Source organism: Schistocerca serialis, chromosome 9 (assembly GCF_023864345.2).
Source record: "Schistocerca serialis cubense isolate TAMUIC-IGC-003099 chromosome 9, iqSchSeri2.2, whole genome shotgun sequence".
NCBI lineage: Eukaryota > Metazoa > Arthropoda > Insecta > Orthoptera > Acrididae > Schistocerca > Schistocerca serialis.
In genome coordinates this window covers 232268379-232412557 of record NC_064646.1, presented here as the reverse complement: position 1 = coordinate 232412557, position 144179 = coordinate 232268379, and the positions used below count along the sequence as shown (strand labels likewise).

The window sequence follows — 144179 nt, the reverse complement described above, 5'->3', positions numbered from 1 at the left end:
CCTGACAATAAATTGGTAGCTGTGTTTCACAAGCCATTATCCGTTTTTCAATAAATTGTTTGCTTTGAGGTAACTCATAATCTTCGAACAGAATATATGTTCCTAAGCACTACGGCAAATCGACGTTTACGATTTGGGTCTGTAATTCAGCGGATTAAAGCCATTTCCTTTCTTAGATATTGGTGTGAGCTGCGCAACTTTCCAGTGTTTAGGTAAGAATGACTCGACGAGAAAGCGCTTGTACATACTTCTATAAATATGAAACTACTTTATCAACATACTCTGAGAGGAACCTGTCTGGTATACAGTAAGGACCGGAGGCTTTGCTTTTATGATTTAAATTGCTGTGTTACACCAAGGATATCTGCTTGTAAGCTACTCACGTTTCCAGCTTATCTTGATTCGAATCTGGAATATTTACTTCGTCTTCTTTGGGGAAAGAATTTGCTAAATCCGCTTTTAGTAACTCTGCTTTAATGGCACTGTCATCAGTAGGGTGTTATAGTGTAATCGAGATATTCATTGCATATTTCCGCTTGCGTACTTTATATACGACCAGAATGTCTTTGGATCTTCTGCCACATTTTCGATTGAGTTTCGTTGTGAAAACTATTAAAAGTATTTGTCATTCGAGTTCGGAGTAAATTTCTAGCTTCTGTAAAACTTCACCACTCTTGGAGGTTTCGCGTTCATTCTAATTTGATATGCTTTTTTCGTCGCTTTTGCAACAGTGTTCCGACCTGTACTGTGTAATGTAGGGGATCAGTAGCATTTCTTATTAATTTATTTGGTATATGTTACTCGAGAGCCGTCGATAGTATTTCTTTTAATTCAAAGCATTATATAAATAAATAAATGAAAAACTAAAAACTTTACGTAACCAGACTTCGTATCTCGTAAACGTTTTTTTATCTGGCTCGTTCGAGTAGCCACGCCTCCCTCAGCCAGTGACATGTAAATTCATTTCCCTTTTCCTTGTTCGACTGCTATTAACATCCACAGGAGGGAACAACGGATAATTTTCTGTGAAGTACAAAACGCCTGGTAGCTTTTATCACTACAATTCGCACTTAACTGATGACGTTCGCTTTACGTAACAACGGAAGCTTACTAGCTTATAAAAGGCGATGTTCCTAACTCCTGGCTGCTATTCGCCATGCAGAAGACACTCATTGTCATCGTCGTGGTCGCCGCCTGTGTCGGTAAGTCAATTCTCCGAACAGGGCCACGTAACTTCGTTTGTAATTGACTCTTAGACGCATTTTCAATTTGTAACAGATATACCAATAACGATGTTTGACCTCTAACTACGTTTCGAAGAGGTGAACAGCTGGAAACCAATTACTTGTTGCTAATCTTTGAGACACTCCGTTCATCCATTCGTTCCTTATATGCATCCCCTTTCATCGAACTGCACTGTATGCGTTCACCAGTATACAAGCCTTTATTCATTTGTTCTTGTACACTGACTGACAGGACGGACTCAACAGCGTCATAGTTTTTGCTCTCACCTCATATTGCTTGACAGAAAATATTAAAGGTGGAACCATAGGCATAAATTTTTCTAGTAATATCTGTTATGTGAAGAAAGGGAAACGTAAAGGATAAATGAGGCAAGCGTCGCGTACAGCAGAGTGAGACTATGTGCACTTAATTACCTAGAAATAAACTCTGGGAAAGAAGATTTATGTTACCAGTCAGTAACTGCTAGCTCCAAAAACAGCACCCATTTGGAACAAAATGCAGCATGAAGTTGCTATGTTCACATATTCCGAGCTGTGATAGCATTCCCGTTTAGATGTTTAAGTAAGTGGAGTTCGTTTGACCAATATCTAACAGACGTTTCCTAAATTTCAATAATTCAATGAACGCTGTGCTTACATATCGTTGCGATGACAAGACTATAGAAACGAATTTTCTTCCAAAATATACGGGCTATACTACGGATTATTTATTGCGATAATTTAAAGAACAGTTACGACATAGATATCTTACAAATTTCCACAAGCTAAACAGTAAATTAACTACCTTGATATTTCGTAAATAACTTTAATGAATATATAAATTTTTGTCGTTTTGTGCTCCATGGCTGCGTTTACATTCCAGTTTCGTTAAATTAAGAGTTAGTTCCATTTTAATGGGATGCAAAGAGATGACGAGCGATTATGGTAACTGTATGGTATTGTTCGTAGCGTTAGTCACATAGCTCGACAGGCGATCCTGCGGCAGTCAGTTCTAAAGCTAAACCCATTTTGCACATATTGGGTCATCCGTGAGGCAGCGTGGCTCATGTGCTGCTTCTTAACCGGACAGGGCTTTTTACTGAGTATTAACAGCTTTACGATACAAGGTCTAAATCTTTTGTGTCTCTTCAATTGTGTCGAATAATTTTCGTTCTCACGTATGCAGATAAATGATTCCCATATTCCTCCCGCCTTGATTTGGAACGAAAAGGTTATTTATTATGAAATGGACCACTACTGCTCCTAAAAAGGACAATCCTTGCGCCAGAATTACTTTACGAATATACTCTAAGACAAAAAGTGATGCATCACGAAGGGCTGGGACGGAACTCGGTTGATGTAATGTGCGTGTACAGTCAACAAATGATTGCAACTTAAGAAAAAATTCGATAGTTAATTCAAGAGGAAAAGCTTCATAAGTTAAGGAAGTCGTTTACGCTTTGGTCCACCTTTGGCGCTATGTAAGCAGTTATTAGTGTTGACATTGTTTGATAGAATGGTTGGATATCCTCTTGAAGGATATCTTGGTACATGCAGTCCCAATTGCTCTTTAGATCTTCAAAATGCCGAGTTACTTGGAGGGTCTTTCCAATAATGCTCTAAACTTTCTCAACTGGAGTGAGATAAGGTGACCTTACAGTGTAACGTATGTTTTGGAAAGCACGAAGGCAAGCAGCTGAAAGTGTCGCCGTGTGCAGGAGGGCATAAAGGGCAATAAAACCGGCTTAGAACATGCTGTAAAGTTGGGTGGATGACACTCAAAGGGGTCCTGCTATGATATGATATGGCACATCCATCCATGCGTGTCTGCAAGTACGTCTCCACTGGTCATTAAGTTAAATTACTCTTATAGACTCAGAAGTGAATGTAATTCCCATTGAATGGATGACAGTTTGGTAAATTATTACAGATTCTGGAACTGTTTTCTCACATCTCAGAGGTCAGTTGACCATAGTAAATACAGGAAAAGCATCGAGATATAGTACTGTGAGACTTTTGATGTGTAAAGTGAACATTTAGTAACTGTTTAGGTCTCTCATCTAAATAAGTTCAATTTTCTGTTGTGAATGATGAATGTACTGGTGCAATTGCGTTGTATGAAACATATTAAAACTACAAAACAATTCCTTTGCGCAGGAGCCATCTCTGCACAGGTGGTATGTCCCAAGGAGTGCCTAGGGCTGGCAGGAGGGCCTCCGGTTGCAGAAGACGAACTGCAGTCTGGTTTGTATATTAGCACTACATATGTCTGAAAAATATACTAAAAGAAATATTTTTTAAAATTAATTGAGTATTCCAAAAATTATGCGATTTTTATGCTCATATTCTTTTCAATCTTCGTTGCTATTTTTATACAATTAATAAGTACTGATATTTGTTGGTGCTTGTGGTAGTTTAATATATTTACTGCTAAGTTTTAAATATATTTTCAAGGTCATATTTTATGATGAAAAATTACATATGTTACTTTGCTTTTAATCAGCGATTTTATTTTCAAGCGATGAATTTATGTCAATCCTTACAGTTTGAGCACGACTATTAATTAAATAAAATTTGCAGCACCTTTAAAACGTAAAGAAGTGCCCTAGAAAAAAATGTTGACACTAACTTGTGAAACTATATTTGCAGGAAAGTAAAATTCTGACATAAAAGAATACCAAATAGTAAGGCAGACAACACACTTCAGTTACTTATCTTATAGTTGGTAATTATTAGTGTCCGCAAATCGGTCTAAGCTGTTTCGAACAAACACAGCTGCCTCGTGGTATTGATTATACATGGGTTAAATGGTTATCACAGGTAACAATTAACACCATCAATAGCCGAATAAGTTGCACACTTAACAGGTATTACCTGAGCCCGGTTTGTCGTAATCGTTGCTATGAATTAGTAGATACACTAGTGGAAACTCACCGAACTACAACCAAACTAACTCTTAACGTATCCGCCTCTTACAAGTAAGGCCGTTTGTCGTAAGATATGACTTACAATTTTCGTACAAAAACCCATTTACCCAAAGACGGCACTAACCTTACCTTATCCAGCTGAACCGCAGTGACCAACATACGTCTTTCCTTATTGCCACATTTCAGTATTTGACAGTAAATAACGTGCAATGCGAAACCACAATGCAGTTCTTATCGTACTCTTGCCAACAAAAGGTAACACTTAAATACGCACGTTTCTCTCCGTCGGAGGTTCGCGTCCTCCCTTGGGAATGGGTGTATGTGTAGTCCTTACCGTAACTTATTTTAGATTATATTCAGTAGTGTGTAAGCCTAGGAACCGATAACGTCAGCAGTTTGGTCATATAGGAACTTACCACAAATTTCCAAAAAATAGAACATCCTTGCTCAGTCCCGGTTCCTTAACCGTTTAAACAGAACCACAGAGTGATGTGCGTAATTGATTCCCCGTCAGTACACTCTCTCAACTAATCATGCAATCCCTGATATAGGCTATCAGTACAAGCTACCAGGCTAATTCCGCAAATCCAGAGATCTCAATGCACAATTGATAGTAAAAAACACCAGACAGACAAACTAATGATAACTTATACTCCGGGCAATTTGCATGCAGAAAAGAAAGTAGAGCTGGTAGAATGTAGCTGATTGTAGCTCCTGCTTTCAGCATCCGTAAGTGGATTACCACGTCATCGGGTAGCTGAATAAAGCGATTGTAAACACTTTTACTTCCAGGAAAATACTCAGCAGTAACTAACTCAACTTTCCTGCACAGGACGCGATGGGAGGGACCTGCCCCGTCAAAGTCTACGAGCGCCACTTCCCGCCTCAGCGACCAGAGCAGATAGCAAGCCGATACCCCTGGAAAACAACGTTAGCGAAGTGTATAATCCAGCGTCTTGGTATTATCTGGTAATTAGTTTATCACTAAGTGCATGTGGTTTTTTTAGGAGTAGTCTGAACTTTACTTGTTACTCATTGAAGGCGTTGTGTCCCAAACTCGAAGGTAAATTTAATTACCCTGACGGAAAAAATGTCACAATACCAAGAATAATTAATGTGGAGGACGGTGGAGCTGTTGTGTGATGATGCTCCATATGGGTTCGATTGGAGACAGATGTGATGATAGAGCAGGCTGGGGCAACATGTCGACACTTTGTAGAGCATGTTGAGTGAAAACAACTGTATGTGGGAAATACACCCTGGAACGCTGTTCATGAATGGCAACACAATAGGTTCAATCTACAGGTTGACGTACAGATTTGCTGTCAGAGTGCGTTGGATAGCCATAAGAGTACTCCATCTGATATATGAAATCGCATCGCAGACCATAACTCTACGTATAGGTCCACTGCGTCTAGAAAGTAGACAGGTTGGCCGCAGGCCCTCAAATGATGTCCCAGTAACCAACACACAGCCGTCACTGGCAAAGAGACAGAACCTGCTTTCACCAGAAAACACGACAGACTGCCACCGCGCTGTCCAATGGTTTGGGCACAGCGGAATGCACGCTACAAGGCGTCTGGCTCAGAGCTGTCCTTGAAGTAACAGATTTATAACAGCTTTCTATGGCGCTATGATGTCAACCGCCGCTGAAATATGCCCCAGAACTACACGCCGAACGTATGGTCTTCGTCGTGCCACGTAGCCATCCGGAGACCGATCTTCTTGCGACTGTTTAATCTCGTGACGACCGATTTCAGCAGTAGCGCAGAGTGGCTACGTTCCTGCCAAGTCTTTCTACAGTATCGGAGACGGAGCATCCAGCTTCTAGTACTATATTACACGACCTGGTTCAAACCTAGTCACCATAAACGCGTCCTTGACTAACAGCAGCACACCGTGTCCACTATCAAAAGTAACTAGTGCTCACGGCTGCTACAGCGTGTATTTAGAGTAGCTCTGATGTCTCACAACTATTTCTTGGTGTTGCGACTTTTTCCGCCAGTGAAGGTTAGCCGAGGCTCGCACGATGCCGTGTGGTATATTTTGGAATATGGTACGCCTAATAGTGTCGATACCTATTGCTTCAGAAGGGATTCTCATTACAGCTTTTCTAATTTCACGTGCTGTAACGTGGTTTAAGTAGTAAGGATCTGGGTCATTTAGCCTTAATTTTCTATCAGAAAGTAGTTTTTATTAGCATTTGGGCTGATTAAAGCTGAAAAAACTTGTTCACCTTGTCAGCTGGCTTTTTCTGTCCTTCACCCAAGCTACGGAGATTCTTCCACGTAACCTAAGCTCTCGTACAGTGCCACCTAAGGTATGCCATATTTTTGCATTGCAGACTTATTGCTTTCCCCGGTTGAGCAATTTTCTGTATCCTTCGTAGCACCAGCTAGCATCATACCTGTGGATGAATATTTGACATAACTGAAAGTTTTGTATTATTCGTATATGAGCCATGAACTTATTAATAAGTTTCTGGATCTCTGCTCAGTTGTTGGTTCACTGATTATTTGATGTTACAGCGTTTATGAGCACTACGCTCCAGAGATCCACGGTCGATATGATTAATGTTCCCATAAGCTGCGTGCCCGGCCATAGGTGGCCGAGCGGTTCTAGGCGCTACAGTCTGGAACCGCGTGACCGCCACGGTCGCAGGTTCGAATCCTCCCTCGGGCATGGATGTGTGTAATGTCCTTAGGTTAGTTAGGTTTAACTGGTTCTAAGTTCTAGGGGACTGATGACATCAGATGTTTAGTCCCATAGGCTCAGAGCCATTTGAGCCAATACTATTTGAGTAATACAACCCAGTACGTTTTCCTTGTCGGCAAGTGTTTACCAGAGACAAGTGCATTGTCAGGAACATCTCTGGGGAGCATGATTTCACAGCTTTTATTCTCTACATACGTAAGTGATCGGACAGGCTACAGAGATTTACGTCTTTCTGCTGATGATTCTGTGATGTACGGCAAGGTGTCGACGTTGACTGGACGACGCAAGATGACGTAAACAGAATTTCTAGTTGGTGTGATGAGTTGCAACGTGCTTTAAATTTAGAAAGATATAAGATAATGTGTTCGAGTAGGAAAAAAAACAATTCCTGTAACTTTAGAATACAGAGTTAGTCATCGATTCAACATCTAGGCGAAAATTTACAAAGCAATATGAAATGGAACGATCAGGTCAGGTTTTTAGCAGGAAAAGCGAATGATCGACTTCGGTTTATTGGAAGGATTTTGGGTTAATGTAGCTCATTTATAACGGAGGCGGCATATAGAACGCTGGACCCTTTCTTGTGTACTGCTCATGTGCTTGGGATACTCACCAGGTCGGGTTAAAGGAAAACATCGCAATAATTCAGATTCGTGCTGTTAGATTTGTTACCGGACGGTTCGATCAGCAGGGAAATACACTTTGTGGACTCAAATGAGAACCTCGGAGGGCAGACGGCGCACTTCCCTCGAGGCACCATCCCAGAAATTTAGAGAACTCGGTTTTAAGGCTGACAGCAGAACTATTCTATTGCCGGCATCGTACGTTTCGAGCAAGGACCACGAAGATGAGACAACAGAAGCTGGGTCTCGTGTGGAGGCTTGTAGACAGTAGTTTTGCCCTCGCTCAATTTGCGAGTGCAACAGGGAAAGATATGTCCAGAAGTGATGCTGTGTAAATGAATAAGAGGCTGAACCTTTACTGTGAAATAATTCTCAAGACTTATTTTGTATAAACGACTCAGTATGTGCATATGCTGAAGTGAAACCTGAGAAACATTTCTCGCAGAAGTGGTCTATCACTGCATGTGCTTCATAAATTGGCTATAGTGTCTTCTTTTTTAAAAATCTAGTAGTCACGAAAATGATTACAGCGATGTTTGAAATGCGCACGTGAAACTCTCTTGAATCGATCTTGATCGATGCTGAAAAATATGCAAATGGCGACAGGAATGACTCGAAAAAAAAATTATGTTATAATATGTTATGTATAAAGTGTATCCATAAGATCGTTTATCAGTCCAGTTACAATGAGTTCCTCGTATTCACAATAAAGTGAATGTAATCGCGTTTGAAAGGCTATTTATAAAGGAATCCTGGAACCGTATCTGTGTAACTCTGACTTCATTTCATTATGGTAAATGCAGGCACAACACCTAGCTGTGTCAAAAAATGTTGCCCAGGAGACGTAACAACACCGCAGCTCCTGTTGAAGGCTTGAACAAAACTCAGTTAAATTCATATAAGTTTTAGTGCATTGTGAAGGCTGTGATTGTCTTAGACGTTTCTGCAAACGGTATCTGATATAAGCCTGGTTTAGGTCCAGTGTAATAAATATCTCTGACTTATCGTAGCACGAAAACATGAATGGAAGTCTCGTAGTGAAATAGACTGGAGGATTACTTTGTAATTCAGGTCTCTTTAATCAACTGCTGGCCAAACCCTTCCACATCTTTTCAGAACGGAATTACCAATGGTATCGTAAGCTCACAAAATTTACATGTTTGTGCTTTGTAAAGCTACCCTCTGGCTCGAATGTTTTATCAAATAACAGCCCAAAGTTTGCGATACTGCTAAATGACTTCCCCCTCTCACGCGGAATTTGAAGTTAAATAGTGGTATTTAATCGGAGTCGCTTAGTAATAACATCTCGTCCGAATTTTCCATCTTACATGTACCCACATCTGAAACCAATGATGGAATTTTTCAAGTTGAATCGTTATTCCGGTAACAATTCTCGCTGACTAGGGAAATTCAACAGCGTGAGTCCAAGCATACACAGCTTTTTTCCGCATATAACGCAAATGAAGGGAACAGTAGCAGTAAATCCTGCTATCCTACTGCACATATCAGACATAATAATTAAAACAGTTTCCGTTCCGTGCAGCTAGTCACTAAGACATTGCACATTTTCCCTTACGTACCAACTGGCAAACTCACTTAACATGGTTGGTACTCACTCACCCGAAACATTTCTGCACTAATTCTATTCTCATTACCGCCCTTACCCAATGTTGTCTCTACCTACAGCTTATTAAACTCGATTCTATCTTGTTCATCAACAGCACCACGAAAGCTAAAAGTTAAAAAAAAGTACAGATAATCTTAGCTGTTGTGGACTTTTACTAACAGCCTACATTTTAAATAGATGACGTGTAACTAGCGTTCAGAAGTTGAAAATATTTAATATGACTGTCGTTGTAGCAAGTCGTATGGACTACTAGGATACTACTACAACTACATTTATCACTACAACTTAAATTTCTGAATTAACTTTAAATGATAAAAGTTTAAAAGTACTGTAGAATATGGCAGAAGCATTCTTGGGAACCAGTATACATTTTTTTCAAAATTTTTAAATATGAAGTACATGACTAGATTATAGTACTTACGAGAGATGGGTGTAAAGTACACCTTCCCCGTTGGTGCCGGAGGAATTTAGATGTAGGGATGACGGTTCCAGTTCTTCGAAGAATGAAAGTAATGTGAACTTGTCTACAAACGTCATTTCAGTAACAGACACGGCTGTAGTCATACATTCCTCGCCCGACGTCGGCAGCAATGCCGGTTGATACTTCGTTTAAACTTCCGACATAGTAACATTCATACTTATTTTTAATTCTGAACTCAGTTTTACTTTCCTCGAAGCATTAAACGTAACAGCTCTGAGGCAGACACGGTGAAACAGACCACTTCAAATAGAACGCCGGCCACGCATCTTAAACATAGAATTAATAGAATGTAAAGCTATTATAAAATATAAGGCACATAGTGTTCTCAACCACACTCCGCTGCCACTACAGAACTCAACCAAGGAGAGTGGTAGTAGTGGTAGTACTGAGTCGGTTTTTATATATATATATATATATATATATATATATATATATATGTGTGTGTGTGTGTGTGTGTGTGTGTGTGTGTGTGTGTGTCTGTGTGTGTTAGGTTTCGCTATATTTATTAAAATCCACTGCTTGGTATTAAAACAACCTCGCAGTCATTCAACTCCTCAATAAGATAAGCTTCAGAGACGGTAAACAGGAAAAGAAATCGTACAGTAGGCTTTTGAACATCATAATAAATTAAAATCCGGCACCACTGGAACGGTACCATGTCCATCGCGGCATAATTCTTGACGTTTCCACAATGTAAATCATGAATCCTTGCCTATTGTCAGTTTGAAATAGTTAATTGTTAACTCTTCACCCACGACGATAATACAACACTTACTTGAACCGTAATAGTTTTTCTGTGATGCCTCCTCGACACATAGACTTTCTGTTGTGTCAAACTAAGAAGAGATATTAAAAGACTATGCCTTGGTCAAAAACGTTTACTGATATATGCCGCCTTTCGCAATTGAAAGCTATGCAGTATTCATACACTTTGCCAACAACGATGGGTGAGAACGAAGCCAACAACCCCATTTATAAAATACTGATTGACATTTGTGCACGATGAGTGTACAGACGGTCTGTTGCTGTTCCTATCTCTCTGCTATAGACGTGCACAGCAACAAAATAGCTAAGGAGACACTTCCTGCAAACGTAACATACAGGTCCTTGTGTATTCTCTGCAATTCGTATGCTACATTCGTTGATATAAAAAGTTAATTGTGGAACGTGATGATGGCTCGAGATATGATAGAAACAAAGTAATAACCAAGTTCTTTTTCTTGTCCTCCTCTCTAGCGTCCACCGCTTCGTCCATCTAGGGGCTAAACCACGACGCAAGAAGGTGGATGAGCTCTTACCAACCAACAACCTCACTGACGTACAACGGCTACTGACAATTCCAGGCCTGTTGCTGTTCACCACCGTAGTAATGATAACATCTTCACTAATAAATGCAGACTATTTGCTACGATATCTGTCGCTCTTTCAATAATACGAGTAATAACAGCACCATATGCAGAAATAACTCGCACGAATATTAATTTCCACAATTCTATTGGAAATAAAGTACTTCTTTTCCTCATGATGATTTGATTTATTTTGTCAATTCATCCCAGAACTTCAGTCTCAATAAAGAAGCTCTACCTTTCACATTTTTCCTAACTGCCTACAACAAAGTATCCTCGTTTCCACACTAGTTCAGTCATAAACGACTGATCCTTGCTTTGTGCAATACGGAGTTAACAAAATAGAAGTTGTGACTGTGATTAACAATAACACTGGTCAATCATTACTAAGGTATTAAAAATTGTAATGACACACATAGATACCTATATTTCACCCAGTACAACTAAAGAAGCAGCGAAGTGCCACAGAAACAGTACAACTAAAGAAGCAGCGAAGTGCCACAGAAAGAATACGACCGTTTGATGAAAGATATTATCCAGCAACAAAATACAAATTTGCATGAAAAAGAATTCGTTAGAAAAGAGAAAATTTTGTTTACGATGAATATAAACACCAAGGGCATTAGTTACAGGGTCGTAAAAGGTAGGAGAACCAAAATAATGCCAATCAGAGAGTTCAGATAGAAAAATGCAACTAGAACGCCATCTGAAATCACTATTTCGTAAACAGCAGCACATCTTGCCTTGTTCATTCGCTTAAAGTGCTAATTCAGTTGACAGATCGCAATTTCATTCATGGGACCTTCTCCTCAAACTAAATACATAGGGTTTTCTATCAAACCTAAGCCCCAGTTTGGTACTAGGTCAGTTTGGGGAACCATGTAACCCTGACTGCTGCTATTATCGGAAATAATCGGAATGACGGTATACAATTAATAGTAGCTATTAGCAACGGATTATCCAGTCTCTGACGACGCCCTAATTCACACTCTATCTCTCTTCTGTCCTCTGAAACCCTACTCCTTTCTCATATTTTCATAAAGTCAGAAACTTCCTCATAACAAATCTGAAATACAAATCGTCAAGTAGGAAGGTATTTACTGTATTGTACTGTAAAAATCATCCGACATTACGGTAAACAACATTGTGAACAAAGTATATGAGATAGGATAATTGGCGATTTGGGAGAAGAAGATATTGCAGGTCTTGTAAATAAAACCGTTTTAAATCCAAACTACACTGCAAGGCCAGCTTATGTAAGAGAGTCGCTAGAAGCTGCACCATAATGACACTCGGCGCCCAATCTCATGGCAAAACCACTTGGACTCCGATACCTTTTGAGGAAGGTCTGAAGCAGACACACACAACCTGCACACTCTCCATGCCTATGTTTATCAGGCGAATACAGCATTCACTATTGAAGGTACCTGGCGACTTGGCAGAAGATTTTATTCAGTGCATTCATTCTGGGATTAACACATTCATGCTAGGACTCTATTTACAAATTTTAACATCTCGCTTGCCAGACTCAGACCTGTGGTGTTGCTGTCACCTGTGGGAGCCACACGGCATGGCCCAAAGGTGAGTAAATTGTGTTTATCATGGTGTTGCATGTGAACTAATAAATTCACCTTGGTTCTTTGAACGTAAGTACTGCTTTTATATATGTATAATAAAAATGGGGGTTCCTATTCAAAAAAACACAGTTGATATCGTTTGACCTATGGCAGCGCCACCTAGCGGGCCAACCATAGCTCCATCTCGTTTCCCACTTCAAGCTAGGCGAGCTTCGTTCTTTGTAGTTTTAAGGACCACCCTTATATATATATATATATATATATATATATATATATATATATATATATATATATATATATATATATATATACGTTAGTTCATACATTCTTTGTGTGTTTCCCTTGCGTTATCTAGGCACGGACTCGTGTTTCAGTAACTGTGTTCAACAGCGATTAGAATGGACAGGGACTGTGATTGCAGTGTTCGGATGAGGGCTGAGCTGGCATCGCTTGGCTCACAGCTGCAGGTGGCGCTGACTTAGGTCCTGCAGCTTGAGGCTGTTGCCAACAGGCACCACTGTGGGAAGCCGGACTTGGGTATCACGGGCATGTCAACCTCGTCCTATCTGTCCCCAGGTCGGTCTGCCGCTGTGGTTGCCCCGGTTGCTGCCCGCAGTGGGGCTGAGCAATCACAGAGGGTGGGCTTATTGGTAGTTGGGAGCTCCAATGTCAGGCGCGTAATGGGGCCCCTTCGGGATATGGCTGCTAAGGAGGGGAAGTAATCCTGTGTGCATTCCGGGTGGAGTCATTCCTGATGTGGAAAGGGTGCTTCCGGATGCCATGAAGAGCATAGGGTGCAGCCAGCTGCAGGTGGTGGCACACGTCGGGACTAATGACGTATGTCGCTTTGGATCTGAGGAAATTCTCTCGGGATTACAGCGGCTATCTGATTTGGTGAAAGCTGCCGGTCTTGCTTACGAGATGAAGGCTGAGTGCACGATCTGCAGCATCGTTGACAGAACAGACTGCGGACCTTTGGTGCAGAGCTGGGTGGAGGGTCTGAATCAGAGGCTCAGACGGTTTTGCGACCGTGTTGGTTGCAGATTCCTTGACTTGCTCCATAGCGTGGTAGGGTTTCGGGTTCTGCTGAATAGGTCAGGAGTTCACTACACGTAGCTGGTGGCTACAAGGGTGGCGGAGGCTGTGTGGCGTGGACTGGACGGTTTTTTAGGTTAGAAGGCCTCGGGAAAGTACGGGGTGGGCTGCAATCTCAAAGGGTGAATGGCAAATACAGGACGTGCTTGGATCAAACAACAGTCGGAATTGTAGTTGTAAATTGTTGTAGTTGTGGTGGGAAACTCCCTGAGCTTCAAGCGCTAATAGAAAGCACAGAAGCTGAAATCGTTATAGGTACAGAAAGCTGGCTAAAGCCTGAAATAAGTTCTGCGGAAATTTTTACGAAGTCTCAGACGGTGTTTAGGATAGATAGATTAGGCACAATTGGTGGTGGAGTGTTTGTGTCTGTCAGTAGTGGTTTGTCTTGTAGTGAAGTCGAAGTAGGAACTCTGTGCGAATTGGTATGGGTGGAGGTTATTCTTAACAGTCGAACTAAGTTAATAATAGGCTCCTCCTACCGTCCCCCAGACTCCGATGATATAGTTGCTGAACAGTTCAGAGGAAATTTGAGTCTCGTAACAAACAGATACCCCACTCATACGGTTATAGTTGGTGGGGACTTCAAACTTCCTTCGATATGTTGGCAAGAATACTTGTTCAAAACCGGCGGTAGGCAGAAAACATCTTCCGAGATTGTCCTAAATGCTTTCTCCGATATTTATTTCGACCAGTTAGTCCACGAACCCACGCGAATTGTAAATGGTTGCGAAAACACACTTGACCTCTTAGCCACAAACAATCCAGAGCTAATAGAGAGCATCATGACTGATACAGGGATTAGTGATCACCTATTTCTTCCAAATCCACCAGAAAGAAACGCAAAATAATTTTATTTAAAAAAGCAGATAAAGTGTCACTAGAAGCCTTTCTAAGAGACAATCTCCATTCCTTCCGAACTGACTATGGAAATGTAGACGAGATGTGGCTCAAATTCAAAGACATAGTAGCAACAGCAATTGAGAGATTCATACCTCATAAATTGGTAAGAGATGGAACTGATCCCCCATGGTGCACAAAACAGGTACGAACGCTGTTGCAGAGGCAACGGAAAAAGCATGCGAAGTTCAGAAGAACGCGAAATCCCGAAGGTAGGCTAAAATTTACAGACGCGCGAAATTTGGCACGGACTTCAATGCGAGATGCCTTTAATAGGTTCCACAACGAAACATTGTCTCGAAATTTGGTAGGAAATCCGAAGAAATTCCTGGCCGCATGTAAAGTACACAAGCGGCAAGACGCAGTCAATACCTTCGCTGCGCAGTGCCGATGGTACTGTTACCGACGTCTGTGCCGCTAAAGCGGAGTTATTGAACGCAGTTTTCCGAAATTCCTTCACCAGGGAAGACGGATGGAATATTCCAGAATTTGAAACACGAACAGCTGCTAGCATGAGTTTTTTAGAAGTAGATACCTTAGGGGTTGCGAAGCAACTCAAATCGCTTGGTATGGGCAAGTCTTAAGGTCCTGATTGTATACCGATTAGGTTCATTTCAGATTACGCTGAAACAATAGTTCCCTACTTAGCAATCATATACAACCGCTCGCTCACCGATAGATCTGTACCTGCAAATTTGAAAATTGCGCAGGTCGCACCAGTGTTTAAGAAGGGTAGTAGGAGTAATCCATCGAACTACAGAACTATATCATTGACATCGGTTTGCAGTGGGGTTTTGGAGCATATACTGTATTCAAACATTATGAATCACCTCCAAGGGAACGATCTATTGATACGTAATCAGCATGGTTTCAGAGATCATCGTTCTTGTGCAACGCAGCTAGCTCTTTATTCGCACGAAGTAATGGCCGCTATCGACAGGGGATCTCTAGTTGATTCCGTATTTCTAGATTTCCGGAAAGCTTTTGACACCGTTCCTCACAAGCGACTTCTAATCAAGCTGCGGGCCTATGGGGTATCGTCTCAGTTGTGCGACTGGATTCGTGATTTCCTGTCAGGGAGGTCGCAGTTCGTAGTAATAGACGGCAAATCATCGAGTAAAACTGAAGTGATATCAGGTGTTCCTCAGGAAAGCGTCCTGAGACCTCTGCTGTTCCTGATCTATATAAACGACCTGGGTGACAATCTGAGCAGTTCTCTTAGGTTGTTCGCAGATGATGCTGTAATTTACCGTCTAGTAAGGTCATCCGAAGACCAGTATCAGTTGCAAAGCGATTTAGAAAAGATTACTGTATGGTGTGGCAGGTGGCAGTTGATGCTAAATAACGAAACGTGGGAGGTGATCCACATGAGTTCCAAAAGAATTCCGCTGGAATTCGATTACTCGATAAATAGTACAATTCTCAAGACTGTCAATTCAACTAAATACCTGGGTGTAAAAATTACGAGCAACTTCAGTTGGAAAGACCACATAGGTAATATTGTGGGGAAGGAGAGCCAAAGGTTGCGTTTCATTGGCAGGACACTTAGAAGATGCAACAAGTCCACTAAAGAGACAGCTTACACTACACTCGTTCGTCCTCTGATATTGCTGCGCGGTGTGGGATCCTTACCAGTTGGGATTGACGGAGGACATCGAAAGGGTGCAAAAAAGGGCAGCTAGTTTTGTATTATCACGTAATAGGGGAGAGAGTGTGGCAGATATGATACGCGACTTGGGATAGAAGTCATTAAAGCAATGACGTTTTTCGTCGCGGCGAGATCTATTTACGAAATTTCAGTCACCAACTTTCTCTTCCGAATGCGAAAATATTTTGTTGAGCCCAACCTACATAGGTAGAAATGATCATCAAAACAAAATAAGCTGTTCGGGAGTGGAATGGCAGGGAGATAGTATGATTGTGGTTCGATGAACCCTCTGCCAAGCACTTAAATGTAAATTGCAGAGTAATCACGTAGATGTACATGTAGATGTAGATGTACCTACACAAACCTAGCAAAAAACTCTCGGACCTCTGATACCCAGAATCAGTGATGTTTTTCGTTCCAAAGATTGACAAACAGGCTGTTAAGCAGGAAGACATATTTTGGCTCTTCAGTGTCTGTATAATTTTTATGACTATAACGAATTCGCATTTACAAACAAATCATAAAGCTAATATGTATATTATTCTGCTTACAATGTAATGACATTGATGTCTGTATATGTATTGCGCTAGAAAATAAACTTTCTACTGTAGTAGCAATAAAACGTATGTGTGGATGATCAAATGTGAAACTTAAGCAAGTACACCAAAGAACGAAACTCTTCTTTAATAACCATTGACATGAAAGTCTGAAGGCCCTGTTCGCAGTTTTTCTTTGGTTTTCAGCTAAACATGATCCAAAGACGGTGTAAGAGAGAAAATATTAATCCAAGGTTAAAAATAACCCTACCTCTGGCAGCACATCTTGCGCAAAACTACGCTTATTTGTAAGAACGCTACATTGAAAGATGTGCCTCAACCACAGCTAGATGTAAGAAAAAATTTATATATACACTTTTTTCTCGGACTCAAATATGGACTGCACTCATGTATATTCACTAGATTGTAATCTAACGAACAAACAACTTGAACTTCCGTGGCCCGTATTCCATCCTACTTGTTATGTAATCAAAGACAACACAATACTATATCTATTGTATGTAAGAGAAGTTTTTGGCTGAACATATAAACTGATATAAACAGAAGGCTACAGAATGTCAAAAGTACTGTTAACAGTGTAATATTTCCATACAAAAAAAAATTGACATACTTATTCGCTTTCTTATAACTCTGTAATAACTGGCTGCATTCAGGAGAGGTTTCGTAGGCTGCATGTTTATCGACGTAATTGTCCACTTTTTTTTATAACAGCTCATAAATGTATCGGACGCTCTTTAGAACACTCATCTTGTTCCTACGTCTTGAGCCTAGCAGACTGAAGTGATTTGGGGGAGGGAACCAAACAGCTAGGTCATCGGCCCCATCAGAGTGGGGAAGGATGGGGAAAGATGTCGGCCGTACCCTTTCGTAGGAACCTACCCTGCATTGGCCTGAGGCGATTTAGAGAAATCCCGGAACATCGGAAGGAAGATGGCCGAGAGCGGTTTTGAACCGACGTCGTCGCGAGTGCAAGTCCATTGTGCCAACCACTGCGCCACCTTGCTCAGTGACTAAAGTGAGACCAGTACCTACTCGTGCCATTGACTTCTTGTTGTATGTAATAAATACGCAACCATGATACTAGAACTATTTAAATATTACGGCATTTCTTATTTAAGATTTATGTTTCTGACACCAATAACCTTAGGAACTTTGTTTTTTTTCAAGCGTTTTTTCTGAAGTGTTTCGTGATTTATCTGCCGGTCGAACGATCGAGCATGTAGGTGTTCTATTGTAATTTATTCCAGTATTAAAGTCGAACCTTCTTCTTTGCTGACGTTATCCTTTGAATAAAGTTGCGATTCTGAATCACTGCTTATACATTTTCTTTTATCATCCCCGTCATTAGATATTTCACGTAATGAAGATCAGTATTTTTCAATATTCCGTAGTATTCATGACAAGTCACTTAATCAGGTTACTTAAACTTAATACAATTCATCAATTTTAGTGAACTACATATTTTTATCGAGATCGTTCAGTGCGTTGTTCGTGACTCTCCATTTGGTGAAACTGCCATTATCACCTTTGTACATAAACCATGTCGTCTCGATACTGTGTATTATGTAAACTTTCTAATATAATTTCCGAAATTAGAATAATTATACAAACATGGTTCAAATGGCTCTGAGCACTATGGGACTCAACATCTGTGGTCATACAACTACTTCAACCTAACTAACCTAAGGACATCACACACATCCATGCCCGAGGCAGGATTCGAACCTGCGATCGTAGCAGTCGCGCGTTTCCTGACTGAGCGCCTAGAACCGCTTGACCACCGCGGCCGGTTAGAATTATTATACACAAATTCAAAACTGGTTGCAGCTTTTCCCTGAAGCATACCCAGTTGCACAAATTTTCAACGACCACACAATTATATTGTTTACTCAGACTTGTGATGCATTGTTATTTAGACATCAGGTATGCTAGAAATAGCAATGTTGGTAAAGGCTTTTTGTATATAACGTATTTTTCGCCTAGTAAAGATATAAATTCATTCTTAATTAGCTTTGCAATTCAGGTCGTTAACAAGTCACTGTTGGACATAATATGCCACTTAGAGCAACGTCATGATACCTACAGAACCTATATAAATACAAAACTTCGTGTTAAACATCTTGCTGGCGCTGAAAGTGTGCGTATTGTTTGCGTTTCTCTACATTTCTAAAAGTGAACGTATTTCGTTCAGTTTCTCCTCATTTCACAGCAGACAAGAAAATATTGCTGTGAATCTTTGCCGATTGACAACACTCTTCTATTAAAGAAGAGTATAGGGGCTTTTTTTTTATCTGACAGGAGCATTTATCAGCTGGTAAGTTATAAGGCATTTTAATAGTAAGAACGACTTAACAGACTTTTTATAGTGTAACAGGCGTTAGATGTTATGTTTGATGATGATGATTACAGTTAGTAGAGTCTCATAAACCATCATGTTCACTACATATCCATCTGACGCACATCTTCTGGAGATAAGTGTTCCTTGGTTCGCATTTATGGAAAAATGCAATATTTCTGTCATCAGCTCCCTCAAAAGTTAAACTTTTCAGAACAGCAGAATGCATAATAAAATACTAAAACATGTAAAACATTTCATTATAGCTGTAAGAGAACTGCACTACCTAGACATAAACATCTTTACCGTTCCGGTGTGGAGTAGTATTCTGTGGGCGGCTGGCACTGTGATGATACGTGTTGCTTGAAGTTCAGTGGTATGGAAATTTTTTATCTGGATGAAAAACCGGGCTTGTCGTGATTGCGGAGGAGATATATTAATGCGGGAAGAAGGAATTTACTGTCCTGGATTACGAGATATAATTAGGTCATGGAAATGCCAATCAAACACGCAAAGTCCACATCAACATTGCAACAGTCTACGTAAGTTCGACGATCTTTTGTAAAGTACTTCACCCGGATGACAGGTTTTCGTTCAAGTTAAGGACTTTGAAACCTGAATATGTTGCAGAGAGCTACAATTTTGAATAGGCTTGGTTACACCTCATTTTCCTAAATTTACCTTGGTTGTTATTTAAAGTCTGGCACCATAACGTAATGTTGCTTCACAAACATCGATTTCAGCAATTGCAGTAGACTGATAGATTTATTATTTCCATTGTTGTGTATGTACTGCTATCATTATTGTTTAGTGCATGATTAGTAATGTAGTGACATGAATGAGTTTGACTGGGTTCTTTAAATTGTTATCGTAGCATCATGCTATGCATTCACTTCTGCAGTGCAATATCTGCATCAACCAACCTATTATTAGTGTTTTACGTCTTTCTAATTCATCCACGTAATAGTAAAAGATTATTAGAACGGTTACTTAAAATTTGGTTGAACCATTCTTGTTACACCGCTTGCGAAATGCGTTATCTGTCAAAAGAGCCATGTTCTTCATTTTTCACATGTTCTCCGTGTCCCCCACGTTTTGCGTGTTTAGAGTGACGCATAAAGCGATGGCGTAAGGCGTGGTGCTAATTTACCTTACCCAATGTGATAGCATTACGACGCAGTTGAGGTTGACACGTTTGTCTCCTCTGATGTGGAAGAATCAGTTTCAGCAGTTGTGACTGAACCATATGTTGCTGTGTCAGCAACTGTTGTTTCTTCTTCTGCTAAGGTCGATGCATTTGTTGTGGTTGAAGAAGTTGTTAAAATGGCTCTGAGCACTATGGGACTTAACTTCTGAGGCCATCAGTCCCATAGAACTTAGAACTACTTAAACCTAACTAACCTAAGGGCATCACACACATCCATGCCAGAGGCAGGATTCGAACCTGCGACCGTTGCGGTCGCGCAGTTCCAGACAGAAGTGCCTAGAACCGCTCGGCCACAGTGCCGGCCGAAGAAGTTGTCCCCTCTGATGTTGTCTCCACAGCTCACTCAGTTGTTTCACTGGGATCAGTCCTTTCTGTTGTTGATGAAGTAGGTACTGTGTTGCTGAACGGAACTTCTTGGCAGTCACCCATGGGTCTTTACCGGCAGACGCGACAACAACGGGGAGAACCAGAGCACTTGTAAACGGTAGCCCCTTTGGAAGCAGATGAATACTCTTTATCATTTGACAACCTGCTATAGCCACAACACATGGGTGACACTTGTCACCATGTCAAATGACAATGAAAAGTCCTCTCTGGATTTTGCTAACACATGGATATTACCACACGTAGATTGAATATTCCAGAAACGGTGAAGAGTGTCGTCTGTACACAGTTCCAAGTCGCAAAAGTCACTTAAGGATCGTATACATGGTCATAAATGGGACGTAGTAAACATTTATAGAGTCAGTGAGTAGCAATTATGGACGCAGTAAGCGCCAGCGTCTAGGACACAGCAGTTGAAGAAGGAACAGTATTACTTCACCTATGAGTGGCCAGTGCTACATCTGATAGATGAGTAGCATGAGTAGCAGTCTAACAAATGTCACACACCCACCCACACACACACACACACACACACACACACTTATATATATATATATATATATATATATATATATATATATATATATATATATATATCATTTAGTGTAATGTTCACGACAACACATCATCTCAGTTAGCAATGTTTTGGACAGTACCTGTCCCTGCGAGAGTTGTGCGAAGAGGCCAGTGGTGTAATAACTGGTCAGGTAGAATCTGATTTAGCAGTTAGGCCAAGTGGCCATTGATTTATTAGATGACAGAACAGGTCCAAGCTAAGCACCCTAGGTAGTGCATTTTATATAGATTAGAACAAGAGACAGATGGCTCGTCTCCTCACAATGGGAATGCCATTTGTAATTATATGAAATCACAGTAAAGAAATTACGACAGTAAAATGTTGGTTCGAGGAGTAGCTCGGGAATGTACAGGGTGCGGAAGTTATCAATGCAGATATTTTTATATGTGGTACCTTTATACGTACATACATCAATGTGTTGGTTTTTTCTTCTGCATCAGTCTACCCACGGACAATAATTCATGTTTTCTCCATGGTCGCAACTGCACAACAAAGTGGACTATGCCTTTCGGTATATACTATCCGTTTTGCTTCCACACGTACACAAATCGATAATTGACCTGTTACACAGGGTGAAAATGAATGTTAGTGGCGTACTTGTACAACACTTCCGGGGAGGTACTACTATCGTGACAGAAAAAGTAAGAATAATAATAGCCCTAATTATTAGTCTACAATCGACTTAAATACTGATTCAATATTCTTCAGTACACCGTCCTCAGTCACCAGTACACATGTCTGCACTTACACCCATTTACCTTGTATAGCAGATGGTCAAACACCTCACATATAATCATGAATAAAGATACTTTTTTTAAGGAGTGCGTATTATCTTGCTACTTTCACATGTCTCCATCCTTATCAAAGATTCTTTTCTGTTTCCGCAATCCACCATACGACGAGTGGTGGAGTGTACTCCGTACCCTTGTCAGTCGTCTCCTTTCCCGATCCACTCAAACACAGTCCGAGAGGAAAATGATTGTGTATGTGCTTTCGTATGTGTGCTAATTTCTCGTATATTATCTTCACGGTCCTTGTGGGCAAAATACTGTGGCGGCAGTAGAGCCGATCTTCTGTCACCTTCAAATGTTGGTTCTCTAAATAATGTCAATAGTGTTCCTGGTACATAATGTCTCCTTCCCTCCCAGAATCCTCATTTTAGATCCTGCACCTTGTCCGGAACACTTAGGCGTCGCTCGGGCCTGTTAGTAAAATATCTAATTGCCCGTCTCTGAATTGCTTCGATGTCTTCCTTTAATGTGACCCAGTATGGCTCCAAAAACAGGAGCAGTACCCAAGAATAGGTTGCACTAGCGTCCTATATGTGGTCTCATTTACTTATGTTTCTACCAATAAACAGAATTCGACCATTCGCCTTCCTCACAACAATTCTCACATGCTCGTTCCGTTTCATATCGCTTGCAGCATTGCGCCTATGTATTTAAACGACGTGACTGTGGCAAACAGGGCACTATTAACGCTGTATCCCAGTATTGTGATTTATCATCCACATTCACTTTCATTTTTCTACATTTGGAGCTAGTGCCATTCATCACGCCAACTATAAATTTTGTCTAAGTCGTATTTTGTCCTCCTACAGTCACTCGCGTTCGACACTTACCTTACACCACAGCATCGTTTGCAAACAACCGCAAATTGATGTTCACCCGGTCCGCCAAATCATTTGTATATTATGTAGGGAACAACGGTGGACCTGTCGCACTTCCATGGAGCACTCCTGACGATATCCTTGTTTCTGATGAAAACTGGGCGTCGAAGGCCACATCCTGGGTTCTATAACTTAAGAAATATTTGGGGCACTCACGTATCCGTGAAACTAATCCATATGCTCGTACCTTCTTTAACAGGCTTCGAAGGGGTACCGGTCCAAACGTTCTCCGGAAATCTAGAAGTATGCGATTTGCCTGTTGCGCTTCATCCTTAATTCGCAGCATATCATGTGAGAAAAGGGCAAGCTGAGCTTCGCACTAGCGATACTTTCGGAAAGCATGCTGATTCGTTGAGATAAGATTCTCAGTCTCCAGAAAATTTATTATCAATTGAAGACATTAAGTCTGTATATGAGTCTACGATCATTTTATTTTGAGCACTTTTATTTTCACAAGTCCTTCTTGATCACATATATTTCTATCCACTTTACGACCGGTTTCGGCTTATCGCCATCTTCAGACCTGTTTTAATTATAAATACTGTCTAAGCGACGAGGTTCAATTAATTAAGATTAAATCTATACAAGGCTTAGTGATATATGAAATAGAAAATATTTACAGCCATGTACCACATTCTTACATAGCGTTAAAATATTCTGATATAAATCATGGTTAAATTAACCATGTGCTCGATAACACTCAGATTACGTCAGTATTTAAACAAAATCCTAATGCCAGCAGACGGCACCTTAGCCAGAGTACGTAGTAAACCAGTGCCGCCAATATAAAGATTAAAATTCAGTATGCATTGTCTTTAGTTAAAAAAATTTCTCCCTTGGCTAAACGAGCGTCTGTAATTAAAAACATATACTGATATACTCGTTGTTGAAATCAATAAAAAGTACCAACTATATTCAGTACAACTCTCGCCTGGTTAGGGCCATTTTTTATACTGGCATTCATAAAAGTTTTACGTTACCTAACCAGGCTAAGGGTTGTATCGCATATTATTTGTACTTTTTATGAATTTCAAGTGAGAGTCTAATTTCACATATAGTATATCAGTATATTTTTTTAATGATAGGCGCTCGTTTAGCCAAAGGGAGAAAAACTTTCAACTAAAGACAGTGCGTACCGCATTTTAATTTTATATTGGCGACTTTGGTTTACTATGTACTCTGGCTAAATTTCCCACTGTCGGCATTAGGTTTTTGTATAAATACTGACGCAGTCTGAGTATTAGCAAGCTCATTTTTAACTTGACGATGATTTATATCAGAATACTTTGACGGTATGTATGACTGTTATACATGGATATAAATATTTAACATTTTATATTACATGCATCTCTAAGACTTGAATAGATTTAATCTTAATAAATAGAACTTGGCCACTTACACAGTATTTATATTTACAACATATCCGAAGATCTCAATAAGCCGAAAACCCTCATAAAGTGTAAAGAAATCTGTGTGATCAAGAAGGACTTGTGAAAATAAAAGTGCTCAAAAATTAATTATATAAGAACTGAGAATGTGTTCAAGGATTTTGCTGCATACCGATGTCAGGGATAGCAGTCTGTAACTTTAGTGGTCCGTTCTTTTGTCCTTCTTAAATGTAAGAATTAACTGCGCTCTTTTCCAGTAACTGGCGACTTTTCGCTGGGAGAGAGATTCGCGGTAGATGCAAGCTAGGTAAGAGGCCAGTGCTATGGAATACTCTTTTACCCGCTCAGCGATTTTACATTAAGACCAAAATTTTCATGAGTTCTTTGTCATATGGTTTGCAAATGTATGACGGTGGTAGTTGTTGTATGCTTCAAGCATAGATCTTTTCACAGACGCTTCAATCTTTACTATCCTTTGCTAGCAGTCATTTACATGTTGTCTTTTGAACTTAGAGCGCAACATCGTCTGCTTCCTCAAATTTTCTCGAATCTTGTTATCAAACCATGGTTGGTCTTTTGTCCTTAACCCACTTACTAGGCACATAATTATCTAGATTACGTTGTATATCCGTTTAAACGTAGTCCCAGTATGATTGACGTTGAGCAGTTATAAACAAAATGATACCAGTTCAAGTCAGTATGTGTTGCAGTGCCGGAGAAACAGAAGACATATAGGCCAGCAGACTGAGATCCATGCCAGAGGTTGCCCCAAGAAGCAGACGAGCAGAGGAGGCCCGCTGGTGGAACGAGCCACATGGCGCCAAGACATTTGAAATCCCATGTGTAAGAAGACGTCCTCCAGCAGCGATAGGAGCGGTATACGTTCTGAGAAACCGCTAGTATTAGTTTCAGGAACATTTCAGAGTAACAAAGGGGCAGTGCTGGAGTTACTGAGAATATGCATGTTGCATTTGAGGTAGCTAAAGGTAAGGACCAAGAGTTATTATTTAGATAGCTCAATTATAAAATTACTGGTGATACAAGACCTAATTTGGTAGTCAGAGGTAACAGAGAAAAAACTTCCGATAAACGTACGACAGATTGTTACACGGGTATAATATTTCAAGCCAGACAACATTCAGGGGAATTGTAGCCTGAAGGGGAAATGGGATGAATTAGCAATCAAAGTCCCTTAGGGTTGCAATAAGAGAGTGACTGAAAATGTAAATTTAAGCGCCATAATAGAATAGGTTTATGCACTAGGACGTGCATATTTCCTTCAGAGATTGGAAAATGACAGACTACGGAGCGCAGCATGTTGGAGAAGGGCGAGAACATTAGTTTAAGTGACTCATTTCATTTCGTGCTGTAAGACGAAAGTGCGAATATGCCAAAGGAAGAGGAAAGTAAAGTGACAACAGTAAAATGTTGGGAGGGTAACAGTAAAGAAACGTGATAAGTAACATTACAGTTGTGGGAATCAGAGGCATGTATGCTGATACTGTGATCAAAGTAAGATGGATGCAGACACATACTAAGGCAGAGTTAGCTAGAAAATTTCTAGAATTCTGCTACTATTGTGACGAGTCAGAGCAAACAGATGCATAGTTGAACTATTAAAAAGTCAGAGACGTCACCGTAAGGCCTCTGAGACTTCCAGATGTTATTTATGTACTAAATACTGGCAAGCAGCACACCGGTGTGAAGAGAGACTCGGGAACACTCCTGAGAAAACGATGGGATATTCAATAGCTGCCTCGTGTGGCAGTCATGCGTGGCCACTGTCAAAAATGGCACAATGTTAGGGTAGTAACATGCACAGCAGAAAATGACTGAGGTGACAGAGCCATGGGATACCTTCTAATATCGTTTCGGACCTACCTTTGGCTGGCACAGTGCTAAGGCAGCTGGACCTGGCATAGACTCAAAATGTCGTTGGAAGTCCTCTGCAGAAATATTGAACCATGCTGCCTCTATATCCGTCCATAATTACGAAAGTGTTGATCATGCACGGTATTGTGCAAGAACCAACCTCGTCAGTATATGTCGTAAATCTTTTACGGGATTTAAGAAGGTGGCCCTAGTGCAAGATCATTCTTTCGAATTGTCCACAATCTTCTTCAAGCTAATCACGAACAACTGTGGCCCGGTGAATGGCGCATTGTCATCTATAAAAATCCCATCGTTATCCTGGAACATGACGTCCATGAATGGCTGCAAATGGTCTCCAAGTATCCAAACATTGCCATTTCCTGTCAATGAGCAGTTCAATTTGACCAGAGGATCCAGTCCATTCCATGTCAATACAGCCCATACCATTATGGAACAGCCACCAGCCTGCAGAGTGCCTTGTTGATAACTTGGGTCCATGGCTTCGTGAGGTCTGCACCACTCGAAATCAACCGTGAGCTCTTACCAAATGTAACTGAAACTCATCTGACAAGCCGACTGTTTTACAGTTCTGATTTTCTTCGAAATTTCTCGATGTTCTCCGTTAATCCTATCTGGTAATGACCCCTCACCGCGTAGAGGTACTCCAAAAGAAGACGGACAAGCGTAGTGTAGGAAGTCTCTTGAGCAGATATGCAACTTTTTCAAAGTGTTTTTCCAATCAATCGCAGCCTTTGGTTCGCTTATCACACATTTGCTGTTGTTCTTTTGAGTTTAAGCTGTACGCAATTGTAATTCCTAGATATCAATCGAATTTACGGCCGTCAGATCTTATTTTTCGTTTAACAGAAGTTTTACCGGATTCTTTTTAGCACTCATGTGGATGATCCATACGTTTCATTTTTTATAGTCAATGGCCACTTTTCGCATCATAAAGATATTTTTTTAAGTCGTTCCGCAATGTACTTTGATCTTCTGATGACTTTGGTAGACGCCAAACGACAGCATCATCTGCAAACAACCTGGAGGGCTTCTCAGATTGTTTCCTAAATCATTTATATTGAAAAGGAACAGCAGATGTCTATAACACTACCTTCGGGAACGCCAGAAGTCAGTTCCGTTTTACTCGATAACTTTCCGTCGCTTTCCTGCGAACTGCGAACTTTCTGGCAGGGAATCAGGAATCCACTGACGTAAGCGACACGATATCCGTAAAGATGCAGTTTGATTAGGAGCCGCTTTTTAGGTACAGTGTCAAAAACCTTCTGCAGATCTAGATATACGGAATCAATTTGGAATCCCTTGTTTATAGCACTGACCATTTCGTGTGAGTAAATAGCTAGTTGTGTTTCACAACAAGGATGTTTCCTAAATCCGTGCTGACTGTGTCAATAGACAGTTCTCTTCGAGGTAATTCGTTATGTTCGAAAACAATATACAATCCAAATTCCTGCAGCATATCAGAGTTAATGATTTGGGCCTCTAATTTACAGGATTACTCCTATTACCTTTCCTGAATATTGGTGAGACTGTGCAACTTTCCAGTCTTTGGGTAAGGTTCTTTCGTGAAGAGACGGAATGTACATTGCACATTAGAGGTACATAGTACATTAGGGGTCTACTGCAGCAGCGTACTCAGAAAGGGCCCTGCACAGCAAGACTTGCTTTGATTGATTTAGGCTTCTACACTAATCGGAGGGCATCTACTTCTAATTTTCATATGTTGACAGCTGTTCTTGATTCGAATTCACGAATATTTACTTCGTTTTCTTTAATGAAGGAATTTCGAGGATTAAGTCTAATAACTCCGTCTTAGTGTCGCTTTTATCGGTACCATTAGCATTTTCCAGTAAAGATACTGATTGTGTCTTGCCGCTAGCGTTCTTTACGTACCAACAGAATCACTCTCGAATTTATGCCTGGTTTCACGAGAAACTTTCGTTGTGGAAACTGTTATTAGCATCTCGCATTGAACTCTGCGCTAAGTTTCGAGCTTCTGTAGAAGATCCCAAATTTTTGAGATTTTGTTTTCATTTAAATCTGGCATGTTTCTTCCGTTGTTTCTGCAACAGTGTTCCTACCCGTTTCATGTACCCACAGGAATCAGCTCCATCAGCTCCATCGTTCGTTAACTAATGTAGTGTAAATCTCTGAATTGCAGATACTATTTCTTTGAATTCAAGCCTCATTTGGAAGGATTAGAACTTGTGTTTCAGGAATGCGTCAAGAGAACATTTATCTGTTTTCTGAATACGTATACTTTTCGTTTATTTTTAGGGTATTTGGTCTCTCTGCGACTACCTGTGTTCACTAATCCCTTTATCCGTTTTGATGCTCATTATTAGCTCATAATTATTTGCAGCCATGATGTGAAGTATGTTTTCACAAACGTTTACTATTCGAGTCGGCTTGTGAACTAACAGATGGAAATAATATACAGAGAGTGCGTGTAGCACAATTCTGAATGATGTTTTATCCGTACCTCCGTATTAAACATGTATTTTAGGTAAGATATAGAGGGTAAACTGAAGTCAACACCAACTATAACGGTATGAGTCGGGTAGGTGTTATTATATTATTTGAGTTGGCAGTCGCTAAAGGGATCCAATTAATACCTTATTCCGGTTGCCACGAATGACCTCTACCCAAATTAATTCAATTTCGGTACAAGATTAAATACTTCTAACAGCCACAGACATGCCACCACCAACTGTGTTTAGCCTATCCTTTCAAAAAACCGTAAAGTCCTTATCAATAATATCGTCCCACATTGCGTTCTGCGCCTATTTCACACAGTGGTGTTCACTGTTAGCACTGACAACTTTACGAAAACGTCGCTGCTCGCTGTCGTTAAGTGAAGGCCGACAGCCGATGTATCGTTCGTGGTGATCGGTAATGTCTGCAGTTTGCTATTCTTGGCAAGCTCTTGACACTGTGGATCTCGGTACATTAAATTCGCTGACGATTTGTGAAATGGAATGTCCCAGGCTTCTAAGTCCAGGCTCCACTCCGTGTTTAAAGTTTATTAATTCCCGTCGTGCGGCCATAATTACGTCGGAACAATTTTCACATTGTAAGACGTATGCGTTGCCGGCGATGGGCGAGGCATGGCAGAGTCTCTGACCAGAGAGTAGTATGTAGTTAGTTGTTGCTTGTCGTCAGTCGGCTGTAGTGTTCAGTTGTCTGCTGTAGTCTGGAGTAGTCTGCGTTAGTCTGCACTAGTCGACAGTAGTCGGCGCGTGCCTGCGCGTGTCGGCAGTCTCCTCTGGTCCGGACTCTGGAGGATGAGTATTATTGTAGAAGGTAAACAAGCAGCCTTGCGCATATCTAGTAATGTGTATTAACTGTCATTAATTTCTTTAAAAAAATGCCCCCAATAATAATTTTTGTAATATAAAGTAATTTTTTAAAGACAAGCATTCATTTCAATTTAAAGAATATTTCCAATGCATGATCATTCCTTTTAAGAATCAGAAAAAAATATACGCCAGCATTGCTCGAAGCTGTGCCGAAAAATTTCTACATAAGAGCAGATATATTCGCATTTTTATTGAGGTAAGAGTTTTTCCCTTTTTATTCAGAATACAGGGTCGAGGCGCAGCGCTGCTGTCGTAATAAAATTTACCAGAATATTTTCTGTTTCGAACTTAACATTAAATGAGAAAAGAATTTTGTGGGTTCATTAAATGTCAATGCATTTTTGCACAGAAATCATAAAAGGGAGCCAATTTTATGGGGAGGCTACACTTGGTTCTTGGTTCCTTTTAAATTATTTTGTGGGGAGGCTACACTTGGCGACATCCGGCCAGGATCGTATATCCTTGTGAATCTTCTGATAAGTAGTCATATATCTGCTATTACTTACTTAAATGTAGTTTGCATCTGGCGCAACGCATTTACTAATTTGTCACTCTCTCTTGCACAGAACATCGGCAATGTGTTGCTCTTTGTTGTAATTGTGTTTGTTGCATTTTTTTTGCTTTGTCTTAGTTTCATTTATGCTTAATTCTGATTTGTGAAATACACCGCGAAAAACTGTTAACAGTACATCACGATGTATAATGAGTGAAATAGCCGACTCGAATAATTTGACCGATAGTACTTGCAACACTCAGAGTAATAGTGACAGTCCTCCATTTACAGACAATCATTGGGTACCGACCACTAATATTGACTTTGATCCAAGTGATGAGCACATAAATTCAATTGTGTCATCTGTTAATTTAACGACAATTGATGACGCGCGACGTTCTGTTACAATGGACGCTGCGCAGCTTGATACACCCGGTTTGCAAAATTTACGTAATAAACAGACAAAATTTTCTAACGAAAATGAACAGTGTAATCAGAATACGTCAGATTTATTTGATTCCGAGGTAGTGACTAACAGTGCACATCCGATTAGCAAACATTTTCAAGAATCACAGAATATCCAAATGGATACACAAAACGTGACAATTGCAGATACACCATCACACAGCACAGAGAATAGAGTTGCTAATTTCAGCTTGGATCAAATTATGGCATTGTTGCTACAAATTAATGAACATAATAAAAAACAAGACGAAAATTCCAAACGACAGAATGAAAGACAAGACAACAATCACAAACAACTTAGTGAAAATTTCAAACAACTTAATGAAAAACAAGACAACCTTAATGAAAATTTCAAACAACTTTGTGAACAGAACAAACAACTTAGTGAAAATTTTAAATAAGTTAATGAACACAACAAACAACTTAGTGAACAGATTACAGCCGTTGCCGAGCAATGTCATGATACTAAAGAACAATTACATGAGGGAATTAAGGCTTGTGCTAGGAAATAGTGAAGAAATTAGATCTGTTGCTCAAGAATTAAGGAATATGCAAACAGCTACAACAGAATCACTTAGAGACGAAATTAGTGCAGTCGGTAAACAATGCTCTGAAAACGCAACACAGTTACGCGATGAGTTTAAACTAATGACAGCAGAACTTTCGCCCACACTGGATGCAGAAGTAGATGCGAAATTCGACCAACAGAACAGTCAAATTGACGAACGCTTTAATCACCACCTACAAATGAGTGAAACGCGTTACCGTAATTTCATACAGGAACAAAATAAAGTAAAACGACACACACAGTAGACTTTCAGACAGTGACCGACAGACTCGAACAATTAGAACTAATACAGGTTTCCGATGTCATCAAAGCAGACATTAAAAATTTGAACGAAACCACTCGTAAAATACAAAAACAAATTAATGCTTGTGACACTAAAAACGATGATCAGGTAAAAATACTGACTGAAAAATATGATGAATTGGCCAGTCGTATTGACGTTATCGAAAGTAATAATGACACCAAATCAGACGATACGTCACCAGTTTCGTTTAATCAAACACCTGAATTCCAAAATTTACTGCAGACGATCAGTGAGATAGATTTGTCCAACAATACATTACGTAGAAAATTGTCAACTTTACAGCAAGAGGTGACAGAGATAAAAAATATTTCAGTCAATAATACGTCACAGCATACGGCATGTTCCAAACATTTGTCACACTCACACAGCCAGTATAATTTAGGTAGTTTACAGAGAGTACGTGACTTAAATTCCAAACAATCAGAGACAAATAGATTCTCATACAATCCTGAACCTGTTCAGACATACAGAGACGATTAATTTGATTACAAGCATTTTCTATCCGTGAGAAAATTTAAAGTGTTTAAAAATGACAGAACACAGGTACACACTTTGAAGTGGATACGCCGATTTATTTTTGTACTTTCACCAGCTTGTCCCGCAATGCTGAAACTAGAATTGGACTGGATACAACAATTTGCTTTTGAATTTTCATCGGCATTGCTTGTAACGCAAAAACTAAAATTTATTTGCAGCTCGTAATAGACCTCAAGGGATTCATTATGCTTTAATGAATATGTGCTGTAGCGTGCACAGGGCCCCGAGCCGTAGTAGTGCCATTTCATCATTAGTTTTCTGCACTGCTGCCTTCTCTTCTACTATCCTTTATATCTATTAAAACAGCTCTTCAACTATCGATCAATCTAGAATTAAGAATGAGTAAAGAAAACCTGATAGAACAAATTTTACCGAAAGTGACAGTTCTCTTTAGACACTCCCGAAATGACAACTACCGCCGTAATTTTAATAACAGATGAAATTGTAATCATCAGTATGTACAACATTTTAGCATTCGTCAAAATTGTCAGCAACCACATTTTGGTAACAATAGAGGTTTTTCACCGCAACAGCATCAAAGCCAGCCGGTTAGCATACCTAACCAACAATGTAATGTACAAGGTCAACCAAGCTTTAATCTTTCGCCGCCTACACGTATAGCATCAGCTTCAACAAATAGTAACGCACAGCAACAAGGGAATCAGTACCTACAGAAAACACACTATCTCAATTCCTATCGCAATGAACCGTATAGAAATGACTATCATGACAGACGTAAAAGTAATGAACACAATTTTCAGCGTACGTTTAATAACAGTCGGTCTTATCAGCAGCAAAATCATCCGCAACAACATATTATCATGAATGAACCAGACAGTAGATATCATCCCGAACGTAATACGTCAGGAAGAAATAACAGAACAGTACAAATAGTTGAAATGCCACAGCATCCTCCTGAAAATAATAGCGCGTCAGATAGAATTTGACTAGATACAGTACAGGTTGCATCTTCCAGTAACGTAAGCACTAATTTTGACACGCAGAATGTTGTTCACGAAAATGTTATTACTTTTGACGACATCCGATACACACTTTTGCATTGAAAGAGAGAATAACAACGTACGTAGACGACATTCTTATTGCAGAAGCTAACTGGTCTGAGCACAATCTGATTCTTGAACAACTGTTACGAACTTTTCGTGCAGAAGGACTCACAGTTAATCTCAGTAAATCGCACTTTGGTAAAACTTCTATAAAATTTCTTGGACATATAATTTCAGCAGAGGGCATTACGCCTGACCCAAAAAAACTTCAAGCTTTACGTGACATTACTGTTCCTACGACGAAGAAACAACTACGCAGTTTTTTGGGTTTAATTAACTTCTTTCGTAAATTTATTCATTACTCTGCTTTAGACACCCCTACATTATGTCAACTGACAGGTAAAAACACAATTTGGTCCTGGGATAAGCAAGCACATTCTGAATTTATGAACTTGAAACATGCTTTGTTGAGTGCACCACTTTTATCTCACCCAGATCTTAGTAGAAACTTTTCCATTGCCACCGACATTTCTAACACCGCTTTAGGCGTACACATTTTTCAGGACGTTGAAGAAGATGGTTCTACAGTAATTAAAAATATCGCCTTTGCGAGTCGCATTCTGTCACCTGCTGAACGCAATTATTCTGTTACAAAACTTGAAACATTATGTGTTGTATGGGCATTTACGAGATTTCGGCATTTCCTTTATGGAAGCCATACGACCGTTTATACAGACCATAGAGCGATACAGTTTTTACTTTCCGCCAAGTTTACACACGACAGATTAAGCAGACGGAAACTTTATTTGCAGGAATTTAATTTTACAATTGTTCACATTCCCGGCACACAAAATATTGTACCAGACGCACTATCCCGTTCTCTCAGCAACAATCAGCAAGACATCGCAACCAACTTCTGCAAAGCAAATTTCAGCGTCATGTACATTCAACGAGTTGCATTTGAAAATTTCGTTTCGTCGTCATTACAAGACATAGCACAAGAGCAGAGTAAAGGCAACGTGTGGAAAGGAATGAAACACCTTTGGCAAGATAGGAATAATGTTACCATTAGAAACCATTACACTGTACGCAATGCCATTCTGTTTCGCCGCTCTCATCCTGACAGCAACAATTGGTTATTATGCATTCCAGGCGAACTTGTTAACAAATTAATCTGGTATACTCATTTAAGTTACGCACATTACGGAGCCAGAAAATGTTTTCTTATATTGAGACAGAACTGTTACTCTACCAACATGGAGAAACGTATTCGACGAGTTTTAGCGTCACGTAAAATCTGCCAGAAAGCTAAATCAGACACGACTTCACATATTCCTCCATTACATCCCATTTTACCTGTTAAATTGAGACCTATGGCCGCTGTAGACATTTTTGGTCCGATTCCCAGAACTAATAGAGGTTTTTGCTACATCTTTGTCGCTGTTGAACTCACTTCAAAATTTGTTACCTTCACTCCGTTACGCAAAGCTACTGCTAAAACTGTTTCGAAAGCATTTGTAAAACATTTTCTATTTCATGTAGGGCATATGTTGAAAGTAATTTCCGACAATGGATCACAGTTTCGATCTGCTATATGGACACGTATGTTACGAGCTAGAAACATTTCTCCGATCTATATATCCAGGTACCATGCTTCTTCGAACCCTTGTGAACGATTAACGAAAGAAATTGGTAAAGAATATACTGCCATAAAAAACATATTGATTGGGACACACACATACTCTCATTCCAGGATGTAATTAATTCCATACCAAATGAATCTACTATGCTATCTCCGTCTGTTATACTGAAAAATGTTGAACCACCTAACAAAATTAAAGAATTAGTAAAATTTCCTACATCTCGTCGACTACGACACCATGAAATAATTGACATTGCGCTGAACAACATCAAACGGCCCGCAGAGCGCCGGAGAAGACAGCAAAAACAGGTTTGTACACGCCTGTCTTTCACATTGGACAGAAGATATTAGTGCGTACACACTATTTATCCAACAGAGGAAAGAGAAGATGCTTTATACGCAGGTCCATATCGAATTCGCAGCATTCCTCACCCCAATGTAGTACACGTGGAAACTTTGAGAACCAGAAAGAGTATGGGCAATCACCATGTCTCCAACAACAAACCATGTATTGAATGATTTATCACACTGTAATGGCATTTCCTAATTTTTTTATGACCACTTATGCAATTATATTTATGTAATTACTTACTGACGATTATCGTAATTTTTTTGTCAAGTGCCCGGATGGGAAGGTTACCAGGTCGCTTTTCTTGTCGTTACACATCAGACCGTGCGTATTTTTCTAGATGAACTTACACATTTTATTACCACTTATGCAATTATATTTATGTGACTACTAACTGATGATTAACGTATTTTTTCTTGGCAAGTACCCGGCAAGGTAAGGTTAGCAAGTCGCTTTCCTTGTCGTTACACATCAGTCCGTGCACAATTTTTCAGATAAACTTACGTATTTTATGAATAATTATGCAATTCTATCTAGTGACATATTAATTTTATGAAATTCTCTCTCCATTAAAGTTTTCAGTTCTCGCCTCTATTAACTACACAACATACAAGCTGAACACAAAGAAAGTCATTTCTTGTCGTTATATATAAGACTGTGCATATTTTCCATTTTTCATGTATGTATGATTGTTTTACTATTTTGTTCATATGCATTATGAAATATTTAAGATGTAAGAAACACTAGTTGACTTTGACATTTTGCCTTATGATATCTCAACATCGTGACTACTTAAATTTTTTTTTTTTTTTTTTTTTGCTGCTACATTGTGATACTCTGTGTACATTTTTGCCTCTGAACACTGTCTATGTTTTTGACATATTACGTTTTCTGTCATGCTATGCTGTGTGCTCAATTGTGTTACTATAAACCAATTTTTATTTAAGGGGTATATGATTTAAATACGAGACATTAATCATCGTTCATCATTTTCAGAAAGCAATAACGTATAATAGAAATAAATGAAAGAAACGCAGTGGATTACTATGAAATGGGAATTTCATCTTCGGAATGAACGAAAAAAGATGCAATACCTCGTCACAAAGAGTAAATGGATCAGAATTAACAAGCATTAACGAGAATATACTATACACATCGTAGAATTGCAGTCTTAACTATTTTTTTCTTTCAGAATACGAGGCGATTGTTGCAGGCTGTCAGACAGAACTACACATCTTAGTTTTAGTGAAGAAATATGATAGAAATAAGGAACTCTATACTATGAATAGTTGTATGATGAAGTGTCTTTTTGCAGATGATAATGAATGGTGATGAATAGCGATGAAGAGTATGCTACAATGGATAATGAAGTTTTTCTTTGCAGGTGATGATAATAATGGAGTTATAGTGATATGGATAATGAAGTTTTTCTTTGCAGGTGATGATAATAATGGAGTTATAGTGATATGGATAATGAAGTTTTTCTTTGCAGGTGATGATAGTAATGATAATGAAGTTTTTCTTTGTAGATGAAAATAATGATGAAGTTTATACATTTACTGTTAGTTAAGAAATGCTATGTCGTTATTTAGGTATTTGTTGCAGTTCCTTTTGACAGTATGTCTTATGTCGCATGTTATGATGACTGAAGGTTTTGGAAAGGACAGCTAGAGAACATATATATTTAATACACATTTCATTACCTGTTAATTCGAAGTTCACTACTCTTCAGCATAATATGCGTTTCTTCTTTCAGTTTAATAATCCATTTTGTATTTTTTGCAGGAGAAATTATTCATGAAATTAATGTGCTATAAGCAGTTGATCATTAAATCTGTGTCATTTATGAATGTGATCACATATATTCTACTTGTTTCATAACCTTGCTACAGTTGACTCATGACGAATGACGTTACACATCTTCATTTGCAGTAGTAACTCAAAAGCAAATATTGTTATGCTCCAGTAATTAATTATCGATCCCAATGCAATGCATTGCTAGCACAAAAAAAAAAAATTATTACCAGTCCCAAATAATGCTACCAGTTTAAGAGCGTTCTGAGTAATACTGAATAATGTTTCCTAGTCACAGACCTTGAATAATAGTTACAGTATGTTACATTTTCAATATGTCCTATGTCACTGGCATGATCAGTTCTGAGTAATACTGAATGATGCTTTGTAATAATGCATAAATACTATGCCAATAATTTCTGTAAATAATATTTTTGTTATCCTCTATAAATGCTATGCCAATAATTGACTCTCATTTTGAATGATAACTTCTGAATAATACTGAATAAGGTTTTATAAAAATATAAGAATATTTTGTAACTGGCCAATGAGAGCCAACAATTATTTTAAATATGTCATATGTCACTTTAATGATGAAAAATGTTTTGAAATATTCAATACTTGCTATATGTTTAGTTACTGGCCAACGAGCGCCAATGATTACTATAACTAAGTGAATTATGTTAATACTATGCCATTCATTAGCTCCTGTTTTGAATGATGACTTCTGATGGTTTCTAAGTGGTCAATGAGTGCCGATGTTCACTGTAATCAGATGATTTATGAAAATTATTCTGTAATACTTCATACATGGTACAGAAATGTTCAGTAACTGGGCGATGAGTGCCACCAATTACTCAAATCAGTTGTTAGACTAGTGTAATTCTCAATGAAGACTTGTATGTGACTTAATGACCTTCACCTTCTGACCTAGTTATCAGAAGTTACTGCAATATCCGTTTGTTCTGTCTATCCTCACGATCATGCAGCACTATATTTGGTTTTTGCACTAATTCTAGGTTGGTGTACCTTACAAGAACGTGATGTTGACACGACATGCTGTCCACCACCTTCAGCGATGGAGATGTTATTATGGTCCCACTGTTTGGTGTACCTAATGTACTACCAAAATGATAACATGGAATATTACTACGACATTTCAGTGTCTTGGCTACACTGATTAATACTTCAAGGAAAAGAACTTCAGATTGTCTCACTTGGTGTTGTGCTTCTGTAGAAAGATATGGACTTTCAATGCAGCTGCGTGCAACCTAAAGTGCTACAACCACGATGCAATACTTCCCTTTCCTATCCTAGTTCTTGTAAAATAGTAAAAAAAGTATATACAGTGCGTGTGCACTTTTGTCATTTTGTTAATATGGTTAGTACTCATTCCGTATACATTTGTGATTTCCTGATATGTTCAGTACTACACTGAAAGTGCACTTTATGTCATTTGTTGATATGATTTGTACTCATTCCGTATACATTTTGTGATTTGCTGATATGTTCTGAACTACAGTGCGTGTGCACTTTTGTCATTTGTTAATATGATTCGTACTCATTGTGTACACATTTTGTCATTGCTTGATATGTTCTGTACTCAGTGCATGTGCACTATATTATATTTCATATTCTGCACTTATATATATGTATATATTCTGTGATTGTAAACTTAGTTAATTAAGATAAATTTGTTGCTCATGGCCATTCCAATTGACTCACCATCGCTGCCAAATTTTTGCCCCCCCAGTGGAGGGTTATGTAAGACATATGCATTGCCGGCGATGGGCGAGGCAAGGCAGAGTCTCTGACCAGAGAGTAGTAAGTAGTTAGTTGTTGCTTGTCCTCAGTCAGCAGTAGTCTTCAGTTGTCTGCGGTAGTCTTGAGTAGTCTGTGTTAGGCTGCAGTAGTCGGCACGTGCCTGCGCGTGTCGGCAGTCTCCTCTGGTCGGGACTTTGGAGGATGAGTATTATTGTAGAAGGTAAACAAGCAGCCTTGCGCATATCTAGTAATGTATATTAACTGTCATTAATTTCTTTAAAAAATCCCCCAATATTAATTTTTATAATATAAAGTAATTTTTTAAAGACAATCATTCACTTCAATTTAAAGAATATTTCCAATGCATGATCATTCCTTTCAAGAATCAGAAAAAAATATACGCCGGCATTGCACGAAGTTGTGCCGAAAAATTTCTACATAAGAGCAGATATATTCGCAGTTTTTATTGAGGTAAGAATTTTTCCTTTTTTAATCAGAATACAGGGCCGAGGCGCAGCGCTGCTGCCGTCATAAAATTTACCAGGTTACTGTTTTTTTTTTTTTCTTTCGGTGTTTAGGAATATTTTCTGTTTCGAACTTAACATTAAATGAGAAATGAATTTTTTGGGTACATTAAATGTGAATGCATCTCTGCACAGAGATCATAAATAGGAGCCAATTTTGTGGGGAGGTTACATTTGGTGCTTGGTTCCTTTTAAATTATTTTGTGGGGAGGTTAGAACATTCATCACTAGAGTCAAAATGACAGCTCCGCATTCACACTGCCCTTTCACCCCATGTGTACGTGGTACTACCGCCATCTCTATATGTGCATATCGCTTTACCATGACTTTTGTCATATCGAGTGTATTTACAAATTAGTTACAGGGAAGCTACATCCAAATGTGTACCAGCTGACAAGCATGATGTGCGAAGATTGAAAAGTGTGACACATGGCACTTAGAACATGCTTGGGATGGTGAATTTGACGCTTAAAATAGTCATAAATGTTTTAGGAGGAAACAAATTTCAAACCTGAAGAAGGGAAGAAACGTCCGTTATAATAGTTTAGTAGGAACATATTTTCTCACAAGAGACATAGTGGTCATTATCGATATGGATAGACAGTTAGAAGTGACTGAGAGTAATATACCCTTGTGGAAGGTACACGACGCTAAGATACTGAAAGAGCAAACGAAACCACGAAATGTTACTGGACAATTGGGAGCACGAATTGGCCATCAGGACCATAGGAATGTAATAAATGAGAAGAGGCAATGGGACGAGTCGCAGCAAAGGAATTTCAAATCGTGGAACATTGTCAGCGAGAATTACGGACCAATGCAGTAGGAAACAATCGGATCAAGGGACGGGAAGGTCATGTGGAATCGAATAAAGGAATACTGCATTACTCCAGAAGGCGAAGAAATGATAGTGTCGAAACAGAAGCCCTACTACCAATCATACAAGGAGAATGAATTATAAATGATAAGAGTGCAAGCGAAGAGGAGTGTGATATAAGATCTGTACTGAATCAATATGCTGGGGAAAAACAGTAAGATGTAGAAACCTCAGACGTGGTCCAATATAATAATGCTCACATCGCGCAAGTCACGCACGCTTCGCGAGCAGGGCACATACAATGAAACGGAGAACATGAATGACAAAAGCTATGCCGTCCGGAGTGGCCGAGGGGTTCTACTCGCTACAGTCTCGAACCGCGCGACCACTACGGTCGCAGGTTCGAATCCTGCCTCGGGCATGGACGTGTGTGATGTCCTTAGGTTAGCTAGGTTTAAGTAGTTCTAACATCTAGGGGACTGATGATCTCAGAACTTAAGTCCCGTAGTGCTCAGAGCCATTTGAACAATTTTTACAAACGTTCTGTTGTGCAGATCTGAAAATGGTTCAAATGGCTCTAAGCACTATGGGACTTAACATCTGAGAACATCAGTCCCCTAGAAGTTAGAACTACTTAAACCTAACTAACGTAAGGACATCACACACGTCCATGCCCGAGGCAGCATTCGAACCCGCAACTGTAGCGGTCGCTCGGTTCCAGACTGATGCGCCAAGAACCGCTCGACCACACCGGCCGTTTGTGCATATCTCATTGTGCTTCATTTAAAGGGTGACAGATTGTCATTTACTGATACTATGAGGCATATACATCCGGTATCAGCAGAACATAATGGTCAAATTATGCACTGAGGTGACATAAGTCATGCGGTAGCGATATGCACAAATCCAGATGGCGGTAGTGTCACATACACAAGGTATGAAAGGGCAGTGCGCTGTTGAAACTGTCACTTGTACTCATGTGATGCATGTGAAAGGGTGTCCGATGTGGTTATGGTCGCACGACGGGAATTAACGAACCTTAAACGCGGAATGGTGGTTGGAGCTAGAAGCCTGGGACAATCCATTTCGGATTTCGTCACGGAATTTAATACATAGAGATCCACAATGTCAAGAATGTCACGAGAACACAAAATTTCAGGTATTACCTCTCACCACTAAGAACGCAGTGGCCGACGCTCTTCACTTAAGGACCGCGAGCAGTGGCGTTTGCAATAGTTGTCAGTGCTAACAGACGAGCAACATTGCATGAAACAGACCCTGAAATCAGTGTGGGGCGTCCAACGAACGTATCCGTTAGCACAAAGCGCCGAAAGTTCGCGTTTATGGCCACGACACGCCATCACTTGCAGCACCTCTCCTTGGCTCGTTATCTTATCGCCTGGACCCTAGACGACTGGAAAACCTTAGCCTGGTAGTTTGTCGGCAGTTCTGAATACCACATGTGGCATCGGATTGTCGTGGATGAGAATCACTTTGTCCACATTTTGTATCCCCCGGCGCCTTCGTCTGATGGCAGCCCAGAAGGCCGCTAACATCACTTTCCTGACCGATGGCTCTCAACAGACTTTTTTTTTTTTTGAGCTCCATGAGATCTTCGTACTCCTTGGAGTACCGATCCAGATGATTCAGTGAAGACATCATTCGTTTGCCTTTCGTCATGTTATCCGACGCTTAGCAGCAGGAAACCTTCCCATCCATACCTTAGGATCTGTGAATGGTATAAAATGGGCATATCACCCTCGTACTAAGGTTTGCACTGACTAATGTAGTAAAGGAGACCGAGAGAAAGCAAAATTGTAGGTACACGTCAATAGGCAGAAGACATACTATTAAAATAGAAGTGTATGGCATAAACTTTCAATTAAATTTAGGTGAGGTGTCCTCCTATTGAATACCAAATCATCATGTTAGCATGCGCAGTGATGACTTGGCTCTGGATCATTACTTGAAGTTATTATGCCTGGGATGTTCAAGTGCACGGGTTTCTGCAGGATTATATTACCATCATCAAGGATCGTCAAAGTTATCAGTATCACCTGAAAGTTGGTAACGTAAGTAAATCTTAGAACTATTCATGAAAACTTAGTAGCGCAAAGAGAGCTGATTTGAAGGTTGTTCAACAAGACAAGGATAAACTATAGCAGCTAAATATTAGTAAAACGAATTGCAATATGTTGATTAATGGGGTCACACACAATGTGGAAAGGTTGCAAGTAACGAGATCCATAAAATCATAAATTAAAGAATCCTTAACTTTGTATGAGAATTTAGCAAAATATTGTTCGGAACCTTGGACGAAGAGAATGTCGCTTATTACAAAATGCACATGCATATGATCGAATATAGATCAGAACAACTGTGGAAATTATCAAAGAGCAAGTGACTGTAATAAATTCCCCTTGTCTAGTCTGAACTGGATGGTAAATTCGATCGGCAGAAATGGGAAGTTGCTTAAGAATAGAATGACAGAAATGGAACAGTTCACACGTACTGTCTGAGAACTACAGACGTGACTCTGAAAAGAACTACACCTCATTGAGCGAGATAAGTATAGAATATGAACAGTTGGTGAGTGCTGTAGTTCACACACAGAAAGACCACCTGCACCACATGTAGTAAATTCACTAGAGAATGTTAAAAACCTAAGGTTAATCCAAGCTGAAGAGAGATGTAAGGTTTCCATTATATCTAATTGTAGATTTTATAGGTATAGTCTATTGAATGTCATGGATCTTGATGTTTAAGGATATTTAATTGATATTCCCTTAAGTGAGAATTCTAGACAGTTAAAATTTTATGTTGACCATTTGTTACAACAGCAGGTAAGGAACAGAAATTATGTATGGAGAGAGACGAAAGGAAGAAAATTTATAATGAAACTTTTGTGGAAATTACGATTTATGACCGAGAAAGTGAAAAGACCTACAACGAGACAGGCATTATCCTAATAATTGTATTAAATAAAAACTAATTCATTAGCTAAAAGTTAATGGACACATTTATGTGCCAACAAATGGTTGTATGTAGTTTCTAGTGAGGAAGATAATACCATATTTTGTAATACGTGTTCATTTCAAGCTGTTGAAGTAAATGAAATCTGGATGAATGGTGAAAGGTGGGGTCCTCATATATTCAGTTGGACAAAGTGGTACAACAAATTATAATTGGAAAGAAGTAATACCAAATGTGGCCTTGAGCACGGATGTTGTGAGGGCCTGGAAACAAACATTACTGCCTGACAGGTACAATTATATTTGGCTTTGATATATGTAACATCGAATCTGTTGAATTAAGAAAACCCGTCAAAAGAGTAGAGAAAATTTCCAAAACCATAGGTAAGGAGTAGATCGAAATGGAAAGCCAAGAAAGGGTCTAAAAATGTCCCATTGCTACATATACTAAGTACAACGTTAGTTATAATAGATGTTGTATCTTTGAGTTGTTCCAAATGTGGTTGTTGCAACATTTGTATAAGAATTTATTTGATGATATTTGAGGTGGTGACTATTGTTTTCTCTTTCTAAGAGGACGACTGTAGTGAGTTCATCAGAGAAATCGAATTACCGTTGCGAGCAGGAGGACAAATGACAAAATAGTGACGTAAGAAAGACTTCGTAGAGAAACAGATGACAGAGTAATCCTAAGAAACTGACGATAGTGAACAAAATGTAGCTGCGTTCTTTCAGGATCATATAAACAATCCATGTACAACTTTTATGGTGCTACAGCTACTCTGTGTAGGGCCCTTTAATGTATTTCTGCAGGGAGCTGTCAGGACCGGGACTATTTTAGTTAAAAGTGAGAAAATAAGTGGGGCTGTTCCACTGGGGCTTCTTCGAAGACGCCAATGGGTGTGCGGAGCACGAGAAACAAGAACGGAACAAAGCCAAGTAATTTTAAACGAGAACGCCTTCCGAAGGAAATTTTTAGGTTAGAGGGTCTCAGGAAACCACAGAAAGGTCGTCCGTCTAAATGGGGGCAGGTAAAACCACAGAAAGGTAGTTGCAGAAACGATTGGTGTTGTAAATGTGAATTGTCATAACTGTGTTGGGAAAGAACCAGAGTTCCAAGCCCTAATAGAAAGGACTGAAGCTCAAATAGTTATAAGTTCGAAAAGCTGGATAAAGCTGGAAATAAGTTTAGCAGAAATTATTTCAAATGATTTAACAGTGATCAGGAAGGATATATTAAATATTCTTGTGATGGCGTAATTATTGACGTCAGAAGTTGTTTACCTTGTAGTGAAATTGAACTAGATATTTCCTGCGAAGTAGTATGTCGGACTAAACTATTAATTGGATCGTTTTACCGACCACCCGACTCAGAACATATATTGCTGAACAATTCAATGAAAACTTGAGTCTCATTTCAATAGGTACGCCAGTCATGCAATTGTAGTCGGAGGTGACTTAAATCTACCATCGATATGCTGGAAAAATTATACATATAAAGCCGGTGACAGGCATACAACGTCATCCGAAATTGTATTGAAAATTATTTTCAACGTGTAGTTCATGAGCCAACTCGATGCATAAATGGCTGCGAAAGCATACTTGACCTCTTAGTAGCAAATAATCCCGTACCAATTGGGAGTATAATGACGAATACAGGGATTAGCGACCACAAGGCGGTTTCTGCTAGGCTGAATACCGTAACACCCACAACCATCAAAAGGAAACGCAAAGTACATTTGTTTATAAAAGCTGATAAAAATGCTCTTCATGCCTCTTTAAGAGGCAGTCTCCACTCCTTCCGATCTGATCATGTTAGCGTAAAAAAGATGTGGATTGATTTCAAAGAGATAGTATCGAAGGCTCTTGAGAGATATGTACCTCATAAAGTAATAAGTGATGGTAGGGGACCTCCATGGTACACAAAACGGGTGAGATCGCTGTTGCGGGAGCAACGAAAACAGCACTCCAAATTTAAAAGAACGCAAAATCATCAAGATTGGCAATGTTTTGCAGAACTTCAAAATATAGCCTGTACTTCAGTGCGAGATGCTTTTAATAATTTCCACAACGAAACTCTGCCTCGGGATCTGGCAGAAAACCCAAAGATATTCTGGTCACACATAAAGCACATCAGTGGCATGACGCAGTCAACACCTTCACTGCGCAATAACAATGGTGAAGCCACTAAGACAGTACCACTAAAGGAGAGCTATTAAACACTGCTTTCCGAAACTCCTGCACCAAAGAAGACGAAGTAAACATTCCTGAATTCCAATAAAGAACAACTACGAAAATGTGAAACGTAGGAGTAGATAACCCCGGAGTAGTAAAGCAGCTTATATCGCTTAATAAAGGTAAGCCTCCGGTCCAGATTGTATACCAGTCAGGTTTCTTTCAGATTACGCTGATACAATAACTCCATATATAGCAGTTATATACATCTGCACGCTCACAGAAAGTTTCGTATCTAAAGACTGGAAAATTGTTCAAGTCACACCAATACCCAAAATGGAAATAGGAGTAATCCGCTGAATTACAGGCCCATATAACTAACGTCTGCCGGCCGAAGTGGCCGTGCGGTTAAAGGCGCTGCAGTCTGGAACCGCAAGACCGCTACGGTCGCAGGTTCGAATCCTGCCTCGGGCATGGATGTTTGTGATGTCCTTAGGTTAGTTAGGTTTAACTAGTTCTAAGTTCTAGGGGACTGATGACCTCAGCAGTTGAGTCCCATAGTGCTCAGAGCCATTTGAACCATTTTTAACTAACGTCAATTTGCAAGAGGGTTTAGGAACATATACTGTATTCGAACATTGTGAAGTACCTCGAAGAAAACGATTTGTTGACATATAGAACGAATTCAGGAAACATGGTTCTTGTGAAACACAACAAGCTCTTTATACTGAGAAAGTGGTGAGTGCTATTGACAGGGGATGTCAAATTGGTTCCATATTTTTAGGTTTCCAGATCGCTTTCGCCACCGTTCCTCACAAGCGTCTTCTAACCAAACTGTGTGCCTATGGAATATCGCCTCAGTTGTGCGACTGGATTCGTGATTTCCTGTCAGAAACATCACAGTTCGTAGTGGTACACGGAAAATCATCGAGTAAAAGAGAATAAATATCCGGCGTTCCCCAAGGAAGTGCTATAGCCCGCTGTTATTCCCGATCTATATTAACTACAGAGGAGACAATCTGAGTAGCGCTATAAGCTTGTTTGCAGATGATAGGGGGAGATAATGCCACAGACATTATATGCGAAATGGAGTGGAAATAATTAAAACGAAAGTGTTTTTCGTTGGGACGGGATCTTCGCAAAACATTTGAGACACCCGTTTTCTCCTCCGATTGCCAAAACATTCGGTTGGCACCCACCTAAATAGGAGAAATTTCATCACGATGTAAAAAGAGAAATCAGGGGTCGCACAGAAAAATATAAGTGATTATATTATCCGCGCGCCGTTCGAGAGTGGAACGGTAGGAACTTCTTAAAGGTGGTTCATTGAACCCTCTGACAGACACTTTATTGTGACTAGTAGAGTAATCACGTAGATGTAGATGTAGATACATCCTCCCAGAAGTGATCTGCTTGCCTGTCATGGGTACAGCACATGGATGAAACTTATCAACCCATCAAATGAGTCGAGGATAGAGAAAAAAACTCATGACAGGAAAAAGCCATGTTCTAATTGTGGTTACTAGATGCGTAGATGCAGTGATCGAGAAAAATAACGAAGAGGCTCATGGACAACTATATTCGAGTGGAAAAACAGTCACTCTGAAAACCTATAAAGGGTGAGCTATGGGCCGTAGTTTCCGGTCATAGAGTCAGCTGAATCTGTAGTGGACGTCTTTTTCCAATCACCTTCTCACTCCAAGTACCAAGACACGGCTACCTGTCAGGATTTCTCGAGTGCTGGCCAGGCAGAGACCGGAAAAGCCAACAGTTAATTTACAAGCGCATGTTCTCGACATCCATTACGAGAAACATATTAATCGATCTTTTCAACTGTTCGACCGTGCCCCCTGTGCGTGGTAACGGCTGAGTCGTTTACCTGCGTTTACCTGCGTTTACCCGTTATTGCGCTACATCACAGTTTGTATTTGCTAATAATAATTCCTGTACTCCCTTTGTATAACTAAAGATTTAGTGATTACTTTTTCTTCCAAATTCTTTGTCTCCTGTAATTTGTGAACCAATAAATTATCCGATAACACTGATAAGTAATTGTGTTTCATATCATTTTCAGTCAGTATTGAAATTTCATAATGGTAAATTAACCGATCAAAAGCTGTTTCGGGAAGCGAGTGTACTTGATTTAAACGCAGACTTCTACAGCAGTGGGATTTTTCTGTCACAGTGAAGAAAAGGCTGCTTGCGGGAGAGATACAGGCCACCAGTGTGTGCTCTGGAATGCCCACCTCTGTGTGCATATTCCAGATGCGAAGGGTGGAAACTCATAATCGGAAAACACATGACTTTAGGAAAGCTTTTTTACAAAAAAGACTTTATATTTTAGGTAATTCTATGGTCGCCTATGTGTCGCGTAAGTGTGTTGTGCTCTGAGTTAATATCTTCTGAGACGTATAGTTTGGTCAAGAGTCTGTGTAGCTATAGCAGTGTTCATATATCGGATAGATGTTAATGATGCTGCAGAATTTGTGTGTGGATGAAAGTTACTCACGATTTTCTCTGCAGTCGATAATTCGTGAAAACCTCTAGGACCTTCGTGGAGTCTGTAAAACAGCTTCCCAGTACCATGCAGGACAGGGGGGCGAAAAACATAATGTCAGTGGTTAGTGTAACATTCACGTGATAAAATTTTGGCTACAGTGCGACGAGAGGAAATTATTCCTCTAACAGTTACAAACATTATCTATTCGACGTATCAAAAAACAGTGAAAATTTTTAAAGATTAGTTATTTACATAATATTCTATGATATAATTGGACATATCGATGTGTACAATACAAAGACAATGATATTTGTAAATTCCTTTTATGATCTGCGTTTGTCTTCCTATGTTTTTACCTTTTGTTGGATGGCTTTTGTAGGTTTAGCACGCAAGACGCATATCAAACTGAGGTCTGTTAAGAAAGTGTAATTATTTGTTAATTATTACTTGAAAATAGAGTTCAATATTATTATTAATATGAGTGAATAATTATTTGTAACTGTAATTCCTCTCTCACTAAGCATTATCTGTGTTAATTATTTCTTTCTGCTGAAACGAGCGCAGCCATTGATGATAGCGATTGGAATCGCGCTTTTGTCTGTGTTTTCCTTTGAAACAAATCGAATGTTTGCTTGATGAAGTCTAAATAGTGCACAATACGAAAATAGATTTTATAGCGTTCAATAAGCATTTTAAATATTTACTTATTTGCTCTAACAATAGAAAGTCTCTATCAATTGCCTGCCGCCATCACGCAACTCTGCAGACATAAATGCCGAACGTAATACAAATGTGTAGAAATAAATGTGCACTAGTGGTTCCGAACTCATTTTATATGAAAATGATTCGTATCAGATTGGTTCTTTAAAAACAGTGCTCATTGCACGATCCTTATAAGAAATTTTTCTAGCTGGTGTATGGAGCCGAAATTAATTACGCACGAGTTGCGAAGAATATTGGTTCAGGTAACATAGGTCAGTGTTATGCGCGGCTGATATTCGATGGTTTTAATGATCATTTTGCTGAAGATTATTGTTTCCATCGTAATCCATAGTTGTATTGAATCTGTTGTATGAACTGTGATTTAGTGACACACAACTTACAGACAACACTTTAACACGACGTTAACATGGAGATCTTTAGCAACTTGATCAAATCTTTAGCCGGGAGAAAAATTATTTAGTAATTACCCAATGTAATAAAATAAGATTGTCATTTCCTTTTACAAATTAGTTAAATACCACACCACTGAATAACACAGCGAACGCCACATTAGTGAGGCTGATTAGTACAATACTTTTTAGTGTGTGGTGTTAAAAACGAGTCAGTGGCCCATTTACTTTCCGTGCGAGTCACTCTGTTACGTGGGACTCACACTGTTACGATGGAAACGCTAAAGATAACTGGAGGTAGTGTTTTAAGTAATCAGCGAGGTTTGTGAAAATTTTTAGAATGCATATGGCTTTCTTGGCAACTAAAGGGTTTATATTATTATTTGAAAAGAATTTCTTTAAGTACTACCTTGAGGACTGTGCATTTCCGTGTTTTGCGGACATTAAAAAAACCTGTTAAATGCTGACCGATGATATAATTCGCTTCGAGGTTAATGATATGATCTCTTGTTCTTCCTAGTGTTTCCAAATAGAGGAGAAGATTAATTAACCGGCTCTTGTATGAAGGCGAGATAAATAACCTTACCTACAAATCAATAACGAAGCTTACCAATAAAGTGAGTATCTCCCCATTAACATGATACTTATTACTGAGCTTGTAACAAAAAAAAAAAAAAAAAACCTGTGAAGCACTTCGACGATATTTATTCGTTTAGCCTTTATTAAACGAAGAAATACTTTCAAATCCGGTGTTTAGAGTAAACTGGGCTTTTAATTTTTTTTTTTTTTTTGGTCATCAGTCTACTGACTGGTTTGATGCGGCCCGCCACGAATTCCTTTCCTGCGCTAACCTCTTCATCTCAGAGTAGCACTTGCAACCTACTTCCTCAATTATTTGCTTAACGTATTCCAATCTCTGTCTTCCTCTACAGTTTTAGCCCTCTACAGCTCCCTCTAGTACCATGGAAGTCATTCCCTCATGTCTTGGCAGATGTCCTATCCTCCTGTCCCTTCTCCTTATCAGTGTTTTCCACATTTACCTTTCCTCTCCGATTCTGCGTAGAACCTCCTCATTATTTACCTTATCAGTCCACCTAATTTTCAACATTCGTCTATATCACCACATCTCAAATGCTTCGATTCTCTTCTGTTCCGGTTTTCCCACAGTCCATGTTTCACTACCACACAATGCTGTACTCCAGACGCACATCCTCAGAAATTTCTTCCTCAAATTATGGCCGGTATTTGATATTAGTAGACTTCTCTTGGCCAGAAATGCCTTTTTTGCCATAGCGAGTCTGCTTCTGATGTCCGCCTTGCTCCGTCCGTCATCGGTTATTTTACTGCCTAGGTAGCAGAAGTCCTTAACTTCATCGACTTCGTGACCATTAATCCTGATGTTAAGTTTCTCGCTGTTCTCATTTCTACTACTTGTCACTACCTTCGTCTTTCTCCGGTTTACTCTCAAACCATACTGTGTGTTCATTAGACTGTTCATTACGTTCAGCAGATAATTTATTTCTTCTTCACTTTCACTCAGGATAGGAATGTCATCAGCGCATTGTATCATTGATAACCTTTCACCTTGTATTTTAATTCCATTCCTGAACCATCATTTTATTTCCATCATTGCTTCCTCGATGTACAGATTGAAGAGTAGGGGTGAAAGGCTCCAGCCTTGTCTTACACCCTTTTTAATACGAGCACTTCGTTCTTGATCGTCCACTCTTATTATTATTTCCTCTTGGTTGTTGTACATATTGTATAAGACTCGTCTCTCCCTATAGCTTACCCCTACTTATTTCAGAATCTCGAACAGCTTGCAGCATTTTATATTGTCAAACGCTTTTTCCAGGTCGACAAATCCTATGAAAGTGTCTTGATTTTTCTTTAGCCTTGCTTCCATTATTAGCCGTAACGTCAGAATTGCCTCTCTCGTCCCTTTACGTTTCCTAAAGCCAAACTGATCGTCACCTAGCGCATTCTCAAATTTCTTTTCCATTCTTCTGTATATTAATCTTGTAAGCAGCTTCGATGCATGAGCTGTTAAGCTGATTGTGTGATAATTCTCGCACTTGTCAGCTCTTGCCGTCTTCGTAATTGTGTGGATGGTGCTTTTCCGAAAATCAGATGTTATATCGCCAGACTCATATATTCTACACACCAACGTGAAGAGTCGTTATTTGCCACTTCCCGCAATGATTTTAGAAATTCTGATGGAATGTTATCTATCCCTTCTGCCTTATTTGACCGTAAGTCCTCCAAAGCTCTTTTAAATTCCGATTCTAATACTGGATCCCTTATCTCTTCTAAATCGACTCATGTGTCTTCTTCCGTCACACCAGACAAATCTTCACCATCATAGAGGCTTTCGATGTATTCTTTCCACCTATCTGCTCTCTCCTCTGCATTTAACAGTGGAATTCCCGTTGCACTCTTAATGTTACCACTGTTGCTTTTAATGTCACCAAAGGTTGTTTTGACTTTCCTGTATGCTGAGTCTGTCCTTCCGACAATCATATCTTTTTCGATGTCTTCACATTTTTCCTGCAGCCATTTCGTCTTAGCTCCCCTGCACTTCGTCCGCAGCTCGTGGTCGTGCGGTAGCGTTCTCGCTTCCCACGCCCGGGTTCCCGGGTTCGATTCCCGGTGGTGTCATGGATTTTCTCTGCCTCGTGATGACTGGGTGTTGTGTGATGTCCTTAGGTTAGTTAGGTTTAAGTAGTTCTAAGTTCTAGGGGACTGATGACCATAGATGTTAAGTCCCATAGTGCTCAGAGCCTTCACTGCACTTCCTATAGATTTCATTCCTCAGCGACTTGTATTTCTGTATTCCTGATTTTCCCGGAACATGTTTGTACTTCCTCCTTTCATCAATCAACTGAAGTATTTCTTCTGTTACCCATGGTTTCTTCGCAGCTACCTTCCTTGTACCTATGTTTTGCTTCCCAACTTCTGTGATGGCCCTTTCTTAGAGATGTCCATTCGTCTTCAACTGTACTGCCTACTGCGCTATTCCTTATTGCTGTATCTGTAGCGTTAGAGAACTTCAAACGTATCTCGTCATTCCTTAGTACTTCCGTATCCCACTTCTTTGCGGATTGATTCTTCCTGACTAATGTCTTGAACTTCAGCCTACTCTGCATCACTACTATATTGTGATCTGAGTCTATATCTGCTCGTGGGAACGCCTTACAATCCAGTATCTTATATCTGCTCCTGGGAACGCCTCACAATCCAGTATCTGATTTCGGAATCTCTGTCTGACCATGATGTAATCTAATTGAAATCTTCCCGTATCTCCCGGCCTTTCCCAAGTATACCTCCTCCTCTTGTGATTCTTGAACAGGGTATTCGCTATTACTAGCTGAAACTTGATACAGAACTCAATTAGTCTTTCTCCTCTTTCATTCCTTGTCCCATGCCCATATTCTCCCGTAACCTTTTCTTCTACTCCTTCCCCTACTGCTGCATCCAGTCGCCCATGACTATTAGATTTTCGTCCCCCTTTACGTTTTGCATTACCCTTTCAATATCCTCATACACTTTCTCTATCTGTTCGTCTTCAACTTGCGACGTCGGCATGTATACCTGTACTATTGTTGCCGGTGTTGGTCTGCTGTCGAATCTGATTAGAACAACCCGGTCACTGAACTGTTCACAGTAACACACCCTCTGCCCTATTTTCCTATTCATAACGAATCCTACACCTGTTATACCATTTTCTGCTGCTGTTGATATTACCCGATACTCATCTGACCAGAAATCCTTGGCTTCCTCCACTTCACTGACCCCTACTATATCGAGATTGAGCCTTGCATTTCCCTTTTCAGAGTTTCGAGTTTCCCTACCACGTTCAAGCTCCTGACATTCCACGCCCCTACTCGTAGAACGCTATCCTTTCGTTGATTATTCAATCTTTTTCTCATGGTAACCTCCCCCTTGGCAGTCCCCTACCGGAGATCCGAATGGGGGACTATTCCGGAATCTTTTGCCAATGGAGAGATCATCATGACACTTCTTCTAATACAGGCCACATGTCCTGTGGATACACGTTACGTGTCTTTAATGCAGTGGTTTCCATTGCCTTCTGCATCCTCATGTCGTTGATCATTGCTGATTCTTTCGCCTTTAGGGGCAATTTCCCACCCCTAGGACAAGAGAGTGCCTTGCACCTCTATGCGCTCCTCCGCCCTCTTTGACAAGGCCGTTGGCAGAATGAGGCTGACTTCTATGCCGGAAGTTTTCAGCCACCAATGCTGCTTATTTATCAAAACTTAGGCAGTGGCGGCGATCGAACCCGAGACCGAAGAAGTTTTGAATATGAATCAAAGACGCTACCCCTAGACCACGGGTAGCTTACAGCTTTTTCTCTGTCCAGTTCACTCTGTTGGTCCAGGTAGTCGCTTATGGTCTGTGAAAATACATCCACATTTGCTTCATTACTCTGCAATTCACAATGAAGTGCCTGACACAGGGTTCACCGAACCACAGTCATTCTTTTTCTCTAACGCACCACTTTGTTACAGCCCGCGGGAAACACAAATACATACGAGTACATCTGTCCGTGAGTGCTCTGATTTCTCATCTTTCATTACGATGATCATTGCGCCCTATGTAGGTGGGCATAATCCCAAATCTCCACACTCTGAGGAAAAAAATTGTTATTGAAATTTCGTGACAACATCCAGCCACAAAGGAAAACGACTTCCGTTCAGTGATTGCCGCACCAGTTCACGTACCATATCCGTGACACTCTCTTCGCTATTTCGTGACAGAACAAGACGAGGTGCCCTTCTCTGAACTTTTTCAGTGTCCTCCGTAGATCCAATATGATGCGTCTCCTACACCGCAAAGGACTACTCCGGAAGAGCACGGACAAGCGTAGTGTGCGCAGTCTCTTTAGAGGCCCCGTCACACGTTTTAAGTGTTTTGTAAATAAATTAGGGTTTTCGGTTTATTTTACCCACAACATTATACGTGATAGAACCAACTTAAGTTATTCGTAATAGATATCCATAAGTAAGTAGTTGAGTTTACAGCCTTTATATTTGCGTGATTTTTTAGTATAACCGAAATTTAGTCGATTTCTTTTAGTACTCATGTGGTCGACTTCATCTTTTTAATTATTTAGAGTCAATTGCCACTTTTCGCACCATACAGATACCTCGTTTAAATTGTAGTGGAATTTGTTTTGAGCATCTGATGACTTTATAAGACCATAAATGACAGCTCCATCTTCCCACAATCTACGAGTGCTACTCTTATTGTCTCCTAAATCGGTCATGTAGACGAGGAACAACAGGGGGCCTATAACACGCAACAGTCTGGAACCGCGCGGCCGTTACGGTTGCTGATTCGAATACTGCTTCGGGCAGGGATGTGTGTGATGCCCGTAGATTAGCCAGGTTTAAGTAGTTCCAAGTTCTAGGGAACTTATGAACTCAGAAGTTGAGTCCCATAGTGCTCAGAGCCATTTGAACCATTTTTGGAAGCCTATAATACTTCCTGGGGAACGCCAGGTATTTTTTCTGTTTTACTCGATGACTTTCCGTCTGTTACTACGAACTGTGACCTTTCTGGCAGGAAGTCACAAATCCAGTCACACAACTGGGACAATCCTCCGCAGTCACGCAATTTGAACAGAAGCAGCTCCTGCCCGTGGAGAACGGTGTCAATAACTTCCAGGAAACCTAAAATTACGGAATTTCTGGAAACCTGTAGCTACGGAACACTATGACAACCCCGTCAATAGCGCTCATTACTTCCTGACAATAAATTGGTAGCTGTGTTTCACAAGCCATTATCCGTTTTTCAATAAATTGTTTGCTTTGAGGTAACTCATAATCTTCGAACAGAATATATGTTCCTAAGCACTACGGCAAATCGACGTTTACGATTTGGGTCTGTAATTCAGCGGATTAAAGCCATTTCCTTTCTTAGATATTGGTGTGAGCTGCGCAACTTTCCAGTGTTTAGGTAAGAATGACTCGACGAGAAAGCGCTTGTACATACTTCTATAAATATGAAACTACTTTATCAACATACTCTGAGAGGAACCTGTCTGGTATACAGTAAGGACCGGAGGCTTTGCTTTTATGATTTAAATTGCTGTGTTACACCAAGGATATCTGCTTGTAAGTTACTCACGTTTCCAGCTTATCTTGATTCGAATCTGGAATATTTACTTCGTCTTCTTTGGGGAAAGAATTTGCTAAATCCGCTTTTAGTAACTCTGCTTTAATGGCACTGTCATCAGTAGGGTGTTATAGTGTAATCGAGATATTCATTGCATATTTCCGCTTGCGTACTTTATATACGACCAGAATGTCTTTGGATCTTCTGCCACATTTTCGATTGAGTTTCGTTGTGAAAACTATTAAAAGTATTTGTCATTCGAGTTCGGAGTAAATTTCTAGCTTCTGTAAAACTTCACCACTCTTGGAGGTTTCGCGTTCATTCTAATTTGATATGCTTTTTTCGTCGCTTTTGCAACAGTGTTCCGACCTGTACTGTGTAATGTAGGGGATCAGTAGCATTTCTTATTAATTTATTTGGTATATGTTACTCGAGAGCCGTCGATAGTATTTCTTTTAATTCAAAGCATTATATAAATAAATAAATGAAAAACTAAAAACTTTACGTAACCAGACTTCGTATCTCGTAAACGTTTTTTTATCTGGCTCGTTCGAGTAGCCACGCCTTCCTCAGCCAGTGACATGTAAATTCATTTCCCTTTTCCTTGTTCGACTGCTATTAACATCCACAGGAGGGAACAACGGATAATTTTCTGTGAAGTACAAAACGCCTGGTAGCTTTTATCACTACAATTCGCACTTAACTGATGACGTTCGCTTTACGTAACAACGGAAGCTTACTAGCTTATAAAAGGCGATGTTCCTAACTCCTGGCTGCTATTCGCCATGCAGAAGACACTCATTGTCATCGTCGTGGTCGCCGCCTGTGTCGGTAAGTCAATTCTCCGAACAGGGCCACGTAACTTCGTTTGTAATTGACTCTTAGACGCATTTTCAATTTGTAACAGATATACCAATAACGATGTTTGACCTCTAACTTCGTTTCGAAGAGGTGAACAGCTGGAAACCAATTACTTGTTGCTAATCTTTGAGACACTCCGTTCATCCATTCGTTCCTTATATGCATCCCCTTTCATCGAACTGCACTGTATGCGTTCACCAGTATACAAGCCTTTATTCATTTGTTCTTGTACACTGACTGACAGGACGGACTCAACAGCGTCATAGTTTTTGCTCTCACCTCATATTGCTTGACAGAAAATATTAAAGGTGGAACCATAGGCATAAATTTTTCTAGTAATATCTGTTATGTGAAGAAAGGGAAACGTAAAGGATAAATGAGGCAAGCGTCGCGTACAGCAGAGTGAGACTATGTGCACTTAATTACCTAGAAATAAACTCTGGGAAAGAAGATTTATGTTACCAGTCAGTAACTGCTAGCTCCAAAAACAGCACCCATTTGGAACAAAATGCAGCATGAAGTTGCTATGTTCACATATTCCGAGCTGTGATAGCATTCCCGTTTAGATGTTTAAGTAAGTGGAGTTCGTTTGACCAATATCTAACAGACGTTTCCTAAATTTCAATAATTCAATGAACGCTGTGCTTACATATCGTTGCGATGACAAGACTATAGAAACGAATTTTCTTCCAAAATATACGGGCTATACTACGGATTATTTATTGCGATAATTTAAAGAACAGTTACGACATAGATATCTTACAAATTTCCACAAGCTAAACAGTAAATTAACTACCTTGATATTTCGTAAATAACTTTAATGAATATATAAATTTTTGTCGTTTTGTGCTCCATGGCTGCGTTTACATTCCAGTTTCGTTAAATTAAGAGTTAGTTCCATTTTAATGGGATGCAAAGAGATGACGAGCGATTATGGTAACTGTATGGTATTGTTCGTAGCGTTAGTCACATAGCTCGACAGGCGATCCTGCGGCAGTCAGTTCTAAAGCTAAACCCATTTTGCACATATTGGGTCATCCGTGAGGCAGCGTGGCTCATGTGCTGCTTCTTAACCGGACAGGGCTTTTTACTGAGTATTAACAGCTTTACGATACAAGGTCTAAATCTTTTGTGTCTCTTCAATTGTGTCGAATAATTTTCGTTCTCACGTATGCAGATAAATGATTCCCATATTCCTCCCGCCTTGATTTGGAACGAAAAGGTTATTTATTATGAAATGGACCACTACTGCTCCTAAAAAGGACAATCCTTGCGCCAGAATTACTTTACGAATATACTCTAAGACAAAAAGTGATGCATCACGAAGGGCTGGGACGGAACTCGGTTGATGTAATGTGCGTGTACAGTCAACAAATGATTGCAACTTAAGAAAAAATTCGATAGTTAATTCAAGAGGAAAAGCTTCATAAGTTAAGGAAGTCGTTTACGCTTTGGTCCACCTTTGGCGCTATGTAAGCAGTTATTAGTGTTGACATTGTTTGATAGAATGGTTGGATATCCTCTTGAAGGATATCTTGGTACATGCAGTCCCAATTGCTCTTTAGATCTTCAAAATGCCGAGTTACTTGGAGGGTCTTTCCAATAATGCTCTAAACTTTCTCAACTGGAGTGAGATAAGGTGACCTTACAGTGTAACGTATGTTTTGGAAAGCACGAAGGCAAGCAGCTGAAAGTGTCGCCGTGTGCAGGAGGGCATAAAGGGCAATAAAACCGGCTTAGAACATGCTGTAAAGTTGGGTGGATGACACTCAAAGGGGTCCTGCTATGATATGATATGGCACATCCATCCATGCGTGTCTGCAAGTACGTCTCCACTGGTCATTAAGTTAAATTACTCTTATAGACACAGAAGTGAATGTAATTCCCATTGAATGGATGACAGTTTGGTAAATTATTACAGATTCTGGAACTGTTTTCTCACATCTCAGAGGTCAGTTGACCATAGTAAATACAGGAAAAGCATCGAGACATAGTACTGTGAGACTTTTGATGTGTAAAGTGAACATTTAGTAACTGTTTAGGTCTCTCATCTAAATAAGTTCAATTTTCTGTTGTGAATGATGAATGTACTGGTGCAATTGCGTTGTATGAAACATATTAAAACTACAAAACAATTCCTTTGCGCAGGAGCCATCTCTGCACAGGTGGTATGTCCCAAGGAGTGCCTAGGGCTGGCAGGAGGGCCTCCGGTTGCAGAAGACGAACTGCAGTCTGGTTTGTATATTAGCACTACATATGTCTGAAAAATATACTAAAAGAAATATTTTTTAAAATTAATTGAGTATTCCAAAAATTATGCGATTTTTATGCTCATATTCTTTTCAATCTTCGTTGCTATTTTTATACAATTAATAAGTACTGATATTTGTTGGTGCTTGTGGTAGTTTAATATATTTACTGCTAAGTTTTAAATATATTTTCAAGGTCATATTTTATGATGAAAAATTACATATGTTACTTTGCTTTTAATCAGCGATTTTATTTTCAAGCGATGAATTTATGTCAATCCTTACAGTTTGAGCACGACTATTAATTAAATAAAATTTGCAGCACCTTTAAAACGTAAAGAAGTGCCCTAGAAAAAAATGTTGACACTAACTTGTGAAACTATATTTGCAGGAAAGTAAAATTCTGACATAAAAGAATACCAAATAGTAAGGCAGACAACACACTTCAGTTACTTATCTTATAGTTGGTAATTATTAGTGTCCGCAAATCGGTCTAAGCTGTTTCGAACAAACACAGCTGCCTCGTGGTATTGATTATACATGGGTTAAATGGTTATCACAGGTAACAATTAACACCATCAATAGCCGAATAAGTTGCACACTTAACAGGTATTACCTGAGCCCGGTTTGTCGTAATCGTTGCTATGAATTAGTAGATACACTAGTGGAAACTCACCGAACTACAACCAAACTAACTCTTAACGTATCCGCCTCTTACAAGTAAGGCCGTTTGTCGTAAGATATGACTTACAATTTTCGTACAAAAACCCATTTACCCAAAGACGGCACTAACCTTACCTTATCCAGCTGAACCGCAGTGACCAACATACGTCTTTCCTTATTGCCACATTTCAGTATTTGACAGTAAATAACGTGCAATGCGAAACCACAATGCAGTTCTTATCGTACTCTTGCCAACAAAAGGTAACACTTAAATACGCACGTTTCTCTCCGTCGGAGGTTCGCGTCCTCCCTTGGGAATGGGTGTATGTGTAGTCCTTACCGTAACTTATTTTAGATTATATTCAGTAGTGTGTAAGCCTAGGAACCGATAACGTCAGCAGTTTGGTCATATAGGAACTTACCACAAATTTCCAAAAAATAGAACATCCTTGCTCAGTCCCGGTTCCTTAACCGTTTAAACAGAACCACAGAGTGATGTGCGTAATTGATTCCCCGTCAGTACACTCTCTCAACTAATCATGCAATCCCTGATATAGGCTATCAGTACAAGCTACCAGGCTAATTCCGCAAATCCAGAGATCTCAATGCACAATTGATAGTAAAAAACACCAGACAGACAAACTAATGATAACTTATACTCCGGGCAATTTGCATGCAGAAAAGAAAGTAGAGCTGGTAGAATGTAGCTGATTGTAGCTCCTGCTTTCAGCATCCGTAAGTGGATTACCACGTCATCGGGTAGCTGAATAAAGCGATTGTAAACACTTTTACTTCCAGGAAAATACTCAGCAGTAACTAACTCAACTTTCCTGCACAGGACGCGATGGGAGGGACCTGCCCCGTCAAAGTCTACGAGCGCCACTTCCCGCCTCAGCGACCAGAGCAGATAGCAAGCCGATACCCCTGGAAAACAACGTTAGCGAAGTGTATAATCCAGCGTCTTGGTATTATCTGGTAATTAGTTTATCACTAAGTGCATGTGGTTTTTTTAGGAGTAGTCTGAACTTTACTTGTTACTCATTGAAGGCGTTGTGTCCCAAACTCGAAGGTAAATTTAATTACCCTGACGGAAAAAATGTCACAATACCAAGAATAATTAATGTGGAGGACGGTGGAGCTGTTGTGTGATGATGCTCCATATGGGTTCGATTGGAGACAGATGTGATGATAGAGCAGGCTGGGGCAACATGTCGACACTTTGTAGAGCATGTTGAGTGAAAACAACTGTATGTGGGAAATACACCCTGGAACGCTGTTCATGAATGGCAACACAATAGGTTCAATCTACAGGTTGACGTACAGATTTGCTGTCAGAGTGCGTTGGATAGCCATAAGAGTACTCCATCTGATATATGAAATCGCATCGCAGACCATAACTCTACGTATAGGTCCACTGCGTCTAGAAAGTAGACAGGTTGGCCGCAGGCCCTCAAATGATGTCCCAGTAACCAACACACAGCCGTCACTGGCAAAGAGACAGAACCTGCTTTCACCAGAAAACACGACAGACTGCCACCGCGCTGTCCAATGGTTTGGGCACAGCGGAATGCACGCTACAAGGCGTCTGGCTCAGAGCTGTCCTTGAAGTAACAGATTTATAACAGCTTTCTATGGCGCTATGATGTCAACCGCCGCTGAAATATGCCCCAGAACTACACGCCGAACGTATGGTCTTCGTCGTGCCACGTAGCCATCCGGAGACCGATCTTCTTGCGACTGTTTAATCTCGTGACGACCGATTTCAGCAGTAGCGCAGAGTGGCTACGTTCCTGCCAAGTCTTTCTACAGTATCGGAGACGGAGCATCCAGCTTCTAGTACTATATTACACGACCTGGTTCAAACCTAGTCACCATAAACGCGTCCTTGACTAACAGCAGCACACCGTGTCCACTATCAAAAGTAACTAGTGCTCACGGCTGCTACAGCGTGTATTTAGAGTAGCTCTGATGTCTCACAACTATTTCTTGGTGTTGCGACTTTTTCCGCCAGTGAAGGTTAGCCGAGGCTCGCACGATGCCGTGTGGTATATTTTGGAATATGGTACGCCTAATAGTGTCGATACCTATTGCTTCAGAAGGGATTCTCATTACAGCTTTTCTAATTTCACGTGCTGTAACGTGGTTTAAGTAGTAAGGATCTGGGTCATTTAGCCTTAATTTTCTATCAGAAAGTAGTTTTTATTAGCATTTGGGCTGATTAAAGCTGAAAAAACTTGTTCACCTTGTCAGCTGGCTTTTTCTGTCCTTCACCCAAGCTACGGAGATTCTTCCACGTAACCTAAGCTCTCGTACAGTGCCACCTAAGGTATGCCATATTTTTGCATTGCAGACTTATTGCTTTCCCCGGTTGAGCAATTTTCTGTATCCTTCGTAGCACCAGCTAGCATCATACCTGTGGATGAATATTTGACATAACTGAAAGTTTTGTATTATTCGTATATGAGCCATGAACTTATTAATAAGTTTCTGGATCTCTGCTCAGTTGTTGGTTCACTGATTATTTGATGTTACAGCGTTTATGAGCACTACGCTCCAGAGATCCACGGTCGATATGATTAATGTTCCCATAAGCTGCGTGGCCGGCCATAGGTGGCCGAGCGGTTCTAGGCGCTACAGTCTGGAACCGCGTGACCGCCACGGTCGCAGGTTCGAATCCTCCCTCGGGCATGGATGTGTGTAATGTCCTTAGGTTAGTTAGGTTTAACTGGTTCTAAGTTCTAGGGGACTGATGACATCAGATGTTTAGTCCCATAGGCTCAGAGCCATTTGAGCCAATACTATTTGAGTAATACAACCCAGTACGTTTTCCTTGTCGGCAAGTGTTTACCAGAGACAAGTGCATTGTCAGGAACATCTCTGGGGAGCATGATTTCACAGCTTTTATTCTCTACATACGTAAGTGATCGGACAGGCTACAGAGATTTACGTCTTTCTCCTGATGATTCTGTGATGTACGGCAAGGTGTCGACGTTGACTGGACGACGCAAGATGACGTAAACAGAATTTCTAGTTGGTGTGATGAGTTGCAACGTGCTTTAAATTTAGAAAGATATAAGATAATGTGTTCGAGTAGGAAAAAAAACAATTCCTGTAACTTTAGAATACAGAGTTAGTCATCGATTCAACATCTAGGCGAAAATTTACAAAGCAATATGAAATGGAACGATCAGGTCAGGTTTTTAGCAGGAAAAGCGAATGATCGACTTCGGTTTATTGGAAGGATTTTGGGTTAATGTAGCTCATTTATAACGGAGGCGGCATATAGAACGCTGGACCCTTTCTTGTGTACTGCTCATGTGCTTGGGATACTCACCAGGTCGGGTTAAAGGAAAACATCGCAATAATTCAGATTCGTGCTGTTAGATTTGTTACCGGACGGTTCGATCAGCAGGGAAATACACTTTGTGGACTCAAATGAGAACCTCGGAGGGCAGACGGCGCACTTCCCTCGAGGCACCATCCCAGAAATTTAGAGAACTCGGTTTTAAGGCTGACAGCAGAACTATTCTATTGCCGGCATCGTACGTTTCGAGCAAGGACCACGAAGATGAGACAACAGAAGCTGGGTCTCGTGTGGAGGCTTGTAGACAGTAGTTTTGCCCTCGCTCAATTTGCGAGTGCAACAGGGAAAGATATGTCTAGAAGTGATGCTGTGTAAATGAATAAGAGGCTGAACCTTTACTGTGAAATAATTCTCAAGACTTATTTTGTATAAACGACTCAGTATGTGCATATGCTGAAGTGAAACCTGAGAAACATTTCTCGCAGAAGTGGTCTGTCACTGCATGTGCTTCATAAATTGGCTATAGTGTCTTCTTTTTTAAAAATCTAGTAGTCACGAAAATGATTACAGCGATGTTTGAAATGCGCACGTGAAACTCTCTTGAATCGATCTTGATCGATGCTGAAAAATATGCAAATGGCGACAGGAATGACTCGAAAAAAAAATTATGTTATAATATGTTATGTATAAAGTGTATCCATAAGATCGTTTATCAGTCCAGTTACAATGAGTTCCTCGTATTCACAATAAAGTGAATGTAATCGCGTTTGAAAGGCTATTTATAAAGGAATCCTGGAACCGTATCTGTGTAACTCTGACTTCATTTCATTATGGTAAATGCAGGCACAACACCTAGCTGTGTCAAAAAATGTTGCCCAGGAGACGTAACAACACCGCAGCTCCTGTTGAAGGCTTGAACAAAACTCAGTTAAATTCATATAAGTTTTAGTGCATTGTGAAGGCTGTGATTGTCTTAGACGTTTCTGCAAACGGTATCTGATATAAGCCTGGTTTAGGTCCAGTGTAATAAATATCTCTGACTTATCGTAGCACGAAAACATGAATGGAAGTCTCGTAGTGAAATAGACTGGAGGATTACTTTGTAATTCAGGTCTCTTTAATCAGCTGCTGGCCAAACCCTTCCACATCTTTTCAGAACGGAATTACCAATGGTATCGTAAGCTCACAAAATTTACATGTTTGTGCTTTGTAAAGCTACCCTCTGGCTCGAATGTTTTATCAAATAACAGCCCAAAGTTTGCGATACTGCTAAATGACTTCCCCCTCTCACGCGGAATTTGAAGTTAAATAGTGGTATTTAATCGGAGTCGCTTAGTAATAACATCTCGTCCGAATTTTCCATCTTACATGTACCCACATCTGAAACCAATGATGGAATTTTTCAAGTTGAATCGTTATTCCGGTAACAATTCTCGCTGACTAGGGAAATTCAACAGCGTGAGTCCAAGCATACACAGCTTTTTTCCGCATATAACGCAAATGAAGGGAACAGTAGCAGTAAATCCTGCTATCCTACTGCACATATCAGACATAATAATTAAAACAGTTTCCGTTCCGTGCAGCTAGTCACTAAGACATTGCACATTTTCCCTTACGTACCAACTGGCAAACTCACTTAACATGGTTGGTACTCACTCACCCGAAACATTTCTGCACTAATTCTATTCTCATTACCGCCCTTACCCAATGTTGTCTCTACCTACAGCTTATTAAACTCGATTCTATCTTGTTCATCAACAGCACCACGAAAGCTAAAAGTTAAAAAAAAGTACAGATAATCTTAGCTGTTGTGGACTTTTACTAACAGCCTACATTTTAAATAGATGACGTGTAACTAGCGTTCAGAAGTTGAAAATATTTAATATGACTGTCGTTGTAGCAAGTCGTATGGACTACTAGTATACTACTACAACTACATTTATCACTACAACTTAAATTTCTGAATTAACTTTAAATGATAAAAGTTTAAAAGTACTGTAGAATATGGCAGAAGCATTCTTGGGAACCAGTATACATTTTTTTCAAAATTTTTAAATATGAAGTACATGACTAGATTATAGTACTTACGAGAGATGGGTGTAAAGTACACCTTCCCCGTTGGTGCCGGAGGAATTTAGATGTAGGGATGACGGTTCCAGTTCTTCGAAGAATGAAAGTAATGTGAACTTGTCTACAAACGTCATTTCAGTAACAGACACGGCTGTAGTCATACATTCCTCGCCCGACGTCGGCAGCAATGCCGGTTGATACTTCGTTTAAACTTCCGACATAGTAACATTCATACTTATTTTTAATTCTGAACTCAGTTTTACTTTCCTCGAAGCATTAAACGTAACAGCTCTGAGGCAGACACGGTGAAACAGACCACTTCAAATAGAACGCCGGCCACGCATCTTAAACATAGAATTAATAGAATGTAAAGCTATTATAAAATATAAGGCACATAGTGTTCTCAACCACACTCCGCTGCCACTACAGAACTCAACCAAGGAGAGTGGTAGTAGTGGTAGTACTGAGTCGGTTTTTATATATATATATATATATATATATGTATATATATATATATATATATATATATATATATATATATATATATATATGTGTGTGTGTGTGTGTGTGTGTGTGTGTGTGTGTCTGTGTGTGTTAGGTTTCGCTATATTTATTAAAATCCACTGCTTGGTATTAAAACAACCTCGCAGTCATTCAACTCCTCAATAAGATAAGCTTCAGAGACGGTAAACAGGAAAAGAAATCATACAGTAGGCTTTTGAACATCATAATAAATTAAAATCCGGCACCACTGGAACGGTACCATGTCCATCGCGGCATAATTCTTGACGTTTCCACAATGTAAATCATGAATCCTTGCCTATTGTCAGTTTGAAATAGTTAATTGTTAACTCTTCACCCACGACGATAATACAACACTTACTTGAACCGTAATAGTTTTTCTGTGATGCCTCCTCGACACATAGACTTTCTGTTGTGTCAAACTAAGAAGAGATATTAAAAGACTATGCCTTGGTCAAAAACGTTTACTGATATATGCCGCCTTTCGCAATTGAAAGCTATGCAGTATTCATACACTTTGCCAACAACGATGGGTGAGAACGAAGCCAACAACCCCATTTATAAAATACTGATTGACATTTGTGCACGATGAGTGTACAGACGGTCTGTTGCTGTTCCTATCTCTCTGCTATAGACGTGCACAGCAACAAAATAGCTAAGGAGACACTTCCTGCAAACGTAACATACAGGTCCTTGTGTATTCTCTGCAATTCGTATGCTACATTCGTTGATATAAAAAGTTAATTGTGGAACGTGATGATGGCTCGAGATATGATAGAAACAAAGTAATAACCAAGTTCTTTTTCTTGTCCTCCTCTCTAGCGTCCACCGCTTCGTCCATCTAGGGGCTAAACTACGACGCAAGAAGGTGGATGAGCTCTTACCAACCAACAACCTCACTGACGTACAACGGCTACTGACAATTCCAGGCCTGTTGCTGTTCACCACCGTAGTAATGATAACATCTTCACTAATAAATGCAGACTATTTGCTACGATATCTGTCGCTCTTTCAATAATACGAGTAATAACAGCACCATATGCAGAAATAACTCGCACGAATATTAATTTCCACAATTCTATTGGAAATAAAGTACTTCTTTTCCTCATGATGATTTGATTTATTTTGTCAATTCATCCCAGAACTTCAGTCTCAATAAAGAAGCTCTACCTTTCACATTTTTCCTAACTGCCTACAACAAAGTATCCTCGTTTCCACACTAGTTCAGTCATAAACGACTGATCCTTGCTTTGTGCAATACGGAGTTAACAAAATAGAAGTTGTGACTGTGATTAACAATAACACTGGTCAATCATTACTAAGGTATTAAAAAATTGTAATGACACACATAGATACCTATATTTCACCCAGTACAACTAAAGAAGCAGCGAAGTGCCACAGAAACAGTACAACTAAAGAAGCAGCGAAGTGCCACAGAAAGAATACGACCGTTTGATGAAAGATATTATCCAGCAACAAAATACAAATTTGCATGAAAAAGAATTCGTTAGAAAAGAGAAAATTTTGTTTACGATGAATATAAACACCAAGGGCATTAGTTACAGGGTCGTAAAAGGTAGGAGAACCAAAATAATGCCAATCAGAGAGTTCAGATAGAAAAATGCAACTAGAACGCCATCTGCAATCACTATTTCGTAAACAGCAGCACATCTTGCCTTGTTCATTCGCTTAAAGTGCTAATTCAGTTGACAGATCGCAATTTCATTCATGGGACCTTCTCCTCAAACTAAATACATAGGGTTTTCTATCAAACCTAAGCCCCAGTTTGGTACTAGGTCAGTTTGGGGAACCATGTAACCCTGACTGCTGCTATTATCGGAAATAATCGGAATGACGGTATACAGTTAATAGTAGCTATTAGCAACGGATTATCCAGTCTCTGACGACGCCCTAATTCACACTCTATCTCTCTTCTGTCCTCTGAAACCCTACTCCTTTCTCATATTTTCATAAAGTCAGAAACTTCCTCATAACAAATCTGAAATACAAATCGTCAAGTAGGAAGGTATTTACTGTATTGTACTGTAAAAATCATCCGACATTACGGTAAACAACATTGTGAACAAAGTATATGAGATAGGATAATTGGCGATTTGGGAGAAGAAGATATTGCAGGTCTTGTAAATAAAACCGTTTTAAATCCAAACTACACTGCAAGGCCAGCTTATGTAAGAGAGTCGCTAGAAGCTGCACCATAATGACACTCGGCGCCCAATCTCATGGCAAAACCACTTGGACTCCGATACCTTTTGAGGAAGGTCTGAAGCAGACACACACAACCTGCACACTCTCCATGCCTATGTTTATCAGGCGAATACAGCATTCACTATTGAAGGTACCTGGCGACTTGGCAGAAGATTTTATTCAGTGCATTCATTCTGGGATTAACACATTCATGCTAGGACTCTATTTACAAATTTTAACATCTCGCTTGCCAGACTCAGACCTGTGGTGTTGCTGTCACCTGTGGGAGCCACACGGCATGGCCCAAAGGTGAGTAAATTGTGTTTATCATGGTGTTGCATGTGAACTAATAAATTCACCTTGGTTCTTTGAACGTAAGTACTGCTTTTATATATGTATAATAAAAATGGGGGTTCCTATTCAAAAAAACACAGTTGATATCGTTTGACCTATGGCAGCGCCACCTAGCGGGCCAACCATAGCTCCATCTCGTTTCCCACTTCAAGCTAGGCGAGCTTCGTTCTTTGTAGTTTTAAGGACCACCCTTATATATATATATATATATATATATATATATATATATATATATATATACGTTAGTTCATACATTCTTTGTGTGTTTCCCTTGCGTTATCTAGGCACGGACTCGTGTTTCAGTAACTGTGTTCAACAGCGATTAGAATGGACAGGGACTGTGATTGCAGTGTTCGGATGAGGGCTGAGCTGGCATCGCTTGGCTCACAGCTGCAGGTGGCGCTGACTTAGGTCCTGCAGCTTGAGGCTGTTGCCAACAGGCACCACTGTGGGAAGCCGGACTTGGGTATCACGGGCATGTCAACCTCGTCCTATCCGTCCCCAGGTCGGTCTGCCGCTGTGGTTGCCCCGGTTGCTGCCCGCAGTGGGGCTGAGCAATCACAGAGGGTGGGCTTATTGGTAGTTGGGAGCTCCAATGTCAGGCGCGTAATGGGGCCCCTTCGGGATATGGCTGCTAAGGAGGGGAAGTAATCCTGTGTGCATTCCGGGTGGAGTCATTCCTGATGTGGAAAGGGTGCTTCCGGATGCCATGAAGAGCATAGGGTGCAGCCAGCTGCAGGTGGTGGCACACGTCGGGACTAATGACGTATGTCGCTTTGGATCTGAGGAAATTCTCTCGGGATTACAGCGGCTATCTGATTTGGTGAAAGCTGCCGGTCTTGCTTACGAGATGAAGGCTGAGTGCACGATCTGCAGCATCGTTGACAGAACAGACTGCGGACCTTTGGTGCAGAGCTGGGTGGAGGGTCTGAATCAGAGGCTCAGACGGTTTTGCGACCGTGTTGGTTGCAGATTCCTTGACTTGCTCCATAGCGTGGTAGGGTTTCGGGTTCTGCTGAATAGGTCAGGAGTTCACTACACGTAGCTGGTGGCTACAAGGGTGGCGGAGGCTGTGTGGCGTGGACTGGACGGTTTTTTAGGTTAGAAGGCCTCGGGAAAGTACGGGGTGGGCTGCAATCTCAAAGGGTGAATGGCAAATACAGGACGTGCTTGGATCAAACAACAGTCGGAATTGTAGTTGTAAATTGTTGTAGTTGTGGTGGGAAAGTCCCTGAGCTTCAAGCGCTAATAGAAAGCACAGAAGCTGAAATCGTTATAGGTACAGAAAGCTGGCTAAAGCCTGAAATAAGTTCTGCGGAAATTTTTACGAAGTCTCAGACGGTGTTTAGGATAGATAGATTAGGCACAATTGGTGGTGGAGTGTTTGTGTCTGTCAGTAGTGGTTTGTCTTGTAGTGAAGTCGAAGTAGGAACTCTGTGCGAATTGGTATGGGTGGAGGTTATTCTTAACAGTCGAACTAAGTTAATAATAGGCTCCTCCTACCGTCCCCCAGACTCCGATGATATAGTTGCTGAACAGTTCAGAGGAAATTTGAGTCTCGTAACAAACAGATACCCCACTCATACGGTTATAGTTGGTGGGGACTTCAAACTTCCTTCGATATGTTGGCAAGAATACTTGTTCAAAACCGGCGGTAGGCAGAAAACATCTTCCGAGATTGTCCTAAATGCTTTCTCCGATATTTATTTCGACCAGTTAGTCCACGAACCCACGCGAATTGTAAATGGTTGCGAAAACACACTTGACCTCTTAGCCACAAACAATCCAGAGCTAATAGAGAGCATCATGACTGATACAGGGATTAGTGATCACCTATTTCTTCCAAATCCACCAGAAAGAAACGCAAAATAATTTTATTTAAAAAAGCAGATAAAGTGTCACTAGAAGCCTTTCTAAGAGACAATCTCCATTCCTTCCGAACTGACTATGGAAATGTAGACGAGATGTGGCTCAAATTCAAAGACATAGTAGCAACAGCAATTGAGAGATTCATACCTCATAAATTGGTAAGAGATGGAACTGATCCCCCATGGTGCACAAAACAGGTACGAACGCTGTTGCAGAGGCAACGGAAAAAGCATGCGAAGTTCAGAAGAACGCGAAATCCCGAAGGTAGGCTAAAATTTACAGACGCGCGAAATTTGGCACGGACTTCAATGCGAGATGCCTTTAATAGGTTCCACAACGAAACATTGTCTCGAAATTTGGTAGGAAATCCGAAGAAATTCCTGGCCGCATGTAAAGTACACAAGCGGCAAGACGCAGTCAATACCTTCGCTGCGCAGTGCCGATGGTACTGTTACCGACGTCTGTGCCGCTAAAGCGGAGTTATTGAACGCAGTTTTCCGAAATTCCTTCACCAGGGAAGACGGATGGAATATTCCAGAATTTGAAACACGAACAGCTGCTAGCATGAGTTTTTTAGAAGTAGATACCTTAGGGGTTGCGAAGCAACTCAAATCGCTTGGTATGGGCAAGTCTTAAGGTCCTGATTGTATACCGATTAGGTTCATTTCAGATTACGCTGAAACAATAGTTCCCTACTTAGCAATCATATACAACCGCTCGCTCACCGATAGATCTGTACCTGCAAATTTGAAAATTGCGCAGGTCGCACCAGTGTTTAAGAAGGGTAGTAGGAGTAATCCATCGAACTACAGAACTATATCATTGACATCGGTTTGCAGTGGGGTTTTGGAGCATATACTGTATTCAAACATTATGAATCACCTCCAAGAGAACGATCTATTGATACGTAATCAGCATGGTTTCAGAGATCATCGTTCTTGTGCAACGCAGCTAGCTCTTTATTCGCACGAAGTAATGGCCGCTATCGACAGGGGATCTCTAGTTGATTCCGTATTTCTAGATTTCCGGAAAGCTTTTGACACCGTTCCTCACAAGCGACTTCTAATCAAGCTGCGGGCCTATGGGGTATCGTCTCAGTTGTGCGACTGGATTCGTGATTTCCTGTCAGTGAGGTCGCAGTTCGTAGTAATAGACGGCAAATCATCGAGTAAAACTGAAGTGATATCAGGTGTTCCTCAGGAAAGCGTCCTGAGACCTCTGCTGTTCCTGATCTATATAAACGACCTGGGTGACAATCTGAGCAGTTCTCTTAGGTTGTTCGCAGATGATGCTGTAATTTACCGTCTAGTAAGGTCATCCGAAGACCAGTATCAGTTGCAAAGCGATTTAGAAAAGATTACTGTATGGTGTGGCAGGTGGCAGTTGATGCTAAATAACGAAACGTGGGAGGTGATCCACATGAGTTCCAAAAGAATTCCGCTGGAATTCGATTACTCGATAAATAGTACAATTCTCAAGACTGTCAATTCAACTAAATACCTGGGTGTAAAAATTACGAGCAACTTCAGTTGGAAAGACCACATAGGTAATATTGTGGGGAAGGAGAGCCAAAGGTTGCGTTTCATTGGCAGGACACTTAGAAGATGCAACAAGTCCACTAAAGAGACAGCTTACACTACACTCGTTCGTCCTCTGATATTGCTGCGCGGTGTGGGATCCTTACCAGTTGGGATTGACGGAGGACATCGAAAGGGTGCAAAAAAGGGCAGCTAGTTTTGTATTATCACGTAATAGGGGAGAGAGTGTGGCAGATATGATACGCGACTTGGGATAGAAGTCATTAAAGCAATGACGTTTTTCGTCGCGGCGAGATCTATTTACGAAATTTCAGTCACCAACTTTCTCTTCCGAATGCGAAAATATTTTGTTGAGCCCAACCTACATAGGTAGAAATGATCATCAAAACAAAATAAGCTGTTCGGGAGTGGAATGGCAGGGAGATAGTATGATTGTGGTTCGATGAACCCTCTGCCAAGCACTTAAATGTAAATTGCAGAGTAATCACGTAGATGTACATGTAGATGTAGATGTACCTACACAAACCTAGCAAAAAACTCTCGGACCTCTGATACCCAGAATCAGTGATGTTTTTCGTTCCAAAGATTGACAAACAGGCTGTTAAGCAGGAAGACATATTTTGGCTCTTCAGTGTCTGTATAATTTTTATGACTATAACGAATTCGCATTTACAAACAAATCATAAAGCTAATACGTATAATATTCTGCTTACAATGTAATGACATTGATGTCTGTATATGTATTGCGCTAGAAAATAAACTTTCTACTGTAGTAGCAATAAAACGTATGTGTGGATGATCAAATGTGAAACTTAAGCAAGTACACCAAAGAACGAAACTCTTCTTTAATAACCATTGACATGAAAGTCTGAAGGCCCTGTTCGCAGTTTTTCTTTGGTTTTCAGCTAAACATGATCCAAAGACGGTGTAAGAGAGAAAATATTAATCCAAGGTTAAAAATAACCCTACCTCTGGCAGCACATCTTGCGCAAAACTACGCTTATTTGTAAGAACGCTACATTGAAAGATGTGCCTCAACCACAGCTAGATGTAAGAAAAAATTTATATATACACTTTTTTCTCGGACTCAAATATGGACTGCACTCATGTATATTCACTAGATTGTAATCCGACGAACAAACAACTTGAACTTCCGTGGCCCGTATTCCATCCTACTTGTTATGTAATCAAAGACAACACAATACTATATCTATTGTATGTAAGAGAAGTTTTTGGCTGAACATATAAACTGATATAAACAGAAGGCTACAGAATGTCAAAAGTACTGTTAACAGTGTAATATTTCCATACAAAAAAAATTGACATACTTATTCGCTTTCTTATAACTCTGTAATAACTGGCTGCATTCAGGAGAGGTTTCGTAGGCTGCATGTTTATCGACGTAATTGTCCACTTTTTTTTTATAACAGCTCATAAATGTATCGGACGCTCTTTAGAACACTCATCTTGTTCCTACGTCTTGAGCCTAGCAGACTGAAGTGATTTGGGGGAGGGAACCAAACAGCTAGGTCATCGGCCCCATCAGAGTGGGGAAGGATGGGGAAAGATGTCGGCCGTACCCTTTCGTAGGAACCTACCCTGCATTGGCCTGAGGCGATTTAGAGAAATCCCGGAACATCGGAAGGAAGATGGCCGAGAGCGGTTTTGAACCGACGTCGTCGCGAGTGCAAGTCCATTGTGCCAACCACTGCGCCACCTTGCTCAGTGACTAAAGTGAGACCAGTACCTACTCGTGCCATTGACTTCTTGTTGTATGTAATAAATACGCAACCATGATACTAGAACTATTTAAATATTACGGCATTTCTTATTTAAGATTTATGTTTCTGACACCAATAACCTTAGGAACTTTGTTTTTTTTCAAGCGTTTTTTCTGAAGTGTTTCGTGATTTATCTGCCGGTCGAACGATCGAGCATGTAGGTGTTCTATTGTAATTTATTCCAGTATTAAAGTCGAACCTTCTTCTTTGCTGACGTTATCCTTTGAATAAAGTTGCGATTCTGAATCACTGCTTATACATTTTCTTTTATCATCCCCGTCATTAGATATTTCACGTAATGAAGATCAGTATTTTTCAATATTCCGTAGTATTCATGACAAGTCACTTAATCAGGTTACTTAAACTTAATACAATTCATCAATTTTAGTGAACTACATATTTTTATCGAGATCGTTCAGTGCGTTGTTCGTGACTCTCCATTTGGTGAAACTGCCATTATCACCTTTGTACATAAACCATGTCGTCTCGATACTGTGTATTATGTAAACTTTCTAATATAATTTCCGAAATTAGAATAATTATACAAACATGGTTCAAATGGCTCTGAGCACTATGGGACTCAACATCTGTGGTCATACAACTACTTCAACCTAACTAACCTAAGGACATCACACACATCCATGCCCGAGGCAGGATTCGAACCTGCGATCGTAGCAGTCGCGCGTTTCCTGACTGAGCGCCTAGAACCGCTTGACCACCGCGGCCGGTTAGAATTATTATACACAAATTCAAAACTGGTTGCAGCTTTTCCCTGAAGCATACCCAGTTGCACAAATTTTCAACGACCACACAATTATATTGTTTACTCAGACTTGTGATGCATTGTTATTTAGACATCAGGTATGCTAGAAATAGCAATGTTGGTAAAGGCTTTTTGTATATAACGTATTTTTCGCCTAGTAAAGATATAAATTCATTCTTAATTAGCTTTGCAATTCAGGTCGTTAACAAGTCACTGTTGGACATAATATGCCACTTAGAGCAACGTCATGATACCTACAGAACCTATATAAATACAAAACTTCGTGTTAAACATCTTGCTGGCGCTGAAAGTGTGCGTATTGTTTGCGTTTCTCTACATTTCTAAAAGTGAACGTATTTCGTTCAGTTTCTCCTCATTTCACAGCAGACAAGAAAATATTGCTGTGAATCTTTGCCGATTGACAACACTCTTCTATTAAAGAAGAGTATAGGGGCTTTTTTTTTATCTGACAGGAGCATTTATCAGCTGGTAAGTTATAAGGCATTTTAATAGTAAGAACGACTTAACAGACTTTTTATAGTGTAACAGGCGTTAGATGTTATGTTTGATGATGATGATTACAGTTAGTAGAGTCTCATAAACCATCATGTTCACTACATATCCATCTGACGCACATCTTCTGGAGATAAGTGTTCCTTGGTTCGCATTTATGGAAAAATGCAATATTTCTGTCATCAGCTCCCTCAAAAGTTAAACTTTTCAGAACAGCAGAATGCATAATAAAATACTAAAACATGTAAAACATTTCATTATAGCTGTAAGAGAACTGCACTACCTAGACATAAACATCTTTACCGTTCCGGTGTGGAGTAGTATTCTGTGGGCGGCTGGCACTGTGATGATACGTGTTGCTTGAAGTTCAGTGGTATGGAAATTTTTTATCTGGATGAAAAACCGGGCTTGTCGTGATTGCGGAGGAGATATATTAATGCGGGAAGAAGGAATTTACTGTCCTGGATTACGAGATATAATTAGGTCATGGAAATGCCAATCAAACACGCAAAGTCCACATCAACATTGCAACAGTCTACGTAAGTTCGACGATCTTTTGTAAAGTACTTCACCCGGATGACAGGTTTTCGTTCAAGTTAAGGACTTTGAAACCTGAATATGTTGCAGAGAGCTACAATTTTGAATAGGCTTGGTTACACCTCATTTTCCTAAATTTACCTTGGTTGTTATTTAAAGTCTGGCACCATAACGTAATGTTGCTTCACAAACATCGATTTCAGCAATTGCAGTAGACTGATAGATTTATTATTTCCATTGTTGTGTATGTACTGCTATCATTATTGTTTAGTGCATGATTAGTAATGTAGTGACATGAATGAGTTTGACTGGGTTCTTTAAATTGTTATCGTAGCATCATGCTATGCATTCACTTCTGCAGTGCAATATCTGCATCAACCAACCTATTATTAGTGTTTTACGTCTTTCTAATTCATCCACGTAATAGTAAAAGATTATTAGAACGGTTACTTAAAATTTGGTTGAACCATTCTTGTTACACCGCTTGCGAAATGCGTTATCTGTCAAAAGAGCCATGTTCTTCATTTTTCACATGTTCTCCGTGTCCCCCACGTTTTGCGTGTTTAGAGTGACGCATAAAGCGATGGCGTAAGGCGTGGTGCTAATTTACCTTACCCAATGTGATAGCATTACGACGCAGTTGAGGTTGACACGTTTGTCTCCTCTGATGTGGAAGAATCAGTTTCAGCAGTTGTGACTGAACCATATGTTGCTGTGTCAGCAACTGTTGTTTCTTCTTCTGCTAAGGTCGATGCATTTGTTGTGGTTGAAGAAGTTGTTAAAATGGCTCTGAGCACTATGGGACTTAACTTCTGAGGCCATCAGTCCCATAGAACTTAGAACTACTTAAACCTAACTAACCTAAGGGCATCACACACATCCATGCCAGAGGCAGGATTCGAACCTGCGACCGTTGCGGTCGCGCAGTTCCAGACAGAAGTGCCTAGAACCGCTCGGCCACAGTGCCGGCCGAAGAAGTTGTCCCCTCTGATGTTGTCTCCACAGCTCACTCAGTTGTTTCACTGGGATCAGTCCTTTCTGTTGTTGATGAAGTAGGTACTGTGTTGCTGAACGGAACTTCTTGGCAGTCACCCATGGGTCTTTACCGGCAGACGCGACAACAACGGGGAGAACCAGAGCACTTGTAAACGGTAGCCCCTTTGGAAGCAGATGAATACTCTTTATCATTTGACAACCTGCTATAGCCACAACACATGGGTGACACTTGTCACCATGTCAAATGACAATGAAAAGTCCTCTCTGGATTTTGCTAACACATGGATATTACCACACGTAGATTGAATATTCCAGAAACGGTGAAGAGTGTCGTCTGTACACAGTTCCAAGTCGCAAAAGTCACTTAAGGATCGTATACATGGTCATAAATGGGACGTAGTAAACATTTATAGAGTCAGTGAGTAGCAATTATGGACGCAGTAAGCGCCAGCGTCTAGGACACAGCAGTTGAAGAAGGAACAGTATTACTTCACCTATGAGTGGCCAGTGCTACATCTGATAGATGAGTAGCATGAGTAGCAGTCTAACAAATGTCACACACCCACCCACACACACACACACACACACACACACACACACACACACTTATATATATATATATATATATATATATATATATATATATATATATATCATTTAGTGTAATGTTCACGACAACACATCATCTCAGTTAGCAATGTTTTGGACAGTACCTGTCCCTGCGAGAGTTGTGCGAAGAGGCCAGTGGTGTAATAACTGGTCAGGTAGAATCTGATTTAGCAGTTAGGCCAAGTGGCCATTGATTTATTAGATGACAGAACAGGTCCAAGCTAAGCACCCTAGGTAGTGCATTTTATATAGATTAGAACAAGAGACAGATGGCTCGTCTCTTCACAATGGGAATGCCATTTGTAATTATATGAAATCACAGTAAAGAAATTACGACAGTAAAATGTTGGTTCGAGGAGTAGCTCGGGAATGTACAGGGTGCGGAAGTTATCAATGCAGATATTTTTATATGTGGTACCTTTATACGTACATACATCAATGTGTTGGTTTTTTCTTCTGCATCAGTCTACCCACGGACAATAATTCATGTTTTCTCCATGGTCGCAACTGCACAACAAAGTGGACTATGCCTTTCGGTATATACTATCCGTTTTGCTTCCACACGTACACAAATCGATAATTGACCTGTTACACAGGGTGAAAATGAATGTTAGTGGCGTACTTGTACAACACTTCCGGGGAGGTACTACTATCGTGACAGAAAAAGTAAGAATAATAATAGCCGTAATTATTAGTCTACAATCGACTTAAATACTGATTCAATATTCTTCAGTACACCGTCCTCAGTCACCAGTACACATGTCTGCACTTACACCCATTTACCTTGTATAGCAGATGGTCAAACACCTCACATATAATCATGAATAAAGATACTTTTTTTAAGGAGTGCGTATTATCTTGCTACTTTCACATGTCTCCATCCTTATCAAAGATTCTTTTCTGTTTCCGCAATCCACCATACGACGAGTGGTGGAGTGTACTCCGTACCCTTGTCAGTCGTCTCCTTTCCCGATCCACTCAAACACAGTCCGAGAGGAAAATGATTGTGTATGTGCTTTCGTATGTGTGCTAATTTCTCGTATATTATCTTCACGGTCCTTGTGGGCAAAATACTGTGGCGGCAGTAGAGCCGATCTTCTGTCACCTTCAAATGTTGGTTCTCTAAATAATCTCAATAGTGTTCCTGGTACATAATGTCTCCTTCCCTCCCAGAATCCTCATTTTAGATCCTGCACCTTGTCCGGAACACTTAGGCGTCGCTCGGGCCTGTTAGTAAAATATCTAATTGCCCGTCTCTGAATTGCTTCGATGTCTTCCTTTAATGTGACCCAGTATGGCTCCAAAAACAGGAGCAGTACCCAAGAATAGGTTGCACTAGCGTCCTATATGTGGTCTCATTTACTTATGTTTCTACCAATAAACAGAATTCGACCATTCGCCTTCCTCACAACAATTCTCACATGCTCGTTCCGTTTCATATCGCTTGCAGCATTGCGCCTATGTATTTAAACGACGTGACTGTGGCAAACAGGGCACTATTAACGCTGTATCCCAGTATTGTGATTTATCATCCACATTCACTTTCATTTTTCTACATTTGGAGCTAGTGCCATTCATCACGCCAACTATAAATTTTGTCTAAGTCGTATTTTGTCCTCCTACAGTCACTCGCGTTCGACACTTACCTTACACCACAGCATCGTTTGCAAACAACCGCAAATTGATGTTCACCCGGTCCGCCAAATCATTTGTATATTATGTAGAGAACAACGGTGGACCTGTCGCACTTCCATGGAGCACTCCTGACGATATCCTTGTTTCTGATGAAAACTGGGCGTCGAAGGCCACATCCTGGGTTCTATAACCTAACAAATATTTGGGGCACTCACGTATCCGTGAAACTAATCCATATGCTCGTACCTTCTTTAACAGGCTTCGAAGGGGTACCGGTCCAAACGTTCTCCGGAAATCTAGAAGTATGCGATTTGCCTGTTGCGCTTCATCCTTAATTCGCAGCATATCATGTGAGAAAAGGGCAAGCTGAGCTTCGCACTAGCGATACTTTCGGAAAGCATGCTGATTCGTTGAGATAAGATTCTCAGTCTCCAGAAAATTTATTATCAATTGAAGACATTAAGTCTGTATATGAGTCTACGATCATTTTATTTTGAGCACTTTTATTTTCACAAGTCCTTCTTGATCACATATATTTCTATCCACTTTACGACCGGTTTCGGCTTATCGCCATCTTCAGACCTGTTTTAATTATAAATACTGTCTAAGCGACGAGGTTCAATTAATTAAGATTAAATCTATACAAGGCTTAGTGATATATGAAATAGAAAATATTTACAGCCATGTACCACATTCTTACATAGCGTTAAAATATTCTGATGTAAATCATGGTTAAATTAACCATGTGCTCGATAACACTCAGATTACGTCAGTATTTTAACAAAATCCTAATGCCAGCAGACGGCACCTTAGCCAGAGTACGTAGTAAACCAGTGCCGCCAATATAAAGATTAAAATTCAGTATGCATTGTCTTTAGTTAAAAAAATTTCTCCCTTGGCTAAACGAGCGTCTGTAATTAAAAACATATACTGATATACTCGTTGTTGAAATCAATAAAAAGTACCAACTATATTCAGTACAACTCTCGCCTGGTTAGGGCCATTTTTTATACTGGCATTCATAAAAGTTTTACGTTACCTAACCAGGCTAAGGGTTGTATCGCATATTATTTGTACTTTTTATGAATTTCAAGTGAGAGTCTAATTTCACATATAGTATATCAGTATATTTTTTTAATGATAGGCGCTCGTTTAGCCAAAGGGGGAAAAACTTTCAACTAAAGACAATGCGTACCGCATTTTAATTTTATATTGGCGACTTTGGTTTACTATGTACTCTGGCTAAATTTCCCACTGTCGGCATTAGGTTTTTGTATAAATACTGACGCAGTCTGAGTATTAGCAAGCACATTTTTAACTTGACGATGATTTATATCAGAATACTTTGACGGTATGTATGACTGTTATACATGGATATAAATATTTAACATTTTATATTACATGCATCTCTAAGACTTGAATAGATTTAATCTTAATAAATAGAACTTGGCCACTTACACAGTATTTATATTTACAACATATCCGAAGATCTCAATAAGCCGAAAACCCTCATAAAGTGTAAAGAAATCTGTGTGATCAAGAAGGACTTGTGAAAATAAAAGTGCTCAAAAATTAATTATATAAGAACTGAGAATGTGTTCAAGGATTTTGCTGCATACCGATGTCAGGGATAGCAGTCTGTAACTTTAGTGGTCCGTTCTTTTGTCCTTCTTAAATGTAAGAATTAACTGCGCTCTTTTCCAGTAACTGGCGACTTTTCGCTGGGAGAGAGATTCGCGGTAGATGCAAGCTAGGTAAGAGGCCAGTGCTATGGAATACTCTTTTACCCGCTCAGCGATTTTACATTAAGACCAAAATTTTCATGAGTTCTTTGTCATATGGTTTGCAAATGTATGACGGTGGTAGTTGTTGTATGCTTCAAGCATAGATCTTTTCACAGACGCTTCAATCTTTACTATCCTTTGCTAGCAGTCATTTACATGTTGTCTTTTGAACTTAGAGCGCAACATCGTCTGCTTCCTCAAATTTTCTCGAATCTTGTTATCAAACCATGGTTGGTCTTTTGTCCTTAACCCACTTACTAGGCACATAATTATCTAGATTACGTTGTATATCCGTTTAAACGTAGTCCCAGTATGATTGACGTTGAGCAGTTATAAACAAAATGATACCAGTTCAAGTCAGTATGTGTTGCAGTGCCGGAGAAACAGAAGACATATAGGCCAGCAGACTGAGATCCATGCCAGAGGTTGCCCCAAGAAGCAGACGAGCAGAGGAGGCCCGCTGGTGGAACGAGCCACATGGCGCCAAGACATTTGAAATCCCATGTGTAAGAAGACGTCCTCCAGCAGCGATAGGAGCGGTATACGTTCTGAGAAACCGCTAGTATTAGTTTCAGGAACATTTCAGAGTAACAAAGGGGCAGTGCTGGAGTTACTGAGAATATGCATGTTGCATTTGAGGTAGCTAAAGGTAAGGACCAAGAGTTATTATTTAGATAGCTCAATTATAAAATTACTGGTGATACAAGACCTAATTTGGTAGTCAGAGGTAACAGAGAAAAAACTTCCGATAAACGTACGACAGATTGTTACACGGGTATAATATTTCAAGCCAGACAACATTCAGGGGAATTGTAGCCTGAAGGGGAAATGGGATGAATTAGCAATCAAAGTCCCTTAGGGTTGCAATAAGAGAGTGACTGAAAATGTAAATTTAAGCGCCATAATAGAATTGGTTTATGCACTAGGACGAGCAAATTTCCTTCAGAGATTGGAAAATGACAGACTACGGAGCGCAGCATGTTGGAGAAGGGCGAGAACATTAGTTTAAGTGACTCATTTCATTTCGTGCTGTAAGACGAAAGTGCGAATATGCCAAAGGAAGAGGAAAGTAAAGTGACAACAGTAAAATGTTGGGAGGGTAACAGTAAAGAAACGTGATAAGTAACATTACAGTTGTGGGAATCAGAGGCATGTATGCTGATACTGTGATCAAAGTAAGATGGATGCAGACACATACTAAGGCAGAGTTAGCTAGAAAATTTCTAGAATTCTGCTACTATTGTGACGAGTCAGAGCAAACAGATGCATAGTTGAACTATTAAAAAGTCAGAGACGTCACCGTAAGGCCTCTGAGACTTGCAGATGTTATTTATGTACTAAATACTGGCAAGCAGCACACCGGTGTGAAGAGAGACTCGGGAACACTCCTGAGAAAACGATGGGATATTCAATAGCTGCCTCGTGTGGCAGTCATGCGTGGCCACTGTCAAAAATGGCACAATGTTAGGGTAGTAACATGCACAGCAGAAAATGACTGAGGTGACAGAGCCATGGGATACCTTCTAATATCGTTTCGGACCTACCTTTGGCTGGCACAGTGCTAAGGCAGCTGGACCTGGCATAGACTCAAAATGTCGTTGGAAGTCCTCTGCAGAAATATTGAACCATGCTGCCTCTATATCCGTCCATAATTACGAAAGTGTTGATCATGCACGGTATTGTGCAAGAACCAACCTCGTCAGTATATGTCGTAAATCTTTTACGGGATTTAAGAAGGTGGCCCTAGTGCAAGATCATTCTTTCGAATTGTCCACAATCTTCTTCAAGCTAATCACGAACAACTGTGGCCCGGTGAATGGCGCATTGTCATCTATAAAAATCCCATCGTTATCCTGGAACATGACGTCCATGAATGGCTGCAAATGGTCTCCAAGTATCCAAACATTGCCATTTCCTGTCAATGAGCAGTTCAATTTGACCAGAGGATCCAGTCCATTCCATGTCAATACAGCCCATACCATTATGGAACAGCCACCAGCCTGCAGAGTGCCTTGTTGATAACTTGGGTCCATGGCTTCGTGAGGTCTGCACCACTCGAAATCAACCGTGAGCTCTTACCAAATGTAACTGAAACTCATCTGACAAGCCGACTGTTTTACAGTTCTGATTTTCTTCGAAATTTCTCGATGTTCTCCGTTAATCCTATCTGGTAATGACCCCTCACCGCGTAGAGGTACTCCAAAAGAAGACGGACAAGCGTAGTGTAGGAAGTCTCTTGAGCAGATATGCAACTTTTTCAAAGTGTTTTTCCAATCAATCGCAGCCTTTGGTTCGCTTATCACACATTTGCTGTTGTTCTTTTGAGTTTAAGCTGTACGCAATTGTAATTCCTAGATATCAATCGAATTTACGGCCGTCAGATCTTATTTTTCGTTTAACAGAAGTTTTACTACCTTTGGCTGGCACAGTGCTAAGGCAGCTGGACCTGGCATAGACTCAAAATGTCGTTGGAAGTCCTCTGCAGAAATATTGAACCATGCTGCCTCTATATCCGTCCATAATTACGAAAGTGTTGATCATGCACGGTATTGTGCAAGAACCAACCTCGTCAGTATATGTCGTAAATCTTTTACGGGATTTAAGAAGGTGGCCCTAGTGCAAGATCATTCTTTCGAATTGTCCACAATCTTCTTCAAGCTAATCACGAACAACTGTGGCCCGGTGAATGGCGCATTGTCATCTATAAAAATCCCATCGTTATCCTGGAACATGACGTCCATGAATGGCTGCAAATGGTCTCCAAGTATCCAAACATTGCCATTTCCTGTCAATGAGCAGTTCAATTTGACCAGAGGATCCAGTCCATTCCATGTCAATACAGCCCATACCATTATGGAACAGCCACCAGCCTGCAGAGTGCCTTGTTGATAACTTGGGTCCATGGCTTCGTGAGGTCTGCACCACTCGAAATCAACCGTGAGCTCTTACCAAATGTAACTGAAACTCATCTGACAAGCCGACTGTTTTACAGTTCTGATTTTCTTCGAAATTTCTCGATGTTCTCCGTTAATCCTATCTGGTAATGACCCCTCACCGCGTAGAGGTACTCCAAAAGAAGACGGACAAGCGTAGTGTAGGAAGTCTCTTGAGCAGATATGCAACTTTTTCAAAGTGTTTTTCCAATCAATCGCAGCCTTTGGTTCGCTTATCACACATTTGCTGTTGTTCTTTTGAGTTTAAGCTGTACGCAATTGTAATTCCTAGATATCAATCGAATTTACGGCCGTCAGATCTTATTTTTCGTTTAACAGAAGTTTTACCGGATTCTTTTTAGCACTCATGTGGATGATCCATACGTTTCATTTTTTATAGTCAATGGCCACTTTTCGCATCATAAAGATATTTTTTTAAGTCGTTCCGCAATGTACTTTGATCTTCTGATGACTTTGGTAGACGCCAAACGACAGCATCATCTGCAAACAACCTGGAGGGCTTCTCAGATTGTTTCCTAAATCATTTATATTGAAAAGGAACAGCAGATGTCTATAACACTACCTTCGGGAACGCCAGAAGTCAGTTCCGTTTTACTCGATAACTTTCCGTCGCTTTCCTGCGAACTGCGAACTTTCTGGCAGGGAATCAGGAATCCACTGACGTAAGCGACACGATATCCGTAAAGATGCAGTTTGATTAGGAGCCGCTTTTTAGGTACAGTGTCAAAAACCTTCTGCAGATCTAGATATACGGAATCAATTTGGAATCCCTTGTTTATAGCACTGACCATTTCGTGTGAGTAAATAGCTAGTTGTGTTTCACAACAAGGATGTTTCCTAAATCCGTGCTGACTGTGTCAATAGACAGTTCTCTTCGAGGTAATTCGTTATGTTCGAAAACAATATACAATCCAAATTCCTGCAGCATATCAGAGTTAATGATTTGGGCCTCTAATTTACAGGATTACTCCTATTACCTTTCCTGAATATTGGTGAGACTGTGCAACTTTCCAGTCTTTGGGTAAGGTTCTTTCGTGAAGAGACGGAATGTACATTGCACATTAGAGGTACATAGTACATTAGGGGTCTACTGCACCAGCGTACTCAGAAAGGGCCCTGCACAGCAAGACTTGCTTTGATTGATTTAGGCTTCTACACTAATCGGAGGGCATCTACTTCTAATTTTCATATGTTGACAGCTGTTCTTGATTCGAATTCACGAATATTTACTTCGTTTTCTTTAATGAAGGAATTTCGAGGATTAAGTCTAATAACTCCGTCTTAGTGTCGCTTTTATCGGTACCATTAGCATTTTCCAGTAAAGATACTGATTGTGTCTTGCCGCTAGCGTTCTTTACGTACCAACAGAATCACTCTCGAATTTATGCCTGGTTTCACGAGAAACTTTCGTTGTGGAAACTGTTATTAGCATCTCGCATTGAACTCTGCGCTAAGTTTCGAGCTTCTGTAGAAGATCCCAAATTTTAGAGATTTTGTTTTCATTTAAATCTGGCATGTTTCTTCCGTTGTTTCTGCAACAGTGTTCCTACCCGTTTCATGTACCCACAGGAATCAGCTCCATCAGCTCCATCGTTCGTTAACTAATGTAGTGTAAATCTCTGAATTGCAGATACTATTTCTTTGAATTCAAGCCTCATTTGGAAGGATTAGAACTTGTGTTTCAGGAATGCGTCAAGAGAACATTTATCTGTTTTCTGAATACGTATACTTTTCGTTTATTTTTAGGGTATTTGGTCTCTCTGCGACTACCTGTGTTCACTAATCCCTTTATCCGTTTTGATGCTCATTATTAGCTCATAATTATTTGCAGCCATGATGTGAAGTATGTTTTCACAAACGTTTACTATTCGAGTCGGCTTGTGAACTAACAGATGGAAATAATATACAGAGAGTGCGTGTAGCACAATTCTGAATGATGTTTTATCCGTACCTCCGTATTAAACATGTATTTTAGGTAAGATATAGAGGGTAAACTGAAGTCAACACCAACTATAACGGTATGAGTCGGGTAGGTGTTATTATATTATTTGAGTTGGCAGTCGCTAAAGGGATCCAATTAATACCTTATTCCGGTTGCCACGAATGACCTCTACCCAAATTAATTCAATTTCGGTACAAGATTAAATACTTCTAACAGCCACAGACATGCCACCACCAACTGTGTTTAGCCTATCCTTTCAAAAAACCGTAAAGTCCTTATCAATAATATCGTCCCACATTGCGTTCTGCGTCTATTTCACACAGTGGTGTTCACTGTTAGCACTGACAACTTTACGAAAACGTCGCTGCTCGCTGTCGTTAAGTGAAGGCCGACAGCCGATGTATCGTTCGTGGTGATCGGTAATGTCTGCAGTTTGCTATTCTTGGCAAGCTCTTGACACTGTGGATCTCGGTACATTAAATTCGCTGACGATTTGTGAAATGGAATGTCCCAGGCTTCTAAGTCCAGGCTCCACTCCGTGTTTAAAGTTTATTAATTCCCGTCGTGCGGCCATAATTACGTCGGAACAATTTTCACATTGTAAGACGTATGCGTTGCCGGCGATGGGCGAGGCATGGCAGAGTCTCTGACCAGAGAGTAGTATGTAGTTAGTTGTTGCTTGTCGTCAGTCGGCTGTAGTGTTCAGTTGTCTGCTGTAGTCTGGAGTAGTCTGCGTTAGTCTGCACTAGTCGACAGTAGTCGGCGCGTGCCTGCGCGTGTCGGCAGTCTCCTCTGGTCCGGACTCTGGAGGATGAGTATTATTGTAGAAGGTAAACAAGCAGCCTTGCGCATATCTAGTAATGTGTATTAACTGTCATTAATTTCTTTAAAAAAATGCCCCCAATAATAATTTTTGTAATATAAAGTAATTTTTTAAAGACAAGCATTCATTTCAATTTAAAGAATATTTCCAATGCATGATCATTCCTTTTAAGAATCAGAAAAAAATATACGCCAGCATTGCTCGAAGCTGTGCCGAAAAATTTCTACATAAGAGCAGATATATTCGCATTTTTATTGAGGTAAGAGTTTTTCCCTTTTTATTCAGAATACAGGGTCGAGGCGCAGCGCTGCTGTCGTAATAAAATTTACCAGAATATTTTCTGTTTCGAACTTAACATTAAATGAGAAAAGAATTTTGTGGGTTCATTAAATGTCAATGCATTTTTGCACAGAAATCATAAAAGGGAGCCAATTTTATGGGGAGGCTACACTTGGTTCTTGGTTCCTTTTAAATTATTTTGTGGGGAGGCTACACTTGGCGACATCCGGCCAGGATCGTATATCCTTGTGAATCTTCTGATAAGTAGTCATATATCTGCTATTACTTACTTAAATGTAGTTTGCATCTGGCGCAACGCATTTACTAATTTGTCACTCTCTCTTGCACAGAACATCGGCAATGTGTTGCTCTTTGTTGTAATTGTGTTTGTTGCATTTTTTTTGCTTTGTCTTAGTTTCATTTATGCTTAATTCTGATTTGTGAAATACACCGCGAAAAACTGTTAACAGTACATCACGATGTATAATGAGTGAAATAGCCGACTCGAATAATTTGACCGATAGTACTTGCAACACTCAGAGTAATAGTGACAGTCCTCCATTTACAGACAATCATTGGGTACCGACCACTAATATTGACTTTGATCCAAGTGATGAGCACATAAATTCAATTGTGTCATCTGTTAATTTAACGACAATTGATGACGCGCGACGTTCTGTTACAATGGACGCTGCGCAGCTTGATACACCCGGTTTGCAAAATTTACGTAATAAACAGACAAAATTTTCTAACGAAAATGAACAGTGTAATCAGAATACGTCAGATTTATTTGATTCCGAGGTAGTGACTAACAGTGCACATCCGATTAGCAAACATTTTCAAGAATCACAGAATATCCAAATGGATACACAAAACGTGACAATTGCAGATACACCATCACACAGCACAGAGAATAGAGTTGCTAATTTCAGCTTGGATCAAATTATGGCATTGTTGCTACAAATTAATGAACATAATAAAAAACAAGACGAAAATTCCAAACGACAGAATGAAAGACAAGACAACAATCACAAACAACTTAGTGAAAATTTCAAACAACTTAATGAAAAACAAGACAACCTTAATGAAAATTTCAAACAACTTTGTGAACAGAACAAACAACTTAGTGAAAATTTTAAATAAGTTAATGAACACAACAAACAACTTAGTGAACAGATTACAGCCGTTGCCGAGCAATGTCATGATACTAAAGAACAATTACATGAGGGAATTAAGGCTTGTGCTAGGAAATAGTGAAGAAATTAGATCTGTTGCTCAAGAATTAAGGAATATGCAAACAGCTACAACAGAATCACTTAGAGACGAAATTAGTGCAGTCGGTAAACAATGCTCTGAAAACGCAACACAGTTACGCGATGAGTTTAAACTAATGACAGCAGAACTTTCGCCCACACTGGATGCAGAAGTAGATGCGAAATTCGACCAACAGAACAGTCAAATTGACGAACGCTTTAATCACCACCTACAAATGAGTGAAACGCGTTACCGTAATTTCATACAGGAACAAAATAAAGTAAAACGACACACACAGTAGACTTTCAGACAGTGACCGACAGACTCGAACAATTAGAACTAATACAGGTTTCCGATGTCATCAAAGCAGACATTAAAAATTTGAACGAAACCACTCGTAAAATACAAAAACAAATTAATGCTTGTGACACTAAAAACGATGATCAGGTAAAAATACTGACTGAAAAATATGATGAATTGGCCAGTCGTATTGACGTTATCGAAAGTAATAATGACACCAAATCAGACGATACGTCACCAGTTTTGTTTAATCAAACACCTGAATTCCAAAATTTACTGCAGACGATCAGTGAGATAGATTTGTCCAACAATACATTACGTAGAAAATTGTCAACTTTACAGCAAGAGGTGACAGAGATAAAAAATATTTCAGTCAATAATACGTCACAGCATACGGCATGTTCCGAACATTTGTCACACTCACACAGCCAGTATAATTTAGGTAGTTTACAGAGAGTACGTGACTTAAATTCCAAACAATCAGAGACAAATAGATTCTCATACAATCCTGAACCTGTTCAGACATACAGAGACGATTAATTTGATTACAAGCATTTTCTATCCGTGAGAAAATTTAAAGTGTTTAAAAATGACAGAACACAGGTACACACTTTGAAGTGGATACGCCTATTTATTTTTGTACTTTCACCAGCTTGTCCTGCAATGCTGAAACTAGAATTGGACTGGATACAACAATTTGCTTTTGAATTTTCATCGGCATTGCTTGTAACGCAAAAACTAAAATTTATTTGCAGCTCGTAATAGACCTCAAGGGATTCATTATGCTTTAATGAATATGTGCTGTAGCGTGCACAGGGCCCCGAGCCGTAGTAGTGCCATTTCATCATTAGTTTTCTGCACTGCTGCCTTCTCTTCTACTATCCTTTATATCTATTAAAACAGCTCTTCAACTATCGATCAATCTAGAATTAAGAATGAGTAAAGAAAACCTGATAGAACAAATTTTACCGAAAGTGACAGTTCTCTTTAGACACTCCCGAAATGACAACTACCGCCGTAATTTTAATAACAGATGAAATTGTAATCATCAGTATGTACAACATTTTAGCATTCGTCAAAATTGTCAGCAACCACATTTTGGTAACAATAGAGGTTTTTCACCGCAACAGCATCAAAGCCAGCCGGTTAGCATACCTAACCAACAATGTAAAGTACAAGGTCAACCAAGCTTTAATCTTTCGCCGCCTACACGTATAGCATCAGCTTCAACAAATAGTAACGCACAGCAACAAGGGAATCAGTACCTACAGAAAACACACTATCTCAATTCCTATCGCAATGAACCGTATAGAAATGACTATCATGACAGACGTAAAAGTAATGAACACAATTTTCAGCGTACGTTTAATAACAGTCGGTCTTATCAGCAGCAAAATCATCCGCAACAACATATTATCATGAATGAACCAGACAGTAGATATCATCCCGAACGTAATACGTCAGGAAGAAATAACAGAACAGTACAAATAGTTGAAATGCCACAGCATCCTCCTGAAAATAATAGCGCGTCAGATAGAATTTGACTAGATACAGTACAGGTTGCATCTTCCAGTAACGTAAGCACTAATTTTGACACGCAGAATGTTGTTCACGAAAATGTTATTACTTTTGACGACATCCGATACACACTTTTGCATTGAAAGAGAGAATAACAACGTACGTAGACGACATTCTTATTGCAGAAGCTAACTGGTCTGAGCACAATCTGATTCTTGAACAACTGTTACGAACTTTTCGTGCAGAAGGACTCACAGTTAATCTCAGTAAATCGCACTTTGGTAAAACTTCTATAAAATTTCTTGGACATATAATTTCAGCAGAGGGCATTACGCCTGACCCAAAAAAACTTCAAGCTTTACGTGACATTACTGTTCCTACGACGAAGAAACAACTACGCAGTTTTTTGGGTTTAATTAACTTCTTTCGTAAATTTATTCATTACTCTGCTTTAGACACCCCTACATTATGTCAACTGACAGGTAAAAACACAATTTTGTCCTGGGATAAGCAAGCACATTCTGAATTTATGAACCTGAAACATGCTTTGTTGAGTGCACCACTTTTATCTCACCCAGATCTTAGTAGAAACTTTTCCATTGCCACCGACATTTCTAACACCGCTTTAGGCGTACACATTTTTCAGGACGTTGAAGAAGATGGTTCTACAGTAATTAAAAATATCGCCTTTGCGAGTCGCATTCTGTCACCTGCTGAACGCAATTATTCTGTTACAGAACTTGAAACATTATGTGTTGTATGGGCATTTACGAGATTTCGGCATTTCCTTTATGGAAGCCATACGACCGTTTATACAGACCATAGAGCGATACAGTTTTTACTTTCCGCCAAGTTTACACACGACAGATTAAGCAGACGGAAACTTTATTTGCAGGAATTTAATTTTACAATTGTTCACATTCCCGGCACACAAAATATTGTACCAGACGCACTATCCCGTTCTCTCAGCAACAATCAGCAAGACATCGCAACCAACTTCTGCAAAGCAAATTTCAGCGTCATGTACATTCAACGAGTTGCATTTGAAAATTTCGTTTCGTCGTCATTACAAGACATAGCACAAGAGCAGAGTAAAGGCAACGTGTGGAAAGAAATGAAACACCTTTGGCAAGATAGGAATAATGTTACCATTAGAAACCATTACACTGTACGCAATGCCATTCTGTTTCGCCGCTCTCATCCTGACAGCAACAATTGGTTATTATGCATTCCAGGCGAACTTGTTAACAAATTAATCTGGTATACTCATTTAAGTTACGCACATTACGGAGCCAGAAAATGTTTTCTTATATTGAGACAGAACTGTTACTCTACCAACATGGAGAAACGTATTCGACGAGTTTTAGCGTCACGTAAAATCTGCCAGAAAGCTAAATCAGACACGACTTCACATATTCCTCCATTACATCCCATTTTACCTGTTAAATTGAGACCTATGGCCGCTGTAGACATTTTTGGTCCGATTCCCAGAACTAATAGAGGTTTTTGCTACATCTTTGTCGCTGTTGAACTCACTTCAAAATTTGTTACCTTCACTCCGTTACGCAAAGCTACTGCTAAAACTGTTTCGAAAGCATTTGTAAAACATTTTCTATTTCATGTAGGGCATATGTTGAAAGTAATTTCCGACAATGGATCACAGTTTCGATCTGCTATATGGACACGTATGTTACGAGCTAGAAACATTTCTCCGATCTATATATCCAGGTACCATGCTTCTTCGAACCCTTGTGAACGATTAACGAAAGAAATTGGTAAAGAATATACTGCCATAAAAAACATATTGATTGGGACACACACATACTCTCATTCCAGGATGTAATTAATTCCATACCAAATGAATCTACTATGCTATCTCCGTCTGTTATACTGAAAAATGTTGAACCACCTAACAAAATTAAAGAATTAGTAAAATTTCCTACATCTCGTCGACTACGACACCATGAAATAATTGACATTGCGCTGAACAACATCAAACGGCCCGCAGAGCGCCGGAGAAGACAGCAAAAACAGGTTTGTACACGCCTGTCTTTCACATTGGACAGAAGATATTAGTGCGTACACACTATTTATCCAACAGAGGAAAGAGAAGATGCTTTATACGCAGGTCCATATCGAATTCGCAGCATTCCTCACCCCAATGTAGTACACGTGGAAACTTTGAGAACCAGAAAGAGTATGGGCAATCACCATGTCTCCAACAACAAACCATGTATTGAATGATTTATCACACTGTAATGCCATTTCCTAATTTTTTTATGACCACTTATGCAATTATATTTATGTAATTACTTACTGACGATTATCGTAATTTTTTTGTCAAGTGCCCGGATGGGAAGGTTACCAGGTCGCTTTTCTTGTCGTTACACATCAGACCGTGCGTACTTTTCTAGATGAACTTACACATTTTATTACCACTTATGCAATTATATTTATGTGACTACTAACTGATGATTAACGTATTTTTTCTTGGCAAGTACCCGGCAAGGTAAGGTTAGCAAGTCGCTTTCCTTGTCGTTACACATCAGTCCGTGCACAATTTTTCAGATAAACTTACGTATTTTATGAATAATTATGCAATTCTATCTAGTGACATGTTAATTTTATGAAATTCTCTCTCCATTAAAGTTTTCAGTTCTCGCCTCTATTAACTACACAACATACAAGCTGAACACAAAGAAAGTCATTTCTTGTCGTTATATATAAGACTGTGCATATTTTCCATTTTTCATGTATGTATGATTGTTTTACTATTTTGTTCATATGCATTATGAAATATTTAAGATGTAAGAAACACTAGTTGACTTTGACATTTTGCCTTATGATATCTCAACATCGTGACTACTTAAAATTTTTTTTTTTTTTTTTTTGCTGCTACATTGTGATACTCTGTGTACATTTTTGCCTCTGAACACTGTCTATGTTTTTGACATATTACGTTTTCTGTCATGCTATGCTGTGTGCTCAATTGTGTTACTATAAACCAATTTTTATTTAAGGGGTATATGATTTAAATACGAGACATTAATCATCGTTCATCATTTTCAGAAAGCAATAACGTATAATAGAAATAAATGAAAGAAACGCAGTGGATTACTATGAAATGGGAATTTCATCTTCGGAATGAACGAAAAAAGATGCAATACCTCGTCACAAAGAGTAAATGGATCAGAATTAACAAGCATTAACGAGAATATACTATACACATCGTAGAATTGCAGTCTTAACTATTTTTTTCTTTCAGAATACGAGGCGATTGTTGCAGGCTGTCAGACAGAACTACACATCTTAGTTTTAGTGAAGAAATATGATAGAAATAAGGAACTCTATACTATGAATAGTTGTATGATGAAGTGTCTTTTTGCAGATGATAATGAATGGTGATGAATAGCGATGAAGAGTATGCTACAATGGATAATGAAGTTTTTCTTTGCAGGTGATGATAATAATGGAGTTATAGTGATATGGATAATGAAGTTTTTCTTTGCAGGTGATGATAATAATGGAGTTATAGTGATATGGATAATGAAGTTTTTCTTTGCAGGTGATGATAGTAATGATAATGAAGTTTTTCTTTGTAGATGAAAATAATGATGAAGTTTATACATTTACTGTTAGTTAAGAAATGCTATGTCGTTATTTAGGTATTTGTTGCAGTTCCTTTTGACAGTATGTCTTATGTCGCATGTTATGATGACTGAAGGTTTTGGAAAGGACAGCTAGAGAACATATATATTTAATACACATTTCATTACCTGTTAATTCGAAGTTCACTACTCTTCAGCATAATATGCGTTTCTTCTTTCAGTTTAATAATCCATTTTGTATTTTTTGCAGGAGAAATTATTCATGAAATTAATGTGCTATAAGCAGTTGATCATTAAATCTGTGTCATTTATGAATGTGATCACATATATTCTACTTGTTTCATAACCTTGCTACAGTTGACTCATGACGAATGACGTTACACATCTTCATTTGCAGTAGTAACTCAAAAGCAAATATTGTTATGCTCCATTAATTAATTATCGATCCCAATGCAATGCATTGCTAGCACAAAAAAAAAATTATTACCAGTCCCAAATAATGCTACCAGTTTAAGAGCGTTCTGAGTAATACTGAATAATGTTTCCTAGTCACAGACCTTGAATAATAGTTACAGTATGTTACATTTTCAATATGTCCTATGTCACTGGCATGATCAGTTCTGAGTAATACTGAATGATGCTTTGTAATAATGCATAAATACTATGCCAATAATTTCTGTAAATAATATTTTTGTTATCCTCTATAAATGCTATGCCAATAATTGACTCTCATTTTGAATGATAACTTCTGAATAATACTGAATAAGGTTTTATAAAAATATAAGAATATTTTGTAACTGGCCAATGAGAGCCAACAATTATTTTAAATATGTCATATGTCACTTTAATGATGAAAAATGTTTTGAAATATTCAATACTTGCTATATGTTTAGTTACTGGCCAACGAGCGCCAATGATTACTATAACTAAGTGAATTATGTTAATACTATGCCATTCATTAGCTCCTGTTTTGAATGATGACTTCTGATGGTTTCTAAGTGGTCAATGAGTGCCGATGTTCACTGTAATCAGATGATTTATGAAAATTATTCTGTAATACTTCATACATGGTACAGAAATGTTCAGTAACTGGGCGATGAGTGCCACCAATTACTCAAATCAGTTGTTAGACTAGTGTAATTCTCAATGAAGACTTGTATGTGACTTAATGACCTTCACCTTCTGACCTAGTTATCAGAAGTTACTACAATATCCGTTTGTTCTGTCTATCCTCACGATCATGCAGCACTATATTTGGTTTTTGCACTAATTCTAGGTTGGTGTACCTTACAAGAACGTGATGTTGACACGACATGCTGTCCACCACCTTCAGCGATGGAGATGTTATTATGGTCCCACTGTTTGGTGTACCTAATGTACTACCAAAATGATAACATGGAATATTACTACGACATTTCAGTGTCTTGGCTACACTGATTAATACTTCAAGGAAAAGAACTTCAGATTGTCTCACTTGGTGTTGTGCTTCTGTAGAAAGATATGGACTTTCAATGCAGCTGCGTGCAACCTAAAGTGCTACAACCACGATGCAATACTTCCCTTTCCTATCCTAGTTCTTGTAAAATAGTAAAAAAAGTATATACAGTGCGTGTGCACTTTTGTCATTTTGTTAATATGGTTAGTACTCATTCCGTATACATTTGTGATTTCCTGATATGTTCAGTACTACACTGAAAGTGCACTTTATGTCATTTGTTGATATGATTTGTACTCATTCCGTATACATTTTGTGATTTGCTGATATGTTCTGAACTACAGTGCGTGTGCACTTTTGTCATTTGTTAATATGATTCGTACTCATTGTGTACACATTTTGTCATTGCTTGATATGTTCTGTACTCAGTGCATGTGCACTATATTATATTTCATATTCTGCACTTATATATATGTATATATTCTGTGATTGTAAACTTAGTTAATTAAGATAAATTTGTTGCTCATGGCCATTCCAATTGACTCACCATCGCTGCCAAATTTTTGCCCCCCCAGTGGAGGGTTATGTAAGACATATGCATTGCCGGCGATGGGCGAGGCAAGGCAGAGTCTCTGACCAGAGAGTAGTAAGTAGTTAGTTGTTGCTTGTCCTCAGTCAGCAGTAGTCTTCAGTTGTCTGCGGTAGTCTTGAGTAGTCTGTGTTAGGCTGCAGTAGTCGGCACGTGCCTGCGCGTGTCGGCAGTCTCCTCTGGTCGGGACTTTGGAGGATGAGTATTATTGTAGAAGGTAAACAAGCAGCCTTGCGCATATCTAGTAATGTATATTAACTGTCATTAATTTCTTCAAAAAATCCCCCAATATTAATTTTTATAATATAAAGTAATTTTTTAAAGACAATCATTCACTTCAATTTAAAGAATATTTCCAATGCATGATCATTCCTTTCAAGAATCAGAAAAAAATATACGCCTGCATTGCACGAAGTTGTGCCGAAAAATTTCTACATAAGAGCAGATATATTCGCAGTTTTTATTGAGGTAAGAATTTTTCCTTTTTTAATCAGAATACAGGGCCGAGGCGCAGCGCTGCTGCCGTCATAAAATTTACCAGGTTACTGTTTTTTTTTTTCTTTCGGTGTTTAGGAATATTTTCTGTTTCGAACTTAACATTAAATGAGAAAGGAATTTTGTGGGTACATTAAATGTGAATGCATCTCTGCACAGAGATCATAAATAGGAGCCAATTTTGTGGGGAGGTTACATTTGGTGCTTGGTTCCTTTTAAATTATTTTGTGGGGAGGTTAGAACATTCATCACTATAGTCAAAATGACAGCTCCGCATTCACACTGCCCTTTCACCCCATGTGTACGTGGTACTACCGCCATCTCTATATGTGCATATCGCTTTACCATGACTTTTGTCATATCGAGTGTATTTACAAATTAGTTACAGGGAAGCTACATCCAAATGTGTACCAGCTGACAAGCATGATGTGCGAAGATTGAAAAGTGTGACACATGGCACTTAGAACATGCTTGGGATGGTGAATTTGACGCTTAAAATAGTCATAAATGTTTTAGGAGGAAACAAATTTCAAACCTGAAGAAGGGAAGAAACGTCCGTTATAATAGTTTAGTAGGAACATATTTTCTCACAAGAGACATAGTGGTCATTATCGATATGGATAGACAGTTAGAAGTGACTGAGAGTAATATACCCTTGTGGAAGGTACACGACGCTAAGATACTGAAAGAGCAAACGAAACCACGAAATGTTACTGGACAATTGGGAGCACGAATTGGCCATCAGGACCATAGGAATGTAATAAATGAGAAGAGGCAATGGGACGAGTCGCAGCAAAGGAATTTCAAATCGTGGAACATTGTCAGCGAGAATTACGGACCAATGCAGTAGGAAACAATCGGATCAAGGGACGGGAAGGTCATGTGGAATCGAATAAAGGAATACTGCATTACTCCAGAAGGCGAAGAAATGATAGTGTCGAAACAGAAGCCCTACTACCAATCATACAAGGAGAATGAATTATAAATGATAAGAGTGCAAGCGAAGAGGAGTGTGATATAAGATCTGTACTGAATCAATATGCTGGGGAAAAACAGTAAGATGTAGAAACCTCAGACGTGGTCCAATATAATAATGCTCACATCGCGCAAGTCACGCACGCTTCGCGAGCAGGGCACATACAATGAAACGGAGAACATGAATGACAAAAGCTATGCCGTCCGGAGTGGCCGAGGGGTTCTACTCGCTACAGTCTCGAACCGCGCGACCACTACGGTCGCAGGTTCGAATCCTGCCTCGGGCATGGACGTGTGTGATGTCCTTAGGTTAGCTAGGTTTAAGTAGTTCTAACATCTAGGGGACTGATGATCTCAGAACTTAAGTCCCGTAGTGCTCAGAGCCATTTGAACAATTTTTACAAACGTTCTGTTGTGCAGATCTGAAAATGGTTCAAATGGCTCTAAGCACTATGGGACTTAACATCTGAGAACATCAGTCCCCTAGAAGTTAGAACTACTTAAACCTAACTAACGTAAGGACATCACACACGTCCATGCCCGATGCAGCATTCGAACCCGCAACTGTAGCGGTCGCTCGGTTCCAGACTGATGCGCCAAGAACCGCTCGACCACACCGGCCGTTTGTGCATATCTCATTGTGCTTCATTTAAAGGGTGACAGATTGTCATTTACTGATACTATGAGGCATATACATCCGGTATCAGCAGAACATAATGGTCAAATTATGCACTGAGGTGACATAAGTCATGCGGTAGCGATATGCACAAATCCAGATGGCGGTAGTGTCACATACACAAGGTATGAAAGGGCAGTGCGCTGTTGAAACTGTCACTTGTACTCATGTGATGCATGTGAAAGGGTGTCCGATGTGGTTATGGTCGCACGACGGGAATTAACGAACCTTAAACGCGGAATGGTGGTTGGAGCTAGAAGCCTGGGACAATCCATTTCGGATTTCGTCACGGAATTTAATACATAGAGATCCACAATGTCAAGAATGTCACGAGAACACAAAATTTCAGGTATTACCTCTCACCACTAAGAACGCAGTGGCCGACGCTCTTCACTTAAGGACCGCGAGCAGTGGCGTTTGCAATAGTTGTCAGTGCTAACAGACGAGCAACATTGCATGAAACAGACCCTGAAATCAGTGTGGGGCGTCCAACGAACGTATCCGTTAGCACAAAGCGCCGAAAGTTCGCGTTTATGGCCACGACACGCCATCACTTGCAGCACCTCTCCTTGGCTCGTTATCTTATCGCCTGGACCCTAGACGACTGGAAAACCTTAGCCTGGTAGTTTGTCGGCAGTTCTGAATACCACATGTGGCATCGGATTGTCGTGGATGAGAATCACTTTGTCCACATTTTGTATCCCCCGGCGCCTTCGTCTGATGGCAGCCCAGAAGGCCGCTAACATCACTTTCCTGACCGATGGCTCTCAACAGACTTTTTTTTTTTTTGAGCTCCATGAGATCTTCGTACTCCTTGGAGTACCGATCCAGATGATTCAGTGAAGACATCATTCGTTTGCCTTTCGTCATGTTATCCGACGCTTAGCAGCAGGAAACCTTCCCATCCATACCTTAGGATCTGTGAATGGTATAAAATGGGCATATCACCCTCGTACTAAGGTTTGCACTGACTAATGTAGTAAAGGAGACCGAGAGAAAGCAAAATTGTAGGTACACGTCAATAGGCAGAAGACATACTATTAAAATAGAAGTGTATGGCATAAACTTTCAATTAAATTTAGGTGAGGTGTCCTCCTATTGAATACCAAATCATCATGTTAGCATGCGCAGTGATGACTTGGCTCTGGATCATTACTTGAAGTTATTATGCCTGGGATGTTCAAGTGCATGGGTTTTCCGCAGGATTATATTACCATCATCAAGGATCGTCAAAGTTATCAGTATCACCTGAAAGTTGGTAACGTAAGTAAATCTTAGAACTATTCATGAAAACTTAGTAGCGCAAAGAGAGCTGATTTGAAGGTTGTTCAACAAGACAAGGATAAACTATAGCAGCTAAATATTAGTAAAACGAATTGCAATATGTTGATTAATGGGGTCACACACAATGTGGAAAGGTTGCAAGTAACGAGATCCATAAAATCATAAATTAAAGAATCCTTAACTTTGTATGAGAATTTGGCAAAATATTGTTCGGAACCTTGGACGAAGAGAATGTCGCTTATTACAAAATGCACATGCATATAATCGAATATAGATCAGAACAACTGTGGAAATTATCAAAGAGCAAGTGACTGTAATAAATTCCCCTTGTCTAGTCTGAACTGGATGGTAAATTCGATCGGCAGAAATGGGAAGTTGCTTAAGAATAGAATGACAGAAATGGAACAGTTCACACGTACTGTCTGAGAACTACAGACGTGACTCTGAAAAGAACTACACCTCATTGAGCGAGATAAGTATAGAATATGAACAGTTGGTGAGTGCTGTAGTTCACACACAGAAAGACCACCTGCACCACATGTAGTAAATTCACTAGAGAATGTTAAAAACCTAAGGTTAATCCAAGCTGAAGAGAGATGTAAGGTTTCCATTATTTCTAATTGTGGATTTTATAGGTATAGTCTAATGAATGTCATGGATCTTGATGTTTAAGGATATTTAATTGATATTCCCTTAAGTGAGAATCTAGACAATTAAAATTTTATGTTGACCATTTGTTACAACAGCAGGTAAGGAACAGAAATTATGTATGGAAAGAGACGAAAGGAAGAAAATTTATAATGAAACTTTTGTGGAAATTACGATTTATGACCGAGAAAAGTGAAAAGACCTACAACGAGACAGGCATTATCCTAATAATTGTATTAAATAAAAACTAATTCATTAGCTAAAAGTTAATGGACACATTTATGTGCCAACAAATGGTTGTATGTAGTTTCTAGTGAGGAAGATAATACCATATTTTGTAATACGTGTTCATTTCAAGCTGTTGAAGTAAATGAAATCTGGATGAATGGTGAAAGGTGGGGTCCTCATATATTCAGTTGGACAAAGTGGTACAACAAATTATAATTGGAAAGAAGTAATACCAAATGTGGCCTTGAGCATGGATGTTGTGAGGGCCTGGAAACAAACATTACTGCCTGACAGGTACGATTATATTTGGCTTTGATATATGTAACATCGAATCTGTTGAATTAAGAAAACCCGTCAAAAGAGTAGAGAAAATTTCCAAAACCATAGGTAAGGAGTAGATCGAAATGGAAAGCCAAGAAAGGGTCTAAAAATGTCCCATTGCTACATATACTAAGTACAACGTTAGTTATAATAGATGTTGTATCTTTGCGTTGTTCCATATGTGATTGTTGCAGCATTTGTATAAGAATTTATTTGATGATATTTGAGGTGGTGACTATTGTTTTCTCTTTCTAAGAGGACGACTGTAGTGAGTTCATCAGAGAAATCGAATTACCGTTGCGAGCAGGAGGACAAATGACAAATTAGTGACGTAAGAAAGACTTCGTAGAGAAACAGATGACAGAGTAATCCTAAGAAACTGACGATAGTGAACAAAATGTAGCTGCGTTCTTTCAGGATCATATAAACAATCCATGTACAACTTTTATGGTGCTACAGCTACTCTGTGTAGGGCCCTTTAATGTATTTCTGCGGGGAGCTGTCAGGACCGGGACTATTTTAGTTAAAAGTGAGAAAATAAGTGGGGCTGTTCCACTGGGGCTTCTTCGAAGACGCCAATGGGTGTGCGGAGCACGAGAAACAAGAACGGAACAAAGCCAAGTAATTTTAAACGAGAACGCCTTCCGAAGGAAATTTTTAGGTTAGAGGGTCTCAGGAAACCACAGAAATGGCGTCCGTCTAAATGGGGGCAGGTAAAACCACAGAAAGGTAGTTGCAGAAACGATCGGTGTGAATTGTCATAACTGTGTTGGGAAAGAACCAGAGTTCCAAGCCCTAATAGAAAGGACTGAAGCTCAAATAGTTATAAGTTCGAAAAGCTGGATAAAGCCGGAAATAAGTTTAGCAGAAATTATTTCAAATGATTTAACAGTGATCAGAAAGGATATATTAAATATTCTTGTGATGGCGTAATTATTGACGTCAGAAGTTGTTTACCTTGTAGTGAAATTGAACTAGATATTTCCTGCGAAGTAGTATGTCGGACTAAACTATTAATTGGATCGTTTTACCGACCACCCGACTCAGAACATATATTGCTGAACAATTCAATGAAAACTTGAGTCTCATTTCAATAGGTACGCCAGTCATGCAATTGTAGTCGGAGGTGACTTAAATCTACCATCAATATGCTGGAAAAATTATACATATAAAGCCGGTGACAGGCATACAACGTCATCCAAAGTTGTATTGAAAATTATTTTCAACGTGTAGTTCATGAGCCAACTCGATGCATAAATGGCTGCGAAAGCATACTTGACCTCTTAGTAGCAAATAATCCCGTACCAATTGGGAGTATAATGACGAATACAGGGATTAGCGACCACAAGGCGGTTTCTGCTAGGCTGAATACCGTAACACCCACAACCATCAAAAGGAAACGCAAAGTACATTTGTTTATAAAAGCTGATAAAAATGCTCTTCATGCCTCTTTAAGAGGCAGTCTCCACTCCTTCCGATCTGATCATGTTAGCGTAAAAAAGATGTGGATTGATTTCAAAGAGATAGTATCGAAGGCTGTTGAGAGATATGTACCTCATAAAGTAATAAGTGATGGTAGGGGACCTCCATGGTACACAAAACGGGTGAGATCGCTGTTGCGGGAGCAACGAAAACAGCACTCCCAATTTAAAAGAACGCAAAATCATCAAGATTGGCAATGTTTTGCAGAACTTCAAAATATAGCCTGTACTTCAGTGCGAGATGCTTTTAATAATTTCCACAACGAAACTCTGCCTCGGGATCTGGCAGAAAACCCAAAGATATTCTGGTCACACATAAAGCCCATCAGTGGCATGACGCAGTCAATACCTTCATTGCGCAATAACAATGGTGAAGCCACTAATGACAGTACCACTAAAGGAGAGTTATTAAACACTGCTTTCCGAAACTCCTGCACCAAAGAAGACGAAGTAAACATTCCTCAATTCCAATAAAGAACAACTACGAAAATGTGAAACGTAGGAGTAGATAACCCCGGTGTAGTAAAGCAGCTTATATCACTTAATAAAGGTAAGCCTCTGGTCCAGATTGTATACCTGTCAGGTTCCTTTCAGATTACGCTGATACAATAGCTCCATATATAGCAGTTATATACATCTGCTCGCTCACAGAAAGTTTCGTACCTAAAGACTGGAAAATTGTTCAAGTCACACCAATACCCAAAATGGAAATAGGAGCAATCTGCTGAATTACAGGCCCATATAACTAACGTCAATTTGCAAGAGGGTTTAGGAACATATACTGTATTCGAACATTGTGAAGTACCTCGAAGAAAACGATTTGTTGACATATAGAACGAATTCAGGAAACATGGTTCTTGTGAAACACAACAAGCTCTTTATACTGAGAAAGTGGTGAGTGCTATTGACAGGGGATGTCAAATTGGTTCCATATTTTTAGGTTTCCAGATCGCTTTCGCCACCGTTCCTCACAAGCGTCCTCTAACCAAACTGTGTGCCTATGGAATATCGCCTCAGTTGTGCGACTGGATTCGTGATTTCCTGTCAGAAACATCACAGTTCGTAGTAGTACACGGAAAATCATCAAATAAAACAGAATAAATATCCGGCGTTCCCCAAGGAAGTGCTATAGCCCTCTGTTATTCCCGATCTATATTAACTACAGAGGAGACAATCTGAGTAGCGCTATAAGCTTGTTTGCAGATGATAGGGGGAGATAATGCCACAGACATTATAAGCGAAATGGAGTGGAAATAATTAAAACGAAAGTGTTTTTCGTTGGGACGGGATCTTCGCAAAACATTTGAGTCACCCGTTTTCTCCTCCGATTGCGAAAACATTCTGTTGGCACCCACCTAAATAGGAGAAATTTCATCACGATGTAAAAAGAGAAATCAGGGGTCGCACAGAAAAATATAAGTGATTATATTATCCGCGCGCCGTTCGAGAGTGGAACGGTAGGAACTTCTTAAAGGTGGTTCATTGAACCCTCTGACAGACACTTTATTGTGACTAGTAGAGTAATCACGTAGATGTAGATGTAGATACATCCTCCCAGAAGTGATCTGCTTGCCTGTCATGGGTACAGCACATGGATGAAACTTATCAACCCATCAAATGAGTCGAGGATAGAGAAAAAAACTCATGACAGGAAAAAGCCATGTTCTAATTGTGGTTACTAGATGCGTAGATGCAGTGATCGAGAAAAATAACGAAGAGGCTCATGGACAACTATATTCGAGTGGAAAAACAGTCACTCTGAAAACCTATAAAGGGTGAGCTATGGGCCGTAGTTTCCGGTCATAGAGTCAGCTGAATCTGTAGTGGACGTCTTTTTCCAATCACCTTCTCACTCCAAGTACCAAGACACGGCTACCTGTCAGGATTTCTCGAGTGCTGGCCAGGCAGAGACCGGAAAAGCCAACAGTTAATTTACAAGCGCATGTTCTCGACATCCATTACGAGAAACATATTAATCGATCTTTTCAACTGTTCGACCGTGCCCCCTGTGCGTGGTAACGGCTGAGTCGTTTACCTGCGTTTACCTGCGTTTACCCGTTATTGCGCTACATCACAGTTTGTATTTGCTAATAATAATTCCTGTACTCCCTTTGTATAACTAAAGATTTAGTGATTACTTTTTCTTCCAAATTCTTTGTCTCCTGTAATTTGTGAACCAATAAATTAGCCGATAACACTGATAAGTAGTTGTGTTTCATATCATTTTCAGTCTGTATTGAAATTTCATAATGGTAAATTAACCGATCAAAAGCTGTTTCGGGAAGCGAGTGTACTTGATTTAAACGCAGACTTCTACAGCAGTGGGATTTTTCTGTCACAGTGAAGAAAAGGCTGCTTGCGGGAGAGATACAGGCCACCAGTGTGTGCTCTGGAATGCCCACCTCTGTGTGCATATTCCAGATGCGAAGGGTGGAAACTCATAATCGGAAAACACATGACTTTAGGAAAGCTTTTTTACAAAAAAGACTTTATATTTTAGGTAATTCTATGGTCGCCTATGTGTCGCGTACGTGTGTTGTGCTCTGAGTTAATATCTTCTGAGACGTATAGTTTGCTCAAGAGTCTGTGTAGCTATAGCAGTGTTCATATCTCGGATAAAAGTTAATGATGCTGCAGAATTTGTGTGTGGATGAAAGTTACTCACGATTTTCTCTGCAGTCGATAATTCGTGAAAACCTCTAGGACCTTCGTGGAGTCTGTAAAAGAGCTTCCCAGTACCATGCAGGACAGGGGGGCGAAAAACATAATGTCAGTGGTTAGTGTAACATTCACGTGATAACATTTTGGCTACAGTGCGACGAGAGGAAATTATTCCTCTAACAGTTACAAACATTATCTATTCGACGTATGAAAAAACAGTGAAAATTTTTAAATATTAATTATTTACATAATATTCTATGATATAATTGGACATATCGATGTGTACAATACAAAGACAATGATATTTGTAAATTCCTTTTATGATCTGCGTTTGTCTTCCTTTGTTTTTACCTTTTGTTGGATGGCTTTTGTAGGTTCAGCACGCAAGACGCATATCAAACTGAGGTCTGTTAAGAAAGTGTAATTATTTGTTAATTATTACTTGAAAATAGAGTTCAATATTATTATTAATATGAGTGAATAATTATTTGTAACTGTAATTCCTCTCTCACTAAGCATTATCTGTGTTAATTATTTCTTTCTGCTGAAAGGAGCGCAGCCATTGATGATAGCGATTTGTATCGCGCTTTTGTCTGTGTTTTCCTTTGAAACAAATCGAATGTTTGCTTGATGAAGTCTAAATAGTGCACAATACGAAAATAGTATTTATAGCGTTCAATAAGCATTTTAAATATTTACTTATTTGCTCTAACAATAGAAAGTCTCTATCAATTGCCTGCCGCCATCACGCAACTCTGCAGACATAAATGCCGAACGTAATACAAATGTGTAAAAATAAATGTGCACTAGTGGTTCCGAACTCATTTTATATGAAAATGATTCGTATCAGATTGGTTCTTTAAAAACAGTGCTCATTGCACGATCCTTATAAGATATTTTCCTTGCTGATGTATGGAGCCGAAATTAATTACGCACGAGTTGCGAAGAATATTGGTTCAGGTAACATACGTCAGTGTTATGCGCGGCTGATATTCGATGGTTTTAATGATCATTTTGCTGAAGATTATTGTTTCCATCGTAATCCATAGTTGTATTGAATCTGTTGTATGAACTGTGATTTAGTGACACACAACTTACAGACAACACTTTAACACGACGTTAACATGGAGATCTTTAGCAACTTGATCAAATCTTTAGCCGAGAGAAAAATTATTTAGTAATTACCCAATGTAATAAAATAAGATTGTCATTTCCATTTACAAATTAGTTAAATACCAAACCACTGAATAACACAGCGAACGCCACATTAGTGAGGCTGATTAGTACAATACTTTTTAGTGTGTGGTGTTAAAAACAAGTCAGTGGCCCATTTACTTTCCGTGAGAGTCACTCTGTTACGTGGGACTCACACTGTTACGATGGAAACGCAAAAGATAACCGGAGGTAGTGTTTTAAGTAATCAGCGAGGTTTGTGAAAATTTTTAGAATGCATATGGCTTTCTTGGCAACTAAAGGGTTTAGATTATTATTTGAAAAGAATTTCTTTAAGTACTACCTTGAGGACTGTGCATTTCCGTGTTTTGCGGACATTAAAAAAACCTGTTAAATGCTGACCGATGATATAATTCGCTTCGAGGTTAATGATATGATCTCTTGTTCTTCCTAGTGTTTTCAAATAGAGGAGAAGATTAATTAACCGGCTCTTGTATGAAGGCGAGATATATAACCTTACCTACAAATCAATAACGAAGCTTACCAATAAAGTGAGTATCTCCCCATTAACATGATAGTTATTACTGAGCTTGTAACAAAAAAAAAAAAAAAACCTGTGAAGCACTTCGACGGTATTTATACGTTTAGCCTTTATTAAACGAAGAAATACTTTCAAATCCGGTGTTTAGAGTAAACTGGGCTTTTAATTTTTTTTTTTTTTTTTGGTCATCAGTCTACTGACTGGTTTGATGCGGCCCGCCACGAATTCCTTTCCTGCGCTAACCTCTTCATCTCAGAGTAGCACTTGCAACCTACTTCCTCAATTATTTGCTTGACGTATTCCAATCTCTGTCATCCTCTACAGTTTTAGCCCTCTACAGCTCCCTCTAGTACCATGGAAGTCATTCCCTCATGTCTTGGCAGATGTCCTATCCTCCTGTCCCTTCTCCTTATCAGTGTTTTCCACATTTACCTTTCCTCTCTGATTCTGCGTAGAACCTCCTCATTATTTACCTTATCAGTCCACCTAATTTTCAACATTCGTCTATATCACCACATCTCAAATGCTTCGATTCTCTTCTGTTCCGGTTTTCCCACAGTCCATGTTTCACTACCACACAATGCTGTACTCCAGACGCACATCCTCAGAAATTTCTTCCTCAAATTATGGCCGGTATTTGATATTAGTAGACTTCTCTTGGCCAGAAATGCCTTTTTTGCCATAGCGAGTCTGCTTCTGATGCCCGCCTTGCTCCGTCCGTCATCGGTTATTTTACTGCCTAGGTAGCAGAAGTCCTTAACTTCATCGACTTCGTGACCATTAATCCTGATGTTAAGTTTCTCGCTGTTCTCATTTCTACTACTTGTCACTACCTTCGTCTTTCTCCGGTTTACTCTCAAACCATACTGTGTGTTCATTAGACTGTTCATTACGTTCAGCAGATAATTTATTTCTTCTTCACATTCACTCAGGATAGGAATGTCATCAGCGCATTGTATCATTGATATCCTTTCACCTTGTATTTTAATTCCATTCCTGAACCATCCTTTTATTTCCATCATTGCTTCCTCGATGTACAGATTGAAGAGTAGGGGTGAAAGGCTCCAGCCTTGTCTTACACCCTTTTTAATACGAGCACTTCGTTCTTGATCGTCCACTCTTATTATTATTTCCTCTTGGTTGTTGTACATATTGTATAAGACTCGTCTCTCCCTATAGCTTACCCCTACTTATTTCAGAATCTCGAACAGCTTGCAGCATTTTATATTGTCAAACGCTTTTTCCAGGTCGACAAATCCTATGAAAGTGTCTTGATTTTTCTTTAGCCTTGCTTCCATTATTAGCCGTAACGTCAGAATTGCCTCTCTCGTCCCTTTACGTTTCCTAAAGCCAAACTGATCGTCACCTAGCGCATTCTCAAATTTCTTTTCCATTCTTCTGTATATTAATCTTGTAAGCAGCTTCGATGCATGAGCTGTTAAGCTGATTGTGTGATAATTCTCGCACTTGTCAGCTCTTGCCGTCTTCGTAATTGTGTGGATGGTGCTTTTCCGAAAATCAGATGTTATATCGCCAGACTCATATATTCTACACACCAACGTGAAGAGTCGTTATTTGCCACTTCCCGCAATGATTTTAGAAATTCTGATGGAATGTTATCTATCCCTTCTGCCTTATTTGACCGTAAGTCCTCCAAAGCTCTTTTAAATTCCGATTCTAATACTGGATCCCTTATCTCTTCTAAATCGACTCATGTGTCTTCTTCCGTCACACCAGACAAATCTTCACCCTCATAGAGGCTTTCGATGTATTCTTTCCACCTATCTGCTCTCTCCTCTGCATTTAACAGTGGAATTCCCGTTGCACTCTTAATGTTACCACTGTTGCTTTTAATGTCACCAAAGGTTGTTTTGACTTTCCTGTATGCTGAGTCTGTCCTTCCGACAATCATATCTTTTTCGATGTCTTCACATTTTTCCTGCAGCCATTTCGTCTTAGCTCCCCTGCACTTCGTCCGCAGCTCGTGGTCGTGCGGTAGCGTTCTCGCTTCCCACGCCCGGGTTCCCGGGTTCGATTCCCGGTGGTGTCATGGATTTTCTCTGCCTCGTGATGACTGGGTGTTGTGTGATGTCCTTAGGTTAGTTAGGTTTAAGTAGTTCTAAGTTCTAGGGGACTGATGACCATAGATGTTAAGTCCCATAGTGCTCAGAGCCTTCACTGCACTTCCTATAGATTTCGTTCCTCAGCGACTTGTATTTCTGTATTCCTGATTTTCCCGGAACATGTTTGTACTTCCTCCTTTCATCAATCAACTGAAGTATTTCTTCTGTTACCCATGGTTTCTTCGCAGCTACCTTCCTTGTACCTATATTTTGCTTCCCAACTTCTGTGATGGCCCTTTCTTAGAGATGTCCATTCCTCTTCAACTGTACTGCCTACTGCGCTATTCCTTATTGCTGTATCTGTAGCGTTAGAGAACTTCAAACGTATCTCGTCATTCCTTAGTACTTCCGTATCCCACTTCTTTGCGGATTGATTCTTCCTGACTAATGTCTTGAACTTCAGCCTACTCTGCATCACTACTATATTGTGATCTGAGTCTATATCTGCTCGTGGGAACGCCTTACAATCCAGTATCTTATATCTGCTCCTGGGAACGCCTTACAATCCAGTATCTGATTTCGGAATCTCTGTCTGACCATGATGTAATCTAATTGAAATCTTCCCGTATCTCCCGGCCTTTCCCAAGTATACCTCCTCCTCTTGTGATTCTTGAACAGGGTATTCGCTATTACTAGCTGAAACTTGATACAGAACTCAATTAGTCTTTCTCCTCTTTCATTCCTTGTCCCATGCCCATATTCTCCCGTAACCTTTTCTTCTACTCCTTCCCCTACTGCTGCATCCAGTCGCCCATGACTATTAGATTTTCGTCCCCCTTTACTTTTTGCATTACCCTTTCAATATCCTCATACACTTTCTCTATCTGTTCGTCTTCAGCTTGCGACGTCGGCATGTATACCTGTACTATTGTTGCCGGTGTTGGTCTGCTGTCGAATCTGATTAGAACAACCCGGTCACTGAACTGTTCACAGTAACACACCCTCTGCCCTATTTTCCTATTCATAACGAATCCTACACCTGTTATACCATTTTCTGCTGCTGTTGATATTACCCGATACTCATCTGACCAGAAATCCTTGGCTTCCTCCACTTCACTGACCCCTACTATATCGAGATTGAGCCTTGCATTTCCCTTTTCAGAGTTTCGAGTTTCCCTACCACGTTCAAGCTCCTGACATTCCACGCCCCGACTCGTAGAACGCTATCCTTTCGTTGATTATTCAATCTTTACCTCATGGTAACCTCCCCCTTGGCAGTCCCCTACCGGAGATCCGAATGGGGGACTATTCCGGAATCTTTTGCCAATGGAGAGATCATCATGACACTTCTTCTAATACAGGCCACATGTCCTGTGGATACACGTTACGTGTCTTTAATGCAGTGGTTTCCATTGCCTTCTGCATCCTCATGTCGTTGATCATTGCTGATTCTTCCGCCTTTAGGGGCAATTTCCCACCCCTAGGACAAGAGAGTGCCTTGCACCTCTATGCGCTCCTCCGCCCTCTTTGACAAGGCCGTTGGCAGAATGAGGCTGACTTCTATGCCGGAAGTTTTCAGCCACCAATGCTGCTTATTTATCAAAACTTAGGCAGTGGCGGCGATCGAACCCGAGACCGAAGAAGTTTTGAATATGAATCAAAGACGCTACCCCTAGACCACGGGTAGCTTACAGCTTTTTCTCTGTCCAGTTCACTCTGTTGGTCCAGGTAGTCGCTTATGGTCTGTGAAAATACATCCACATTTGCTTCATTACTCTGCAATTCACAATGAAGTGCCTGACACAGGGTTCACCGAACCACCGTCATTCTTTTTCTCTAACGCACCACTTTGTTACAGCCCGCGGGAAACACAAATACATACGAGTACATCTGTCCGTGAGTGCTCTGATTTCTCATCTTTCATTACGATGATCATTGCGCCCTATGTAGGTGGGCATAATCCCAAATCTCCACACTCTGAGGAAAAAAATTGTTATTGAAATTTCGTGACAACATCCAGCCACAAAGGAAAACGACTTCCGTTCAGTGATTGCCGCACCAGTTCACGTACCATATCCGTGACACTCTCTTCGCTATTTCGTGACAGAACAAGACGAGGTGCCCTTCTCTGAACTTTTTCAGTGTCCTCCGTAGATCCAATATGATGCGTCTCCTACACCGCAAAGGACTACTCCGGAAGAGCACGGACAAGCGTAGTGTGCGCAGTCTCTTTAGAGGCCCCGTCACACGTTTTAAGTGTTTTGTAAATAAATTGGGGTTTTCGGTTTATTTTACCCACAACATTATATGTGATAGAACCAACTTAAGTTATTCGTAATAGATATCCATAAGTAAGTAGTTGAGTTTACAGCCTTTATATTTGCGTGATTTTTTAGTATAACCGAAATTTAGTCGATATCTTTTAGTACTCATGTGGTCGACTTCATCTTTTTAATTATTTAGAGTCAATTGCCACTTTTCGCACCATACAGATACCTCGTTTAAATTGTAGTGGAATTTGTTTTGAGCATCTGATGACTTTATAAGACCATAAATGACAGCTCCATCTTCCCACAATCTACGAGTGCTACTCTTATTGTCTCCTAAATCGGTCATGTAGACGAGGAACAACAGGGGGCCTATAACACGCAACAGTCTGGAACCGCGCGGCCGTTACGGTTGCTGATTCGAATACTGCTTCGGGCAGGGATGTGTGTGATGCCCGTAGATTAGCCAGGTTTAAGTAGTTCCAAGTTCTAGGGAACTTATGAACTCAGAAGTTGAGTCCCATAGTGCTCAGAGCCATTTGAACCATTTTTGGAAGCCTATAATACTTCCTGGGGAACGCCAGGTATTTTTTCTGTTTTACTCGATGACTTTCCGTCTGTTACTACGAACTGTGACCTTTCTGGCAGGAAGTCACAAATCCAGTCACACAACTGGGACAATCCTCCGCAGTCACGCAATTTGAACAGAAGCAGCTCCTGCCCGTGGAGAACGGTGTCAATAACTTCCAGGAAACCTAAAAATACGGAATTTCTGGAAACCTGTAGCTACGGAACACTATGACAACCCCGTCAATAGCGCTCATTACTTCCTGACAATAAATTGGTAGCTGTGTTTCACAAGCCATTATCCGTTTTTCAATAAATTGTTTGCTTTGAGGTAACTCATAATCTTCGAACAGAATATATGTTCCTAAGCACTACGGCAAATCGACGTTTACGATTTGGGTCTGTAATTCAGCGGATTAAAGCCATTTCCTTTCTTAGATATTGGTGTGAGCTGCGCAACTTTCCAGTGTTTAGGTAAGAATGACTCGACGAGAAAGCGCTTGTACATACTTCTATAAATATGAAACTACTTTATCAACATACTCTGAGAGGAACCTGTCTGGTATACAGTAAGGACCGGAGGCTTTGCTTTTATGATTTAAATTGCTGTGTTACACCAAGGATATCTGCTTGTAAGTTACTCACGTTTCCAGCTTATCTTGATTCGAATCTGGAATATTTACTTCGTCTTCTTTGGGGAAAGAATTTGCTAAATCCGCTTTTAGTAACTCTGCTTTAATGGCACTGTCATCAGTAGGGTGTTATAGTGTAATCGAGATATTCATTGCATATTTCCGCTTGCGTACTTTATATACGACCAGAATGTCTTTGGATCTTCTGCCACATTTTCGATTGAGTTTCGTTGTGAAAACTATTAAAAGTATTTGTCATTCGAGTTCGGAGTAAATTTCTAGCTTCTGTAAAACTTCACCACTCTTGGAGGTTTCGCGTTCATTCTAATTTGATATGCTTTTTTCGTCGCTTTTGCAACAGTGTTCCGACCTGTACTGTGTAATGTAGGGGATCAGTAGCATTTCTTATTAATTTATTTGGTATATGTTACTCGAGAGCCGTCGATAGTATTTCTTTTAATTCAAAGCATTATATAAATAAATAAATGAAAAACTAAAAACTTTACGTAACCAGACTTCGTATCTCGTAAACGTTTTTTTATCTGGCTCGTTCGAGTAGCCACGCCTCCCTCAGCCAGTGACATGTAAATTCATTTCCCTTTTCCTTGTTCGACTGCTATTAACATCCACAGGAGGGAACAACGGATAATTTTCTGTGAAGTACAAAACGCCTGGTAGCTTTTATCACTACAATTCGCACTTAACTGATGACGTTCACTTTACGTAACAACGGAAGCTTACTAGCTTATAAAAGGCGATGTTCCTAACTCCTGGCTACTATTCGCCATGCAGAAGACACTCATTGTCATCGTCGTGGTCGCCGCCTGTGTCGGTAAGTCAATTCTCCGAACAGGGCCACGTAACTTCGTTTGTAATTGACTCTTAGACGCATTTTCAATTTGTAACAGATATACCAATAACGATGTTTGACCTCTAACTACGTTTCGAAGAGGTGAACAGCTGGAAACCAATTACTTGTTGCTAATCTTTGAGACACTCCGTTCATCCATTCGTTCCTTATATGCATCCCCTTTCATCGAACTGCACTGTATGCGTTCACCAGTATACAAGCCTTTATTCATTTGTTCTTGTACACTGACTGACAGGACGGACTCAACAGCGTCATAGTTTTTGCTCTCACCTCATATTGCTTGACGGAAAATATTAAAGGTGGAACCATAGGCATAACTTTTTCTAGTAATATCTGTTATGTGAAGAAAGGGAAACGTAAACGATAAATGAGGCAAGCGTCGCGTACAGCAGAGTGAGACTATGTGCACTTAATTACCTAGAAATAAACTCTGGGAAAGAAGATTTATGTTACCAGTCAGTAACTGCTAGCTCCAAAAACAGCACCCATTTGGAACAAAATGCAGCATGAAGTTGCTATGTTCACATATTCCGAGCTGTGATAGCATTCCCGTTTAGATGTTTAAGTAAGTGGAGTTCGTTTGACCAATATCTAACAGACGTTTCCTAAATTTCAATAATTCAATGAACGCTGTGCTTACATATCGTTGCGATGACAAGACTATAGAAACGAATTTTCTTCCAAAATATACGGGCTATACTACGGATTATTTATTGCGATAATTTAAAGAACAGTTACGACATAGATATCTTACAAATTTCCACAAGCTAAACAGTAAATTAACTACCTTCATATTTCGTAAATAACTTTAATGAATATATAAATTTTTGTCGTTTTGTGCTCCATGGCTGCGTTTACATTCCAGTTTCGTTAAATTAAGAGTTAGTTCCATTTTAATGGGATGCAAAGAGATGACGAGCGATTATGGTAACTGTATGGTATTGTTCGTAGCGTTCGTCACATAGCTCGACAGGCGATCCTGCGGCAGTCAGTTCTAAAGCTAAACCCATTTTGCACATATTGGGTCATCCGTGAGGCAGCGTGGCTCATGTGCTGCTTCTTAACCGGACAGGGCTTTTTACTGAGTATTAACAGCTTTACGATACAAGGTCTAAATCTTTTGTGTCTCTTCAATTGTGTCGAATAATTTTCGTTCTCACGTATGCAGATAAATGATTCCCATATTCCTCCCGCCTTGATTTGGAACGAAAAGGTTATTTATTATGAAATGGACCACTACTGCTCCTAAAAAGGACAATCCTTGCGCCAGAATTACTTTACGAATATACTCTAAGACAAAAACTGATGCATCACGAAGGGCTGGGACGGAACTCGGTTGATGTAATGTGCGTGTACAGTCAACAAATGATTGCAACTTAAGAAAAAATTCGATAGTTAATTCAAGAGGAAAAGCTTCATAAGTTAAGGAAGTCGTTTACGCTTTGGTCCACCTTTGGCGCTATGTAAGCAGTTATTAGTATTGACATTGTTTGATAGAATGGTTGGATATCCTCTTGAAGGATATCTTGGTACATGCAGTCCCAATTGCTCTTTAGATCTTCAAAATGCCGAGTTACTTGGAGGGTCTTTCCAATAATGCTCTAAACTTTCTCAACTGGGGTGAGATAAGGTGACCTTACAGTGTAACGTATGTTTTGGAAAGCACGAAGGCAAGCAGCTGAAAGTGTCGCCGTGTGCAGGAGGGCATAAAGGGCAATAAAACCGGCTTAGAACATGCTGTAAAGTTGGGTGGATGACACTCAAAGGGGTCCTGCTATGATATGATATGGCACATCCATCCATGCGTGTCTGCAAGTACGTCTCCACTGGTCATTAAGTTAAATTACTCTTATAGACACAGAAGTGAATGTAATTCCCATTGAATGGATGACAGTTTGGTAAATTATTACAGATTCTGGAACTGTTTTCTCACATCTCAGAGGTCAGTTGACCATAGTAAATACAGGAAAAGCATCGAGACATAGTACTGTGAGACTTTTGATGTGTAAAGTGAACATTTAGTAACTGTTTAGGTCTCTCATCTAAATAAGTTCAATTTTCTGTTGTGAATGATGAATGTACTGGTGCAATTGCGTTGTATGAAACATATTAAAACTACAAAACAATTCCTTTGCGCAGGAGCCATCTCTGCACAGGTGGTATGTCCCAAGGAGTGCCTAGGGCTGGCAGGAGGGCCTCCGGTTGCAGAAGACGAACTGCAGTCTGGTTTGTATATTAGCACTACATATGTCTGAAAAATATACTAAAAGAAATATTTTTTAAAATTAATTGAGTATTCCAAAAATTATGCGATTTTTATGCTCATATTCTTTTCAATTCTTCGTTGCTATTTTTATACAATTAATAAGTACTGATATTTGTTGGTGCTTGTGGTAGTTTAATATATTTACTGCTAAGTTTTAAATATATTTTCAAGGTCATATTTTATGATGAAAAATTACATATGTTACTTTGCTTTTAATCAGCGATTTTATTTTCAAGCGATGAATTTATGTCAATCCTTACAGTTTGAGCACGACTATTAATTAAATAAAATTTGCAGCACCTTTTAAACGTAAAGAAGTGCCCTAGAAAAAAATGTTGACACTAACTTGTGAAACTATATTTGCAGGAAAGTAAAATTCTGACATAAAAGAATACCAAATAGTAAGGCAGACAACACACTTCAGTTACTTATCTTATAGTTGGTAATTATTAGTGTCCGCAAATCGGTCTAAGCTGTTTCGAACAAACACAGCTGCCTCGTGGTATTGATTATACATGGGTTAAATGGTTATCACAGGTAACAATTAACACCATCAATAGCCGAATAAGTTGCACACTTAACAGGTATTACCTGAGCCCGGTTTGTCGTAATCGTTGCTATGAATTAGTAGATACACTAGTGGAAACTCACCGAACTACAACCAAACTAACTCTTAACGTATCCGCCTCTTACAAGTAAGGCCGTTTGTCGTAAGATATGACTTACAATTTTCGTACAAAAACCCATTTACCCAAAGACGGCACTAACCTTACCTTATCCAGCTGAACCGCAGTGACCAACATACGTCTTTCCTTATTGCCACATTTCAGTATTTGACAGTAAATAACGTGCAATGCGAAACCACAATGCAGTTCTTATCGTACTCTTGCCAACAAAAGGTAACACTTAAATACGCACGTTTCTCTCCGTCGGAGGTTCGCGTCCTCCCTTGGGAATGGGTGTATGTGTAGTCCTTACCGTAACTTATTTTAAATTATATTCAGTAGTGTGTAAGCCTAGGAACCGATAACGTCAGCAGTTTGGTCATATAGGAACTTACCACAAATTTCCAAAAAATAGAACATCCTTGCTCAGTCCCGGTTCCTTAACCGTTTAAACAGAACCACAGAGTGATGTGCGTAATTGATTCCCCGTCAGTACACTCTCTCAACTAATCATGCAATCCCTGATATAGGCTATCAGTACAAGCTACCAGGCTAATTCCGCAAATCCAGAGATCTCAATGCACAATTGATAGTAAAAAACACCAGACAGACAAACTAATGATAACTTATACTCCGGGCAATTTGCATGCAGAAAAGAAAGTAGAGCTGGTAGAATGTAGCTGATTGTAGCTCCTGCTTTCAGCATCCGTAAGTGGATTACCACGTCATCGGGTAGCTGAATAAAGCGATTGTAAACACTTTTACTTCTAGGAAAATACTCAGCAGTAACTAACTCAACTTTCCTGCACAGGACGCGATGGGAGGGACCTGCCCCGTCAAAGTCTACGAGCGCCACTTCCCGCCTCAGCGACCAGAGCAGATAGCAAGCCGATACCCCTGGAAAACAACGTTAGCGAAGTGTATAATCCAGCGTCTTGGTATTATCTGGTAATTAGTTTATCACTAAGTGCATGTGTTTTTTTTTAGGAGTAGTCTGAACTTTACTTGTTACTCATTGAAGGCGTTGTGTCCCAAACTCGAAGGTAAATTTAATTACCCTGACGGAAAAAATGTCACAATACCAAGAATAATTAATGTGGAGGACGGTGGAGCTGTTGTGTGATGATGCTCCATATGGGTTCGATTGGAGACAGATGTGATGATAGAGCAGGCTGGGGCAACATGTCGACACTTTGTAGAGCATGTTGAGTGAAAACAACTGTATGTGGGAAATACACCCTGGAACGCTGTTCATGAATGGCAACACAATAGGTTCAATCTACAGGTTGACGTACAGATTTGCTGTCAGAGTGCGTTGGATAGCCATAAGAGTACTCCATCTGATATATGAAATCGCATCGCAGACCATAACTCTACGTATAGGTCCACTGCGTCTAGAAAGTAGACAGGTTGGCCGCAGGCCCTCAAATGATGTCCCAGTAACCAACACACAGCCGTCACTGGCAAAGAGACAGAACCTGCTTTCACCAGAAAACACGACAGACTGCCACCGCGCTGTCCAATGATTTGGGCACAGCGGAATGCACGCTACAAGGCGTCTGGCTCAGAGCTGTCCTTGAAGTAACAGATTTATAACAGCTTTCTATGGCGCTATGATGTCAACCGCCGCTGAAATATGCCCCAGAACTACACGCCGAACGTATGGTCTTCGTCGTGCCACGTAGCCATCCGGAGACCGATCTTCTTGCGACTGTTTAATCTCGTGACGACCGATTTCAGCAGTAGCGCAGAGTGGCTACGTTCCTGCCAAGTCTTTCTACAGTATCGGAGACGGAGCATCCAGCTTCTAGTACTATATTACACGACCTGGTTCAAACCTAGTCACCATAAACGCGTCCTTGACTAACAGCAGCACACCGTGTCCACTATCAAAAGTAACTAGTGCTCACGGCTGCTACAGCGTGTATTTAGAGTAGCTCTGATGTCTCACAACTATTTCTTGGTGTTGCGACTTTTTCCGCCAGTGAAGGTTAGCCGAGGCTCGCACGATGCCGTGTGGTATATTTTGGAATATGGTACGCCTAATAGTGTCGATACCTATTGCTTCAGAAGGGATTCTCATTACAGCTTTTCTAATTTCACGTGCTGTAACGTGGTTTAAGTAGTAAGGATCTGGGTCATTTAGCATTAATTTTCTATCAGAAAGTAGTTTTTATTAGCATTTGGGCTGATTAAAGCTGAAAAAACTTGTTCACCTTGTCAGCTGGCTTTTTCTGTCCTTCACCCAAGCTACGGAGATTCTTCCACGTAACCTAAGCTCTCGTACAGTGCCACCTAAGGTATGCCATATTTTTGCATTGCAGACTTATTGCTTTCCCCGGTTGAGCAATTTTCTGTATCCTTCGTAGCACCAGCTAGCATCATACCTGTGGATGAATATTTGACATAACTGAAAGTTTTGTATTATGCGTATATGAGCCATGAACTTATTAATAAGTTTCTGGATCTCTGCTCAGTTGTTGGTTCATGATTATTTGATGTTACAGCGTTTATGAGCACTACGCTCCAGAGATCCACGGTCGATATGATTAATGTTCCCATAAGCTGCGTGGCCGGCCATAGGTGGCCGAGCGGTTCTAGGCGCTACAGTCTGGAACCGCGTGACCGCCACGGTCGCAGGTTCGAATCCTCCCTCGGGCATGGATGTGTGTAATGTCCTTAGGTTAGTTAGGTTTAACTGGTTCTAAGTTCTAGGGGACTGATGACATCAGATGTTTAGTCCCATAGGCTCAGAGCCATTTGAGCCAATACTATTTGAGTAATACAACCCAGTACGTTTTCCTTGTCGGCAAGTGTTTACCAGAGACAAGTGCATTGTCAGGAACATCTCTGGGGAGCATGATTTCACAGCTTTTATTCTCTATATACGTAAGTGATCGGACAGGCTACAGAGATTTACATCTTTCTGGTGATGATTCTGTGATGTACGGCAAGGTGTCGACGTTGACTGGCTGTAGGACGACGCAAGATGACGTAAACAGAATTTCTAGTTGGTGTGATGAGTTGCAACGTGCTTTAAATTTAGAAAGATATAAGATAATGTGATCGAGTAGGAAAAAAAACAATTCCTGTAACTTTAGAATACAGAGTTAGTCATCGATTCAACATCTAGGCGAAAATTTACAAAGCAATATGAAATGGAACGATCAGGTCAGGTTTTTAGCAGGAAAAGCGAATGATCGACTTCGGTTTATTGGAAGGATTTTGGGTTAATGTAGCTCATTTATAACGGAGGCGGCATATAGAACGCTGGACCCTTTCTTGTGTACTGCTCATGTGCTTGGGATACTCACCAGGTCGGGTTAAAGGAAAACATCGCAATAATTCAGATTCGTGCTGTTAGATTTGTTACCGGACGGTTCGATCAGCAGGGAAATATACTTTGTGGACTCAAATGAGAACCTCGGAGGGCAGACGGCGCACTTCCCTCGAGGCACCATCCCAGAAATTTAGAGAACTCGGTTTTAAGGCTGACAGCAGAACTATTCTATTGCCGGCATCGTACGTTTCGAGCAAGGACCACGAAGATGAGACAACAGAAGCTGGGTCTCGTGTGGAGGCTTGTAGACAGTAGTTTTGCCCTCGCTCAATTTGCGAGTGCAACAGGGAAAGATATGCCTAGAAGTGATGCTGTGTAAATGAATAAGAGGCTGAACCTTTACTGTGAAATAATTCTCAAGACTTATTTTGTATAAACGACTCAGTATGTGCATATGCTGAAGTGAAACCTGAGAAACATTTCTCGCAGAAGTGGTCTATCACTGCATGTGCTTCATAAATTGGCTATAGTGTCTTCTTTTTTAAAAATCTAGTAGTCACGAAAATGATTACAGCGATGTTTGAAATGCGCACGTGAAACTCTCTTGAATCGATCTTGATCGATGCTGAAAAATATGCAAATGGCGACAGGAATGACTCGAAAAAAAAATTATGTTATAATATGTTATGTATAAAGTGTATCCATAAGATCGTTTATCAGTCCAGTTACAATGAGTTCCTCGTATTCACAATAAAGTGAATGTAATCGCGTTTGAAAGGCTATTTATAAAGGAATCCTGGAACCGTATCTGTGTAACTCTGACTTCATTTCATTATGGTAAATGCAGGCACAACACCTAGCTGTGTCAAAAAATGTTGCCCAGGAGACGTAACAACACCGCAGCTCCTGTTGAAGGCTTGAACAAAACTCAGTTAAATTCATATAAGTTTTAGTGCATTGTGAAGGCTGTGATTGTCTTAGACGTTTCTGCAAACGGTATCTGATATAAGCCTGGTTTAGGTCCAGTGTAATAAATATCTCTGACTTATCGTAGCACGAAAACATGAATGGAAGTCTCGTAGTGAAATAGACTGGAGGATTACTTTGTAATTCAGGTCTCTTTAATCAGCTGCTGGCCAAACCCTTCCACATCTTTTCAGAACGGAATTACCAATGGTATCGTAAGCTCACAAAATTTACATGTTTGTGCTTTGTAAAGCTACCCTCTGGCTCGAATGTTTTATCAAATAACAGCCCAAAGTTTGCGATACTGCTAAATGACTTCCCCCTCTCACGCGGAATTTGAAGTTAAATAGTGGTATTTAATCGGAGTCGCTTAGTAATAACATCTCGTCCGAATTTTCCATCTTACATGTACCCACATCTGAAACCAATGATGGAATTTTTCAAGTTGAATCGTTATTCCGGTAACAATTCTCGCTGACTAGGGAAATTCAACAGCGTGAGTCCAAGCATACACAGCTTTTTTCCGCATATAACGCAAATGAAGGGAACAGTAGCAGTAAATCCTGCTATCCTACTGCACATATCAGACATAATAATTAAAACAGTTTCCGTTCCGTGCAGCTAGTCACTAAGACATTGCACATTTTCCCTTACGTACCAACTGGCAAACTCACTTAACATGGTTGGTACTCACTCACCCGAAACATTTCTGCACTAATTCTATTCTCATTACCGCCCTTACCCAATGTTGTCTCTACCTACAGCTTATTAAACTCGATTCTATCTTGTTCATCAACAGCACCACGAAAGCTAAAAGTTAAAAAAAAGTACAGATAATCTTAGCTGTTGTGGACTTTTACTAACAGCCTACATTTTAAATAGATGACGTGTAACTAGCGTTCAGAAGTTGAAAATATTTAATATGACTGTCGTTGTAGCAAGTCGTATGGACTACTAGTATACTACTACAACTACATTTATCACTACAACTTAAATTTCTGAATTAACTTTAAATGATAAAAGTTTAAAAGTACTGTAGAATATGGCAGAAGCATTCTTGGGAACCAGTATACATTTTTTTCAAAATTTTTAAATATGAAGTACATGACTAGATTATAGTACTTACGAGAGATGGGTGTAAGGTACACCTTCCCCGTTGGTGCCGGAGGAATTTAGATGTAGGGAGGACGGTTCCAGTTCTTCGAAGAATGAAAGTAATGTGAACTTGTCTACAAACGTCATTTCAGTAACAGACACGGCTGTAGTCATACATTCCTCGCCCGACGTCGGCAGCAATGCCGGTTGATACTTCGTTTAAACTTCCGACATAGTAACATTCATACTTATTTTTAATTCTGAACTCAGTTTTACTTTCCTCGAAGCATTAAACGTAACAGCTCTGAGGCAGACACGGTGAAACAGACCACTTCAAATAGAACGCCGGCCACGCATCTTAAACATAGAATTAATAGAATGTAAAGCTATTATAAAATATAAGGCACATAGTGTTCTCAACCACACTCCGCTGCCACTACAGAACTCAACCAAGGAGAGTGGTAGTAGTGGTAGTACTGAGTCGGTTTTTATATATATATATATATATATATATATATATATATATATATATATATATATGTGTGTGTGTGTGTGTGTGTGTGTGTGTGTGTGCGTCTGTGTGTGTTAGGTTTCGCTATATTTATTAAAATCCACTGCTTGGTATTAAAACAACCTCGCAGTCATTCAACTCCTCAATAAGATAAGCTTCAGAGACGGTAAACAGGAAAAGAAATCATACAATAGGCTTTTGAACATCATAATAAATTAAAATCCGGCACCACTGGAACGGTACCATGTCAATCGCGGCATAATTCTTGACGTTTCCACAATGTAAATCATGAATCCTTGCCTATTGTCAGTTTGAAATAGTTAATTGTTAACTCTTCACCCACGACGATTATACAACACTTACTTGAACCGTAATAGTTTTTCTGTGATGCCTCCTCGACACATAGACTTTCTGTTGTGTCAAACTAAGATGAGATATTAAAAGACTATGCCTTGGTCAAAAACGTTTACTGATATATGCCGCCTTTAGCAATTGAAAGCTATGCAGTATTCATACACTTTGCCAACAACGATGGATGAGAACGAAGCAAACAACCCCATTTACAAAATACTGATTGACATTTGTGCACGATGAGTGTACAGACGGTCTGTTGCTGTTCCTATCTCTCTGATATAGACGTGCACAGCAACAAAATAGCTAAGGAGACACTTCCTGCAAACGTAACATACAGGTCCTTGTGTATTCTCTGCAATTCGTATGCTACATTCGTTGATATAAAAAGTTAATTGTGGAACGTGATGATGGCTCGAGATATGATAGAAACAAAGTAATAACCAAGTTCTTTTTCTTGTCCTCCTCTCTAGCGTCCACCGCTTCGTCCATCTAGGGGCTAAACCACGACGCAAGAAGGTGGATGAGCTCTTACCAACCAACAACCTCACTGACGTACAACGGCTACTGACAATTCCAGGCCTGTTGCTGTTCACCACCGTAGTAATGATAACATCTTCACTAATAAATGCAGACTATTTGCTACGATATCTGTCGCTCTTTCAATAATACGAGTAATAACAGCACCATACGCAGAAATAACTCGCACGAATATTAATTTCCACAATTCTATTGGAAATAAAGTACTTCTTTTCCTCATGATGATTTGATTTATTTTGTCAATTCATCCCAGAACTTCAGTCTCAATAAAGAAGCTCTACCTTTCACATTTTTCCTAACTGCCTACAACAAAGTATCCTCGTTTCCACACTAGTTCAGTCATAAACGACTGATCCTTGCTTTGTGCAATACGGAGTTAACAAAATAGAAGTTGTGACTGTGATTAACAATAACACTGGTCAATCATTACTAAGGTATTAAAAAATTGTAATGACACACATAGATACCTATATTTCACCCAGTACAACTAAAGAAGCAGCGAAGTGCCACAGAAACAGTACAACTAAAGAAGCAGCGAAGTGCCACAGAAAGAATACGACCGTTTGATGAAAGATATTATCCAGCAACAAAATACAAATTTGCATGAAAAAGAATTCGTTAGAAAAGAGAAAATTTTGTTTACGATGAATATACACACCAAGGGCATTAGTTACAGGGTCGTAAAAGGTAGGAGAACCAAAATAATGCCAATCAGAGAGTTCAGATAGAAAAATGCAACTAGAACGCCATCTGAAATCACTATTTCGTAAACAGCAGCACATCTTGCCTTGTTAATTCGCTTAAAGTGCTATTTCAGTTGACAGATCGCAATTTCATTCATGGGACCTTCTCCTCAAACTAAATACATAGGGTTTTCTATCAAACCTAAGCCCCAGTTTGGTACTAGGTCAGTTTGGGGAACCATGTAACCCTGACTGCTGCTATTATCGGAAATAATCGGAATGACGGTATACAATTAATAGTAGCTATTAGCAACGGATTATCCAGTCTCTGACGACGCCCTAATTCACACTCTATCTCTCTTCTGTCCTCTGAAACCCTACTCCTTTCTCATATTTTCATAAAGTCAGAAACTTCCTCATAACAAATCTGAAGTACAAATCGTCAAGTAGGAAGGTATTTACTGTATTGTACTGTAAAAATCATCCGACATTACGGTAAACAACATTGTGAACAAAGTATATGAGATAGGATAATTGGCGATTTGGGAGAAGAAGATATTGCAGGTCTTGTAAATAAAACCGTTTTAAATCCAAACTACACTGCAAGGCCAGCTTATGTAAGAGAGTCGCTAGAAGCTGCACCATAATGACACTCGGCGCCCAATCTCATGGCAAAACCACTTGGACTCCGATACCTTTTGAGGAAGGTCTGAAGCAGACACACACAACCTGCACACTCTCCATGCCTATGTTTATCAGGCGAATACAGCATTCACTATTGAAGGTACCTGGCGACTTGGCAGAAGATTTTATTCAGTGCATTCATTCTGGGATTAACACATTCATGCTAGGACTCTATTTACAAATTTTAACATCTCGCTTGCCAGACTCAGACCTGTGGTGTTGCTGTCACCTGTGGGAGCCACACGGCATGGCCCAAAGGTGAGTAAATTGTGTTTATCATGGTGTTGCATGTGAACTAATAAATTCACCTTGGTTCTTTGAACGTAAGTACTGCTTTTATATATGTATAATAAAAATGGGGGTTCCTATTCAAAAAAACACAGTTGATATCGTTTGACCTATGGCAGCGCCACCTAGCGGGCCAACCATAGCTCCATCTCGTTTCCCACTTCAAGCTAGGCGAGCTTCGTTCTTTGTAGTTTTAAGGACCACCCTTATATATATATATATATATATATATATATATATATATATATATATATATATATATATATATACGTTAGTTCATACATTCTTTGTGTGTTTCCCTTGCGTTATCTAGGCACGGACTCGTGTTTCAGTAACTGTGTTCAACAGCGATTAGAATGGACAGGGACTGTGATTGCAGTGTTCGGATGAGGGCTGAGCTGGCATCGCTTGGCTCACGGCTGCAGGTGGCGCTGACTTAGGTCCTGCAGCTTGAGGCTGTTGCCAACAGGCACCACTGTGGGAAGCCGGACTTGGGTATCACGGGCATGTCAACCTCGTCCTATCTGTCCCCAGGTCGGTCTGCCGCTGTGGTTGCCCCGGTTGCTGCCCTCAGTGGGGCTGAGCAATCACAGAGGGTGGGCTTATTGGTAGTTGGGAGCTCCAATGTCTGGCGCGTAATGGGGCCCCTTCGGGATATGGCTGCTAAGGAGGGGAAGTAATCCTGTGTGCATTCCGGGTGGAGTCATTCCTGATGTGGAAAGGGTGCTTCCGGATGCCATGAAGAGCACAGGGTGCAGCCAGCTGCAGGTGGTGGCACACGTCGTGTCTAATGACGTATGTCGCTTTGGATCTGAGGAAATTCTCTCGGGATTACAGCGGCTATCTGATTTGGTGAAAGCTGCCGGTCTTGCTTACGTGATGAAGGCTGAGTGCACGATCTGCAGCATCGTTGACAGAACAGACTGCGGACCTTTGGTGCAGAGCTGGGTGGAGGGTCTGAATCAGAGGCTCAGACGGTTGCAGATTCCTTGACTTGCTCCATAGCGTGGTAGGGTTTCGGGTTCTGCTGAATAGGTCAGGAGTTCACTACACGTAGCTGGTGGCTACAAGGGTGGCGGAGGCTGTGTGGCGTGGACTGGACGGTTTTTTAGGTTAGAAGGCCTCGGGAAAGTACGGGGTGGGCTGCAATCTCAAAGGGTGAATGGCAAATACAGGACGTGCTTGGATCAAACAACAGTCGGAATTGTAGTTGTAAATTGTTGTAGTTGTGGTGGGAAAGTCCCTGAGCTTCAAGCGCTAATAGAAAGCACAGAAGCTGAAATCGTTATAGGTACAGAAAGCTGGCTAAAGCCTGAAATAAGTTCTGCGGAAATTTTTACGAAGTCTCAGACGGTGTTTAGGATAGATAGATTAGGCACAATTGGTGGTGGAGTGTTTGTGTCTGTCAGTAGTGGTTTGTCTTGTAGTGAAGTCGAAGTAGGAACTCTGTGCGAATTGGTATGGGTGGAGGTTATTCTTTACAGTCGAACTAAGTTAATAATAGGCTCCTTCTACCGTCCCCCAGACTCCGATGATATAGTTGCTGAACAGTTCAGAGAAAATTTGAGTCTCGTAACAAACAGATACCCTACTCATACGGTTATAGTTGGTGGGGACTTCAAACTTCCTTCGATATGTTGGCAAGAATACTTGTTCAAAACCGGCGGTAGGCAGAAAACATCTTCCGAGATTGTCCTAAATGCTTTCTCCGATATTTATTTCGACCAGTTAGTCCACGAACCCACGCGAATTGTAAATGGTTGCGAAAACACACTTGACCTCTTAGCCACAAACAATCCAGAGCTAATAGAGAGCATCATGACTGATACAGGGATTAGTGATCACCTATTTCTTCCAAATCCACCAGAAAGAAACGCAAAATAATTTTATTTAAAAAAGCGGATAAAGTGTCACTAGAAGCCTTTCTAAGAGACAATCTCCATTCCTTCCGAACTGACTATGGAAATGTAGACGAGATGTGGCTCAAATTCAAAGACATAGTAGCAACAGCAATTGAGAGATTCATACCTCATAAATTGGTAAGAGATGGAACTGATCCCCCATGGTGCACAAAACAGGTACGAACGCTGTTGCAGAGGCAACGGAAACAGCATGCGAAGTTCAGAAGAACTCGAAATCCCGAAGGTAGGCAAAAATTTACAGAAGCGCGAAGCACGGACTTCAATGCGAGATGCCTTTAATAGGTTCCACAACGAAACATTGTCTCGAAATTTGGTAGGAAATCCGAAGAAATTCCTGGTCGCATGTAAAGTACACAAGCGGCAAGACGCAGTCAATACCTTCGCTGCGCAGTGCCGATGGTACTGTTACCGACGTCTGTGCCGCTAAAGCGGAGTTATTGAACGCAGTTTTCCGAAATTCCTTCACCAGGGAAGACGAATGGAATATTCCAGAATTTGAAACACGAACAGCTGCTAGCATGAGTTTTTTAGAAGTAGATACCTTAGGGGTTGCGAAGCAACTCAAATCGCTTGGTATGGGCAAGTCTTAAGGTCCTGATTGTATACCGATTAGGTTCATTTCAGATTACGCTGATACAATAGTTCCCTACTTAGCAATCATATACAACCGTTCGCTCACCGATAGATCTGTACCTGCAAATTTGAAAATTGCGCAGGTCGCACCAGTGTTTAAGAAGGGTAGTAGGAGTAATCCATCGAACTACAGAACTATATCATTGACATCGGTTTGCAGTGGGGTTTTGGAGCATATACTGTATTCAAACATTATGAATCACCTCCAAGGGAACGATCTATTGATACGTAATCAGCATGGTTTCAGAGATCATCGTTCTTGTGCAACGCAGCTAGCTCTTTATTCGCACGAAGTAATGGCCGCTATCGACAGGGGATCTCTAGTTGATTCCGTATTTCTAGATTTCCGGAAAGCTTTTGACACCGTTCCTCACAAGCGACTTCTAATCAAGCTGCGGGCCTATGGGGTATCGTCTCAGTTGTGCGACTGGATTCGTGATTTCCTGTCAGGGAGGTCGCAGTTCGTAGTAATAGACGGCAAATCATCGAGTAAAACTGAAGTGATATCAGGTGTTCCTCAGGAAAGCGTCCTGAGACCTCTGCTGTTCCTGATCTATATAAACGACCTGGGTGACAATCTGAGCAGTTCTCTTAGGTTGTTCGCAGATGATGCTGTAATTTACCGTCTAGTAAGGTCATCCGAAGACCAGTATCAGTTGCAAAGCGATTTAGAAAAGATTGCTGTATGGTGTGGCAGGTGGCAGTTGATGCTAAATAACGAAACGTGGGAGGTGATCCACATGAGTTCCAAAAGAAATCCGCTGGAATTAGATTACTCGATAAATAGTACAATTCTCAAGACTGTCAATTCAACTAAATACCTGGGTGTAAAAATTACGAGCAACTTCGGTTGGAAAGACCACATAGGTAATATTGTGGGGAAGGAGAGCCAAAGGTTGCGTTTCATTGGCAGGACACTTAGAAGATGCAACAAGTCCACTAAAGAGACAGCTTACACTACACTCGTTCGTCCTCTGATATTGCTGCGCGGTGTGGGATCCTTACCAGTTGGGATTGACGGAGGACATCGAAAGGGTGCAAAAAAGGGCAGCTAGTTTTGTATTATCACGTAATAGGGGAGAGAGTGTGGCAGATATGATACGCGACTTGGGATGGAAGTCATTAAAGCAATGACGTTTTTCGTCGCGGCGAGATCTATTTACGAAATTTCAGTCACCAACTTTCTCTTCCGAATGCGAAAATATTTTGTTGAGCCCAACCTACATAGGTAGAAATGATCATCAAAACAAAATAAGCTGTTCGGGAGTGGAATGGCAGGGAGATAGTATGATTGTGGTTCGATGAACCCTCTGCCAAGCACTTAAATGTAAATTGCAGAGTAATCACGTAGATGTACATGTAGATGTAGATGTACCTACACAAACCTAGCAAAAAACTCTCGGACCTCTGATACCCAGAATCAGTGATGTTTTTCGTTCCAAAGATTGACAAACAGGCTGTTAAGCAGGAAGACATATTTTGGCTCTTCAGTGTCTGTATAATTTTTATGACTATAACGAATTCGCATTTACAAACAAATCATAAAGCTAATACGTATATTATTCTGCTTACAATGTAATGACATTGATGTCTGTATATGTATTGCGCTAGAAAATAAACTTTCTACTGTAGTAGCAATAAAACGTATGTGTGGATGATCAAATGTGAAACTTAAGCAAGTACACCAAAGAACGAAACTCTTCTTTAATAACCATTGACATGAAAGTCTGAAGGCCCTGTTCGCAGTTTTTCTTTGGTTTTCAGCTAAACATGATCCAAAGACGGTGTAAGAGAGAAAATATTAATCCAAGGTTAAAAATAGCCCTACCTCTGGCAGCACATCTTGCGTAAAACTGCACTTATTTGTAAGAACGCTACATTGAAAGATGTGCCTCAACCACAGCTAGATGTAATAAAAAATTTATATATACACTTTTTTCTCAGACTCAAATATGGACTGCACTCATGTATATTCACTAGATTGTAATCCGACGAACAAACAACTTGAACTTCCGTGGCCCGTATTCCATCCTACTTGTTATGTAATCATAGACAACACAATACTATATCTATTGTATGTAAGAGAAGTTTTTGGCTGAACATATAAAGTGATATAAACAGAAGGCTACAGAATGTCAAAAGTACTGTTAACAGTGTAATATTTCCATACAAAAAAAAATTGACATACTTATTCGCTTTCTTATTACTCTGTAATAACTGGCTGCATTCAGGAGAGGTTTCGTAGGCTGCATGTTTATCGACGTAATTGTCCACTTTTTTTATATAACAGCTCATAAATGTATCGGACGCTCTTTAGAACACTCATCTTGTTCCTACGTCTTGAGCCTAGCAGACTGAAGTGATTTGGGGGAGGGAACCAAACAGCTAGGTCATCGGCCCCATCAGAGTAGGGAAGGATGGGGAAAGATGTCGGCCGTACCCTTTCGTAGGAACCTACCCTGCATTGGCCTGAGGCGATTTAGAGAAATCACGGAACATCGGAAGGAAGATGGCCGAGAGCGGTTTTGAACCGACGTCGTCGCGAGTGCAAGTCCATTGTGCCAACCACTGCGCCACCTTGCTCAGTGACTAAAGTGAGACCAGTACCTACTCGTGCCATTGACTTCTTGTTGTATGTAATAAATACGCAACCATGATACTAGAACTATTTAAATATTACGGCATTTCTTATTTAAGATTTATGTTTCTGACACCAATAACCTTAGGAATTTTGTTTTTTTTCAAGCGTTTTTTCTGAAGTGTTTCGTGATTTATCTGCCGGTCGAACGATCGAGCATGTAGGTGTTCTATTGTAATTTATTCCAGTATTAAAGTCGAACCTTCTTCTTTGCTGACGTTATCCTTTGAATAAAGTTGCGATTCTGAATCACTGCTTATACATTTTCTTTTATCATCCCCGTCATTAGATATTTCACGTAATGAAGATCAGTATTTTTCAATATTCCGTAGTATTCATGACAAGTCACTTAATCAGGTTACTTAAACTTAATACAATTCATCAATTTTTGTGAACTACATATTTTTATCGAGATCGTTCAGTGCGTTGTTCGTGACTCTCCATTTGGTGAAACTGCCATTATCACCTTTGTACATAAACCATGTCGTCTCGATACTGTGTATTATGTAAACTTTCTAATACAATTTCCGAAATTAGAATAATTATACAAACATGGTTCAAATGGCTCTGAGCACTATGGGACTCAACATCTGTGGTCATACAACTACTTCAACCTAACTAACCTAAGGACATCACACACATCCATGCCCGAGGCAGGATTCGAACCTGCGATCGTAGCAGTCGCGCGTTTCCTGACTGAGCGCCTAGAACCGCTTGACTACCGCGGCCGGTTAGAATAATTATACACAAATTCAAAACTGGTTGCAGCTTTTCCCTGAAGCATACCCAGTTGCACAAATTTTCAACGACCACACAATTATATTGTTTACTCAGACTTGTGATGCATTGTTATTTAGACATCAGGTATGCTAGAAATAGCAATGTTGGTAAAGGCTTTTTGTATATAACGTATTTTTCACCTAGTAAAGATATAAATTCATTCTTAATTAGCTTTGCAATTCAGGTCGTTAACAAGTCACTGTTGGACATAATTTGCCACTTAGAGCAACGTCATGATACCTACAGAACCTATATAAATACAAAACTTCGTGTTAAACATCTTGCTGGCGCTGAAAGTGTGCGTATTGTTTGCGTTTCTCTACATTTCTAAAAGTGAACGTATTTCGTTCAGTTTCTCCTCATTTCACAGCAGACAAGAAAATATTGCTGTGAATCTTTGCCGATTGACAACACTCTTCTATTAAAGAAGAGTATAGGGGCTTTTTTTTTATCTGACAGGAGCATTTATCAGCTGGTAAGTTATAAGGCATTTTAATAGTAAGAACGACTTAACAGACTTTTTATAGTGTAACAGGCGTTAGATGTTATGTTTGATGATGATGATTACAGTTAGTAGAGTCTCATAAATCATCATGTTCACTACATATCCATCTGACGCACATCTTCTGGAGATAAGTGTCCTTGGTTCGCATTTATGGAAAAATGCAATATTTCTGTCATCAGCTCCCTCAAAAGTTAAACTTTTCAGAACAGCAGAATGCATAATAAAATACTAAAACATGTAAAACATTTCATTATAGCTGTAAGAGAACTGCACTACCTAGACATAAACATCTTCACCGTTCCGGTGTGGAGTAGTATTCTGTGGGCGGCTGGCACTGTGATGATACGTGTTGCTTGAAGTTCAGTGGTATGGAAATTTTTTATCTGGATGAAAAACCGGGCTTGTCGTGATTGCGGAGGAGATATATTAATGCGGGAAGAAGGAATTTACTGTCCTGGATTACGAGATATAATTAGGTCATGGAAATGCCAATCAAACACGCAAAGTCCACATCAACATTGCAACAGTCTACGTAAGTTCGACGATCTTTTGTAAAGTACTTCACCCGGATGACAGGTTTTCGTTCAAGTTAAGGACTTTGAAACCTGAATATGTTGCAGAGAGCTACAATTTTGAATAGGCTTGGTTACACCTCATTTTCCTAAATTTACCTTGGTTGTTATTTAAAGTCTGGCACCATAACGTAATGTTGCTTCACAAACATCGATTTCAGCAATTGCAGTAGACTGATAGATTTATTATTTCCATTGTTGTGTATGTACTGCTATCATTATTGTTTAGTGCATGATTAGTAACGTAGTGACATGAATGAGTTTGACTGGGTTCTTTAAATTGTTATCGTAGCATCACGCTATGCATTCACTTCTGCAGTGCAATATCTGCATCAACCAACCTATTATTAGTGTTTTACGTCTTTCTAATTCATCCACGTAATAGTAAAAGATTATTAGTACGGTTAGTTAAAATTTGGTTGAACCATTCTTGTTACACCGCTTGCGAAATGCGTTATCTGTCAAAAGAGCCATGTTCTTCATTTTTCACATGTTCTCCGTGTCCCCCACGTTTTGCGTATTTAGAGTGACGCATAAAGCGATGGCGTAAGTCGTGGTGCTAATTTACCTTACCCAATGTGATAGCATTACGACGCAGTTGAGGTTGACACGTTTGTCTCCTCTGATGTGGAAGAATCAGTTTCAGCAGTTGTGACTGAACCATATGTTGCTGTGTCAGCAACTGTTGTTTCTTCTTCTGCTAAGGTCGATGCATTTGTTGTGGTTGAAGAAGTTGTTAAAATGGCTCTGAGCACTATGGGACTTAACTTCTGAGGCCATCAGTCCCATAGAACTTAGAACTACTTAAGGATCGTATAAATGGCCAGAAATGGGACGTAGTAAACATTTATAGAGTCAGTGAGTAGCAATTATGGACGCAGTAAGCGCCAGCGTCTAGGACACAGCAGTTGAAGAAGGAACAGTATTACTTCACCTATGAGTGGCCTGTGCTACATCTGATAGATGAGTAGCATGAGTAGCAGACTAACAAATGTCACACACCCACCCACACACACACACACACACACACACACACTTATATATATATATATATATATATATATATATATATATATATATATATATATATATTTCATTTAGTGTAATGTTCACGACAACACATCATCTCAGTTAGCAATGTTTTGGACAGTACCTGTCCCTGCGAGAGTTGTGCGAAGAGGCCAGTGGTGTAATAACTGGTCAGGTAGAATCTGATTTAGCAGTTAGGCCAAGTGGCCATTGATTTATTAGATGACAGAACAGGTCCAAGCTAAGCACCCTAGGTAGTGCATTTTATATAGATTAGAACAAGAGACAGATGGCTCGTCTCTTCACAATGGGAATGCCATTTGCAATTATATGAAATCGCAGTAAAGAAATTACGACAGTAAAATGTTGGTTCGAGGAGTAGCTCAGGAATGTACAGGGTGCGGAAGTTATCAATGCAGATATTTTTATATGTGGTACCTTTATACGTACATACATCAATGTGTTGATTTTTTCTTCTGCATCAGTCTACCCACGAACAATAATTCATGTTTTCTCCATGGTCGCAACTGCACAACAAAGTGGACTATGCCTTTCGGTATATACTATCCGTTTTGCTTCCACACGTACACAAATCGATAATTGACCTGTTACACAGGGTGAAAATGAATGTTAGTGGCGTACTTGTACAACACTTCCGGGGAGGTACTACTATCGTGACAGAAAAAGTAAGAATAATAATAGCCGTAATTATTAGTCTACAATCGACTTAAATACTGATTCAATATTCTTCAGTACACCGTCCTCAGTCACCAGTAGACATGTCTGCACTTACACCCATTTACCTTGTATAGCAGATGGTCAAACACCTCACATATAATCATGAATAAAGATACTTTTTTTTAAGGAGTGCGTATTATCTTGCTACTTTCACATGTCTCCATCCTTATCAAAGATTCTTTTCTGTTTCCGCAATCCACCATACGACGAGTGGTGGAGTGTACTCCGTACCCTTGTCAGTCGTCTCCTTTCCCGATCCACTCAAACACAGTCCGAGAGGAAAATGATTGTGTATGTGCCTTCGTATGTGTGCTAATTTCTCGTATATTATCTTCACGGTCCTTGTGGGCAAAATACTGTGGCGGCAGTAGAACCGATCTTCTGTCACCTTCAAATGTTGGTTCTCTAAATAATCTCAATAGTGTTCCTGGTACATAATGTCTCCTTCCCTCCCAGAATCCTCATTTTAGATCCTGCACCTTGTCCGGAACACTTAGGCGTCGCTCGGGCCTGTTAGTAAAATATCTAATTGCCCGTCTCTGAATTGCTTCGATGTCTTCCTTTAATGTGACCCAGTATGGCTCCAAAAACAGGAGCAGTACCCAAGAATAGGTTGCACTAGCGTCCTATATGTGGTCTCATTTACTTACGTTTCTACCAATAAACAGAATTCGACCATTCGCCTTCCTCACAACAATTCTCACAAGCTCGTTCCGTTTCATATCGCTTGCAGCATTGCGCCTATGTATTTAAACGACGTGACTGTGGCAAACAGGGCACTATTAACGCTGTATCCCAGTATTGCGATTTATCATCCACATTCACTTTCATTTTTCTACATTTGGAGCTCGTGCCATTCATCACGCCAACTATAAATTTTGTCTAAGTCATATTTTGTCCTCCTACAGTCACTCGCGTTCGACACTTACCTTACACCACAGCATCGTTTGCAAACAACCGCAAATTGATGTTCACCCGGTCCGCCAAATCATTTGTATATTATGTAGAGAACAACGGTGGACCTGTCGCACTTCCATGGAGCACTCCTGACGATATCCTTGTTTCTGATGGAAACTGGGCGTCGAAGGCCACATCCTGGGTTCTATAACTTAAGAAATATTTGGGGCACTCACGTATCCGTGAAACTAATCCATATGCTCGTACCTTCTTTAACAGGCTTCGAAGGGGTACCGGTCCAAACGTTCTCCGGAAATCTAGAAGTATGCGATTTGCCTGTTGCACTTCATCCTTAATTCGCAGCATATCATGTGAGAAAAGGGCAAGCTGAGCTTCGCACTAGCGATACTTTCGGAAAGCATGCTGATTCGTTGAGATAAGATTCTCAGTCTCCAGAAAATTTATTATCAATTGAAGACATTAAGTCTGTATATGAGTCTACGATCATTTTATTTTGAGCACTTTTATTTTCACAAGTCCTTCTTGATCACATATATTTCTATCCACTTTACGACCGGTTTCGGCTTATCGCCATCTTCAGACCTGTTTTAATTATAAATACTGTCTAAGCGACGAGGTTCAATTAATTAAGATTAAATCTATACAAGGCTTAGTGATACATGAAATAGAAAATATTTACAGCCATGTACCACATTCATACATAGCGTTAAAATATTCTGATGTAAATCATGGTTAAGTTAACCATGTGCTCGATAACACTCAGATTACGTCAGTATTTAAACAAAATCCTAATGCCAGCAGACGGCACCTTAGCCAGAGTACGTAGTAAACCAGTGCCGCCAATATAAAGATTAAAATTCAGTATGCATTGTCTTTAGTTAAAAAAATTTCTCCCTTGGCTAAACGAGCGTCTGTAATTAAAAACATATACTGATATACTCGTTGTTGAAATCAATAAAAAGTACCAACTATATTCAGTACAACTCTCGCCTGGTTAGGGCCATTTTTTTATACTGGCATTCATAAAAGTTTTACGTTACCTAACCAGGCTAAGGGTTGTATCGCATATTATTTGTACTTTTTATGAATTTCAAGTGAGAGTCTAATTTCACATATAGTATATCAGTATATTTTTTTAATGATAGGCGCTCGTTTAGCCAAAGGGAGAAAAACTTTCAACTAAAGACAGTGCGTACCGCATTTTAATTTTATATTGGCGACTTTGGTTTACTATGTACTCTGGCTAAATTTCCCACTGTCGGCATTAGGTTTTTGTATAAATACTGACGCAGTCTGAGTATTAGCAAGCACATTTTTAACTTGACGATGATTTATATCAGAATACTTTGACGGTATGTATGACTGTTATACATGGATGTAAATATTTAACATTTTATATTACATGCATCTCTAAGACTTGAATAGATTTAATCTTAATAAATAGAACTTGGCCACTTACACAGTATTTATATTTACAACATATCCGAAGATCTCAATAAGCCGAAAACCCTCATAAAGTGTAAAGAAATCTGTGTGATCAAGAAGGACTTGTGAAAATAAAAGTGCTCAAAAATTAATTATGTAAGAACTGAGAATGTGTTCAAGGATTTTGCTGCATACCGATGTCAGGGATAGCAGTCTGTAACTTTAGTGGTCCGTTCTTTTGTCCTTCTTAAATGTAAGAATTAACTGCGCTCTTTTCCAGTAACTGGCGACTTTTCGCTGGGAGAGAGATTCGCGGTAGATGCAAGCTAGGTAAGAGGCCAGTGCTATGGAATACTCTTTTACCCGCTCAGCGATTTTACATTAAGACCAAAATTTTCATGAGTTCTCTGTCATATGGTTTGCAAATGTATGACGGTGGTAGTTGTTGTATGCTTCAAGCATAGATCTTTTCACAGACGCTTCAATCTTTACTATCCTTTGCTAGCAGTCATTTACATGTTGTCTTTTGAACTTAGAGCGCAACATCGTCTGCTTCCTCAAATTTTCTCGAATCTTGTTATCAAACCATGGTTGGTCTTTTGTCCTTAACCCACTTACTAGGCACATAATTATCTAGATTACGATGTATATCCGTTTAAACGTAGTCCCAGTATGATTGACGTTGAGCAGTTATAAACAAAATGATACCAGTTCAAGTCAGTATGTGTTGCAGTGCCGGAGAAACAGAAGACATATAGGCCAGCAGACTGAGATCCATGCCAGAGGTTGCCCCAAGAAGCAGACGAGCAGAGGAGGCCCGCTGGTAGAACGAGCCACATGGCGCCAAGACATTTGAAATCCCATGTGTAAAAAGACGTCCTCCAGCAGCGATAGGAGCGGTATACGTTCTGAGAAACCGCTAGTAATAGTTTCAGGAACATTTCAGAGTAACAAAGGGGCAGTGCTGGAGTTACTGAGAATATGCATGTTGCATTTGAGGTAGCTAAAGGTAAGGACCAAGAGTTATTATTTAGATAGCTCAATTATAAAATTACTGGTGATACAAGACCTAATTTGGTAGTCAGAGGTAACAGAGAAAAAACTTCCGATAAACGTACGACAGATTGTTACACGGGTATAATATTTCAAGCCGGACAACATTCAGGGGAATTGTAGCCTGAAGGGGAAATGGGATGAATTAGCAATCAAAGTCCCTTAGGGTTGCAATAAGAGAGTGACTGAAAATGTAAATTTAAGCGCCATAATAGAATTGGTTTATGCACTAGCACGAGCAAATTTCCTTCAGAGATTGGAAAATGACAGACTACGGAGCGCAGCATGTTGGAGAAGGGCGAGAACATTAGTTTAAGTGACTCATTTCATTTCGTGCTGTAAGACGAAAGTGCGAATATGCCAAAGGAAGAGGAAAGTAAAGTGACAACAGTAAAATGTTGGGAGGGTAACAGTAAAGAAACGTGATAAGTAACATTACAGTTGTGGGAATCAGAGGCATGTATGCTGATACTGTGATCAAAGTAAGATGGGTGCAGACACATACTAAGGCAGAGTTAGCTAGAAAATTTCTAGAATTCTGCTACTATTGTGACGAGTCAGAGCAAACAGATGCATAGTTGAACTATTAAAAAGTCAGAGACGTCACCGTAAGGCCTCTGAAACTTCCAGATGTTATTTATGTACTAAATACGGGCAAGCAGCACACCGGTGTGAAGAGAAACTCGGGAACACTCCTGAGAAAACGATGGGATATTCAATAGCTGCCTCGTGTGGCAGTCATGCGTGGCCACTGTCAAAAATGGCACAATGTTAGGGTAGTAACATGCACAGCAGAAAATGACTGAGGTGACAGAGCCATGGGATACCTTCTAATATCGTTTCGGACCTCCCTTTGGCTGGCACAGTGCTAAGGCAGCTGGACCTGGCATAGACTCAAAATGTCGTTGGAAGTCCTCTGCAGAAATATTGAACCATGCTGCCTCTATATCCGTCCATAATTACGAAAGTGTTGATCATGCGGGGTATTGTGCAAGAACCAACCTCGTCAGTATATGTCGTAAATCTTTTACGGGATTTAAGAAGGTGGCCCTAGTGGAAGATCATTCTTTCGAATTGTCCACAATCTTCTTCAAGCTAATCACGAACAACTGTGGCCCGGTGAATGGCGCATTGTCATCTATAAAAATCCCATCGTTATCCTGGAACATGACGTCCATGAATGGCTGCAAATGGTCTCCAAGTAGCCAAACATAGCCATTTCCTGTCAATGAGCAGATCAATTTGACCAGAGGATCCAGTCCATTCCATGTCAATACAGCCCATACCATTATGGAACAGCCACCAGCCTGCAGAGTGCCTTGTTGATAACTTGGGTCCATGGCTTCGTGAGGTCTGCACCACTCGAAATCAACCGTGAGCTCTTACCAAATGAAACTGAAACTCATCTGACAAGGCGACTGTTTTACAGTTCTGATTTTCTTCGAAATTTCTCGATGTTCTCCGTTAATCCTATCTGGTAATGACCCCTCACCGCGTAGAGGTACTCCAAAAGAAGACGGACAAGCGTAGTGTAGGAAGTCTCTTGAGCAGATATGCAACTTTTTCAAAGTGTTTTTCCAATCAATCGCAGCCTTTGGTTCGCTTATCACACATTTGCTGTTGTTCTTTTGAGTTTAAGCTGTACGCAATTGTAATTCCTAGATATCAATCGAATTTACGGCCGTCAGATCTTATTTTTCGTTTAACAGAAGTTTTATCGGATTCTTTTTAGCACTCATGTGGATGATCCATACGTTTCATTTTTTATAGTCAATGGCCACTTTTCGCATCATAAAGATATTTTTTTAAGTCGTTCCGCAATGTACTTTGATCTTCTGATGACTTTGGTAGACGCCAAACGACAGCATCATCTGCAAACAACCTGGAGGGCTTCTCAGATTGTTTCCTAAATCATTTATATTGAAAAGGAACAGCAGATGTCTATAACACTACCTTCGGGAACGCCAGAAGTCAGTTCCGTTTTACTCGATAACTTTCCGTCGCTTTCCTACGAACTGCGAACTTTCTGGCAGGGAATCAGGAATCCACTGACGTAAGCGACACGATATCCGTAAAGATGCAGTTTGATTAGGAGCCGCTTTTTAGGTACAGTGGCGAAAACCTTCTGCAGATCTAGATATACGGAATCAATCTGGAATCTCTTGTTTATAGCACTGACCATTTCGTGTGAGTAAATAGCTAGTTGTGTTTCACAACAAGGATGTTTCCTAAATCCGTGCTGACTGTGTCAATAGACAGTTCTCTTCGAGGTAATTCATTATGTTCGAAAACAGTATACAATCCAAATTCCTGCTGCATATCAGAGTTAATGATTTGGGCCTCTAATTTACAGGATTACTCCTATTACCTTTCCTGAATATTGGTGAGACTGTGCAACTTTCCAGTCTTTGGGTAAGGTTCTTTCGTGAAGAGACGGAATGTACATTGCACATTAGAGGTACATAGTACATTAGGGGTCTACTGCACCAGCGTACTCAGAAAGGGCCCTGCACAGCAAGACTTGCTTTGATTGATTTAGGCTTCTACACTAATCGGAGGGCATCTACTTCTAATTTTCATATGTTGACAGCTGTTCTTGATTCGAATTCACGAATATTTACTTCGTTTTCTTTAATGAAGGAATTTCGAGGATTAAGTCTAATAACTCCGTCTTAGTGTCGCTTTTATCGGTACCATTAGCATTTTCCAGTAAAGATACTGATTGTGTCTTGCCGCTAGCGTTCTTTACGTACCAACAGAATCACTCTCGAATTTATGCCTGGTTTCACGAGAAACTTTCGTTGTGGAAACTGTTATTAGCATCTCGCATTGAACTCTGCGCTAAGTTTCGAGCTTCTGTAGAAGATCCCAAATTTTTGAGATTTTGTTTTCATTTAAATCTGGCATGTTTCTTCCGTTGTTTTTGCAACAGTGTTCCTACCCGTTTCATGTACCCACAGGAATCAGCTCCATCAGCTCCATCGTTCGTTAACTAATGTAGTGTAAATCTCTGATTTGCAGATACTATTTCTTTGAATTCCAGCCTCATTTGGAAGGATTAGAACTTGTGTTTCAGGAATGCGTCAGGAGAACACAAACGTTTACTATTCGAGTCGGCTTGTGAACTAACAGATGGAAATAATATACAGAGAGTGCGTTTAGCACAATTCTGAATGATGTTTTATCCGTACCTCCGTATTAAACATGTATTTTAGGTAAGATATAGAGGGTAAACTGAAGTCAACACCACCTATAACGGTATGAGTCGGGTAGGTGTTATTATATTATTTGAGTTGGCAGTCGCTAAAGGGATCCAATTAATACCTTATTCCGGTTGCCACGAATGACCTCTACCCAAATTAATTCAATTTCGGTACAAGATTAAATACTTCTAACAGCCACAGACATGCCACCACCAACTGTGTTTAGCCTATCCTTTCAAAAAACCGTAAAGTCCTTATCAATAATATCGTCCCACATTGCCTTCTGCGTCTATTTCACACAGTGGTGTTTGTCTGTTAGCACTGACAACTTAACGAAAACGTCGCTGCTCGCTGTCGTTAAGTGAAGGCCGACAGCCGATGTATCGTTCGTGGTGATCGGTAATGTCTGCAGTTTGCTATTCTTGGCAAGCTCTTGACACTGTGGATCTCGGTACATTAAATTCGCTGACGATTTGTGAAATGGAATGTCCCAGGCTTCTAAGTCCAGGCTCCACTCCGTGTTTAAAGTTTATTAATTCCCGTCGTGCGGCCATAATTACGTCGGAACAATTTTCACATTGTAAGACGTATGCGTTGCCGGCGATGGGCGAGGCATGGCAGAGTCTCTGACCAGAGAGTAGTATGTAGTTAGTTGTTGCTTGTCGTCAGTCGGCTGTAGTGTTCAGTTGTCTGCTGTAGTCTGGAGTAGTCTGCGTTAGTCTGCACTAGTCGACAGTAGTCGGCGCGTGCCTGCGCGTGTCGGCAGTCTCCTCTGGTCCGGACTCTGGAGGATGAGTATTATTGTAGAAGGTAAACAAGCAGCCTTGCGCATATCTAGTAATGTGTATTAACTGTCATTAATTTCTTTAAAAAAATGCCCCCAATAATAATTTTTGTAATATAAAGTAATTTTTTAAAGACAAGCATTCATTTCAATTTAAAGAATATTTCCAATGCATGATCATTCCTTTTAAGAATCAGAAAAAAATATACGCCAGCATTGCTCGAAGCTGTGCCGAAAAATTTCTACATAAGAGCAGATATATTCGCATTTTTATTGAGGTAAGAGTTTTTCCCTTTTTATTCAGAATACAGGGTCGAGGCGCAGCGCTGCTGTCGTAATAAAATTTACCAGAATATTTTCTGTTTCGAACTTAACATTAAATGAGAAAAGAATTTTGTGGGTTCATTAAATGTCAATGCATTTTTGCACAGAAATCATAAAAGGGAGCCAATTTTATGGGGAGGCTACACTTGGTTCTTGGTTCCTTTTAAATTATTTTGTGGGGAGGCTACACTTGGCGACATCCGGCCAGGATCGTATATCCTTGTGAATCTTCTGATAAGTAGTCATATATCTGCTATTACTTACTTAAATGTAGTTTGCATCTGGCGCAACGCATTTACTAATTTGTCACTCTCTCTTGCACAGAACATCGGCAATGTGTTGCTCTTTGTTGTAATTGTGTTTGTTGCATTTTTTTTGCTTTGTCTTAGTTTCATTTATGCTTAATTCTGATTTGTGAAATACACCGCGAAAAACTGTTAACAGTACATCACGATGTATAATGAGTGAAATAGCCGACTCGAATAATTTGACCGATAGTACTTGCAACACTCAGAGTAATAGTGACAGTCCTCCATTTACAGACAATCATTGGGTACCGACCACTAATATTGACTTTGATCCAAGTGATGAGCACATAAATTCAATTGTGTCATCTGTTAATTTAACGACAATTGATGACGCGCGACGTTCTGTTACAATGGACGCTGCGCAGCTTGATACACCCGGTTTGCAAAATTTACGTAATAAACAGACAAAATTTTCTAACGAAAATGAACAGTGTAATCAGAATACGTCAGATTTATTTGATTCCGAGGTAGTGACTAACAGTGCACATCCGATTAGCAAACATTTTCAAGAATCACAGAATATCCAAATGGATACACAAAACGTGACAATTGCAGATACACCATCACACAGCACAGAGAATAGAGTTGCTAATTTCAGCTTGGATCAAATTATGGCATTGTTGCTACAAATTAATGAACATAATAAAAAACAAGACGAAAATTCCAAACGACAGAATGAAAGACAAGACAACAATCACAAACAACTTAGTGAAAATTTCAAACAACTTAATGAAAAACAAGACAACCTTAATGAAAATTTCAAACAACTTTGTGAACAGAACAAACAACTTAGTGAAAATTTTAAATAAGTTAATGAACACAACAAACAACTTAGTGAACAGATTACAGCCGTTGCCGAGCAATGTCATGATACTAAAGAACAATTACATGAGGGAATTAAGGCTTGTGCTAGGAAATAGTGAAGAAATTAGATCTGTTGCTCAAGAATTAAGGAATATGCAAACAGCTACAACAGAATCACTTAGAGACGAAATTAGTGCAGTCGGTAAACAATGCTCTGAAAACGCAACACAGTTACGCGATGAGTTTAAACTAATGACAGCAGAACTTTCGCCCACACTGGATGCAGAAGTAGATGCGAAATTCGACCAACAGAACAGTCAAATTGACGAACGCTTTAATCACCACCTACAAATGAGTGAAACGCGTTACCGTAATTTCATACAGGAACAAAATAAAGTAAAACGACACACACAGTAGACTTTCAGACAGTGACCGACAGACTCGAACAATTAGAACTAATACAGGTTTCCGATGTCATCAAAGCAGACATTAAAAATTTGAACGAAACCACTCGTAAAATACAAAAACAAATTAATGCTTGTGACACTAAAAACGATGATCAGGTAAAAATACTGACTGAAAAATATGATGAATTGGCCAGTCGTATTGACGTTATCGAAAGTAATAATGACACCAAATCAGACGATACGTCACCAGTTTCGTTTAATCAAACACCTGAATTCCAAAATTTACTGCAGACGATCAGTGAGATAGATTTGTCCAACAATACATTACGTAGAAAATTGTCAACTTTACAGCAAGAGGTGACAGAGATAAAAAATATTTCAGTCAATAATACGTCACAGCATACGGCATGTTCCGAACATTTGTCACACTCACACAGCCAGTATAATTTAGGTAGTTTACAGAGAGTACGTGACTTAAATTCCAAACAATCAGAGACAAATAGATTCTCATACAATCCTGAACCTGTTCAGACATACAGAGACGATTAATTTGATTACAAGCATTTTCTATCCGTGAGAAAATTTAAAGTGTTTAAAAATGACAGAACACAGGTACACACTTTGAAGTGGATACGCCGATTTATTTTTGTACTTTCACCAGCTTGTCCTGCAATGCTGAAACTAGAATTGGACTGGATACAACAATTTGCTTTTGAATTTTCATCGGCATTGCTTGTAACGCAAAAACTAAAATTTATTTGCAGCTCGTAATAGACCACAAGGGATTCATTATGCTTTAATGAATATGTGCTGTAGCGTGCACAGGGCCCCGATCCGTAGTAGTGCCATTTCATCATTAGTTTTCTGCACTGCTGCCTTCTCTTCTACTATCCTTTATATCTATTAAAACAGCTCTTCAACTATCGATCAATCTAGAATTAAGAATGAGTAAAGAAAACCTGATAGAACAAATTTTACCGAAAGTGACAGTTCTCTTTAGACACTCCCGAAATGACAACTACCGCCGTAATTTTAATAACAGATGAAATTGTAATCATCAGTATGTACAACATTTTAGCATTCGTCAAAATTGTCAGCAACCACATTTTGGTAACAATAGAGGTTTTTCACCGCAACAGCATCAAAGCCAGCCGGTTAGCATACCTAACCAACAATGTAATGTACAAGGTCAACCAAGCTTTAATCTTTCGCCGCCTACACGTATAGCATCAGCTTCAACAAATAGTAACGCACAGCAACAAGGGAATCAGTACCTACAGAAAACACACTATCTCAATTCCTATCGCAATGAACCGTATAGAAATGACTATCATGACAGACGTAAAAGTAATGAACACAATTTTCAGCGTACGTTTAATAACAGTCGGTCTTATCAGCAGCAAAATCATCCGCAACAACATATTATCATGAATGAACCAGACAGTAGATATCATCCCGAACGTAATACGTCAGGAAGAAATAACAGAACAGTACAAATAGTTGAAATGCCACAGCATCCTCCTGAAAATAATAGCGCGTCAGATAGAATTTGACTAGATACAGTACAGGTTGCATCTTCCAGTAACGTAAGCACTAATTTTGACACGCAGAATGTTGTTCACGAAAATGTTATTACTTTTGACGACATCCGATACACACTTTTGCATTGAAAGAGAGAATAACAACGTACGTAGACGACATTCTTATTGCAGAAGCTAACTGGTCTGAGCACAATCTGATTCTTGAACAACTGTTACGAACTTTTCGTGCAGAAGGACTCACAGTTAATCTCAGTAAATCGCACTTTGGTAAAACTTCTATAAAATTTCTTGGACATATAATTTCAGCAGAGGGCATTACGCCTGACCCAAAAAAACTTCAAGCTTTACGTGACATTACTGTTCCTACGACGAAGAAACAACTACGCAGTTTTTTGGGTTTAATTAACTTCTTTCGTAAATTTATTCATTACTCTGCTTTAGACACCCCTACATTATGTCAACTGACAGGTAAAAACACAATTTGGTCCTGGGATAAGCAAGCACATTCTGAATTTATGAACCTGAAACATGCTTTGTTGAGTGCACCACTTTTATCTCACCCAGATCTTAGTAGAAACTTTTCCATTGCCACCGACAGTTCTAACACCGCTTTAGGCGTACACATTTTTCAGGACGTTGAAGAAGATGGTTCTACAGTAATTAAAAATATCGCCTTTGCGAGTCGCATTCTGTCACCTGCTGAACGCAATTATTCTGTTACAGAACTTGAAACATTATGTGTTGTATGGGCATTTACGAGATTTCGGCATTTCCTTTATGGAAGCCATACGACCGTTTATACAGACCATAGAGCGATACAGTTTTTACTTTCCGCCAAGTTTACACACGACAGATGAAGCAGATGGAAACTTTATTTGCAGGAATTTAATTTTAAAATTGTTCACATTCCCGGCACACAAAATATTGTACCAGACGCACTATCCCGTTCTCTCAGCAACAATCAGCAAGACATCGCAACCAACTTCTGCAAAGCAAATTTCAGCGTCATGTACATTCAACGAGTTGCATTTGAAAATTTCGTTTCGTCGTCATTACAAGACATAGCACAAGAGCAGAGTAAAGACAACGTGTGGAAAGAAATGAAACACCTTTGGCAAGATAGGAATAATGTTACCATTAGAAACCATTACACTGTACGCAATGCCATTCTGTTTCGCCGCTCTCATCCTGACAGCAACAATTGGTTATTATGCATTCCAGGCGAACTTGTTAACAAATTAATCTGGTATACTCATTTAAGTTACGCACATTACGGAGCCAGAAAATGTTTTCTTATATTGAGACAGAACTGTTATTCTACCAACATGGAGAAACGTATTCGACGAGTTTTAGCGTCACGTAAAATCTGCCAGAAAGCTAAATCAGACACGACTTCACATATTCCTCCATTACATCCCATTTTACCTGTTAAATTGAGACCTATGGCCGCTGTAGACATTTTTGGTCCGATTCCCAGAACTAATAGAGGTTTTTGCTACATCTTTGTCGCTGTTGAACTCACTTCAAAATTTGTTACCTTCACTCCGTTACGCAAAGCTACTGCTAAAACTGTTTCGAAAGCATTTGTAAAACATTTTCTATTTCATGTAGGGCATATGTTGAAAGTAATTTCCGACAATGGATCACAGTTTCGATCTGCTATATGGACACGTATGTTACGAGCTAGAAACATTTCTCCGATCTATATATCCAGGTACCACGCTTCTTCGAACCCTTGTGAACGATTAATGAAAGAAATTGGTAAAGAATATACTGCCATAAAAAACATATTGATTGGGACACACACATACTCTCATTCCAGGATGTAATTAATTCCATACCAAATGAATCTACTATGCTATCTCCGTCTGTTATACTGAAAAATGTTGAACCACCTAACAAAATTAAAGAATTAGTAAAATTTCCTACATCTCGTCGACTACGACACCATGAAATAATTGACATTGCGCTGAACAACATCAAACGGCCCGCAGAGCGCCGGAGAAGACAGCAAAAACAGGTTTGTACACGCGTGACTTTCACATTGGACAGAAGATATTAGTGCGTACACACTATTTATCCAACAGAGGAAAGAGAAGATGCAGTAAATTTGAGCTTTATACGCAGGTCCATATCGAATTCGCAGCATTCCTCACCCCAATGTAGTACACGTGGAAACTTTGAGAACCAGAAAGAGTATGGGCAATCACCATGTCTCCAACAACAAACCGTGTACTGAATGAACATACTTTATGATTTATCACACTGTAATGCCATTTCCTAATTTTTTTATGACCACTTATGCAATTATATTTATGTAATTACTTACTGACGATTATCGTAATTTTTTTGTCAAGTGCCCGGCAAGGTAAGGTTAGCAGGTCGCTTTTCTTGTCGTTACACATCAGACCGTGCGTATTTTTCTAGATGAACTTACACATTTTATTACCACTTATGCAATTATATTTATGTGACTACTAACTGATGATTAACGTATTTTTTCTTGGCAAGTACCCGGCAAGGCAAGGTTAGCAAGTCGCTTTCCTTGTCGTTACACATCAGTCCGTGCACATTTTTTCAGATAAACTTACGTATTTTATGAATAATTATGCAATTATATCTAGTGACATATTAATTTTATGAAATTCTCTCTCCATTAAAGTCTTCAATTCTCGCCTCTATTAACTACACAACATACAAGCTGAACACAAAGAAAGTCATTTCTTGTCGTTATATATAAGACTG

At 39.9% G+C, this 144179-nt stretch overlaps 2 long non-coding RNA genes across 2 annotated transcripts; both read left to right on the top strand.

Moving 5' to 3' along the window:
• The first annotated feature begins 3429 nt into the window (after positions 1-3429).
• Positions 3430-11011, top strand: LOC126419801 (uncharacterized). The gene is made up of 3 exons (XR_007576002.1): positions 3430-3467; positions 4983-5119; positions 10833-11011. It is a non-coding gene; the product is annotated as an uncharacterized LOC126419801 (long non-coding RNA).
• A 46730-nt stretch (positions 11012-57741) lies between these two features.
• On the top strand, positions 57742-120307 carry LOC126419800 (uncharacterized). The gene is made up of 3 exons (XR_007576001.1): positions 57742-57779; positions 59295-59431; positions 120129-120307. It is a non-coding gene; the product is annotated as an uncharacterized LOC126419800 (long non-coding RNA).
• The last annotated feature ends 23872 nt before the right edge of the window (positions 120308-144179 follow it).